The 141,987-nt window shown below is 36.3% G+C and overlaps 14 protein-coding genes, 2 long non-coding RNA genes and 2 other non-coding genes across 28 annotated transcripts; 9 read left to right on the forward strand and 9 right to left on the reverse strand.

Moving 5' to 3' along the window:
* Positions 1-1,158: 1,158 nt before the first annotated feature.
* LOC111468892 (eukaryotic translation initiation factor 3 subunit I-like) lies at positions 1,159-6,658 on the forward strand. Its single transcript, XM_023114035.1, has 8 exons — positions 1,159-1,466; positions 1,573-1,788; positions 4,175-4,302; positions 5,487-5,606; positions 5,738-5,827; positions 5,971-6,057; positions 6,146-6,225; positions 6,321-6,658. Exons 1-8 carry the CDS (start codon positions 1,283-1,285, stop codon positions 6,394-6,396), a joined length of 981 nt encoding a protein of 326 aa, XP_022969803.1. The 5' UTR covers positions 1,159-1,282; the 3' UTR covers positions 6,397-6,658.
* Positions 6,659-19,858: 13,200 nt separating this feature from the next.
* On the forward strand, positions 19,859-35,275 carry LOC111469272. The gene is made up of 3 exons (XR_002714845.1): positions 19,859-20,071; positions 22,100-22,106; positions 35,265-35,275. It is a non-coding gene; the product is annotated as an uncharacterized LOC111469272 (long non-coding RNA).
* On the forward strand, positions 31,084-32,389 carry LOC111469078 (translationally-controlled tumor protein homolog). 2 transcript variants are annotated; one of them, XM_023114324.1, is made up of 5 exons: positions 31,084-31,228; positions 31,384-31,501; positions 31,665-31,793; positions 31,897-32,054; positions 32,135-32,389. In XM_023114324.1, exons 2-5 carry the CDS (start codon positions 31,418-31,420, stop codon positions 32,250-32,252), a joined length of 489 nt encoding a protein of 162 aa, XP_022970092.1. In that variant the 5' UTR covers positions 31,084-31,228; positions 31,384-31,417; the 3' UTR covers positions 32,253-32,389. The 2 variants fall into 2 exon arrangements, with proteins under 2 accessions (XP_022970092.1, XP_022970082.1); XM_023114314.1 differs by having other exon boundaries at positions 31,086-31,228; positions 31,428-31,501.
* LOC111469221 lies at positions 32,498-34,528 on the reverse strand. 5 transcript variants are annotated; one of them, XR_002714837.1, is made up of 4 exons: positions 34,358-34,528; positions 33,943-34,054; positions 33,272-33,378; positions 32,498-33,116 (listed from the first exon to the last, which is right to left on the reverse strand). It is a non-coding gene; the product is annotated as an uncharacterized LOC111469221 (long non-coding RNA). The 5 variants fall into 5 exon arrangements; XR_002714835.1 differs by having other exon boundaries at positions 32,559-32,815; positions 34,358-34,526; XR_002714834.1 differs by having other exon boundaries at positions 32,498-33,378; positions 34,358-34,527.
* Positions 35,276-41,552: 6,277 nt separating the features above from the next.
* LOC111496629 lies at positions 41,553-42,182 on the reverse strand. The gene has a single exon (XM_023147125.1). The coding sequence runs from the start codon at positions 42,180-42,182 to the stop codon at positions 41,553-41,555; it is 630 nt and encodes a 209-aa protein (XP_023002893.1).
* Positions 42,183-46,870: 4,688 nt separating this feature from the next.
* On the forward strand, positions 46,871-49,843 carry LOC111468430 (heat shock cognate protein 80). Its single transcript, XM_023113651.1, has 3 exons — positions 46,871-47,079; positions 47,511-47,652; positions 47,747-49,843. Exons 1-3 carry the CDS (start codon positions 46,957-46,959, stop codon positions 49,585-49,587), a joined length of 2,106 nt encoding a protein of 701 aa, XP_022969419.1. The 5' UTR covers positions 46,871-46,956; the 3' UTR covers positions 49,588-49,843.
* A 150-nt stretch (positions 49,844-49,993) lies between these two features.
* On the forward strand, positions 49,994-59,364 carry LOC111496653 (malignant T-cell-amplified sequence 1 homolog). Its single transcript, XM_023147136.1, has 5 exons — positions 49,994-50,081; positions 51,411-51,492; positions 51,583-51,650; positions 51,685-51,782; positions 59,315-59,364. The coding sequence occupies exons 1-5, from the start codon at positions 50,002-50,004 to the stop codon at positions 59,362-59,364; spliced, it is 378 nt and encodes a 125-aa protein (XP_023002904.1). The 5' UTR covers positions 49,994-50,001.
* Positions 59,365-62,453: 3,089 nt separating this feature from the next.
* LOC111469018 (60S ribosomal protein L18-2) lies at positions 62,454-79,937 on the forward strand. Of its 2 annotated transcripts, XR_002714813.1 has the most exons (6): positions 62,454-62,552; positions 62,659-62,748; positions 63,992-64,120; positions 64,224-64,406; positions 64,568-64,786; positions 79,919-79,937. XR_002714813.1 is itself a non-coding variant. In XM_023114227.1 (5 exons), exons 1-5 carry the CDS (start codon positions 62,469-62,471, stop codon positions 64,724-64,726), a joined length of 645 nt encoding a protein of 214 aa, XP_022969995.1. In that variant the 5' UTR covers positions 62,454-62,468; the 3' UTR covers positions 64,727-64,949. The 2 variants fall into 2 exon arrangements, 1 of the variants encoding a protein (XP_022969995.1); XM_023114227.1 differs by lacking the exon at positions 79,919-79,937 and having other exon boundaries at positions 64,568-64,949.
* On the forward strand, positions 63,107-63,202 carry LOC111473278. Its single transcript, XR_002715623.1, has one exon. It is a non-coding gene; the product is annotated as a small nucleolar RNA snoR69Y (small nucleolar RNA).
* On the forward strand, positions 63,458-63,538 carry LOC111473292. The gene has a single exon (XR_002715630.1). It is a non-coding gene; the product is annotated as a small nucleolar RNA snoR53Y (small nucleolar RNA).
* Positions 65,584-67,479, reverse strand: LOC111468917 (epoxide hydrolase A-like). Its single transcript, XM_023114068.1, has 3 exons — positions 66,847-67,479; positions 66,201-66,442; positions 65,584-66,065 (listed from the first exon to the last, which is right to left on the reverse strand). The coding sequence occupies exons 1-3, from the start codon at positions 67,309-67,311 to the stop codon at positions 65,819-65,821; spliced, it is 954 nt and encodes a 317-aa protein (XP_022969836.1). The 5' UTR covers positions 67,312-67,479; the 3' UTR covers positions 65,584-65,818.
* LOC111469035 (pectinesterase inhibitor 7-like) lies at positions 73,158-73,950 on the forward strand. Its single transcript, XM_023114255.1, has one exon. It carries the CDS (start codon positions 73,373-73,375, stop codon positions 73,919-73,921), a length of 549 nt encoding a protein of 182 aa, XP_022970023.1. The 5' UTR covers positions 73,158-73,372; the 3' UTR covers positions 73,922-73,950.
* LOC111469042 (NKAP family protein) lies at positions 76,819-79,787 on the reverse strand. 3 transcript variants are annotated; one of them, XM_023114276.1, is made up of 6 exons: positions 79,445-79,787; positions 78,397-78,475; positions 78,227-78,280; positions 77,328-77,372; positions 77,187-77,240; positions 76,819-76,986 (listed from the first exon to the last, which is right to left on the reverse strand). In XM_023114276.1, exons 1-6 carry the CDS (start codon positions 79,657-79,659, stop codon positions 76,894-76,896), a joined length of 540 nt encoding a protein of 179 aa, XP_022970044.1. In that variant the 5' UTR covers positions 79,660-79,787; the 3' UTR covers positions 76,819-76,893. The 3 variants fall into 3 exon arrangements, 2 of the variants coding, with proteins under 2 accessions (XP_022970044.1, XP_022970036.1); XM_023114268.1 differs by having other exon boundaries at positions 78,227-78,283; XR_002714815.1 differs by lacking the exon at positions 79,445-79,787 and having other exon boundaries at positions 77,328-77,464; positions 78,397-78,432.
* Positions 79,938-86,892: 6,955 nt separating the features above from the next.
* On the reverse strand, positions 86,893-87,501 carry LOC111496684. The gene has a single exon (XM_023147158.1). The coding sequence runs from the start codon at positions 87,499-87,501 to the stop codon at positions 86,893-86,895; it is 609 nt and encodes a 202-aa protein (XP_023002926.1).
* A 2,891-nt stretch (positions 87,502-90,392) lies between these two features.
* Positions 90,393-92,801, reverse strand: LOC111468460 (putative pectinesterase/pectinesterase inhibitor 28). Its single transcript, XM_023113704.1, has 3 exons — positions 91,953-92,801; positions 91,369-91,879; positions 90,393-91,279 (listed from the first exon to the last, which is right to left on the reverse strand). Exons 1-3 carry the CDS (start codon positions 92,463-92,465, stop codon positions 90,564-90,566), a joined length of 1,740 nt encoding a protein of 579 aa, XP_022969472.1. The 5' UTR covers positions 92,466-92,801; the 3' UTR covers positions 90,393-90,563.
* Positions 92,802-92,927: 126 nt separating this feature from the next.
* LOC111468439 (F-box/LRR-repeat protein 3) lies at positions 92,928-96,511 on the reverse strand. Of its 2 annotated transcripts, none has more exons than XM_023113673.1 (7): positions 95,373-96,511; positions 94,868-94,993; positions 94,617-94,721; positions 94,149-94,533; positions 93,924-94,053; positions 93,540-93,834; positions 92,928-93,444 (listed from the first exon to the last, which is right to left on the reverse strand). In XM_023113673.1, exons 1-7 carry the CDS (start codon positions 95,991-95,993, stop codon positions 93,199-93,201), a joined length of 1,908 nt encoding a protein of 635 aa, XP_022969441.1. In that variant the 5' UTR covers positions 95,994-96,511; the 3' UTR covers positions 92,928-93,198. The 2 variants fall into 2 exon arrangements, with proteins under 2 accessions (XP_022969441.1, XP_022969433.1); XM_023113665.1 differs by having other exon boundaries at positions 94,134-94,533; positions 95,373-96,509.
* Positions 96,512-100,426: 3,915 nt separating this feature from the next.
* On the reverse strand, positions 100,427-105,106 carry LOC111468391 (glycine-rich domain-containing protein 2-like). Of its 2 annotated transcripts, XM_023113596.1 has the most exons (8): positions 104,847-105,106; positions 104,606-104,723; positions 103,919-104,302; positions 102,893-103,165; positions 102,268-102,788; positions 102,020-102,144; positions 101,227-101,387; positions 100,427-101,149 (listed from the first exon to the last, which is right to left on the reverse strand). In XM_023113596.1, exons 1-8 carry the CDS (start codon positions 105,041-105,043, stop codon positions 100,634-100,636), a joined length of 2,295 nt encoding a protein of 764 aa, XP_022969364.1. In that variant the 5' UTR covers positions 105,044-105,106; the 3' UTR covers positions 100,427-100,633. The 2 variants fall into 2 exon arrangements, with proteins under 2 accessions (XP_022969364.1, XP_022969372.1); XM_023113604.1 differs by lacking the exons at positions 104,606-104,723; positions 104,847-105,106 and adding an exon at positions 104,379-104,545 and having other exon boundaries at positions 100,460-101,149.
* A 20,521-nt stretch (positions 105,107-125,627) lies between these two features.
* LOC111496692 (agamous-like MADS-box protein AGL80) lies at positions 125,628-126,527 on the reverse strand. The gene is made up of 2 exons (XM_023147171.1): positions 126,273-126,527; positions 125,628-126,011 (listed from the first exon to the last, which is right to left on the reverse strand). Exons 1-2 carry the CDS (start codon positions 126,519-126,521, stop codon positions 125,628-125,630), a joined length of 633 nt encoding a protein of 210 aa, XP_023002939.1. The 5' UTR covers positions 126,522-126,527.
* Positions 126,528-141,987: the final 15,460 nt, after the last annotated feature.

Here is a 141,987-nt window from a genome sequence, read left to right on the forward strand (position 1 = left end):
TTTATCTTATTTTGAGAGAGATGTCTATTGTAGTGGAGAAAATTGGAAATCTACTACTTCAGAGAGTTGTGGTGTGTTGTGTGTTTCTATAAAGTTTCAGACAATTTTACCGATTTGATACTGAGCTTTTGAACTCGTAAAAAGAGTGCTGTACCGGTTTGATCCTGAGTCGTGGGAAGGATTGAGTTTACTCTTGCACTCGTAAAAGGAGTGGTGTAGTAGTTGAGCTCTGATCTGAGAAATGAGTCAGAAAGTTTTATTCAAATTCACAAGAGACTTTTGATGAGTGGAGCAGGTCGAGTTTGACCTAACCACTATAAAACTATGAGTGTTATATTTTCTAACCATTTTCCTATTTAAATTCTAAATTTTAAGTTTGATTGCAGGGTATACGTTTTATTGTTATTAAAAAAAATTAATAATTATATTGTTGAAACCCTATTCAACCCTCTAGGGTTTCATATCGATTTATGTCCATTGATATAACCATTACAAACAAGTCGATCTTTCACGAGTTGTTCATAATTATAGCTAGGTCGAAAGTCTATTTTACCCTTGTAATTACATCTTTCACCTTAAGTACCATTCTCTAATGAACAATTTGTTTATGATTCAATCATAAGCTAAGTCCCTCTCGAACCAATGAGAGGATGGTGCCCCATTGTTCAAATCTCGAAATCAGTACTTAAGAGAGCAATTCATCCTTCGGTTGCAAAGACTTGATCCTTAGGCGCATGTCTCAGCAACACAAAACGAGGGTTTCGCTCGTTATAGGACTTGACCAAACATCTCACGACACGAGCTGACGACAACATCTCACGACACGAGCTGACTTGACCAAATTTGTGTCGCCCCTCGCTAGACCACATATTCCTAAACTAGCCCACTTTAAGAAGAAAATTTTAGAAAACTGAGGCACCAATATTTCGAGAGAGAGTTTGAAAGTGTGCGAGGGTTTTGTGTTTACATTAATTATAGTTTGAGCGTTTAATTTGTTGTACAACATTTTCGTCCATAAAAACTAATCCGCAAGAAATGAACCGAAAGGAAATTAAACCAGCAAGCCAACGAGATGCCCGGTTTGGATCGCCTCTGGACCGAACCGAACCGTTACCCCCTCACGTTAACCCCATTAAATGTCGGCCCAATTCCAAGTCCAATTTTAAAACCCTAACCCTAAAATCCTCATCACTTCCTCACAATCATCCGTCGGGACGAACAAACGTCGACCTCCGGCTCAATCCCTTCAACCATCTGCTTCTTTCTTTGAATATCAGCGAAAATGCGACCAATTTTGATGAAAGGCCATGAACGGCCATTGACTTTCCTTAAGTACAACCGGGATGGCGATCTCCTTTTCTCCTGCGCCAAGGATCTCAATCCCACCGTCTGGTTCGCCGACAACGGCGAGCGATTGGGGACTTATCGTGGTCACAATGGTGCCGTTTGGTGCTGCGATGTCTCTAGTATGCTTCACCTTCTTCTTCTTATTTTTTTTTACTTCATGTTCGTTCGGATTGGCTAATTGAGGAATCTGAGACAGCTTTTTATACGTTGCTGCTTAAATTTCAGGAGATTCAATGCGGCTCATCACCGGCAGTGCAGATCAGACGGCCAAACTGTGGAATGTGCAAACTGGACAACAACTGTTCTCTTTCAATTTTGACTCACCTGCTAGGGCGGTTGATTTCTCTGTCGGCGATAAGCTTGCTGTGATTACCACCGATCCTTTCATGGAATTTCCCTCTGCTATTCACGTTAAACGCATTGCCAGAAACCCCTCGGAACGTAAGATATGGTTCTCCTTTCATTTTTTTTTTTTAATTTCTATGATTTTTCTAAGCGTCTCAACGAGGTTCTTATGAACCATCATAGTTCTTTGTTCCATTCAATTCCAGGTGTCTTTTTCTTTCTATTTAGGGATTAATTATAATACTGGCATGTGATGCAGTTGTACTATTTTGAAATATCAATCATGTACTTGAGTTGTATGCATGCAATGAGGGATTTAGTGGCGTTCTTCATGATTATTCCTTATTTCAGTATCCTTCATTTTAGGAAGCTCGATGCAGCAAAATGCAAACTATTTTACTCCCAAGAACAGGACTTCCGTTTTAACCATTCTAAGTTTTCAACATGTGTATTTTACTCCCAATAAATTTAAAGAAGAAACTTATCAGTCAAACGATATTAAGAGTAGATGCTACAATCTATTTGACTGCACGATTTGTTTGTGCTTAGTTAGTGTTGATGCTTGTTTTCCCTTATGACAAGTAATTGGCCTAGGTGGTTAAATGCAAGCTTTGAAAGAAACGTTTCATTTATGCGGTTAAGAGTGAGACTGAGACTTATGTGTGCCTGATCCCAAAAAATAAATAGCTAACCAACTTAAAGACTTCAGCCCCATAAGTCTTGTTACTAGTTTATATAAAGATCGTTCATAACCTGCACTTGATACGCCTTCAGCTCACTGATGACACCCTCTTTATTTGTTCGGTGTATAATTCCTTTAGGAATCTAAATGGATTTTTTTGTCCTTTGAACCATCTGGACCTAAAATAAATCATTTGAAAAGTTCCATCTTTGATGTAAATTATGAGATATCTAAGTTGACATTTTAGGTGACTACGGTGAGGTATGAAGTGAGTCAACTTCCTTGTTCTTACCTTGGTTTTCTCTTGTGGCGTAACTTGAGATTGGTGCATTTTTGGTACTCAGTGGTGTAGAATGCATTTCTCCGTGGAAAAAAAGGCCTTTTATGTTATTTATTTTATTTTTCTCTCTAAAGGGGGGTTGATGTTGATTGAGTCTATGTTGAGTGGGATTCCAGTTACTCTCTTTTCATTATTAGTTTTCCTGCCTCAGTTATTAAGAACATCAAAAGATTATAGAGGAATTTCTTGTGGTATGGTGTGAAGGAGGGTAGTGGGGTTCACTTGATGAGCTTCATTTGACAAAATGGTTGTGGCATTTCTTTCCGGAGTCAAGTGCCCTATCTTATGGTAGAGGGTTATTGTGAGGAAGTATGGGCCTCTCTAAAGAGTGGATTTTTGGTAGTAGGTTGAAATGTTCTTGCAAAAACCTCTTGTATTCCGTTGCTTTGGGTTTCCCTCTATTCTCATAGTCTGTTAAATTTTCTATTCGGGAGGGATTGCATGGAGAGAGATCCTTGTGTGCCTTGTTTCCTCTTCTTTATCATTTATCTGATAAAAGGTTGCATTCAGTATCCTTGTTTTGCCTTCTTTTGATGGTGTCTCATTGTTGCATTCTTTGGGTTTTTGCCAACCCTTCACTGATTGAGAGGAAATTGAGGCTGTCAGTCTCCTCTATATTACCTTTGGTCAAGTGACTCATCATGGGAGAAGAGACTCTAGGGTGGGAGTTCTGAAGCCTTCTGAGGGTTTCTCTTGTTATCTTTCAATTTTTTTCTATATTCGTTGAGTCCCATCTCCCTCCCAAAGAGCCTCTGCCTCTCCTCTCTTCGGAAGGTCAAAATTTCTAAGTGAGAATTCTCGCCTGACAAGTTTTGCATGAGTGGAGGGTGACACTTATGACTACTTAGAAAAGCTTTCATTTTTTTGTGTTCCAGCCGCAATGGTCTGTTCTTTGCAAGAGGTAGGACGAGGACCTCAATCATGTTTTATGGGATTGCCCCTTTGCTTCTTTGGGGTCAGTTCTTTAGGACCTTTGAGGTGGTTCTATTCGTAACATGGGATCTTGTTCTATGTTTGAGGAGGTTCCTTGAGTTCTTTTCATCATAAAGGAAGAGTTTTGTGGCAGACTTGTGTTTTTTAATTATTTTGTGGAGAATCTGGCTTGAGAGGAACAATAGAATCTTTGGATGGGTTGTGAGGTTTGTTGGGGAGCTTTGGGAGGAGATTTAACTTGTCTTTGTGGGTAGCCGTTGATTGGACTTATTTTTTTTGCTTGACATTGTTCTTTTGGATTGGAATCATTTAGTTTTGGGTGAGTTTTGGTAGTGGGCTTGTTTTTTTGTATAGCTTTGTATTTTCTTTCAATTTTCTCAAAGAAAGTTCGGTTTCTTATGTACAAAAAAAGGGAAATCTTTCCAGTGGACAATGTTCTATTTATCAAGTTTGATTAAAATGGATATTTTATTTTTGGCTCTAGAAGAATAATATATGCCTATTAAAGTGTTTCTGATATTCTGCAGAGACTGGTGAATCTGTGCTTCTTCTGACGGGTCCTCAGGGAAGAATCAACAGAGCTGTTTGGGGGCCTCTAAATAAAACAATTATAAGTGCAGGAGAAGATGCTGTTGTTCGCATTTGGGATTCTGAGGTAATGATTGTGATACAATTTAGAGTGTCTTGTGTCAAGACAATGTTACATACGTCATCATTTTTCAGTCTCACATGAATAAAACAGACATTGCATTTTATAAGCAACTTATATTGAGATAACTATAGTTGATGCATGAGTTGATAAAATGAGGGCTAAAAAGTTGGGCATGAAAAAAACAGACATTGGATTTTGTAAGCAACTTATATTTAGATGACTATAGTTGATGCATGAAGTTGATAAAATGAGGGCTAAAAAGTCGGGCTCTTTGATCTAAAGGGTGGAGTACATCCTTACTAGGCATGAAAGGGTTGATATTTAGACGGTCTCTTTGGGAAGTTTTTTAAAGACCATTTTCTTAATATTCATAATAGTATTGAAGAAATCCTTATAAAAAAAAAAAATAATAGTATTGAAGAAATCAAACACTCTGCTAAAAATACTGAACCAGGAAGAATTTGACTTTCCTAAAAAATGTCCCTATGGACCCTTTTTAGATGAAAACTGATATGCCATTAAAAAGGAAGGGAAAAAAAAAAAAAAAAAGACTCAATGAGGACTGATGTATGAAGACAATTTGATTCCTTTCCAACCAAATGTTCCATAACCACCTTCTCCCTAATGATCCACCATTCGACAAGGCATGTCGCCTTTAAATGCCTTCAAAAGAGGCTTTGGAGATGTCATTGAGTCCCACCTCCATTACCTAATTTTGAAGGATGTAATTTCACGTAAACAAAAATGTAAATGATTCTGGTTTGATGAAGATGAAAACACCACCTTCTTCTATAGTATGGTTGATAGACATGGAAGAAAACTCTTATATTAAGATCGTCAATTTAAATTTCATAGCCTTGCCAGCGGCTATTGAGTTAAATTGAAAAGAAATTGCTTCACTTCTCCAAAGATCCTTGTTATGAAAACGAAGGGTTAGATTCATTTCTTCTAACCCCGATCTTTACTGTTCTCAAATATTTACCCTAGAAGCTATTTTGATTGGGACATTACTTCTCACTCCTTTCTAATTAGCTTATAGTGATTCTCTTGGGAAGAAAGTTCTCTTTTGCATAAATCCATTGTTCTAATCCATGGTATTGCTCTTCCATGAGAAATGCATTATTTATTTTTTTATGTTTCTTGGTTAATCTGACTTGTTTCTCACTAAATGTTTAATTGAATTACAGACAGGTAAACTTTTAAAAGAATCAGACAAGGAGACGGGCCATAAGAAAACAATAACTTCCCTTACAAAATCCTCTGATGGTTCGCATTTTCTAACTGGTTCTTTGGACAAGTCTGCAAGGGTACCGTACAGCTCTCCAATTCTTCTTCCTCTCCTCTTATTTTTAATATCTGGCTGATAGACTAAAATGCATCATCACCTTTTATATTTTGGTGGTTAATATACATATTTTTCCTTTTAATTTCAATCCAGCTGTGGGATACTAGAACGTTAACACTTATCAAGACCTATGTGACAGAACGCCCAGTCAATGCTGTTACAATGTCTCCACTTCTTGATCATGTATGTATCTTGAATTGCCAAATGTAACACTGAGGCTGATAATCTGTTTTATGCTCGACTGTTTGGTTGAGGTGATGTTTTAAATGTCTGTCTTTCGGCTCAAATCGGATTTTTTTTTTTTTTTTTTTTTTGTTGGGTTTCAGGTGGTGCTTGGTGGTGGTCAGGATGCTTCAGCAGTGACAACAACCGATCATCGTGCAGGGAAGTTTGAAGCTAAATTCTATGATAAGGTGGGATCTTGTGTCTCACTTTCCTTTTGACCTTATAAAATTAGAGTTAGTTGGGTTGTAGTATTATATTTCTCTTTTTGTGTGATAGGTACTTCAAGAAGAGATCGGAGGTGTGAAAGGGCATTTTGGACCCATTAATGCTCTGGCTTTCAATCCTGATGGGAAGAGGTATGTATGCTGTGTTGCACTGTCATTGTAGTAGTAGTATTGGCTGGTATTTGAAATGCTTATCATGTTCATGGGCTTTGGTTTTTCCTTTGTAGTTTTTCAAGTGGAGGTGAAGATGGTTATGTAAGACTGCATCATTTTGACCCTGATTACTTCAACATCAAGATTTAATTGAAGTTGGTGGAGGAGAGGGCATGCGTTGGTTGTATTAATGGCTTTACTTATTGTATTTAACCTTGCCTCCTTGACTTTTGCTGTGGTCGTGATTATTTGATCAAATTTCAATTTTGTGACTTGATAAGAGAAGAGAGGCAGAGAGCCAAACAGTGATATGTAATTCATGATGGGACACAAATGTTGTCCCTGAACTAAATCTTAAAAGCCCCAAACGCTTCATCATTTCATCCTAATCCCAATGCCCAATTTCCATGTACATCTCATTTTCTCATTTCCATAATCAACCTCATGGATGTTACCTTTTTGTTTATCAAATTTAACTCCTAGATTTTAGTTTGTATCACAGTAGTTCTTAGTCATTAAAGGCGTATGAAAATTGATATTCTATTTTCTTAAATAATGGATGTCGTCTACGTTATTGATAATATTGATCATGAGTGACTTGAATGATAATACTTAAGTTGATCATCAATGTGAAGCAAGAACGATATCGATTGATATTTATCTAGTTCGAAACTTAAGGATAATTTTAGTGTTGGTGGAAAGTAAATGATTTTAAATACCAAGTTTTATAAAAAATTGTCTAAGATATTTTTGTCTTTTCAATATCTACTCTAGCTCCCTGAATCAATATTTAGTACATGTAGGAGAATTATTAATTTTAAGTTCTTTGACACTTTAGAAGTTTTGATATTTACATAAAATTGAATTTGTATAAAATTACGGTCGTTAGATTTTTCCTAAAAACTTCAAAATTTGGAAATTTGTTCTAAAATCGTAACATATTTCTTATTCATTTATTACATTGTTATATCAATATTTATATATTTTTTTTCATATAATTTAAAGCCCTCCAAATTCATCTATATCATACTTGTAGTTTTTATTTTTGTTACGCATGATTGGTTTAAACTTACTATTTATTGTTGTATGGTATTTTCTTTAATTTTAAAGTAAGCAAATTCGAACTACGTTAGTATGACAATTCTTACTTCTTGTTGTGATTTTATTGATGAAGCTTTTAATATAATTATATAAAATTATATGGAAGGGTGGATAAATAAGAGTTCTTTGAAAAATTAAAAAAATATTGAACAACTCAATAACTCAACCTAATTCTCGAAAATAGAGGATTGAGTTGAATTGGGTTGGGAAACAATTTCAAGGTTACCAATCAAACCAACTCAGACTTTTAGATAGGTTAAGAAAAATTTCCTAACCCAGTGACCCATGTACATGTCTAATCTAACATGTCGAACTTGGAGATATTTACGAGTTATCATATTATCTATGATTCATCAATCATATATATATATATATATATATATATTTATCAATTTGATTATTATTAACAATAGACCTTGAGAACATTTTTCAATAACGATAAATCCAAAATTTTACATTATCATTAAATTATGTATTTTTCTCAATTTGACAAATCAATAATGAAAATAGAAAAAGATTGACCTAATATTGAAGTATATACAAAAGAGTTATTTAACAACGTACTATCATTATCATTCAATATCAAAATGGAAAACAAACCATTGATAAATACACTATTATTTTAGTGACTTTAGATTTATTTTTTTTAAATCTTATTCAAATGTAATATTATTATCATTTAGGGTTAATATGAAATTTTTATTTTATTAAAATCTCAAATTAAAATATGTTCTACTAAGAAATAGATATTCATTGGTATGAGGCCTTTCGGATAAGTCCAAAGCAAAGCCATGAGAGCTTATGATCAAAGTGGATAACATCATACATGGTAGAGGGTCGTGATTCCTAACACTACTCGTTTATTCTAGAAAAAAATCTCAAATTATAAGAATTAAATTCATTTTTCTAAAATTCAATTAATAAAAAAAAAACCTTTTGTTTTATAGTCCCTGGATGTCAATGTCACTAAGCTTTTGTATAGTGTGAGAGTCACCATTGGTGGCCACCAACAAGTCAATGAAATTCTGTTCTTTGATTTATGCCAATATTCATTGCACATTCAACGAATTAATTTTATAAACACAATTATTATTATTATTATTATTATTATTATTATTTTATAACTAATATTTGGTTGAAATGTCAATTTAGTCCAAAAGTTATAACAGGTTACGGTCGATATCATCACTATCATCAATATTGCCACTATCATCAATAGTTCAGTAATGACTCTATTTTTTTCTAATAAAATATGCATGATATGCCTAATATGTGCAGAAATTAATTTAGAATATTCACATGTAAAGATTGTCATGGATTTTAAACGTTCACAAAATTAATTTACAATAAAAGTAACATTGGTGCTAACCGAGAGTGGAATTGAAATAGTAAGTTCTCTGGGATTGGCTTTGGGCCTTTCCTGCGCAGCTTAGGTGGAGGGCGAAGAAAGCCCCCTTCCAGGGGGCCCAAGCCATCAGTGAGATACCACTCTACAAGGGCTAGAATTCTAACATTGTGTTAGAACCTACGGGCCAAGGGACAGTCTCAGGTAGACAGTTTCTATGTGGCGTAGGCCACCCAAAAGGTAACGGAGGCGTGCAAAAGTTTCCTCGGGCTAGACGGAGATTGACCCTCGAGTGCAAAGGCAGAAGGGAGCTTGATTGCAAGACCCACACTACTCGAATTTAAAATAAAGCAACTCCTTGATCAATCTAATCTAAGGGCTACTACACCAAATACAAATGCGACTACCTTAGTTCCACTTACATTGCCTTTACAGTGATATTGTCATCCATACATGGGTGTCTTACCTTTACCTAAAAAAGATGTAGCACGCGGCTTGACTATATAAAAATACTTATAAGTATCCTCGTTGTTTGTGTCAGGAAATGAAATCACATGTAATCTTGGAGAGACTTTCTTTCCATAAAATATCATGGTTTTTGTCTCTACTTTCTAGTATAGGCATGGTTGGACGTGTAATACTTCTCTACACACAGCACACACACACATGCATGGACCAAGTCATCTCGTATATATACCCCCTGAGCCTGTCTACAGGCTAACGTACAATCATGCTACTAGAAGCCATAGAGAGAAAGGAGCGCACATAATATCATGATTTATATAGTATCGTAGTGTATATATCCGTACTAATCATAACGGGGAAGTACTCCGATACACGTGATGTATAAAATGAATTAGATCCATAATTTCAAATCATGGTACATATTTATGATGCAAATCATACCTCAATTTCTTTTCATGACATAATGCTCCTATGAGATAAGTATATGCATATTGGACATATCTTTCATGGTTAACATGCATGGTTTATCAATATCTCGTAGACATAGTGTGAACATGCTAATATAATATATGTGGTGTGATATATGGAGGTTTCATGCGTCATATAATATTAATATCATAACATAGTTGATTTCACAGCATAACCATATCATACCATAAATTGTCACATAATACAACATACATCAAACACTATAACTTCATAAAATATGACACGTACGGGGGAATAGGGTAAACCAAGCTTGTGGGTGTCCAACCATAGAACCACTTACTTGGTTGGCCTAAGCCAAATTCATTACACTTTTAATGCTAGATCGAATTTTCTCCTTGATGTTCTATTCCACCTAAGGAGTCCCACAACATCGTGTTATAACATGTTAACTAATTTAATTCACCTAAGGACATCAATTGTCCCAAACTTTTGACTCGAAGTACTTTAAATTGGCTAAAACATAGCCTTAGTGACTTAAAATACCTCCAAAAGTGTCAAAGGTGGTTCCATAAGGGCTTCTTGCATTATAACTTCGATAGAGGGTCACTTACTAAGTATTCTTAAATACTCAAGCCTCGTACTACTATATTTTCAGATAAAGACAAGGCGCCCCTGTAAGGCTGACGGATGCATCGCAATCCGAGACTGTAGCTCATGCATAGGATAGATTCGTATTTCGTTTAGTAGTATAAGTTAGTATAGGTTGAATTGTATTTTCATTTAATTGTTTAGTACGTGATGTTTCCTTATGTATTGTTTTCCTTTGTTTTTCTTTGTATTAATTTTATTCCAAGGTGACAGATGAGACATGCAAATTAATGTTGAAGTTATAATAAGGGTTCAATGAAGTTATTCCACATTAAATGTTCAGGTTATATGTATGGTAACGACCTTAGGTTATGTAAGGAAATTTAGGGTCATTACATAACATCATCTCATTAGAAATTATCTTCGTAAACTTAGCCAGATACCCTTGACACAAAACCATAAATTCATATTAAATCTGAATGAGCAACCCCGTGGGTCGGTTACTACTAAGTTTGGTGGTGTGGTTTCTCCCCTATCTTAGACAGATTTACGGTGGCACGAGCATGTTCAGGAAGCATGGGGTCGTTTCCACACATACTGGGGGCACTAATCTTGAGTTATCTACCCATGCAAACCCTTGACACATAACCATAAAGTCATACTAAATCTGAATGAGCAACCTCGTGGGTCGGTTACTACTAAGTTTGGTGGTGTGGTTTCTCCCCTATCTTAGACAGATTTACGGTGGCACGAGCATGTTCAGGAAGCATGGGGTCGTTTCCACACATACTGGGGGCACTAATCTTGAGTTATCTACCCATGCAAACCCTTGACACATAACCATAAAGTCATACTAAATCTGAATGAGCAACCCCGTGGGTCGGTTACTACTAAGTTTGGTGGTGTGGTTTCTCCCCTATCTTAGACAGATTTACGGTGGCACGAGCATGTTCAGGAAGCATGGGGTCGTTTCCACACATACTGGGGGCACTAATCTTGAGTTATCTACCCATGCAAACCCTTGACACATTACCATAAAGTCATACTAAATCTGAATGAGCAACCCCGTGGGTCGGTTACTACTAAGTTTGGTGGTGTGGTTTCTCCCCTATCTTAGACAGATTTACGGTGGCACGAGCATGTTCAGGAAGCATGGGGTCGTTTCCACACATACTGGGGGCACTAATCTTGAGTTATCTACCCATGCAAACCCTTGACACATAACCATAAAGTCATACTAAATCTGAATGAGCAACCCCGTGGGTCGGTTACTACTAAGTTTGGTGGTGTGGTTTCTCCCCTATCTTAGACAGATTTACGGTGGCACGAGCATGTTCAGGAAGCATGGGGTCGTTTCCACCCACATTGGGGGCACAAATCTTGAGTTAACTACCCATGGAGTCCCTCGTCCCATTTTAACATCATGAGCTAAGTTACTTATGCAGTCCCTCGTCCCCTTTCAAGACGAGTTTACGAAATTGCAACGTAGGCTCACGACCCCTTTCTACACACAATAGTAACTCCCCAAATAGCCACGACGAGTCATCCAATTTGACCTTGGCCAAGCTTGATGGTAAGGTTCCTCGATTCCTACTACTTGGCAAGTAGGGGTGTACATTCAACCCGACAATTCGGACCAACCCAACCCGAACTATAAGGGTTGGGTTGGGTTGGATTAGCATTTCGGGTAGAGTTGTGTTTATTTTTCTGAACCCGAATTGAATCATTTCTGTTTCGGGTTCATGGGACAAAACCCTCGAGTTGACCAAAGCGACCCAATGCAAATAAAAATATATTAACTATATTAAGAATTATTCATTATTTATAGGTTTGTCAAAGTGGCATTTCGGCCTAGATCCACGCCCTATTAAACCAAAATTGGGATTATCCGCAAATCCCGTTAAACCATTTCATTGAAGTATCATATTCTAAATGTAAATGTATTTATTATCTATTTGTTTCAACATTATTATATCTCATTTATATATATTTTTAATTTTGTTGCAACATTATTATATCTCACTAATATGTTAGAATTTTCGCTTCTTGTTTTTTATTAAATTTGTCTTTTTTTTTTTGTGAATAAATATACATCGGTGTTTGTTTGTGAACTTTTAATATATTTTATCTAAGATTGTGTCCGAATAATTATAAATAGTAGATTAATAAAAATTTAAAAGAAAATTGACAACCCAACCCGAGCCCAACCCTAAAATAGAGGGTTGGGTTGGGTTGTGAAAAGTTTTGGGTTGGGTTGGGTTACCAATCCAACAAACCCGAACTTTTGGGTTGGATAAAAAAAAATCCCTCAACCCAACCCAACCCGGACAATGTACACCCCTATTGGCAAGGGAACTACTAATAAGGATCCACGTTGTTCCAATTGTTCCAACTAGACCTATTACACGATCTAAGGCCAAGAAGATTCAACAAGCATTCATTCTTCACCTACAAAATTGGATATGATCATTTCAAATGTTACAAGTTGATTTGATGGAGGAAAACCCATTTGGAGCTTCAGGAGTGAATATTTGCACGGTTGAACTAGCAGATGAAGTTGCAAACATTATATCATGAGTTGTTAGAAAATTTCATTTATTTTTAATTTCATAAAGTTTGTAAGGGTCAAATGGTCAAATTGACTTCGTCTTTTTGTGGAGATTTAAGGGGATCGGGATTAAATCCCGGCCACTAACTTCTTTGTTGGAGATTGTTGGAGAGACTATAAATATCCACAAATTATCATGTAAAAATCAGATTTGTGATGAATGAAATTGATCTCTCAAACTGAGACATTCCCTCTTTAGAAATTCGAGTATCATCTTTGTCATTTCTAAGTTTCAAGTCATTCTTGTTGTAGATTACATCCAAGTCATTTAATCAAGTCTTGATCAAGTTCGATTGTGGAATGACTCAATATAGAACAAGGTTCTAAATCTTGCTCGTATATCCATGATAGTAAGAGGTAATTCAAGTTCGATTGTGGAGTGACTCAATTTAGAACAAGGTTCCAAATCTTGCTCATACATCCATGATAGTAAGAGGTAATCTAATTCTAGCCTTATCTCTTAGTTGATTCGAATTTTGTATAAGGAGACGTTAATTTCTTTGATTCAAGGGTTCTTGCTTCAAATCTTGTTCGTACATCCATGATAGTAAGAGGTAATCTAATTCTAGCCTTATCACTTAGTTGATTCGAATTTTGTATAAGGAAACGTTAATTTCTTTGATTCAAGGGTTCTTGCTTCAACAAAAGCTTGTATCGTTGAGCTGAGGATTATGGTTGTCTTATCCATTGCTCTAATAAATTGCTCTATTGCTATAGAGCCATTGATAAGCCAATTTGGAATCAAAGCAATTGATAAGGCAACCCTGAATCTAGGCAATTTTGTATCAATTGCTCTAATATGAATTGGATTAGGATACCAAATTGGCTTCTTATCAATTGCTCTTATGCCAAATTGGCTGAGGATTAGGATTGTCTTGCTCTATACCAAATTGGCTTATCAATTGCTCTAAGCCATCAATAAGAGAAATTGATAAGGCAACCCTAATCCTCAGCCCAATGATCCAAGCTTTAGTTGAATCAATAACCTTTGAATCAAAGAAATTAGCACTCCCTTCTACAAAATTAGAATCAACTAAGAGATAGACTAAAATTAGAAAACCTTTGTAATAGCACAAAAATAAATAAACAAATAAACAAATAAAAAAACTTTATAAAAAAATTAAAATAATAATAATAATAATTAATTAATTAATTAATTAAAATTAAAATTAAAAAAAAAAATCTTTCCCCACCTCTCCCATTAACGTCTCATCCATTCCCACAATTATCTCTCATCGACCCATCCTTAAGCTAATAAAAAAAAGAAACAGAAAAACAACAATGGGAGAAGTAAAATGGCTTTCATATAAACATATGGCATATTTAGAGATTTCCTTTTCCTTTATAGTTATGGTTATAAGAAATAAATTAATTTAGGATCAAATCTTCTTTCATATGTTAAGTCTGTAATAATCTGATCCCATATACAATTGATTAGATTTTTGTTAGCATTTTAAGTTATACGAAATGAGGTTATAAGGTTAGATTCAATAAAATTTTAGTTGGCAGATCTATAAACTAAAAGATCGTAGCCTAACAATGGACTTAAATTTGGTCAATAATATCTATTTACACAATTGAAAAACCAATGAAAATAATTAGAGGGAGATGAAGGGAGATTGAGGAAAGATTTGTTGAACATAATTTAACAATAAAACAAAAAATATTAGGGTGCATGAGCTCCTTCCAATTTTGTCTAACAGAAAATATGAGAATTTTAAGATGACCAATGTAAATTAGGGAAATAATTGTATAGAGTTCAAACTTGAAACCGATGTCATGAGCTCATATAGGTTGACTCGGATTTCAAAGGACCGAATCAAACTTTCATTAAAAATATATTTGTGACAACGACTTAAGCGAACCAGGTTAGTGACTTTACTATCGACATGGTTATATTTGATGTTGACACGTGCCATGTGGTTCTGCACGTGTCATATTTATTGATATGTGTGAATTATCTGTGGATCGATATGCTTCATATATGTTATGTTATGTTATAACATGTGGATTGTATGATAATAATTATGGTACGATGTCCTCAAGGATATGTTTGAAATAGGATACGAGAAGGATGCACAAAACGAAATGTAACAATAGGAGTAAGATAAGTTCATGAAACGTTATTAGGTTACATACCGGAGTGCTATGGATAGGAGTGATTGATGAATGAATACGGTTAGGCTATGGGTAGAAAGGGATAGGTTTGTGATAGATTGATAGAACGATAGCGTTAAGATACGTTCTTGTGATGATATGACTAAGGTACATTACATAAAGATATGTTTGTGATAGGTATATGAACGTTAAGGTTATGGTAAGTTAGAGAACAATATGACTATGAAGTGTTTACGTTATGACTTGTTTATGATATAATAAATTGTATGCTAGATTATTGTGCTTAAGTACGTAGTCATGTGAACGTGAATGTATGCTATGTATGCTGTTTAGTCTGATGTGATGTGTAATGCATGTAACGATATGTTCTTGAATGGTTATGGCATGATTGTATGGAATGTTTGAATGTAAACAGCATGAATTGTATGACATGAAATACGGTAAACTGTCTGGAATCATAACCCCGATAGGAATATGTATGAAATGTAAATTGAAAATGAGAAGGACATGAAGCATGACAGGGGGGTTATGTTCATTAATGATAAATGTAGAAGTAGTGGGGACCTCATCCATTATGTGTGTTCATGCATCTGGGGGAACAATTGTTATGCTTTAACAGGACAACGATCGTTACATCACGAGGGTACGGACGTGTACATCCATGGCAGGACAACGATCGTTATGCTTTGCATAGCGCTACCGTGACCGTTACTAATTTTAACGGGTCCCTGCATAAGGGACTCCCAGAGTATGTCCACCAGATAAGAAAAGTGGCCCAACGATGTGCGAACTAGCTTGTGAGCCCATACTCGCACGTATGGGCTGTGAATAGAGTATATGGTACACGTCCACAATTACCCGTTAGGACAGCACCGTAGGAAAAACGAAACAAAACGAAACAAAACGAAAGATAGGTCCCATCATTTTATTGCATGTGATTGTTGCATTTAACCCTAATAGTGGGGTCACTTACTGAGTATTTCTTTAAATACTCAAGCCACGTGTTACTACATTTTTCAGGTTAAGACAAAGCATTCATGTACGGCTCACGACGACATCGCAACTCGAGACCATGACACATGCATAGGGTAGTGGTATTTATTTTCTTAGTCTTAGGCTAGAGTATGATGTTTTTTTAACTTAACTCTTATTCATTTTTATTTAGTCTTTTGTTGTGTCGTTTTAAAGATGTTTTCGAAACACGTAAGTCAATGGTTGTGTTTTAAGATAAAGGTTATGTTTTATGGAATTTAAATGAAGTCTTCCGCATTCAATGTTTATGGTATGTTTACAGAAACAACCTTAAATTAAGTATAAAATTTTGGGTCGTTACATTTACGATCAAAGATCTAGAAGCAATATTTGGAACTTTGTTCTAAATTGAGTCACTCCACCATCGAACTTGATCAAGACTTGATTGAATGACTCAGATACAATCTACAACAAGAATTGTTTGAAACTTGAAACGACAAAGATGATGTTCTAAATTGAGTCACTCCACAATCGAACTTGATCAAGACTTTGATTGAATGACTCAGATGCAATCTACAACAAGAATTGTTTGAAACTTAGAAACGACAAAGATGATGCTCGAATTTATAGGGGGAACATCAATTTGAGAGATCAATTTCATTCATCAAATCTGATTTTTACATAATAATTTGGGGTATTTATAGTCTCCACACAAAAGAAGTTAGTGGCCGAGATTTAATCCCGACCCCTTAAATCTCCACAAAAAGACAGAGTCAATTTGACCAGGACCATTACAACTTTATGAAATTAAAAATAAATAAAGTTTTCTATCTCATGAAATGATGCTTGCAACTTCATCGGCTATTTCAACCGTGTAAATATTCACTTCGAAGCTCCAAATAGTCCTTTCTCAATCGAATCAACTTGTAACACATGAATGATGGTTGAACCAAGCCTATCCAATTTTGTATATGAAGAATGAATGCTTGTTGAATCTTCTTGGTTTTGGACCGTGTAATAGGTCTAGTTGGAACATTTGGAACACCGTGATCCATATCAACAGTAAGATCTAAAGTACTGATGTACCAAAAGGGAATAGAAGGTAGTTGGGCTTTGGTGATACCATTACGCTATTAGTGGCCTGGTAAGTTTTCTTAAATTTCATTAGGTGTCGTGGAGCTTTAGTAAGTTCTTAGGGCGTCTACATTTTAACTTCAAACTCACATTTCTAGGACACTCGAGACTAGCTTCCTGAGCTAATCTAATTTCTAAAAGCATTGTTGCTTTAACGACTGATCACTGCTCACGATATTAGAAATTAGCAAATTACCAAAATATCTCTAAACTTTAAAAGAATTACAAAAATTTTGCTGCTAACAAAATCAGATCCTCTGCCGTGGAAAAATAGCTTTGGTGATAAAGAGCTTAACACCTCATTCTTATTATTTTTCAATATTCAATATGAAAAAAAAAAAAAAAATTGTCTAATTCAAAACCACTTCTCTCCCACTTTTCTCCCACTTCACACCTTGGAACACACAATTCTTAGAGAGAGAACCACACAATTCTTAGAGAGAGAACCTTTCGCATCTTATAAACCTGAGACGACAAATGGCTAGAGAGAGGAAATGTTCTTTTTTTAGGGTACCCCTGGCAACAGATTCCGTGGAGACAGGGTGGGGCCTATAACACAAAAGATTAGAGCACGTAGCTACGAACCACGGGGTCGGGTGTTCAAATACTTCCTTGCCCACAACCGACCAAAAAAGGAAGGACTTTTCCCTCTAAGGGTAGGAAAATCATGATCGGGATACTTTTGGTACATAATCTACTGTATCTTGAAATCTAGCCGTTGGATCTCCCTCAAAATTGGATATGATCTAGAATGTTCACAACTCATCACAACCAACTGTGAAAATTCAAAACTAAACGAAAAAATCCAAAATGATCAACTGTGGAATCATGACGATTGTGGATGTTTCAAAGGAAGTGGATCCTTCCCCTATAATTTATGAGCCATGTGCGTTCATTTGGAATGAGAAGCAAGCAACACCGATCCTTCAATCTTGAGTTATAAGCTTTTCATTTTTGGGTTTCGAGTTCTTGAGTTCCTTCAAAATTCGAGAGTTATGGTCCACAATTTACCTTCAAACCTTTTTCTATACCTTATAAATATGATTATCCATAGGTCTGATGAAGGAAGCAAGTGCTGAAAACGCCACAAACTATTTTCCCAATTCGGTCAACCATTGAAGGGGTCTAAATGAGCTTTGAAAATTCAAGGATACACATGAATTCGTCGTGTGAGACCTAGCCCAATTTCTACACCTCCAAGGGACATTTCTATAGAAGATCTCAAAGGACAATAACTATAGGAGCATGTCCCATTATTGAAATTTAATATCAGGTAAGTGTTTTGGGAGTAAAACTCAAACTCTTGTTTCCAACTCATTTTATTCAAATTTGAGGCTTTCACTAGCCTTAGGAAACTAAATAGAGCATATTTGATGAAGTATTTAAGGGTTAATTCGTTCGAGAACAAGCTACCCAGAAGGATCAAACTTTACACTCTAAGTTGAGTTATTGACCGAGGTTGGAATTAAAAATTGGCCACACTAATACAAAGTTGTCCTTCCAATTTAAGTCATTTATCTTGAGAGGAGTACAAGGAGGAATTATTGTGAGAAATTGCAGCTGGAAAGTGTCCCAATAGTCGTATCCAATAACAAGTTCCTGTCAATCGTCTTCCACAAATAATCGAGACTTTGACAAACTTTGAGAACAGATAACTTAGGCTATTGTCCACACAAAGGTGAGATATCATACACTAACTCTTCTATGAAACCCTATCTTAAAGTTTCATAAAATAATTGAGGGGAAAATATCCTAAAATGGGCCAGAAAGAGGACGTTGACTATCCTAAAATGGGCCAAAAAGAGGACGATGACTAGGCTAGTCAGCCTAGAAACCAACCCCTTCTAGGTTTTTCATCAAATTAAACCACTTTAGATTGATTCTAAATAATTCTCCATGGTTCTAGAAACTAAACTCCATAAGGAACCTCACAAAGAAAATATTTTAGGAAATCAAGTACCGGCAAGTTTTTGAGAAATGAGACTCTGAACACAGGTTAGTAGCCATCAGGGACTTTTCTTGATGTGAGCCTTGAGTTAAGTATGAATGAAGAGAATATAGAAAAACACTAAGAACTATGAGCTAAGGGCCCAAACAAAGCATTTCGCTCGAACCATGAGCTAAGGGCCCAAACAAAGCATTTTGCTCGAGAATCAAGTAAAGTTAAAATAACCCACTAAATAAACTTTGTTGCCCATGTAATTTTAAATTTGAGGAGAATCCAGTAAAGCTAAAATAACCCACTAAATATATTTGGTTTCAATTTGAGCATAACGTGAAAAGTTATATATGAATTTTTGTGGTCATCGGATAAGGTTAAGTAGCTAAAACAAGTGATAGCATAAAATGACCATAATACTCCTATACTATAACACTTACGGTTCACAACCTTAGTGACTTCCGAACAATTTGAAACTTTATACATGATCTTAAATCATGACTATTAAGGTACTAGTAAATGTCCATGTTTATTGAATCATAGTTGGATTCAACTCGACTCTAATACTAACTGTCACAATTGCACTTTTCTTGGCAGCGGATTTGATGATTATGTGGCACTCACTCTCACTGGATCGTGTCGCCTACAGTCGGGCAATGTATGTTCAAGCCTCTAGCCCACTTTTGAAAAGAAGATTTTGAAAGAGAGTTTGAAAGCAGGATTGAGAGTTATAATGGAAAACAATGTTACATAACTCAAAAAAAACAAAAAAAAAAAAAAAAAAAAAAAAAAAAAAAAAAAAAAAAAAAAAAAAAAAAAGCAACACAACGACTTAAATAGCATATACTTTCTGGGTAAGGAGAATTTGAAAACTAATCGCATTCCCCTATAGTACATTTTGAGGCAACTAAGTTATAACAGGCCTAGACATGATTTCATCGAACGATCATACATAATCTAGGTGGGAGGAGTTAACGACTAGTCGCATCCCTCTATATTACATTATAGGGCATTTCATGCCTACTAGGTGTAGACATGATTCTATCAAAACATCATGCACTTAGAAAAGACAAGAAGGAATTTATACATCATGAAAGGAGTAAAGGAAAGCAATAAAGTGACATAAGTCAAGGATTTTAGCGTGTAACTGGCATGCGGCCATAGGAACACGTCTTGAACAAGCATGATCGTGACACTGAGCACAAGAACGGAAAAATAATGAATATGGTTAGAAATATATTATCAGACAAGCAAGTTCCAATGAATTTCTGAGCAGAAGCAGTAAACTAGACAGTGCATATGCTCAATAGAAGTCCTACAATGGTAGTGAAAGATATGACTCCTAAGGAGGCTTGGAGCGGTGTAAAACCTAATGTTGATTATTTTCAAGTTTTTGGATGCATTGGTCATGTTCATGTGTCAGACGATAAGAAAAAGAAATTAGATGACAAAAATTTTCAGTGCGTGCTATTAGGGATGAGTGAAGAGTCAAAAGCATCTAAACTCTATGATCCAATGCCCAAGAAGATAATCGAAGTAGAGATATGATTTTTCAAGAAAATAAGTGTTAGGATTGGAAAAAAATAATGAATAAGCTAACGAAGGCATCACAATCCAAGACTGTGGCACATGCATAGGATATATTCGTATTTTGTTTAGTAGTATAGGTTAGTATAAGTTGAATTGTATTTTCATTTAATAGTATAGGTTAGTTTAAATTGAATTTACAATTTCATTAGTAGCGTAGATTAATATAGGTTGAATTGTATTTCTATTTAATTGTTTAATACCGAATGTATTGTTTTCCTTTGTTTATTTCTTTGTATTAGTTTTATTCCATGGTCATAAATGAGACATGCAAATTATGAAGTTATAATAAGGGTTCAATGAAGTTAATTTTGCATTAATGTTCAGGTTATATGTATGGTAACGACCTTAGGTTATGTAAGAAAATTTAGGTCATTACATAACATCATCTCATTAGAACATTATCTTCGTAAAGTTAGACAGCAACCCTTGACACATAACCATAAAGTCATACTAAATCTGAATAAGCAACCCCGTGGGTCGGCGACTACTAAGTTTAGTGGTGCGGTTTCTCCCCTATCTTAGACAGATTTACGGTGGCACGACCATGTTCAGGAAGCATGGGGTCGTTTCCACACACACTGGGGGCACTAATCTTGAGTTAACTACCCATGTAGTCCCTTGTCCCCTCCCGGGACCAATTTATGGAATCACGATCTCGACCTTTGTCCCGTTTTAACATCATGAGCTAAGTTACTTATGTAGTCCCTCGTCCCTTTTCAAGATTAGTTTACGAAATTGTGGCGTAGGCTCACGACCCCTTTCTACACACAATAGTAACTCCCCAAATAGCCACGACGAGTTATCCAATTTGACCTTGGCCAAGCTTGATGCTAAGGTTCCTCGATTCCTACTACTTGGAAAGGGCACTACTTATCCACGTTGTTCCAAGTGTTCCAACTAGACGTATTACACGATCCAAGGCCAAGAAAATTCAACAAGCATTCATTCTTCATCTACAAAATTGCATAAGATCCGTTCAACCATCATTTCAGGTGTTACAAGCTGATTTGATTAAGGAAAGACTATTTGAAGCTTCATAAGTGAATATTTGCATGGTTAAACTAACGAAGTTGTCAGCATCATTTCATGAGTTGTTAGAAAATTTTATTTATTTTTAATTTCATAAAGTTTGTAAGGGTCAAATGGTCAAATTGACTTCGTCTTTTGGGGAGATTTAAGGGGATCGAGATTAAATCCCGGCCACTAACTTCTTTTTTGGAGAGACTATAAATACCCATAAATTATCAGGTAAAATTTAGATTTGTGATGAATGAAATTGATCTCTCAAACTGAGACGTTCCCCCCTTAAAAATCTGAGTATCATCTTTGTTATTTATAAATTTCAAGCAATTTTTGTTGTAGATTGCATCTGAGTCATTCAAGTTCGATTGTGGAGTGACTCAATTTAAAACAAGGTTCCAAATCTTGCTTCTATATCTTTGATATAATAGTAATCTAATTCAGCCTAATCTCTCGGTTGATTCGAATTTTGTATAAGGAGGTGTTAATTTCTTTTTTATTCAAGGGTTCTTGCTTCAACAAAAGCTTAGATCGTTGAGCTAAGAATTAGGGTTGTCTTATCCATTGCTCTTATCAATTGTTCTATTGTTATAGAGCAATTGATAAGCCAATTTGGTATCAAAGTAATGGATAAGGGAACCCTAAATCTCAGTCAATTTGGTATCAATTGCTCTAATACCAATTGGCTGAGGATTAGGGTTGTCTTATCCATTGCTCAATTGTTACCGAGCAATTCAATAGAGCAATTGATAAGCCAATTTGGTATCAAAGCAATTGATAAGGGAACCCTAAATCTCAGTCAATTTGGTATCAATGGCTCTAATACCAATTGGCGGAGGATTAGGGTTGCCTTATGAATTGCTCTGATAGCAATTGATAAAGAGATATTGATAAACTCTAATCCTCAGCTCAATGATCCAAGCTTTTGTTGAATCAAGAATCCTAGAAACAAAGAAATTAACAACTCCTTATACAAAATTCGGATCAACCCTAGAATTAGATTACCTTGTACGATCAAAGATCTAGAGCAAGATTTAGAACCTTGTTTTAAATTAAGTCACTCCACCATCGAACTTGATCAAAGCTTGATTAAATGGCTCAAATGCAATCTACAATCAGAAACGACAAAGATGATGCTCAAATTTCTAAGGGGAATGTCAATTTGAGAGATCAATTCCATTCATCACAAATCTGATTTTTACATAATAAATTGCGGGTATTTAATCCCAATCCCCTTAAATCTCCACAAAAGACGAAGTCAATTTGACCACTTGACCATTACAAACTTTATAACGGTATGAAATAAAAAATAAATAAAGTTTTCTAACCACTCATGATATGATGTTGGCAACTTCAAATTTGACCATTTGACCATTACAAACTTTATAACTTTATGAAATTAAAAATAAATAAAGTTTTCTAACAACTCATGATATGATGCTGGCAACTTCATCTGCTATTTCAACCGTATAAATATTCACTTCTGAAGTTTCAAATGGTCCATCCTCAATCGAATCAACTTGTAACATATGAAATGATGGTTGAACCGAGCTTATCCAATTTTGTAAGTGAAGAATGAATGCTTGTTGAATCTTCTTGGCTTTGGACCATGTAATAGGTCTAGTTGGAACATTTGGAACACCGTGATCCTTATCGACAGTAAGATCTAAAGTACTGATGTACCAAAAGGGAATAGAAGGTAGTTGGGCTTTGGTGATACCATTACGCTATTAGCAACCTTGTAAGTTTTTTAAATTTCTTTAGGTGTCGTGGAGCTTTAGCAAGTTCTTAGGGCGTCTACATTTTAACCTCAAACTCACAAGACACTCAAGACTAGCTTCTTGAGTTAATCTAATTTCTAAAAGCATTGTTGCCTTAACCACTGATCACTGCTCACGATATTATGGTGCTCAGTTTACTGGAAAGTTCTGCTCAAGTCAATATGAAAACGGCCTAACTCTATCACACTATTCTTAATTTAGTACTGTAATACCCGAAGAAAATAAGGCATCCAATAAGGACAAGGTATAGTTTAAATGGGTTGTATAAGGTCTAGAAAGGAAAGTTAATTTCTTGGGGGAGAAAGGAACCTCCCTCAAGGTGCTCAACAAAGAAAAAAGGACCAACAAAAGGTAAGGAATATTTTTATAAAAAAAAAATTTAATTTTTTAAGAAAATAATATTAAAATATTTAAAAATTAGCAAATTACCAAAATATCTCTAAAATTTAAAAGAATTAAAAATGGTCACGGCTAACAAAATCTGATCCTCTGTAGTGGAAATATAACTCGAGGAAGCTTAACCCCTCTTATTCTTATTACTTTTCAATATTCAATATGAATAAAAAAAAAAAGGTTGTCTTATTCAAAACCATTTCTCTCCCACTTTTCTCTCATTTCACACTTTGGAACACACAATTCTTATAGAGAGACCTTTCACATCTTCTAAACCCGAAATGACAAATGGCTGGAGAGAGGAAATGTTCCTTTTTTTAGGGTACCCCGGCAACACATCCCGTGGAGACAGGGTGGGGCTTATAGGTCAAAGGATTAGAGCACGTAGCTTTGAACCACGGGTTCGGGGGTTCAAATCCCTCATCGCCCACAACCGACCAAAAAGGGAAGGACTTTTCCCTCTAAGGGTAGGAAAATCATGATCAAGATACCCTTTTGTACATAATCTACTATATCTTGAAATCTAGCCGTTGGATTTCCCTCAAAATTGGATATGATCTAGAATGTTCACAACTCATCATAACCATCTGTGAAAATTCAAAACTAAACGAAAAAAATCCAAAATGATCAACTGCGAAATCATGGCGATTGTGGATATTTCAAAGGAACTGGATCCTTCCCCTATAATTTATAAGCCATGTGCAATCATTTGGAATGAGAAACAAGCAACACCGATCCTTCAATCTCGAGTTATAAGCTTTTCATTTTTTGGTTTCGAGTTTTTGAGTTCCTTCCAAATTCGAGAGTAATGGTCCACAATTAACCTTCAAACTTATTTCTAAACCTTCTAAATTTGATTATCCATAGGTCTGATGAAGGAAGCAAGCGCCGAAAACGCCCCAAACCTATTTTCCCAATTAGGTCAACCATTGAAGGGGTCTAAATGAGCTTTGAAAATTCAAGGCTACACATGAATTCGTCGTGTGAGACCTAGCCCAATCAATTTCTACACCTCCAAGGGACATTTCCATAAAAGACCCCGAAGGACATATCAAGTAAGTGTTTTGGGAGTAAAACTCAAACTCTTGTTTCCAACCCATTTTAGGAAACTAAATAGAGTGAGCATATTTGATAAAGGATTTAAGGGCTAATTCATTCGAGATCAAGCTACCGAGGAGGATCAAACTTTGCATTTTGAGTTGAGTTGTAGACCAAGGTTGGAATTCAAAATTGGCCACATCAATACAAAGTTGTCCTTCCAATTTAATTCTTTTATCTTGAGAGAAGTATAAGGAGGAATTCTCGTGAGAAATTGCGGCCTAAAAGTGTCCCAATAGTCTTATCCAATAACAAGTTCCTCTCGGTCGTCTCCCGCGAATAATCGAGACTTCGACAAACTTTGGTGTGCACGTTTTCTTCCCCTACAAGAGGAAGAAGACGAAGACGTGGCTAGTTAGCCTAAAAACCAACCCCTTCTAGGTTTTTCATCAAATTAAACCTCTTGAGATTGATTATAAATAATTCTTAAAGAAAATATTTTAGGAAATCAAGTACCCGACATTTGAGAAATGAGACTATGAACACCAGATAAGAGGTAAGTAGCCATCTTGAACTTTTCTTAAGAAATACTTGTAGGAATCGCTTGAATTTTAATGTGAGAATAACCCACTAAATAAACTTTGTTGCCCATGTAATTTTAAATTTGAGCATAATGTATATATGAATTTATGCGGTCATTGGATAAGATTAAGTAGCTAAAACAAGTGTCAGTGTAAAATGACCATAATACCCCTATACTATAAACCTACGATTCATGATCTTAGTGACCTCTGAACGATTTGAAACTTTATACATGATCTTAAATCATGACTATCAAGGTACTAGTAAATGTCCATTTCTATTGAATCATAGTTGGAGTCAACTCGACTCTGATACCAACCATCACAATTGCACTTTTTGACAACGAATTTGATGATTATGCGACACTCACTCTTAACACTGAGTGAGTCAAGCCAACTTAGGATTGTGTCGCCTACGGCCAGACAACATATGTTCAAGCCTCTAGCCCTCTTTTGAAAAGAAGGTTTTAGAAAATAGGGGCAAAGAGATTTTGAAAGCAAGATTGAGAGTAATATTTGAAAACAATGTTACATGACTACAAGCCAAAAGCAACACGACGAAATAGCATATAACTTTCCGGGTAGGGAGAATTTGAAAACTAGTCACATCTCCTTATAGTACATTTTGAGGCAACTCATATCTGACAAGCCTAGACATTATTTCACCGAATGATCATACAAAATCTAGGTGGGAGGAGTTGACGACTGGTCGCATCCCCCTATAGTACATTCTGGGGCATTTCATGTTTACCAGGCGTAGACATGATTCTACTGAAACATCATGCACTTAGAAAAGACAAGAAAGAAATTACACATCATGAAAACAATAACGGAAAGCAATAAAGTGATACAAGGCAATGGTTTTGACATGTAACGGGCATGCGGCCATGGGAACACGCTTTGAACAAGCATGACCGTGACACTGAACACAAGAATAGAACAATCATGAATATGGTTAGAAGTATATTATCAGAGAAGTCCTACAGACAGTGCGTGTTCTCAACAAAAGTCTTACAATGATAGTGAAATATATGACTCCTAAGGAAGCTTGGAGTGGTGTAAAACCTAATGTTGATTATTTTCGAGTTTTTGGATGCATTAGTCATGTTCATGTATCGGACGGGAAGAGAAAGAAGTTGGATGGCAAAATATTGGTAGTAGAAGAAGGAAGGGAAGTTAATATATCTTCTACTGAGTCATCTGAAGCAAATTCTTCAACATTGGAAGAAAGCATACCAAAAGGGAGGAACAAACGAGCACCATTATGGATGGAAGATTATGTGAGCAGGGGAAAATTTTCTGAAGAAGCCGAACACATCAATTTAGTTCTATTAACCTCAATTATAGATCCGACTACTTTTGAAGTTGTTCAAAGCTCAAAATGGAGAGTTGCAATGAACTTGAAGATAAAAGCCATTGAAAGAAATAAAACTTGTGAATTTACAGATTTGCTTAAAGGAATGAAGAAGTGTAAGAGCCGTACAGCTGGCAATAAGTGAGGAGAGAAAAGCTAGTTGTACTACTTTTTAGGGTTAATAAAATAAAATAAAATAAAATAAAATAATAAAAATAATAAAAATAATAAAATAAAATAAAATAAAAATCGCGAAGTGGTAAAGAGAAAAGAAGAAAGAAAACAAAGAAAGAAGAAGAAGACAGAGGAAAGGGTGGAGCGGAGGAGACGAACGAGGGAGCTTGAAGCGCTTGTCAGCATCGATGGGACCAAACGGTTGAGGAAGGTAGAACGCCGACAATAAGTCCTAGTGGTGTGATTTTCATTGTTCCTTATCAAAACCCTAATATATTTCACTGAATCGGTGTATCTAGGTTATTGTCGAGGGAAGTTGGTTAGTCCTTAGGAAGAAGAAGACATGGGGTGCTAAGAGGAAAGAAAGATCAAGAAGAAGGTGGGAAGAAGAGGCCAAAAATTGAGGGGGCACGGCCTGACCTGACCCGACCCGACGCACCTGTACAGAACCAAAACCCAATTTTTTTCCCATTTCACACCATTTGATTCGTCTTTATTCAGATTTCGGTACTTGACTCACACATTCCATAATGCCTTATTATAGGAAAATTCCAAACATTCCATAATGCCTTATTATAGAAAAATTCCAATTAGCTTAGTCAAGGAGACACTTGAAGACTCGATAAAATTTTGGGAAGTCTACGATCAGGTAAGTAACCATCTAGAGCAAACTTTTAAGTAATTGCTTGTAGGAGTCAGTTTGGCTTTGTGGCCAAATAATTTAGTAACGTATTTAGGAATGGATAAAGTTAGTTCATGGAGGTGGTACTTCGATAATGTGTGTGGTTGTACTTTGATTGTCGTTAAGGTTATATAGTTTCATTGGCATGAATGTAAAATTTCTTATAGGCGTTTGGGATGGTATGTTTTTATGTTGAGCTAGATGGTTATTACGTGATTTAACATGGTGACATGTTGTTGTCGTGGTTCTTTGTTAGGCATTGGGTGTGGGGTTTGAGTAGCCCATTGTTACCCTTTGAGTTGGATCATTTATTAGGTGCTAGTAACCATAAGTTATGAAGCACATAGATGATAGTGTAACGTTTTCGTAGACACCCACAAGGGGTTGAGGGTAATTATAGTATATTACTGTCGTAACACTTCAGTCCACGTGGCGACCCGTGATTCGGTATTTCGAAGATCGATCATTACAAGAAGATTGGAGTGAATGGGTTTTTAAAACTAAACTCAACTAAAATGGCAAAGCTGACAAGTATAAGGCTAGGTTGGTGGAAAAAGGGTACGCACAACAACATGGTATAAACTATACCGAGGGGTTTGCACTAGTTAAATGAAGTAGTGTTTGTTGAGCAACCACAAGATTATGAGAAAAAAAAAGGTGAATTGTACAAGGTGTATAGATTGAAGAAGGCGTTATATAGCCTTAAACAAGCCCCACGTGCATGGTACAGTTGAATTGAAGCACATTTCATTAAAGAAGGATTCAAGAGTAACAATAAATGTAAAGATAACTATGGTAAGAAGGAAAATATCGAGATATTTGCCTTATAATAAAATATCAAATATGATATATATGATAAACTATAATTTATTACTAAATATCCTTAACATCCCACTATAAGTTAAGCGTCGGATTTAAACGAACGTGAAGCTTGAATCTAAAAAACTCAAAGAGGTTGAGAAACACTTTTCATGAAGATGTTAACAACTTGTTTCAGAGGAGGCGTAGAGAAACACTTTCTTGGCCATAAAAAATTGCAGAGGAATCGCTGCTCAGCGGCGATGCTACCTTGGCTTCGGCGAGAATATATCTAACCCATGAAGAGGGATTGTCGCTTAGCGACGATGCTGCCTTGGCTCTGGTGAGAATATGTTTAACCCCAAGAAGTAGAAGGGGAAACCTAGAGCAAGGGACGAAGACAATGTTGAAGCCGGAAGAGTCGCCACATTGGGCAAAGCAGCCAATTTTGGCGAGAAGAGCGGCGGCAACTTGGTTGGCGAAGAGGCCAGTGCAGCACCCAGATTCTAAAGATAAATCTCTGCATAAGGTCGATTGGCTTATCGAGATTCTGTATATTTCCGAAGAGAACAAGATCCTAAAATTAGGGTTTCTGTGAAGGATGAATGGGAAAATTGGGAAGCAAATGAAAGAGGCTATGTTTGGAAAAGATGAGGTTGTATGTACACTGTATGGCGAAGGATGATTTGGAGGTCAAAAGGGTGAAGCCAAATAGTACGGCGAAGGAAGATTTGGAGGTCAAAAGGGTGGAGCCAAAGAGTAATCAATCGGCTCTGCATGTGGCAGCCATGACGACTGCCCCTGCGGCGTCAAAGCCAATAGTGGTGGTGGAGAAGAACAATAAGATTTCAAAAGCCATTGAAAAGAAAGAATATGTACATAGTATGTCGAATGATGATTTGGAGGTCAAAAGGGTGGAGCCAAAGAGTAGTCAATCGGCTCTGCATGTGGCAGCCATGACGACTGCCCCTGTGGCGTCAAAGCTAGCAGTGGTGGTGGAGAAGAACAGTAGAAGATTTCAAAAGCCATTGAAAAGAAAGAATCCGAGTTGCTAAACCAAAATGGCTCTGATATCATGTGAATGTTTGCATAATCCACTCTTGAAAGTTATCTTATTTATAATCAAATAAATTACAAGGATATAGAAATAGTAATAAATGGAAATAACAATAAATGTAAAATAGCTATGGTAAGAAGGAAAATATCGAGATATTTGCCTTATAATAAAATATCAAATATGATATATATGGTAAACTATAATTTATTACTAAATATCCTTAACAATCTATATGTTGATGATCTAATTTTTACTGGTAATGACGAGAACAATAATTTATTACTAAATATCCTTAACAATCTATATGTTGACGATCTAATTTTTACTCGCAATGACGAGAACATGTTTGTTAAGTTCAAGAATTCTATGAAACTTGAATTTGAAATGATTGATTTGGAGAAAAATGAAATATTTTCTCGGTGTAGAGGTTTTTCAAAATCATAAAGGCATTTATATCAGAGAAAGTACGAAAAAGAAGTTTCGGAAAAGTTTAGGATGAAGAAGAGTAATGGTGTGAAGAATCATACTATTTCTGGGGTTAGACACAAACAAAGGATGAAGAAGGAGCCAAGGTCAATGTACAAACAACTGATTGAAAGTCTTATGATCTAATTGCAACAAGGCTGAATTTAATGTATGTAGTGTTGTCTTATGATCTAATTGCAACAAGGCCGAATTTAATGTATGTAGTGTCTCTCGTGTGCAGATTTATGCCAAGTCCAACTGAGTTGCATTTGCAAGCGACAAAAAAGGTATTGAGATACTCAAAAGGTACTATAAACTTGGAAGTCCTTTATCAAAGAATGGGTAATAGAGCGTTGATAGCATATACTGACGGTGATTATGGAGGAGATATAGATAATATGAAAAACACTTTTGGTTATGTGTTTTTACTCATTGATAGAGTTGTGTGTTGGTCCTCTAAAAAACAACATTAGTTGCTTTGTCAACTACTAAAGTAAAGTTCGTGGTCGCAGCCTCTTGTGCTTATCAAGGGGTGAGGATGAGGAGAGTTTGGAAAAAACTATCATTTTCAAGACAAGTGTATCAATATGTTATATGATAATAATTCTACCATTAAGCTATCCAAGAATCCAATCATGAACACATTGATATGAGGTTTCATTTCAGATTAAACACATTGATATGTAATCAGTTTAGGGAAATGTAATCAGTTTAGGGAAAATTGTTTAGACGGTTAGATTAAACCATTTTTTTTGGGTGTTAGGACCTCTAAATGTTAGTGAGTTGTTAAGTTTATTATTTGTAAAGTTTGCTAATTTTATCGTTTATTAATTTCATCAGTTCTATAAATGTTAGAGGGATATATACGCACCAATCGTATGTTTAGTAAATATACCATCTTATCCTTTTTTTCAAAATGAATCTTATCTTGGTTACAATATTTTTTTTAATTTCATTATCGCTTCCATAAAATTAACTTTTTTTATTATTATTAATATTAGTTTTTTAAAAAATATTATATTAGATGTGTCACATATTCTTATATTGACTAAATCCTAACAAATCTTTTAAAAGAATAATTATAATATACCATTTGAAATGGCAAATCTTAAGAGATTACTAGTTTTTGTTAGTGTTTTGGATATGAATTTTGGATATTAAGGACCAAATTCAGAATCCCACTTCGATTCGTTTTCTTCCTTCTCCGTGGCTATAAACATTCACCGCCCCTAGCGTTCTCCTTACGCTCTCTTTCTTTCTTCACCTTTTCCCCTCTACGTTTATTCTTCCATTCTCTCCCTCCTCCGATTTTGTTTGCAGCCATGATCGTCTACCAGGACCAACTTACAGGTATTTCCCCCTCTCCTTCAATTCCCCCTTGCATCCTTGTTTGTTTCTGTTTCGCTCTTACTGTTGCTCCCAATCTTGCTTCCCCAATAAATTTTATCCTTCTTTATGTATTGGATCATTCAATGCTGAAGTTTGGATTGGTTTGGAGCTTTTAGGTGTTCTGTTTTTGTGCTTGACTAGACTCCATTGATGAACTCAGGTGATGAACTTCTGTCAGACTCCTTCCCATACAAGGAGATTGAGAATGAGATGTTGTGGGAAGTGGAAGGAAAGGTAAGGAAACTGACATATTCTTCTAGTAATCTGCAAGTCTATTGATTCAACTAATAACGAATCATAGATGAAGATTTTTCGAGACTGACACGAGTTTAATCCCTGTGTTTTGTTTATTTGTCTGGAGTTTCTTATTCTGGGTAATTTGGGATTTGGATAACAGTGGATTGTACAAGGAGCAGTGGACGTAGACATCGGGGCGAACCCGTCTGCAGAAGGAGGTGAAGAAGATGAATGCGTGGAGGAAGAAGCTGTGAAGGTTGTGGATATTGTTGACACCTTCAGACTTCAGGTAAGAAAGAGTTGTGTTTTTCAATTCATTGGTATATATATAGTTTGGTTTTGGATGAATGGGTAAGAGAAAGTGTTGTGTGTGTGGGCATATATATTGGCAGGAACAACCTCCATTTGACAAGAAGCAGTTTATCACATACATGAAAAGATACATAAAGCTACTAACTCCCAAACTGGATGAAGAGAAACAAGAGGTGTTTAAGAAGCACATCCCAGAGGCAACCAAGTTCCTGCTGAGCAAGATCAATGACCTCCAATTGTAAGTTCAAGCTTTGTTTATTGTTAGGACACATCAAGAAGGTTGGTTATTAAGCTCAAATGGGTTTGAATTGAATGCAGCTTTGTGGGGGAAGGCATGCATGATGATGCCGCTCTGGTATTTGCATACTACAAAGAAGGGGCGACTGATCCTACATTTATCTATATTGCCTATGGGTTGAAGGAAGTCAAGTGCTGAAGGAATCCCATATTTTTCTGCTCGCAATACTTCTCTTTTTCTTTTTGATATTCTAAGCTAATTTACATCAACTTTATGCCCCCAATCCCAAAATACAATATACTATAATATAATATATGGCATGCATTATTTTATCATCTTTGTTTCGCTTTTGGGTGTATATTATTCGAATGACGAAGAATAGGCAAGTAAAATAACACGAAGAATAAGAAGATAACACGATTCAAATTATACATTCAACTTCAAATCACTGAAATTGAATTTTATGGTCTAAAATTAAAGTTATGCATAAAAAGATGTGTGGAATTGTATGATAAATGGGTAGATCAATGCTCAATTATGTGACCAAAACAAATGCATGTTCATTGTTCATATAAGGCATGCCTAGAGAAAGCTAGAGACTTGCCTGCTTCTCCAACCCTCTAATGTTTTTCATCAACGTCCATTGCCTGTCTAGAATCGTACCCAGATGGTAGAGTGTCCAAGATCAGGTAACTGTCAACTAAATCACCAGGTTTTAATTTGTTGGAATCAACAATCCCAACAACAGGTAAAAAGATTGTCTGCAGTCAAAACAAAACATGCTGGGATTTCACATGGTCCAGAGCTTAAATGAATAGAACGAATCAGAACTCTTATCTAGTTAAAAAAAGCATGAGCCATAAATTGAATCAAGTATGACATTTTCACAATAAAGAAGTTAGATTTTAAACTGTAACCAACTAATCTTAGTCTAATACTGAGTGATAGTGCTATACCATAACAACATTATGCAAATCATAAAAACCAGGTAACCAGACCATCACATGTTTAAATAGAAAAAAGTTGGATCTCTGAAGAAAGGAACCCGCAAAATATCCATACCTGTTTGAATATGTACAAAATGGCATACATAACCTGATCCCTAAAGAAGTAAAGCACCACTACATTGGGAAATAGAGCAATAGAATTCACTAGAGTTTCATTGCTATTTCTCTGATAGCTATAAGGTTATCTATAAAAGCAGAATAATAACTCACCTGGCGAGTAGGTGCGCTTAACGCAACACATTTTCAATTGCTTTGCGAGTCAAGATCAATATTTGCACCATCTCTTCAGCTTCATCTTCTGGGTTCATTTCCAGAATCTGGTAGCATCAAAATCATATGTAGAGTTAAATTTCAGGCACATAAAAACTTGAAATAAAAAAACAACTCAAATCGAGTAAAACCCAGAGTGGTAGAAGTTATACCCCAAATTTTTTTTATAGATACTTACTAGCAATTAGAAATCATAAAATAAAATCCGTGATCTACTCACTTAAATAATGAACTTTATCTCGTCATAACAAAAACACGACGTATTAAAAATTGGGGGTGTTTGGCTGAAATTTGGTATTAAGAACAGCAATATGTTCTCATTAAGAACAGCAATATGTTCTCTATAACTAGTACAAATAAAAACATGTGTTTGTTCACTGTTTTTGAAAGTTATTTTCTCTTATTGATTCATTGTTCTTAGTAACTCTCACGTTTGCTTCTTTCTGAAAATAGCTACTTCTTTTACATCGGTATGTAAATGGTTGCAAAATTCCCTAAATATTACAACTCACTCAATCACAGCTTTCAAAACTACTAATACAATTTCTAACTATATTGACCGAATGAATGAACAGATGTAATCTACATGTGAAGAGAGAAATTAACTCAACTATATTCCCGACCAAATAAGGTAGCTGTTTATTAAGTTTAATCTTCTCCTGGTCCTCGTTTACTTTTTTCCTTGAAAAAATCCCACTCCAAATTCGTCCTTTGCATCTCTTCCTTCAAACCCCAAAATTCGAACAAAATCAGATACCATCACCATTCATCAACAGAAAACGGCAATATCCATCAAACATTTTATATATCACAAGATGCATACAAAACTAGGAAGTCGAAATTCATCACATTATTTAGCTCATTACAACAAATATTCTGTCAATCCAACTTCTCGCCCACAAAAATCAAGGGCACCAAACACATACTCGCACACTATTTATACAACATCATCAGAGGAACTTCGACCTAATTAAGATGTATAGTGGCGCAGAATATGAACAAAAAAAAAAGTAGAAATTCTGAGACCTTGAAGATCCGAATCTCGTTTTCTAGAAGACGAGAAGCTGGAATGATGCGATCTGTGGTCAATGAAGCCAACTGGTCTTCTTCGAGGATCGCCATTTCGAGTGGAATCGCCTGAGCTCACAAAAACTGAAGGAGAAAATTTCATCAACCGATCTTCAGAAAGGGATAAATGAGTTTAGAAATGGGAGAACAGCTTCAGGTGAAATTATTGCATGAGAAACAAACTATTTCATTCCCCCTGTTCGTGGGCTTGGGCCTTATTGGGCTTTGTTGTTTCTCAGTTTCATTTTTTTTAACAAAATATTGTAGCCAAAATTCATATATTAAAATTAAATTTATGAAAAATATTTTTTTTTATACATTGATAAAAAGAAAATAAATAAAAAAATTCATAGGTAAGATGTACAATTTATATTTAAAAAAAATAAATAAATAAATAATTATGACTTTTAAAATTGAAATACTAAGCTCAATTGTAAATAAAATTTATATTTTTAACATCATCGGTGGAAGGTTAATCGACAAACACATCATATAGTCACTCTAGATTTAGGGGGAGAGACTTCATGTGTCAGCCAATTACTACGTTCAATTGTGTGGTCCCTCACCCCTCTCTGAATGAGTTTATCGCACAAAGACCTTGTTTAGGAGACCTCTACTCATTCCCACAAGGTGATACCACCTAGTCGTCTCAATGCGCTACCCTTAACGGCCTAGGCCTAGCTCGATAGTACCTTCCTGTGGACCTGTCGCTTGGCACGAGCAAGGAATGGGGAGAGAGTTTTAAAAAGCAATGTTTTTGTCTAAAAGCAAATAAGTAACAACCACAACTTTAATAATGTAGAATGTGGGTATGAAAATTGACAACTAATCACATTCTCCTATACTATATTTTGATGTATTTTAGCTTTGGCATGTGATATCTTACTTTTTACGCTTTTTTTTTGTTTTTTACTTTAACTTTTCACTATTTTTTATAGTTCTTGTAGTGCTACCTCAATCGTTTCTTAGGCGTCAATACCTTAAGATATTGTATGTTATAAAATGTTATTGATACTCGCATGATTTCCTTTAAGTTAGTAAAATGCTAACTAAAATCTAAATAATAGCAAATATTAGGATGAAAGAAAAAGAAAAGGAAGATCACGAAATATAACTTACCTTCATAGTGAAATCTCTGTTCATGTGAATTTGCAACATCTCTCAGTAAACATCATTAGAGGCAATTTCTTTTTTTTTTTTTTTTTTTTTTTTTTTTTTTTTTTTTTTTTTTGTTGCAGTAACTATGGATAGTCTCGTTTGAGAAGGTTGGTTGAGATATCATAGAGATATTATCTGATTCATAAGGATACGAAAAAAGTAGTCTTGGAACAAAAATGGAGAACACTCACAAAAGGACGCATCATTTTTGTTATATTACTATCCATTTCATATGTTCATATGTTTTTTTTTTTCCAAAAAAGAAACCTTTGATTATTATTCCTTGTTAACGCCGATAAGAAATGAAAGTGATTATTTTTTTTTTTTTTTTAATGGTTGTTATACATATCGTACATAAAATACATATACATTGCATAAACAATATGGTGCATGTACAGGCATGGACATGCACCACCATACATCATTCAATTATCTAACTCCAATACTTATTGGATTGATTTAAGCGGATGTCACCAATTTATTGACAATGAAAGTTGGATTTTGTTAGGATTTATGTTCTCAGCCTCATAATTAATTATTTAATTTTTAATAATAATTTTTATTATTTTATATATAATTTAATAATATTCATGGTATGAAAATCTAAGGTTGAGCAGTATGTGGTTGACATACAAAATGATCGTGTTTAAGTAATAAGCTAAAAGATCTATAGTATATGGATAAGGTAATACCTAATTTTGGTAACACTATTGATACAGTCTACTTTGTAATCATTACAAATGATTTGATCTAAATCGTTCATGTGAAGATATGTGAGTGGGGCTATCATATACAATGAGTTTGTATAAGATTAGACCAAGAAATATTTAATCTCTATTTATAAATTCGTTAAAGATTAATATTTAACATAATGATCATATGCCGCTTGACCTAATCCTGAGTCAGTTATGAACTCTTATGAGGGCTTGTTCTTTAATTTGCTTGGGTGAGAATGATTCTTGTAGCCGATTTAATGTCTACCATTTTGGAGGCTTGACTAAATGAGGAGTTTGGGAATATAATATCATCTCATGGAATTAACCTATTGTCAAGGAAAGTAGATTGGTTGTTCTTTGAAGTAGTGATTTTGTACTTGAATAATGTGGTCCCACCTTCACATCGAGTCTGGAAGAACTTGATTACAGGAGTAAAACAAATTTTTGACTCATCTATAATTATGAACAACTAGTGAAGGATTATGATATGGAATCAGCCCAATGGAAAGCTATGATGTCAAATGATAAGGAATCACTACAAGGAAAGTAAGATTCAGATTACCTTGTTGAGTGAATATCTCAAGGTAAGAACACTTGTTTGAGATTCGAATCACTCCAAAAGCAAGATTGATCATGCCGAGCTTAAATGATTTTACATGCAACCTAAACCATATAGAATTGCAAAAAAACTTACTATATTTTCCAAGTCTTCCTTACAAATTTAATATACATGGCTTTATATAGCCTAAAAATGAAACCCAGGACCTTCCATGCATTTCAAGAGTTTATAACATTTATACTTTATGACCATAATTAACTATTATGTATATTTTATGACTATAGTTAGCCACTATATAAATGTAACTTTAAAAAAAAGTCTTAAAATATATTAATAAAATACAATAACTCTAAATTAATCAACTTAAAATTTATAACAATGAAGTTTCATTCTTCTTAAATGGACATAATTTATCTTACAGTGAGTGTAACTATAAGTCTACAGTAGAGTTAATGAATGAAAATTAATTAATTAGAGGGTTTACAATTTATAATGGGTAGGTCACAAGGTCCCTCACAAACCCTAGAAACTAAAAGATTCAATTTAATGGAAGGAAAATTTAGAGTGTTTAAATTAATATTTAATATATTAAATACGAAGAGAAAATAAATTTAATTTAAAATATTTAAATTAATATTTAATATTTTAGATATATTAAAATAAAAAATATATACATATATATATTTAATATATTAAATATTAAAATACATTTTATTAAAAATATATTTTAAAAAATCTATTTGAAATTTGAATGAGATTCAAATTAGTTAAATTAAAATATTTTATAATATTTAAATGTAATTGATACACGATATTATATTTTAATATATTATTTAACCAGATTATAAACACAAATCTCTTATAATTTATTAGAAGAAACTCTCCTTCTCCAATATCTTTGGGATTAACTTTAAGATGTTGGTGGCCGAAGGGAATTTTGGTTGAATTTTTTGGAATGCTTAATTGGTTTTCTACCTCTCCAACCAATGTCAACATATATATAGGGTAATTTGGGGCATTCCCAGGACTATTTATTATCCAAAAGACATGCACCTAATTAATTATGAACTAAAACATCTACATGTATCTATTCAAACATGTCCTTATACATATATCTACATGTGACCCTTCAACACATATATCTACAAGTTACCCTTCAACACCCTCCCTGAGATCAGTTTAGAACTTCACTTCATCTTCTTCAACTACATCTTGGATTCTGCACATCCCCATCTTTCTTCTTAGCTTCTCGAATAGTTTCAAGGGTTTTGTGAATAGGTTTGCGATTTGTTCATCATTTGGGCAAAAATTGAGTTCAATAGTGCATTTTTTACACAAATCACGCAAGAAATGAAATCGAATATCGATGTGCTTACTTCTTCTGTGCCACATAGGATTCTTAGACAACTTAATAGTTGACATATTATCACAATATATAATAGTCATATCTGGTTGTTTCTGATTAAGAATTTCAAGCATCTTTCTTAACCAAATTGCTTGGCACGAGCATGCTGCTGCTACAAACTCTGCTTCTGTAGCTGACAGTGTTACAATAGGTTGCTTCTTTGAAGACTAGTAAATAGCTCCCGAACTCATTATGAAAATACTTCCTGAAGTACTTTTACGATCATCTATATCACCCGCATAGTCGCTATCTGTATAGACAACCATCTTCAATTTTTTTTTTTTTTTTTTTTTTTTTTTTTTTTTTTTTTTTTTTTTTTTTTTTTTTTTTTTTAAGAATACCCCCAAATCAAAAGTTCCTCTCACATAACAAAGTATTCTTCTTGCTGCATCGAGATGTTTTTCCGTGGGATGCTCCATGTAGCGGCTTATCATACTAACCGCATACATGATGTCTAGTCTTGTTGAAGTTGAGTACATCAAACTTCCCACAATTTGCTTGGAGTACCTATTATCAACCTCTCGCCTTTCAATATTCTTGTCTAGCTTCAAACCCAATTCTAATGGAGTTCCAAATGTACGCTCATCCATTTTAAATTTTTCAAGCAACTCTTAAACTTTTTTCTTCTAACAGATAAAGTTACTAGCGGCATTTTAAATAACTTCTACTCCAAGAAAATATCGCATCAAACTAAGATTCGTCATTTCAAATATATTCATCATGCTCTTCTTAAAAAGTTCAAACATTTTTTCATTTTTGCCAGTAAATATTAAATCATCAACATATAAGCAAATAATGAGAATCTTACCTCCCTTTTCAATTTTCACATACAACCTATGTTCATATGGACATTTCCTGAATCCCATCTTTTCAAAATGAGAATCAATGTGACTGTACCATGTAAGGAGGCCGATTTTACATCCAGTTGATAAATAGACCATGATTTTTTTGCCCCAATTGAAATTATAAGCCTTATAGTATCTTGACGTGCTACTTGTGCAAATACCTCTTTATAATCAACTCCATACTTCTGCTTGTACCCTTTTGCAACTAAACGTGTCTTGTACTTATCCAGCTCACCATTTTCATTTAACTTTGTTTTGAAAACTCATTTTACTCCAATTGTTTTATGCACTTTAGGTTGTTTTATGCCCTTTCATCAATGATATCCCAAGTCTTATTCTTTTTATGAATTTGATTTCACTCTCCATGACTTCTCTCCATTTCTTTTCCAACTTCTTCATAGAAGATTAGTGATAAGATAATATTAATCCCCAGCCCAACGATCCAAGCTTTTGTTGAAGCAAGAGCCCTTGAATTAAAGTAATTAACACCTCCTTATATGAAATTTGGATCAACAAATAAGGCTAGAATTAGATTATACGATAGAAGATCTAGAAGCAAGATTTGGAAACTTCGTTCTAAATTGAGTCACTCCACAATCGAACTTGATCAAGGCTAGATTGAATGACTCGGGAGCAATTCTACCACAAGAATTGCTTGAAACTTAGAAATGGCAAATATGATGCTCAGATTTCTAAGGGAAACGTCTCAATTTGAGATCTTAATTACATTCATCCACAAATCTGATTTTTATATAACATATTGTGGGTATTTATAGTCTCCCGACAAAAGACGTTTGTGGTCGGGATTCAATCCCGATCCCCTTTAATCTCTAAAAAAGACGAAATCAATTTTGACTATTTGACCATTGCAAAATGAAAATGAAAAAAACAATAAAATCCTCTAACAAATGTTCATATGTTTGAGTGGCTAAAGAAACAAACTTGAAATCTTTAAAGTTTTCCAACTTTAACCGTGCAAATATTCAATTGTTCTTTTTCAATCGTATCAACTTCTAATTCTAGAAATGATGGTTGAACCGATCCGATTCAATTTTGTAGATGAAGAATGAATGTTTGTTGAATCTTCTTCGCCTTGGATCGTGTAATAGGTCCAGTTGGAACATTTGGAATACCGTGATTCTTATTAATTGGATTACTATCCATAAAGAAGGCAAAATGTTGAGCTTGAGATGAACTCTCTCCATGCTCATAGTGAGGCTGGATAGGGGCTTCAACTTGTTCTTCTTTAAGATCTACTAAAATCTGCTGATTCACAGTGATCTTTTCTTCCCATATTCAAGTCTTCCTTTCATCAAAGATTACATCGCGACTTACCACCACCTTCTTTGTCAAAGGATCATAGAGCTTGTACGCCTTAGAACCTTGCTTACTCCAAGGAACACACACTTCAAACTCTTGTCCTCAAGTTTCTTCTTTTTCTTGTCAGGAACGTGTGCATATGCTATGCACCTAAAGATTCTAAAGTGGTCTAACGCAGACTTTCTTCCGCTCCATGCTTCTTGTGGAGTCATCTCTAACAGAAAAAATAGGGCTCCAGTTGAGAATGTGAATGGACCACTTGCCAGAATCCCTTCGGAACTTTTCCTGCCTTCTTATGCCCTTCTTCTCACAAAATTTTGTAAACTTGTTAGAGAAAAACTCTCTACTTCTGTCAGTTCTTAAAGCCTTCACTCTTCTTCCAATTTCAGTGTTCATAGTAGCACAAAATTTCTTGAAGCAATCAAAGGCTTCTGATTTGGCGTGCAAGAAATAAGTCCATGTTTTTCTACTTAAATCATCAGTGAGGGTCATGAAATATTTCTTATTATCATTTGATACTAGAGAGATCTAACCACATATGTCTGAATGCACCAATTCCAAAATTGCTTGTGCTCTTCTCGATTTTCCGAAAGGAAATGAATCTCTTCATGCTTTGCTACCACATAGCTCTCACAAATTTCTGTTCAAGGAGTGATGTCTGGCATCCCAGTCACCATCTTCTTTGAAGACAACGTCTTTAACCCTTTAAAATGCAGATGACCATACCTAAAATGTCAATGTCAGTTGATATCTTCTTTCTTCACCATCAAACTTCTGACAATGATATGTAACGTCAATGAATACAAGCAATTGGTGGTCATCTGCATCTTAGCAATCAATCCTTTTCTGGAGTCATAAATTTCACATTCATTATTTTGTAATGTGATCACATACCCCTTTTCTTGCAATTGACAGATATTAAGCAAGTTGGTCTTCAAATTATGAATGAAAACACAGAAATCGACTCTATGAAACTATTTCTAGTCTTGATATCTACAGTTCCTTTCCCCCATCACTTGGACGGTTGCATTGTTGTCAAGACAAACAGTAGTACGAAAATTTTCATCCATAATTGAAAAGAATTCCTTACAACCTGTCATATGGTTATTGCATCCAGAGTCTTCGACCCACGCACCTTGATCTGCAACCTTCATAGCATGGAATAACTTAACAATGTTTCTTCTTCTCTTTTCTCCACAAAGTTAGATTGATCTTTTTTCTCCTTTTGGAGCTTGGTATAACATTCATTCTTGTAATGTCCAATACGTCCACATATGTAACATTCCACCTTAGACTTGTCAAAATGTCTCTTGCATTTGTTGTCATAATCGTCTTTGACTAAATCTGCTGACCTGCCAACATCTCCACTTTTTTCTCGACCGCCTCTTCCATGACCTCTGCCTCTTCTTTGCCCTCTACCTCTGGAGCTTGAAGTTTCACCTGGTGTGGACATCTTTAAGGTTGTCATCTCCTCTATTGCATTCATGCGATTAAGCTTCTGCTCATGCACGAGCAAGGAGCTTTGAAGTCCATCTATTTGCATCTCTTCGACATTGTTTGCTTCTTCAATAGAACATACAATGTAATTGAACTTAGAAGTTAGAGATCGCAAAATCTTTTCTACAACCGCAACATCCGTAATTGAATTACCATGCATCCTCATTTTATTTGCAAGACTCATAACCTTGCCAATATAATCATTCACCGTTTCTCCCTTTTGCATTTGGAGAATTTCAAAGTCTCTTCTAACTGCTTGAAGTTGAAAACGCTTTACTCTCATTGAGCCTCGATAATGTTAGGTTATGGAGCCTGTTGTTTATTTATAGCTTAGTTAACGATTATACACAATAAAACTGTATTTGGTAAATGACATATAAAGTAAATTGTCATAAATAGTAAATAGCTATGTATAGTAAAAAACTACATTTGGTAAAGCTATATAAGGTAAATAGTTATATATAGTAGATGGTTATATGTGGTAAAACTATAAACTAAATCATATATATATATATATATCTAGAAGTTTGAAAATGTATTTTCTATATTATCTGTATTCTCTCTCACTGTATATACTTGTAGTCATCAATACAATTTTTTTAGCCAATATTCTCCTTCCATTTTCTCTATCTCGTTCTTCGTGTTCATCTAGATCGAGTGTGTGCGTTGTTGTGCGATCTTAACAGATACTTCCTCCTCATTGAATCCCAAATTTCCTTGGATGTCTTCTTCTGAAGCATCGTTTCCAAGATAGTTCGATCAATGGGCTGGAGTAAATTATTCTTGACTTTCAAGTCCTTCAACTTCAATGTTGCCAACCGTTGTTGTTGAACAGCTGAGAGTACCTCGCCTTCATTTGGCTCTATATAACCCATCTCCACCATATCAAAAAACTCCTTTGATCTGAGAACATTTTCCATCAATATCGCCCAATGATCATTGTGACCATCGAATTTCAGGATGGCGGGCTGAACGTAGTTATCAACTTGTCTTTCTGTTGTCATTCTTGCTACAAGATCGCTCTGATACCAGTTGTTGGTAACAATAGAGAAATTGGGTAGAATTCTTTGGAAGAAGAAAACTTTGTATAACCATGAAGGAATGCTTAATTGATTTTCTACATCTTCCACCCATGTCAACATAGATATGGATTGCCCATTTTAATTCCAGGGTTTTTCTGAATTTGAAAGTTATCACTTAGTAGGTTTCCATACCAAGGCTCAATCTAATTAAGTCTGTAGCGTCTACCGATTTCGTCATATCCCCCTCTTTTAAGATTAGTATCTCATTATGTTATGATGTCCTTGAAGGTGTTAATATAATACATGCGGAAGAAATTTGGATCTTAGGCACTTTTAGAACATCAATTATAGTAAATAACTAGCATGTTCATAAGTATTAAAACTTAATGAGTTTGAATACTAACCTTTTGTAGTTCAAATTCCTTTTTCCTCACGAACCGGTTTCGAACCACCACTAGTGTCTTCTCCACTATCCTCCAGCCTTAGAACGGGATTGTGGAATCCGGTGAGTGACTAAACTTGGGAGAGATTTTGTATATATGAAGAGAGTGTTTGTGAGAGAGGTTTTTCTCAATGTTTTTCACCAACAAGAAGCCCTTTCATGTATTATGATCACTCTATTTATAGAGTCATGTTTGCATGTTCATGCAAATTTGAGATCACCAAATTTTGACACTCAAAATTCCACTCAAATGTTTGGGATTATGTGGCAAGCATGCATGCTTGTGTTAACCAAATTTTGACACTCAAATTTGTTGGGTTTATTTGGCAAGCATGCAAGTTTGGTTAAACCAAATTTTGACACCTCAAAATTCCACTAACATGAATTTTTCCATTAAATGAAGTCAACATTTTGACTTTCTGATTTTGACCATCAATTTGAATTATTAATTTCAAATTAAAGTAATATTAAATGATTAATTAAACTATTTAATTAATATTTAATATTAATTCAAATGCCAATCCCAATCAATTCCGACACATATTTGATTAAGATATTTAAATATCTCATATTCTCTCTTTTTGTTTAATTCGTAAATAAAACAAAAATGCGGTTAAATATATCGTATATATGTAGTGCATTCTCCCTAATTTGAATTCGAACACTTCGAACTCACTCGTCACACCGTTCTATGGTTTAGTCTGATATGAGCTAGCAGAGGGACCTAATGGACCTATAGATCATGGGCTCCAACGATTCAAGATTAACCGGTTAAACTCATTAACCTTCTTAACCAACATTCGTTAACTACTAGGACATTCCACTATAGCCTAGTAGTTGCACTCCCCTCACTATAGATATATTTCTGTTCATTTGATATAACCATGATTAGTAAGTCGATCCTTCACAGGTTGTTTGTAACTAGAGCTGGGTCAATTTACCGTTTTATCCTTGAAGTTACTTCTTGTTTCTTATGTCTCACTGATCCTCTAATGAACAATTGGTTTGTGGTCCAACCAGTAAATCGGATCTCTCTCAGGCCAATGAGAGGGTGGGGTCCCTTGTTCAAGACCTGGAGTCAGTACTTAAGGGAACTACCTTTCTTCTATCCCTAAAAGTGGGTAGGAGTGAATCCATCTTGCACCCCACATCTCCAGTCATTTACCCAGTCTTACCCTTGATATGGGATGCCTATTGAGTCGGCGAACTTGAGTCACTCTCACCCATGCAAATCTAAAGATAATTTCGAATAAACAGGAGTTCATGGTTAGCTCAGGATTAAGATCGAGTTACTTAGGTCATCGAATGAAAAGAAAATCAGTCTCAACAGTAAACAACATTATAAAGTGAGAGTGATTTTCTTCATGGTCCGATCTTATGCAATACTCATTGCATAGGACGCCCCCACTCACATGTCTCCTCATGTACAATTTTAGTGATCACATTGTTTATATCATATACAAAAGTGGGCCGCATCCATAGTGTCCCGAGAATAAGGTACTCAGCCTTATCCTTATACTATAGATCATTTTTACTATATACTTGAACTTGATCAACTCTTATGTCTCTACAAATAGTTCAAGAATCGTACTATAGCTAGAGTGTTCTTAATTTATTGGATTTAGATTAATGATCGTAAAGTTCACTTTATTCAATAACAATCTTTACTGAATAAACAACAATAATAACTTTATTGAAACTGCTAAAGTCATTAGAATACCGATTCCTCTATTGAAAAGTGTTTCCTCTTATTTTCTTTCTTGTCTATCTTCTTTCACTCTATTGGAGACCCGTATTTGGTCCGATCCAAAATGATTTTATCATTTCTGTATCTGCAATTCAATATAGATAGATATATAGACATATCTATTTGCCCCTCTTTCTATTATTTTTATAGTGCAATTTAGAATACTTAAACGATCAATTCTTTTTTTCGACCATTCATTATCCAAAAGACATGCACCTAATTAATTATGAACTAAAGAACCTACATCTATCTATTTAAACATGTCTTTATACACGTATCTATTCATACATGTATCTACAAGTGACCAGAAGAATGAAACTACCTTTACAGATGATTCTCTCGAAACTCTCCTTCTCCAATACCATTGGGATTTTCTTTCAAGAGGTTACCAAAGTCTTAACTTTCTCCAATACCTTTGGATTTTATTTTAAGAGACTCGTACAAGCCCTAGCCCTAGCGTCTTTTTCTCCAATACTTTAGGGATTTCAAGAGTCTATCACAAGCCTTAACTTTCTCCCATCCTTTGGATTTTATTTATTTGAAGAGACTCCCACAACCCTAGCCTCTCCTTCTTACCTTTGTGATTTTCTTTCGAGAGCTACCACAAGCCTTAACTTTCTCCAATCCTTTTGAATTTTATTGTAAGAGACTCGCACAAGCCCTAGCTTTGTTGGAGTCATAGCAAGGAATACTTTGTAGATATAAAGAATGTTGAATACTTCAAAAAGTCTTGCCTGAGGTTTCTACAAAGGTAGAGTTCTTACCTTTCGGTTTATTGTTTTGTTTTAATTCTTAATAAAATAAAAACGATTCACAATTCTTTCGCTATGGATGAAGAGTTAATTCCCTTCCCATCATACATCATTCAATTATCTAACTCCAACCGTAAAAGTCATATTAACTCAACTCAATCTATGTGAGCTCATCATGACATCAATTTACTTCAAACTTGCAAAACTATTTAAACGTTAGGTTACTCAATTTTATCAAGCATTTAATAAATTTTTAAACTTTTAGATTTAATATTTCTGGAGATATAAATGTGTTTACTACTAATGTATCATTCATTAGATATTGTGATTTTATAACATATTTGAGAATTATTTATTCAAATAAAATGCAACAAAATTATGATAAAAAGGAAGATCTATTTATCTATTTATTTATTTATTTATTATTATTATTATTATTTTGTTTTTGCGAGAATTGCTTAGAGTTTGAGAATGGTTGGGTGAACTTATTTATTTATTTATTTTTAACGGTTGTTACACATCAGAATTTATTAACAGGATGACACGATCACAATAACACTATTCATGTGTTCACGAGAGAGAACTAAAGGTTACTTTACGAAAAGGTTTTCAGGACCAGTGAGTAACATGTAACAAGATAACTCTATGTGCCAAGTCCAAATTTAAATTTAAATTAGTCTACTAATTTAGTTTATTATGAGTGGTTTTTTTTAATCTATTTTTTATTAATTCACAATTTGCTGAACTTCAAGAATAATAATAATAATAATAATAAAAGAATCCTCACAGCCTTGTTTGGCTGCGGGTTTTCAATGCCTGGGCTTCGGATTGTCTTGTCCCTGTCCTGAAATAGGCTTTCCCAAACCCCATTTTCTCGAATTTTTCCTTAAAGCCACGCAAGGAATAATCCTACTAATAATAATACTTTAAATTTTTTTTTAAAAAAGATCATACTCGTAGAAGGTTCCAGAAACCCTAGTAAACCCTTTATAAACTTGCGGTTCCTCCAAAGATCTTGACTTCTTCTTGCAAGCCTCCATTTCCATTTTCCTACATTGCTGTTCTTCGATCGGTTCAGTTAATCGTCTCTAACAATGGCAGATACTGAAACGTTTGCATTCCAGGCCGAGATTAATCAGCTCCTCAGTCTGATTATCAACACCTTTTACAGCAACAAGGAGATCTTTCTTCGTGAACTTATCAGCAATTCCTCCGACGTATATCTCATTATCTTTTCTTTTCTTTCGTTTTAATTTTCATCTTCGTTCTTTTTACTGTTCTTAAGGGGATTTTGCGTGTATAGTATGAAATTTGATTCGTATTCTGAATTTCCTTGGTTTCATTTCGATTATAGACACGCTCGTCGGATTTTTAGTGATGTGCTTTTCAATTGAACGATTGTTTCTTCCGATGTTTCCTGCATCATTGACATCTTACTATTTCTAATTTTCCTGGCTACATAACGAATTATATTTGAAGCCTTGTTGGGTAGTTGAATGATTTCTTTCATTTTTCCGTAACTAAAGCACGTTTTCTTGTGTTAAGGGTGCTGAATGATTTTACAGATTCATGTATTATCTAGGATAATGAAGACAGAAATTTCCCCAATTATTATTGTTGTAATTTACGATTTGGAATTTTATTTCAGGCTCTTGATAAGATCCGATTTGAGAGCTTGACTGACAAGAGTAAGCTAGATGCCCAGCCTGAGCTCTTTATCCACATCATTCCTGATAAGGCAAACAATACATTGACGATTATTGACAGCGGCATTGGGATGACCAAGGCTGGTGAGTGATTGCATTCTACAGCTTGTATTTAGAGTTGTCATTTTAATTTTCCATATGATATAAGCTCATTTCTGGAGCATGTCTATGTTATTAGATTTGGTGAACAATCTTGGTACCATTGCAAGATCTGGGACCAAGGAATTCATGGAAGCCATTGCAGCTGGTGCTGATGTGAGCATGATTGGACAGTTTGGAGTTGGTTTCTACTCTGCCTACCTTGTGGCTGAAAAGGTCATTGTTACCACTAAACACAATGATGATGAGCAGTATGTATGGGAGTCCCAAGCTGGGGGTTCGTTCACAGTCACCAGGGACACATCTGGTGAGAATCTTGGCCGAGGTACTAAGATTACCCTGCACCTCAAGGAAGACCAGCTTGAATATCTTGAGGAGCGTCGTCTCAAGGACTTGATCAAGAAGCATTCTGAGTTTATTAGCTACCCAATTTCTCTCTGGGTTGAGAAGACCACTGAGAAGGAAATCTCTGATGATGAGGATGAGGATGAGAAGAAGGACGAGGAAGGCAAGGTTGAGGAAGTTGATGAGGAGAAGGAGAAGGAAGAAAAGAAGAAGAAGAAGATCAAGGAAGTTTCTCACGAGTGGTCCTTGGTGAACAAACAGAAGCCAATCTGGATGAGGAAGCCAGAAGAGATTACGAAGGAAGAGTATGCTGCTTTCTACAAGAGCCTTACCAATGACTGGGAGGAGCACCTTGCTGTTAAGCACTTCTCTGTCGAAGGTCAATTGGAATTCAAGGCCATCCTCTTTGTTCCCAAGAGGGCTCCTTTTGATCTATTTGACACAAAGAAGAAGCCGAATAACATTAAGTTGTATGTTCGCCGTGTCTTCATCATGGACAACTGCGAGGAGTTGATTCCTGAATACCTTGGCTTCGTTAAGGGAATTGTTGATTCTGAGGATCTTCCTCTTAACATTTCTAGAGAAATGTTGCAACAGAACAAGATCTTGAAGGTCATCCGCAAGAACTTGGTGAAGAAGTGCCTTGAGCTCTTCTTTGAGATTGCTGAGAACAAAGAAGACTACAACAAGTTCTACGAGGCCTTCTCCAAGAACTTGAAGCTGGGTATCCATGAAGATTCCCAGAACAGGCCTAAGATTGCTGAACTTCTCCGTTTCCACTCGACCAAGAGTGGTGATGAGTTGACCAGCCTGAAGGATTATGTGACCAGAATGAAGGAGGGCCAGGAGGACATCTTCTACATCACTGGTGAAAGCAAGAAGGCTGTGGAGAACTCTCCTTTCCTCGAAAAGCTCAAGAAGAAGGGTTACGAAGTTCTGTTCATGGTTGATGCTATTGACGAGTATGCATTTGGTCAGCTGAAGGAATTTGAAGGCAAAAAGCTCGTATCAGCAACCAAGGAAGGTCTGAAACTGGATGAGAGCGAAGATGAAAAGAAGAAGAAGGAAGCTTTGAAGGAGAAGTTTGAGGGGCTTTGCAAGGTGATAAAGGATGTTTTGGGCGACAGAGTTGAGAAGGTGGTTGTCTCTGACCGTGTCGTGGATTCTCCCTGCTGTTTGGTAACTGGTGAATATGGATGGACAGCCAACATGGAAAGAATCATGAAGGCTCAAGCACTGAAGGACAACAGCATGGCTGGTTACATGTCTAGCAAGAAGACAATGGAAATCAACCCTGAGAACCCCATCATGGAAGAACTGAGGAAGAGGGCGGATGTTGACAAGAACGACAAATCCATCAAGGACCTCGTGCTCCTCCTCTTCGAGACTTCCCTCCTCACTTCCGGCTTCAGCCTGGACGACCCAAACACCTTCGGAAACAGAATCCACAGGATGTTGAAGCTTGGATTGAGCATCGATGAGGAAGCTGGAGAAGCCGATGCTGACATGCCTCCTCTTGAGGATGCCGATGCCGATGCCGATGCAGAGGGCAGCAAGATGGAGGAAGTGGATTAATTTTGATGTCTCTAGTAGTGAAGCCGGTAACATCTTTTCAAGGTTTTTTATTTTTTTTCCTTCGCGTATGTTATGTTTTCAGTTAGTAGTTTATTACAATATATATATTTTGGCTGCCGTCTAGGTTGGTTTATGCGCTGCGCTATCTCATGCCTTTTGGTTGTACTGATTTAGGTTGAGGACTCTCTTGTCTCTCATTTTGTCATGATTTGATTTTTGACGCAACTCCTCAAGTAATACCATATTTCACCCAAAATGTCTTCAATCTTTCATTTCATATCTTCCTTGGCTTGCTCAACTTTGTGCCTGTGAATTTTAGAATGTATATTTGAGCACAACTAAATTCATCCTAAGTTGAAGTGAAACACTGTCCCTCATAGATCCCAAGTCATGTAAGCATTGGATTGTGCAGTAATGGTTTATTCTCTAATATTATTAAACAATAATATAGGTTTGGAAACGCAAACTTCAGTGCCTGAAGGGATGTCGAATGGGTATGTGTGTATCTCTAGAATCCTCCTCCTCACTATTAAATATCTTCATAAAGAAGTCTCAACTCATTGAGATACTTTTAGATATTAGTACTGTATTGAGTTGGAACCTGATCTGATGAATATATAGAAATGAATCCTTTAGATGGGCTTCTTAACTTTCTTCTCAGTGGTTGAAAGCCACGTGTATGAGTTGGTTCTTGGAGAATGATTTATCATCATGTGACATGCAATCCTACATTAGAATTAGTCATATGATTTAATAATATTATAATTCATGATGATGTGACATGCAATCCTAATATGATTTAATACTACGTATTTACATATTCAAAGTATTGGTATACTAATATGGTACTATTGATCTAATAATTATTATTAAACATAAATAATAATTTTTAAAATAGGGTCACAATATATTTGTTAATTCATAATACAAGGCATTAAACCTAAAATGTTGGCTTTTATTTACGAAGTTTATGCATATAGAGGAATTAAGTTGACGATATTGATTTTAATTATGTTAACAAGGGTTTTGATTTTAATTGTGTAGAAGACATGTATCACATGATAACTTGGTTTAAAATGAAAGAGTTTGGGTAATCAAATTCAGTGTAAGCCCCATATTTTGAGCACATACAGTTTAGTGTAGGTGTTGGTAGATACTACCGCACCGCCCCCCTCCCGAAGGCTATCATTGCAGGGCTCATAAAGCCAACAATAACCCAACCACTCCCAAATTTCAGGCCCAAGTGCATAATACTCACGCACCCGCTGCCCGCCTGTCGGTTTAACTCTTCTCTCTTCTCACCTTCCGCTCCCTCTTTCTTCCGATTTCCCCCACCTATTTACAACCATTCTCTTCAATTACCCTTGCGGCATCATGTTCAAAAAGTGAGCTCTCTCCCATTTCTAATATTCCTCCTTATTCGCCTATGATTTCATGTTTTCGTTCAATGATCCTGGGACAATACTTCTGGGTTTTGTTTATTGGGGTTTAAAATTACGAGGAAATGGTTGGATTTCTTCATTTCTTATCTTCTTTTCTTGTTACTGCTCTCTCGATTCTGCTTCAATGCTTTCTTCTTTCTCGTTTCAATTCTGAGTTCGTTTGTTTGATTCTCCTCTTCTTTTTTTACTTCTGTTTCCTATTTTATTGTGTTTTTCGGCAGCCGTGGATGAACTGTTGTGTCTGAATTTGAACGTTTTGGAAATATTGACACATGCGATTTATGACTTTAAACTCTCTTAGTTCAATTTTTGGAGTGGTGTTGTTTGTATAATAATCCTTCAAATTTGTGCTTTGTTTTTTGTGTTTCTGTTTCATTTTAGGTTTTCTACGGAAGAAGTGTCTGCTCAGAATCAAGGCAAGGCATCGCTACACCGGAGAATTCGACAAAGTATAGCAGAAGAAGTGAGTATTAGCTTAGGTATTTGAATCTCATAATCATATTAACGAGATTGAAATTGGTGCCATTATCTATTTTATGTCTTCTTATTGCAGTATCCAGGACTAGAACCCGTTTTGGATGATTTGCTTCCTAAGAAAGCTCCTCTGATTGTAACTATGAGGCTCATATTGGACGTTTTTGAACTCCTCTCATAGTCAGAACCATCTCAATCTGGTTGTTGTGAACAATGTGCCACTCTTTTTTAATATCCGTGATGGCCCCTACATGCCTACCCTAAGGTTGCTTCACCAATGTAATGTTTTCTTTCTCTCATGGCTACATTTTATCTTTTTAGTAACATCTATTTAATATTCTCTTCTCAATCCTTTGAACTCTCCTGTCATTTGAGTGGTATTCCTTTAATGGCCCATTGGCATAATTTGTGATAAGGTAATCTTAATCCTCGGCCCAATAATCCAAGCTTTTGTTGAAGCAAAAACCCTTAATCAAAGAAATTAACACCTTCTTATACAAAATTTGGATCAACCAAGAGATCAAGCTAGAATTAGATTACCTCTTAAGATCAAAGATCTAGAAGCAATATTTGGAGTCTTGTTCTAAATTGAGTCACTCCACAATCGAACTTGATCAAGACTTAAATAATTTAGATGCAATTTATCACAAGAATTGCTTGAAGTTTAGAAATGACATCAATGACCCTCAAATTCTAAGGGTAGAAGTCTCAATTTGAGATCTTGATTTCATTTCTCACCAATCAAATTTTTACATAATTTTTTTTTTTTTTTTTTTTTGGTATTTATAGCCTATCCACAAAATATATATTCAACTCTTCCAATGCTCACTAAGGAAGTTGATGGCCATGATTGGTGAGTTAGTCCCATTACCCTTTAAAATCTCCACAAAAACAGATGTTATGACCCACTTTCACAAGTAAATTTCCACTATTTTTCCCACTACAAGAAATTATGGAATTAAAATAATAAATAAGGTTCTCTAACAAATTATCCATCAAATGCTAGTTACAGCAACATCATCCGCTACTTCAAGTGTGCACATATTCACTTCTGAAGCTCCAAACGGTCCTATCTCAATCGAATCAACTTGTAATGCATGAAATAACGATTGAATCGAGTCTATCCAATTTTGTAGATAAAGAATGAATGCTTGTTGAATCTTATTGGCCTTAGATCATGTAATAGGTGCATGGGAGATGGGGCGGTGAAGCCACAATATGTTTGTAGAATGCAAGTAAAGCCTTTGTGGTGTATTTGGATTGAAAGCCAAGTCACTATTTCCCATAGTTCATTTTTTATAAAAAGTTTATTTTTATTTCCTGAATGGAAGATTGAAGTGTGGTTTATGCCACTTTGAGGCATAGATCCCTGTAAATCGCTTCTATGGGATAAGTTCATCCAAGCCAAGACACCTTCCATTTCTTAATGCTGGCGGTTTGAAGGATGTTTACCAAAATTTTTATCGTTTTTTTTGTTTTCATTTTGCAATGGTCAATTGGTCAAAATTGACTTCGTCATTTGTGGAGATTAAAGGGGATCGGAATTGAATCCTGACCACAAACGTCATTTGTCGGGAGACTATAAATACCCACAATATAAAAATCAGATTCGTTGATGAATGTAATTCAGATCTCAAATTGAGACGTTTCCCTTAGAAATCCGAGCATCATATTTGTCATTTCTAAGTTTCAAGCAATTCTTGTGGTAGAATTGCACCCGAGCCATTCAATCAAGCCTTGATCAAGTTAGATTGTGAAGTGACTCAATTTAGAACAAGGTTCCAAATCTTGCTTTTAGATCTTCGATCGTAAGAGGTAATCTAATTCTAGTCTTATCTCTTGGTTGATCCAAATTTCGCATAAGGAGGTGTTAATTATTTTGATTCAAGGGTTCTTGCTAAAATAAAAGCTTGGATCGTCGGGCTGAGGATTAGGGTTGCCTTATTAGCTTGGTATCAGAGCCTAGGCTTACATCTTTGTGGCCGACTCTAGAATTGATTTTATCTTTCATTTCTGCTCTTGTTTGTCTTTTCTTTAAATTTGTCCATGAACACAATTGAAATAGCCTTAGGTAATCTTCAAGGGAGGGAAGTACTCTTGAATGAAGGAGTTGAAAATGAAGAAGATGACAATGTCACCCTTTTAGCGGGACATAGTCCTAGGGAAGGGAGAGATGTCGGTCGAGGGAGAGGAAGAGTCAGAAGAAGGGGTAGAGAAATTTTAGCACCAAAAAGAATTGAGAGGGAGTACCAGTATGAGAGAGAAAAAGAAAAAGGAGTCGGGGAGTAAAGCTAAAAATTACAACTTTCTATGGAAAATCTGATCAAGAGGAGTATTTGCAATATGAGAGCAAAATTGAGCATGTCTTCGATTGCAACAATTTCAGTGAAAAAAGAAAGTTGAAGCTTGCTGTAGCTGAATTTTGTGATTACGCCATTATATGGTAGACATCTTTGAAATAAGAGTGGAGGAGAAATTATGAAGAACCAATTAAAACGTGGGAGGAATTGAAGACATTAATGAGAAAAAGGTACATTCTAAGCATTATTCTCGAGTACTCGAGCAAAAACTCTATACTTTACAACAGGGATCCAAAAGTGTTAGAAGAATATTATAAAGAAATGGAGACTCTTATGAATAAAGCATGTATTAATGAAGATGAGGAAGATACAATGGCTAGATTTCTTGGTGGGTTAAACCGACAACTTGCTCATCAAGTGGATAGGCAAGCGTACTTTGATATGCAAGAATTGTTACACCTTGCCTTCAAAATCGAAGGGCAACTAGCTTGGGAGAAGGAGAACTCCAAGAGGTATGGTATTTCAAAGTCTAGTACTTTCAGGATAAGGAGATTCGAGAAAGAAATAGAGACATCAAATGTTGGAAATGTTAAGGAATTGGTCATCTTAATCGTGATTGTCCTAACAAGAGAGTCATGATCATCAAGAATGGACAAGTTGTCACAGATTGTGAGGAAAGTGACCATGATGAGCTAGTTGAAGAGGAAATCCAGGAGCATGAGGAGGAACTAGAAGATGGGAGTCGTTTGGTACTTGTAACCTGAAGACTTCTTAAAATTCAAGTTACAAAGAATGATGTTGATGATCAAAGAGACAACCTATTTCACACAAGGTGTTTAGTTAAGGGAACTCCTTGTAGTCTTGTAATTGATAGTGGAAGCTGCAACAATGTCGTAAGTACAATGCTGATCAAAAGGTTGCTAATTCCAACCCAACACCATCCAAAACCTTACAAGCTTCAATGGCTCAATGACAATGGAAAAATGAAGGTAACTTCTCAAGCTTTAATATCTTTTACTTTAGGAAAATATAAAGATGAAGTTCTTTGTGACGTTTTACCAATGCATGCTGGAGACATATTGCTTGGCCGACCATGACAATTTGACAGGAGGGTTATGTATGATGGTTATTTGAATCGGTATTCTTTTGTAAAAGATGGTAGAAAAACCACTCTTGTTCCTTTGAGTTCTGCAAATGTATTTGCTGATCAATTAAAGTTGGAAGAAAAAAAGAAAGAGTGAGAGGAAAAAGAGTTGAGTGAAAAAATAGATAAAAGTCAACGAGAAAACCATAGTGAAAAAAAGAATGAAATTGGAGAAAAAGGAAAGAATGTGAGTTGTTGTTGGAGAGGTTAGAAGGGCAAAGTTCTCACAAAAAACCATCTTTGTACTTGTGTACAATGAAGGATGTTTGGTCTCTAACGATAATAATTTGTCTTTGCTTAGTATGTTTCAATCTCTTTTACAGGAATTTGATGACATATTCCAAGATGAAGTCCCTAAAGGACTACCTTCAATTAGAGGTATTGAACATAAAATAGACTTCATTCCATGGGCGATAATTTTTAATAAGCCATCTTATAGAGCCAACCCAACTGAGACTAAAGAAATTCGAAGGTAAGTAGAGGAGCTTATGGAGAAGGGCTATATACGAGAGAGTCTGAGTCCATGTTCTGTACCAATCTTATTGGTGTCGAAGAAAGATGGAATGTGACGCATGTGCGTGGATTGTAGAGCCATCAACAAAATCAAGATAAAGTATCAACATCTTATTCCTAGGCTAGACGATATGCTTGATGAATTGCATGGTTCATGTTTATTTACAAAGATTGACTTGAAATCTGGATATCATCAAATTAGAATGCATGTAGGAGACGAATGGAAAAATGCGTTCAAAACTAAGTTTGGATTGTATGAATGGCTTGTTATGCCTTTTGGGTTAACTAATGCTCCTAGTACATTTATGCGCTTAATGAATCATGTTTTGAGAGAATATTTAGGAAAGCATGTTATTGTGTATTTTGATGATATTTTAATTTATTCAAAGACCTTGCATGAGCATGTGGAGCATGTTAAGTTAGTTTTGATTATACCTAGAAAAGAGAAACTTTATGCTAATTTTAATAAGTGTAGTTTTTGCATGGAAAATGTTAACTTTCTTGGCTTCATAATTGGTAAAAATGGAGTAGAAGTAGATGAAGAGAAAGTTAAAGCAATCAGGGATTGACCAACACCACAAAATGCAAGTGACATTCGTAGTTTTCATGGGTTAGCTAGCTTCTATAGGAGATTTATAAAAGATTTTAGCACCATATCTACACCATTGAATGACTTGGTGAAAAAGAATGTTGTTTTTAAATGGGGAAATATGCAAGAGAATGCATTTAATGAGCTTAAGAATAAATTAACCAATGCATCATTACTTGTCTTGCCTAACTTGATAAAACTTTTGAAATTGAGTGTGATGCAAGTGGTTTGGGTGGGCATAGGTGTTGTTTTGATGCAAGATGACAAACCTATAATGTATTTTAGTGAAAAACTAAATGGGGCAGCATTGAACTATCCTACCTATGATAAAAAATTGTTTGCTTTAGTTTGCACATTGTAGGTGTGGCAACACTACTTATGGCCTAGAGAATTTGTGATCCACTCTGATCATGAAAGCTTGAAGGATCTTAAGGGTCAAAGCAAACTGAACCGTAGGCATGCAAAGTGGGTAGAGTTATTGAAACATTTCTGTATGTCATCAAATATAAGCAAGGTAAGGATAATGTGGTAGCTGATGCACTATCTAGAAGGTACAATATTTTTACTTCTCTCAGTGCAAAAATTCTTGGATTTTAGCATATTAAAGAATTATATCGAGATGACCACGACTTTGGAATTATTTATGCATCTTGTCTTACAAAAATAGCTGTAGATGATTATTATGTGTTTCATGAATTCTTATTTAAGAAAAGTAAGCTTTGTATTCCTAGATGCTCTATCCGAGATTTGCTTGTTAAAGAAGCACATGGTGGTGGCTTAATGGGACATTTTGGGATTAATAAAACTTATAATATGTTGCATAAACACTTCTTTTGACCGAAAATGAAGCATGATGTTCATAAATTTTGTAGTCAATGCGTTAAATGCAAAGAAACTAAATCTAGGTCATAACCAAATGGATTGTACACTCCTTTGAATGTACCTAATGAACCTTGGACTAATATATCTATGGATTTTGTTCTTGGTTTACCGCACACTAAAAAGGGTAAAGATAGTATTTTTGTTGTGGTAGACAGATTTAGTAAGATGGCTCATTTTATTGCATGTAACAAGACAGACCATGCAAAACATATTGCTGACTCATTTTTTAGGGAAGTAGTAAGATTACATGGAATCCCTAGAATAATTGTTAGTGATAGGGATGCTAAATTTCTAAGTTACTTTTGGAAAGTATTGTGGGGTAAATTGGGTACCAAATTGTTGTTTTCAACTACATGTAATCCTCAGATGGATGGATAAACTGAGGTGGTTAATAGAACATTAGGAGCATTACTTAGGGCTATTATTTCTAAGAATATTAAGTCTTGGGATGAATGTTTGTCATTTGTAGAGTTTGCATATAATAGAGCCATTCATAGTACAACTCATTGTTCTCCTTTTGAAGTTGTTTATGGATTTAATCCACTTACGCCTCTGAATTTGCTTCTTATTCCTTCTAATATGTTTGTGAGTAACGCAGCCACAAGTAAGGCAGACTTGATCAAAACATTGCACAAGGAGGTGAAGAGAGAATTGAGACCCAAAATTTCAAAGTTGCTTCAAGGATTAACAAAAGACGGAAGGAAATCATTTTTAAACATAGTGACTGGGTTTGGATACATTTTCGCAAGGAGCGATTCCCATCTCAACGGAAGACAAAGTTACATCCAAGAGGGGATGACCCTTATAGATTTCAAGTTTATTTCTTTAGCCACTCAAACATACTAACATTTGTTCAAAGATTTTATTGTTTTTTTGTTTTCATTTTGCAATGGTCAATTGGTCAAAATTGACTTCGTCATTTGTGGAGATTAAAGGGGATCAGGATTGAATCCCAACCACAAACGTCTTTTCTTGGGAGACTATAAATACCCACAATATGTTATGTAAAAATCAGATTCGTTGATGAATGTAATTCAGATATCAAATTGAGACGTTTCCCTTAGAAATTCGAGCATCATATTTGTCATTTCTAAGTTTCAAGCAATTCTTGTGGAGAATTGCACCCGAGCCATTCAATCAAGCATTGATCAAGTTAGATTGTGGAGTGACTCAATTTAAAACAAGGTTCCAAATCTTGCTTCTAGATCTTCGATCGTAAGAGGTAATCTAATTCTAGTATTATCTCTTGGTTGATCCAAATTTCGCATAAGGAGGTGTTAATTATTTTGATTCAAGGGTTTTTGCTAAAATAAAAGCTTCGATCGTCGGGCTGAGGATTAGGGTTGCCTTATTAGCTCATTTCGCTTTTTACATCTAAGGTTTATAGAGAATTTTGTTGCATTGAACTCCTAAAGGGAGTGAGAAGGAAACAAAACACCAAAGTAAAGAACAGAAGTCCAAATATTACAAGAGAATAAAATAAAACATCGAAGAACAAACGACACAGATCTCAACACAACAACAGGCCGAAGCAACCTAAAATCGGCCTTTTGAACTGCAAAAGCTGCACCTCACAGTGAAAGCTGAAAATTCGAGGTCTCAACACGACTCCAACCCCTAAGCCCCAAACTCCAATAAAAAAGTTTTAGGCATTTTTTATAGGTTGCTATTATCGTTCTTGAGCCACAATGTTGCTGATTAGTTGGCTTCTCACCTCTGTTTCCTATGTGTATTGGCCTTACAAATACCTTGATCTGCCCCTTGGAGGTAATCAAAATTGTATTTGTTGTATCCCATTTTTTGAAAGTCCTCTACCAACACTTTAAGGGTTACAATATGCCAAAGTGTATTCATTTTACTGGGGAATCTCCATATCCACTTACAGCCTCATTCCCTTCTTTGTATTACCAAATGTATGTTTATACTTCATCCACTAATCACACCGTGCTCCATTTAACAAGGTGATAACCGCTTCCTATATTGTCTGCTCGAAACAAGTTCCTCGAAAATTCGATTGAGCTGTGTGAACTGTCAAGTCAACATTCAAAGACTGAAAGATAGCTTGTTGCCAAGTTTTCATCATAGTATAGTCAATTTTTTTTGTTTTTGTACGACAACAAAAACCAAAGCCAAGAGCCAACCTCAGACTGCAACAAAAAGATAGCCACTTGGTATTACTCTTTTGTGGTATAATAGGTCTTTATGGTCGTGTTTTGAGGTGTGGGAGGTTGTGTGGTCCAATGTGTTTTTTATGGCCGTCTGTCAAATGATCGTTTTGTAATTATCAACTCGGTGTTATTCTTTTGGATTGAGGTTTAATTTCGTAGCTTAAGTGGTTGAGGACTCCTATTGTGAGCTTGTTTTTTGTATGCCCTTGTATTAGACTCTTTCAAAGAATATTTTAGCAACAAACTTGGAAAGTCTCATGGTTAAATAATGTCATTTTGAAGGGTGTGGATAACCTTCTCATGGTTAAATAATGTCATTTTGAAGGGTGTGGATAACCTCTTTCGGGTCTCCAGTCCTTGGTGGTTTCATTACCCACCGTGATACGAACCACGACCCAGAAATTTACATATCTCAAGGTCCAGTTACAAGGACGAGAGCTAAGAGGCTACAACAAATTTTGTACACTTATATTCGGGTATGAGCAAAGATTTGGTATTTAAACAATTTCTCTGGAGAGCAACCTCCTCGAAGGGGTGTCCAGCCTCGGAAAGTAATTTTATGTATCTAACATTTTAATTACAGAGCTCTTGACAGCTATTGCTTTGGGTTTCCCTTTATTCTCTCAAATTGTTAAATGTTTAGTTAGGGACGGGTTCTGTACTTTTGAGAGGATTGATAGGATGGATGGGTGAGATGCTTTATCATTTATCTGATAAGAGGCTACATTCACCAACCTCTACTTTTCCTTCCTCTTATGTGTCCTCACTTCCCTTAGGGTTTTTATCAACCCTTGTTGAATGCAAGTCTTTAGAGTTGCAATAGTCTGATAAGGCAATCTTAATCCTCAGGTCAACAAGCCAAGCTTTTGTTGAAGTAAAAACCCTTGAATCAAAGAAATTATCACCTCCTTATACAAAATTCGCATCAATTAAAAGATAAGACTAGAATTAGATTACCTCTTGCGATCAAAGATCTAGTAGTAAGATTTGGAACCTGGTTCTAAATTGAGTCACTCCATAATCGAGCTTGATCAAGACTTGATTGATTGGCTCGGATGCAATCTATTACAACAATTGCTTGAAACTTAAAAATGACAAAGATGATGCTCAAATTTCTAAGGGTGAAAGTCACAACTTGAGCTCAATTTCATTCATTAAAAATTTGCGTTTTACCTACTAATTTGTGGGTATTTATAGTCTCTCCACAAAAGAAACTTCTAACTCTTCAAATGCCCACTAACGAAAGTTGGTGGTGGTCATGATTGGTAAGTTACTCCTCACTACCCTTAAAATGTTCATTAAAAAAGGAGTTATCGTTCCACCATTTTACCCATTACAAGAAGTTATGGAATTAAAATAATAAATAAAGTTTGCAAATAAATTGTCAATCAAGTGGCAATCTCAACCTCCACTCCAACCATGCAAATATTCACTTTTGAAGTTTCAAAGGGTCATTCCTCAATCAAATCAACTTGTAACACATGAAATGGAGGTTGAACCGAGCTTATCCAATTTTGTAGATGAAGAATGAATGTTGGTTGAATCTTCTTGACCTTGAATTGTGTAATAGGTCCGGTTGGAACATTTGGAACACCATGATCCTTATACGAGGAGAAGGGATATTTGGATTTGGAATCCTAATTCATTGGAGGGCTTCTCTTGTTGATCTCTCTTCCACACCCTCTGCTCTCCTTCTCCTTGTCAGTGGCTTCAGCTTTAAAATCCTTAAGTGAAGTTCTTTGCTCGGCAAGTTTTGCATGGGAGAGCGAATACCAGGATCGTTTACAGCAACATTCTCCTTTTGTCTTGTGCTCGCAATAGTATGTTCCTCTCCGGTGGTAAGCGAAGGATCTATAACATTTGTTGTGGACTGTTTGCTCACTTATTCTCTTTGAAGTCAGTGCTTTAGCATGTTTGGGGTTGTTGTGGTGCGTAACAAGGGCTTTCACTCTATGAATTAGGAGATCCTCATGAACTTTTCCTTTCAGGATAAGGGTAGAGCGATGTAGCAGAATTGTTCTTTATAATGTGTCCTGGTCTTACATCCCTTGGGGGTGCGTTGGATGATGCAGTGGTAAACTTTTTTTGCACTCTTATCCACCGACTCGAATTCTTCATTGGTGATACAGTTGGTGTCTGTTGGGTTTAGTAGATTTTAAGGTTGTTGTTTGATGAATGCATTCTGATACAGAATCAAACATTCTCAGGCAATAATGGCAGAAGGTAAGGAACATGCTCTTGCCATTGGCTTCACCAAGAAAATCACTAGTGTGTAATTTACAGAAAGGCGATAAACAAAGGGATCGGTGTGGACAATATGCAGTACCTTAACGACGGTCTATGGAAGGTATGTCATAGTTCTGATTCTACACCATCCTAGAACGTCTTAGAAGTAGAATTGTTTTAATCGTTGAGTTAGTTCAAGTTGTTTGCTTTTTCAAATTCATCAATTTTGTGTTTAATACATATAAATATTGCTTTTAACGAAAAATTGAAAAGAAAAGTTCTCATAAAAATATTTCTAGAACAAAAGCTTTAGAATTTTTAAATTTTCAATAATACCACAAGGTAGGGGTTGGAAGAGAACACGTTGGAAATGTCAACCCGTATGCCTACAGGAACCAACATTGTTGGTTGCAATTAGAAAAGAGGAAAAGAACCATGACTAAAATTATATGATCACAAGGGATATGCAAACAACTCAATTGCAAAGTCGGGTTGGACAGAAATTTAACGGTGACAAGAGGAAAGGAGGGAGTGGACCAACTTGAGCAAATTGTGGACTTAAATAAGAGCTACATATTTTGTTCGACTTTAGAACTTTAGGCAATTCAGTGTTAAAGCTAAACTCAAACTTCAAAATTCAGCGCAACCCACCATCCTAAATACAAACTTCGACACATCAAAACTCAACCTCCCAAAACACTAAATTATTAACTTGAAAAGCTTATGAATCCCCCGCTTCATAACTCAACTCAACACCTCAAACGACCCCTTACAGATAATTGTATTGGAGGGTTTGGTTAAAAATTGGGATTAAAATCCATAAAATTCGAAGATAGTTATGCTTGATATTGCACGACAAAGTTCACATAAATCAATAATATCCGTGATTAATTCTTGTAATTATTTCGAATAATTTTATTATATAATTAATTGTTTTTTAATGTTTTGTTTATTTAACTATCAATATTAATAATTACCTTCCATTATATTAGTTGCTATTAAATTAATATAAATTTGTTAATTATGCAACAAATATGATTATTCTCGTCCAAAAAAAGCTCCAAGATTGTGGACCATGGGCTTAATCATTTTGGGCCTGGATCCAGCCCATTCTAATGACACAGGGCGATCCAGCACTATAAAATGGGTTTAAAAACCCTGATTACCACCTTCGTCATCCTTCGAGCAGCTGCACCACGCGTCTCGCAAACTCGGCTAGCTGCAATGGTACCTTCAAAATTTCTACTCATTCACTGCCTCCTTTGTTTAAGTTTCTTCCTTCTAGGGCTGATTTTTGTGTTTCTCTTTCTGTTGAACTCCTTGCGGTGGTTAGGGTATTGATCTCGTAGCGGGAGGTAAGAGCAAGAAGACCAAGAGGACTGCGCCCAAATCTGATGATATCTACCTTAAGTTACTCGTCAAGGTACTTCCTAAGCGCGATTTCCCATTCATAGCCACTTTCGTTTCATCTACCGGTGCTTAAAAATATCATATGCTTGATTGTTTAAGGGTTTGGTTTATTTTGGTTCTTGATTGCGGAGCTTGTGTAAATATAGTATTGTGTTGAAATGTCTCTGAAGGTGGTCTAATGCCGCTCCCATTGAAAGTCAATTGAAATGTCACTCGGTTGGTTTTTTTCGGTTCCTTACAGAAGACTCATTTGTTTCCCCTTATTTGATTTCCTTCCACGTTTTATTATTTTGCTCTATATCTCTTGTGCTTGTCTAATCTGTTTGTGGATGCCTAATTTTGTTTTTCGAATGAATTGGTTCGATGACTGGTCTTACTGCTTTGATGATATCTGTGAATCCCAGCTCATGATGAGACCTTTTGTAGGTCGGGGAATAGTCTTTACCCACAATATCTAAGCCTTAAGTCCAGTTACATTATCTTTTTTTTTTTTTTTTTCTTTTTAACTATTATCGGTAACATGTTTTCACTGTTGAAGTTAGTATGTACTCAAATGTTAACGCCTTCTGTAACTGCGTTTGCTTAGCTGTTCTTATATTGAATGCATAGAATGCCATGCTACCTATATTATTTCCCTTCGTAGGCACTAAATGTAATCATATATTGATAACAATTTGCCGTACTTTTCATCTTTTGTTTTGTTTCCTTCGGAAAATTAAAAGGTTCCCAGTGATGATTAACTTGACCATGCTAATACTGATCACTTTGTGATTGATCTTTTCTTTAGTAGTTCTGAGGGAACTGACTCCAAGGTTTAAGTTTTTGTGCTCATTTGCATTTGTTTCACTTGAGTGGGATGGGTGTACATTATATCTTTGGTTTATGCTTTTGTTATTTTTTCCATACAAATAGAAATATTTCTATGAAGTTAGATCATTTTCTCCCTTCTGCAATTAAGCCCTTTTAAACTGTTCAATTTGTTGTTTTTTTTCCAGATCATAAGGACTCTGAACATATGCCTTTAGAATGTAAAGAAGTTTTGTACATTTTGGTTTGACTTTTTCTAGGAGTCTTCTAATCATGTCTGTTTGTGTGCACTTTTGTAATATCCTAATGTTAGTTCTCTATGTAATCTGGAAAGAGAAGCTTATTGTGTGGGCATTTTCTTGAATAGAGTCGTTCTTTTTGCCTTCAAAAACACATGTTTCACCTAACTTGTATTGACTAATGAAGTGATTTCTCGCTTTCCTTTTCAGCTTTACCGCTTCCTTGTTCGTCGTACTGGAAGCAAGTTCAATGCTGTGATTCTCAAGCGCTTGTTCATGAGCAGGGTCAACAAGCCTCCACTTTCTCTCTCTAGGCTTATCCAGTTCATGAAAGGAAAGGTTAGTTTCATCATGTAATATTGTAAGTTCATTTTGGTTGTTTGTAACTGATTGTGCATGCTGGGAGGTCTAAAACCTCTTATATTTGTTGGTAATGTAATAGGAAAGCAAAATTGCCGTTGTTGTTGGGACTATTACTGATGATATTCGCGTCTATGAAGTTCCAGCATTGAAAGTTGCTGCTCTGAGATTTACAGAGACAGCAAGGGCAAGGATTGAGAAGGCTGGTGGTGAGTGTTTGACATTTGATCAGCTTGCTTTGAGGGCTCCTCTGGGTCAGAACACGGTATGAATATTTTCATGTTCCAAGTTATTTTTAGGCCACAACTTTCACGTTCTTGATGAATGTGTGGAAAAATTAGAGAGTTTCAGGCTATGCTTTAGATGTATATAGGGATTTGAATAATCTGTTGGCTCCATTTTTATTATTTTTGGGTTCATTTGCAGGTTCTCCTTAGAGGTTCCAAGAACTCCAGAGAGGCCGTGAAGCATTTTGGTCCAGCACCAGGTGTGCCCCACAGCCACTCCAAGCCTTATGTGAGGTCCAAGGGAAGGAAGTTTGAGAGGGCAAGAGGAAAGAGAAACAGCAGGGGATACAGGGTTTGATTCCATCATATTTTCCAAGCTAATTCAATCGTTGTGTGTTTTTCTGAACTCGATATCGCAAAATTAGTTACTTCAGTTGACTGTTTTGTCAAAATATTGTTGATTAGGACTTGATTCAATGGCATTCAGGCAGACTTTATTGAGTTCCTTTGGCTAGACATTGTGTGATGTCCATTTGATTTGAATTTCATTGAAATATGAGCATGTTACCTTGATTTTGATTTTTTTTTCTAAAAAAGATCATATTAACATCTCTAATAAATAGAGTACACCATTCTTCTTCTTGAATCTATTTCATCTAACCGAATACTATTGGTTGGATTATATTTCTAATATCTATAACTTCATTTTTATTTAGGTAATTTCTATGCTCTAAAACATTTAAGACTTTTAAGTCCATATTTTGTCCTCCCCTTTTATATTTGTTGCATTCGCAATGCATATCCATCATTGTCCAGTCATGAAGATCTTTTCCTCTTGCCTAGTCGTGACAACGTTCCAGTTTCAGTATGCCTATTGGTTGGCGTTTTTTGCATATCCTCTTCCAACGTTTGCCTAGTTCCAGTTTCAGTATGCCTATTGGTTAGCGTTTTTGGCATATCCTCTTCCAACGTTTCCCTTGTGACATTGAATCGTGGTTGTTTTGGGATGTAGTACTCCCCAGTTTCAGTATGCCTACTGGTTGGCGTTTTTGGCACATCCTCATCCAACGTTTGTGGCAGAATCGTGGTTGTGTCTAAATACAAATTAAACCAATAATCCAAGAGAATGATAATGGCAAGGAAAAAAGGGAGAATATGTTGGTATAATGACTTTTCTCCGAGGAAGAACTCCTAATCTAAAAAACATACCATCCATGAAAAACAACAAACACCCAACATATTTTTGTTCGACTTTTTATTCCATTCAACACGATAAGGTTTCGTACAGTCTACATATTTTAAACGACCACCTACCAAAGATCAGACGAATCAGAGTGGAACTTAACTGGTCTAAAACATGTATTTTCGATCCACATGTCGTTCAAAAAGCAAACAAGCACCCTAATTAACTGAAAAACACACTCTGTTCTGTTCTGGTTTGTAGAAGCGACTAGAACTTTTTGATGAAGTCAAGGATGTGAGAGCTAACCTCTTCAGGCTTCTCCTGGGTCAGGAAATGCCCAACTCCTTCCATTACCACAACCTCTTGCAAATATGGCACATCTTTTTTGAAACCTCCTCCATTCACATACTCCTTAACCCCTGGTGTCGTATACACCATATCGACATCCCCAACTACGAACTTCACTGGCACTTTCACTTGAACCCCTGTCCATGGGGCTGTCAGCTCCCAGTTTCTACACAAAATTCCATATACAAATCAAACACCTAAGCTCCTAATCTAACTTTTACTGTAATGCACGAGATCTTGTAGCATTTACGACATAAGATTGAAACCAAAAACTCAGCAGTTTGTGTAATTGGTGACTTACAAGTCCATTGATCTGTAATAGTTGAGTGGTCCAGTGAAGCCCTTGGACTCAAACTTGGAGGCAAAGTAAGAAAGATCTTCTTCTGAAAGCCAAGAGGGCAAGGGAGTTGAGGATTCAGGCCTGCTTTTAAAGGCTTGTCCTTTAGGAAAAATGGGAGGGCCTGTTCTTCTTGTTGTCAAAATGCCTCTTACCACTTCTTTGGCACCCACCATCGCCATCTCCTCTTCAATCTCTCCTGGATTCTGAAACAAATACAAATTTCTTATGCATATCCCTTCCCAAACAGAAAGCAAAAAAAAGGGACATGATCTAAAGAAAACTAGAGCGATCATGAGTTTATAAACAAGGATACGAGGCCTTCGGGAAAGCCCAAAACAAAGCCATGGTAGCTAATGCTCAAAGTGGACAATATCATACTATTGTGAAGAGTCGTGATTCCGATTCCTAACTTCAGTACCATAATCATGAGTACCTAGTACAATATCTTGTAGCACTCACTCATTATCAATTCTATCGAAAGAACTTACTTACGAGTGTGTGAAGTGTTTTTGGTGCATTATAATCACCATGGCAAAAACACAGACAAATCTCAATCGTTATGAACAAACAGCAAGCAAGAATTTTACATATATAAAAAGAAATCAACCTGGAATCTGCAAATGTAATAATCATCTCCAAAAAACTTCCTCATGCTCTCAACAGGCTTCACCTTGGGATGCCTAGGCCTAAACGGCACACTCAGACACACAAAAGCCTTAACAATGTCAGCTCGGAATAAACACAAACACCATGCGATCATTGCGCCCCAGTCATGCGCCACAACAAAAACCTCCTTAACTCCAAGAATCTCAACAAGAGCAACAAGATCCCCAACAATATGCATAATAGAGTAGCTAGAAAGTGAATCAGGAGCATCAGAATCGCCATACCCACGAAGGTCCGGCGCCACAGCGCGATACCCATGTGAGCTCAACGCCAAAATCTGATGGCGCCATGAATACCAAAGCTCTGGGAAGCCATGGATGAGAAGCACAATTGGGCCTTCGCCCTTCTCGGCTATGTGCATGTTTATACCATTGACGCTCACGGTTCTGTGCTGGATCGAATCCATGGCGATGGGTTGAAATTGTTCTTGATTTTTTCACTCTCTGCTTTGGATTCTTCGTCTTTGATAGAGCGGAAGGTGAATTGAATGAAGACGCAGAGATCGAACGTAGAAAACAGTGCGAATTTAGGTGAGGAGATGAAGGCCAATAAATGGGGTTCTCAAGACCGGAGTTTTCTCGGTTCATCTTTAAAAGCGGACCAAGCTTTTTTATTTTAAATAAAAGGCTAAATTAATAAAAAAAGATACTTTTTAAAATTTACTTTTCTCTTAAATTTATTTAAATTTTAATAATATTTTTAAGTTTAACTATTTTATAGTTAAGTTAGTTGGAGAATCACTATTTGGGTCAAATCATGAGCAATTATAAAATAGATAGTATCACTAGTGTTTCTAAGACAAGACACCCAATCTAATCAATAGGTTATTACTTGAACATGATCCTCTCATATGTGAGTCATGCACTATCGTATCAATAGTGTTTCTAAGACAAGACACCCAATCTAATCAATAGGTTATTACTTGAACATGATCCTCCCATATGTGAGCCATGTATTATACTAATAATGCATGACGTTAGATTATTAAAAAAATCAAAATTATTAAAAATAAATTTTTAATTACCAAACTTTTGAGGTAAAATTTAGTATTCATCAATTTTTCTAAAAATGACTATAAACTCCCTAGTAACTTTTGAAAATAGATTTCTAAATTATTTTTATATGGAGAATGACTATATTTATAGCTAGTACAATGTTTTCTGATGGTTCTTGATTTACCATGTTGAATTTGAACCCGACGCCGAGTTCTTTCGCCATTTGACTTAGTGACTTGCCAACCTGTTTCAACCTCTCTTCTTTCGCCATTCGCCTTGACTTGAGATTTGGAAATGCAAATGAAAGAGGAAATAGAAAAAGAATCAGTCAATTCCTTTCGAGTTTCGCCTTCACCCTTCCGTGCACCCACCTTAGGCGAGAGGCCGATCCCACGACTAAGATAGTCGCTCCAGAGGTCGCGCAGTTCCGACTTCGCCCGTGACAAGACTACAGAGAAAGCGGCGCTTTCGTGTAACATGCTATGGTCTCAACGCCCTTACGAGGTAGTTATGAGTTTCACGCGCTCTAAGCCCGGCCCGCACGCGGTTAGGAAGATTGGCCACAATCTGAGCGGTACCATCCACCCTACCCTACCACCTATAGGCGGTCGTCCGTCCTACGACGTACCATGATACTTTCCGTTTTGTCGAGCCCAGCTTTGGTCTCTAGTAGGACGACGTACCATGATACTTTCCGTTTTGTCGAGCCCAGCTTTGGTCTCTGGTTTGATGGTTGCCCATTCATTCCCAGTGGATCCTTCTTCTCCCTAAGAATTGAACGAACCCAGTTTTTCTATACGAGAGTGAGGAATCAAAACCAACAACTTCCCACTTTTGATGTCCCACGATTCTTCCCGTTTAGAAACTCAGGAGAAGGACAGGGGTCGCTAGGTCAGAAAAGCGAGAACTCAAAATTCTCCCCAAGTAGGATTTGAACCCACGACCAGAGGAAGGCTAACTGCTTACTAGTTGGGAGCTGTATGAGCTGTATGGACAGGTGTCGCTGTTCTCCTCCACAACCGCCGTCGATTTCATGACGACCTGAGAGAAGGTGGATTAGATTCATATACTGACCTCCCTTCCTGATATCGAAATCCACAATGTGGATCCTCTTCCTTTAATGCCTCAAGAATCGCGAGATTCGCCGCCATGAAGGCAAGCTTAAAGCAAAGAGAAACATCGTAAAGTGATTGAGTCGCTGCTGAGTGCTCGTCGTTGAAAATCTCCGCCACAAGAGGCGAAAATTTCGCTGGATTTACCCATGATTTCAAAACGAAAACCATATCCATATACTCTGCCAATCTCTGCACAGAACTAACTCTCGCATTCGAAATCTTAACCACCAGTGCAAGAATCTCATCCACAACCTCCAATTTTCCCTAAAAAATTGCCACCGCAGCCTCGATTACAAACTGTTTCCAAGAAATTGAAGACGGAGAAGCCATAGAGAACGACGTAGACGAAGAGCAAGAAGACAAAGCAGAGGTAGTTAGCAACGTTGAATCCGACTTCTGATTCCGTGGCGCCGTCGGACTAATTAGATTATGCATCGTCTCACACGAAACGCTAGTCGAACTCGTAATCATAGACGCAGCATCACTTCCATCATAGTCGTCGTTATCTTCAAGAAGTTGTTTCTCCAACTCCTGAAGGCGATGATTCATCATCATCTTCTTCTCCGAGTCTAGATTCTGCAAATTTGGAGGACCACCTCCGGTGAAAACTGACTGCATCTATGTTAATCCTCTGTCTGATGTACTTTTTCTATCCTCCAAATCTCCCTTGATCACATAAGCTGCCACATGAACCTCCTCATCCAAGCGATTTTTTCTTTCTGCCACTCGGTTTTGCTGTGGTGCCACATAAGCAGGAGGTTGTGCCACATAATCTATTGAGTCCTCCTTTTATTCTACCATTTCTTCAACATACGCCAACGGAAGCAGCGATTCAGATGTTTCAGCAAAATGAGTTTGTGATTCTTTTCCCTTACTCTTCTTGAGACATTTATACTGAAAATGACTAACGTCATGACAATAAAAACACTCAACAAGAATTTTGTTAAAACCTGATCTCCCATATCCTCGTCCTCTACCTCGAATTGTGTCACCTCCACGATTTGTTCTCTTTGTACTGCTGTCAAGAGTTATCTTCAATGCCTGCTCTTCCACAATATGTCTTTGCATACGTTGTTCATGAACCAGTAGACTACTATGCAATTCATCAATAGCCATGATGTCCAAATCGTTGGATTCTTAAATAGAGCAAGCCACGTAATCAAACTTTGAAGTCATGGAGCGCACAATTTTCTCAATAATGCTAACATCACTCATCTTTTCACCATGGAAACGCATTTTATTAGCAATTGTGAGAGTACAAGAAAAGATATCAGAAATCGTCTCGCCTTCCTTCATATGAAAGGTCTCAAAGTCCTTGTGCAGAGCCTATAGTTGTGCTCGTTTCATCTTTGTATTTCCTCGAATTTTTTTTCTTCATTGAATCCCAAATTCCTTTCGAAGATTCTTTATCCAAAATAGTCTCTAGAATGGAGTGATCGATGGTCTGGAAAAGGTAGTTCTTAGCTTTAACTCTTTTAATTTATGATCTGCTACCTCCTTCTTTGGTTCATCTAAGTAATCAGAATCATCCAATATTCTATGGAGTGAAGAAAGTTCTCCATTAACATGCTCCAATGATCATAGTGACAAATAAAATTTGGTATTGCTGGTTGAACAAAGTTGTCTTCAATGATCATAGTGACCAACAAATTTTGGTATTCCTACTTGAACAAAGTTGCCTTCAGTAGTCATCTTTAGTTGCAGCTGAGAGACAAGACTGTGATACCAAATGTTAAATTGGAATGAAGATAAGTTTGCAGAAGAATGAGGAAATTTAGTACGTGTAAAGAATGACTATATTTACAGGCAGTACAATAAACGGAAGATAAAAATAAAATCCTAATGGAAAGCAGAATATCATGCCAAAACAAAGAATCTGTCTTAAGATATGGGCATAAGATCATATAAGTGATATATATTCAGAAATTAGAACATAAAAAATAGCAACTAAATCTTTTTCAACATTCTCTTTGTCTCGAATCGAGATTATTTTTAGGTCAACAAAATTCCGTCCTCTTTATCCTTCTCTAGCCTAGCAACCCGAACTACATCCTCTTCTCCAATATATTCGTTCATGTTCTCTTTGATATCAATGGCTGCTCCTCGTGTGTCCTCTGATAGTTGCATGATTTTTGGATGAGAATAATAGTTTTTTTATTTTTGGATTGTTGTTTAGTTTGATTGAAATATTTTGAAAGTGTATATTTGATTTTTGAGATTTTTAGATTTTTAGATTTATTACATGATACTATACTTAAAAACGGGGCGGTTTGTTGTTGCCCTTAATTTGCTCCAAAATGTACTATAGGGTATATGACTAGTTGTCAACTTCTCCCTGCCCGAAGGGTTATATACTGCTAAGTCGTTGTTGTTGCCTTTGCCTACATGCTATATAACACCGTTTTCAATCTCTTACTAAATCTTGCTTTTGAACTCTCTTTCGAAAATCTCTCTGCCCTTGATTTCTAAAACCTTGTTCTTAAATCGGGGCTAGAGGCTCGAACATACGTTGTCCGTTCGTAGGCAATGCGCAAACGAATTGACACAACTCACTTGTTGCTGAGAAGTGAGTGCCGCACAATTGCAAGTCCGCTGACATGAAAAGAGTAATTGTGATAAGTGGTATCAGAGCAGGTTCGGCTCCTTAGAAAGTATTATGCAAACATGCCCGCTGCAAAAGAACCGGGCAAGTCCCAGGCTGACCGACTAGCTAAAATCGAAGAACAGATAATTTGCATGAGTGAATAACAATTAATTTGCATGAGTGAATAACAGTTGGGTGTCTTATCCCGGTAACACTATTGATACGACCCACTTTGTAATTGTTATAAATAATTATATCCAATTGTTTAACCCACTTTGTAATGGTTATAAATAATTGAGTCCATTCATGTAGATACATATGAGTGAGAGTATCATATAAGTTTGTATAAGACAGTCCCATGAAATATTTAATCTTTCTTTATAATCATGACCCAAATTTTGAGGCTTCAAAACCCTAACGGTGACTAAAAAGACGAAGACAAAGGCAAATAAGAGAAAAGGTAAAATAAAATAAAATAAAGGATAAAAATCCGATAAAATTTAAATCAAAATAAATCCAACATCAAAATTAAATACAAAATAAAAATTAAAATAAGAAGGTATTGTTCAAAATTTATTACAAAGGGAAAAATAGTTTGGGATACAATGATAAAACAAAATACAAAAGATTCAAACATGAAAATACAAGGTACAGACTCCGAAACAACCTCCTCTGTGACTGTACAGCTCTCGAACACTCTTCCACCTCGATTAGCAGCCTACGAACACTAGAAAAAGAAAGAGGAAAGGGGTGAGTATATCAATATACTCGGTAAGCAATCTACCTTTCATAACATCTTTAACCTAGCAAATATCCATGAGCTTTATTACTATGGGCTCTAGGAAATTCAGGCCTAGTCTCTACTACTATCTTAGTATCTGGGGTGCCTCGAAGTTTCAAGCGATACTTTAGCTACTCACGGACACACTCTGGGTATGGGGTGGGGTTGGGAGGGAGTAGTTCACCCATTTGTTATGTCGGGAGAGGGGGGAGTAGTTTACCCATTTTTGACGTTGCAAGTCTTCAAGAGTGACAAATCAGTGACAAATCTCATCTATGAGGTAAACGACCTTTCTGTTCTTAAACTTAGGTAGCTTGCTCTGCTCTCATCATTCATGGGAGATTAGCTTGCTCTGTAATTACATTCAACGAAAGACTATTTTCTTGAATTATTCAAATAACTTTTTTGTACATAAAATCTAAATTACTTTTTAGAGTATCTAATAGGTTAAGAAATATCATTCGGAAAATGTGAAAATTTAGTCGGGAGTAAATTACATTAAAAAAAATAGTAGGAAAAAAAAAATTGCACCTTAGGGCATTTATTTTTATTAGAACTTTACAACAAAATTTATATATCAGGATTAAAGCAGCTATACATATAATAGTTTTAATATTAAAAAAAATGCTAATAAGTTTTCTTAAATGAAACTCAATAAATAAATAAAAAAAGAAAAGAAAAAAACTGTAAAAACAAATTAATTAAAACAATTAAGAGAAATTTGTTTTAAGAATTAAAAAAGAAAAAAAGAAAAAAAGAAAAATCTAAAAACCCGGCAAACAAACAATAGGCTAGCAGAAATGGAACAAAAAAACACCCCAAAAACAGCGGTTAACCACAGCAAGTCCAAAGGCCATCCGCCCCTCTCTGAGGACCAAACAAATCCACCATTATAAACACAACCCCCCCATCAAGAAACTCAATTCATCTCTCCATCTACAAAAATTTCAGGCTTTCATCCCAATTCAGTCGTCAAAGAACAGACAAAAGATATGAAGCCCATTTCAGTCGCTGTGGCTGTTTTGGTGGTGGTTTCCCTCTGTTCCTTCCAAGCACAGGGAGACAATGAACTGATCACCAAAGCCTGCAGCAGAACCGCTTACAACGACCTGTGCAAAGCAATCTTACAAGCAGCACCAAATAGCAATGACGCAGATCTCTATGGATTAACACAATTCGCATTGAGCATTGCAGCACAGAATGTTAGCAACATATATCAAACCATAGACAAACTTCAAAACGACTCATCCGTAGACAGTTTCATGGATGAATGCTTGACGGACTGCTTGGAGAATTATCAAGATGCTACTGACCAAATCGAAGATTCTGTCACTGCTTTGGAATTCAAAGCCTTTAACGATGTCAGGACATGGGTTGCTGCTGCCATGAGCGATGTAGCTACCTGCGACCTGGGCTTCAAAGACAAGCCTGGCTATCAATCTCCTGTTCACCAAATGAGTGCCGTTTTTGATCAGATATGCAGCATTGTCTTGACCTTTAATCACTGTTTAATTGAAGGGAATGTTCACCTCACCAGCTAAACATGGTTTGGTTGTAGTTTGTTTCTTTCTTTCTGGCTCTTCAAACCTCAAAAACATAATAAATGTTTTAACGTAAATTATCATATCAATATCATCCTCCAAACAGAAAGAGAGGGTGAACGAACACATTCAATTGAGTAAATACCAATTCTTATGTTCAGATCTCTTCAGTTTTTATTTCGTTTTCTTCTTTCTCACAAAGTAATTCACAAGAAAACTTGGAAATCATCAGGGATTAACAATCTACACAAACAATCGAATCGAAATCCTACAGATCGGAAGATTTCTTTGAACTCTCAGTTATTCATCCACGAAACGAACTAACAAATTGATATCAGCCAAGGAATTTCAGATCCCTTGAAACCTTCATCTCCTCATGTATAAATCATCGATTTCCATTTGTTTTCCCTCTGAAAACCTTATTCATGAGAAAACTCATGTGAAATGCGTCGATACTGATAGAAGCAAAGAAATCACCAGGGATTTAACCATTTGAAAAATGATGGATTCGAAATCTCATGCAAGACAATCAAACACAGAATTCAAAACAGAAAAATATAATAGGGGATGGAAGAAAATTAATGTAATCCAGTTACATTGGAGCGCATCTCCATTGAAAATAGGAAGAGAAGACTCAAGCAGAAAGGATGATTTCGCTGTCCGCGCAGATACAATCCTGGAAACGATTTTAATGAGAAACAAATTTCCAAGAAGATCTCTGCGCGGAATATGAACAAGTAAACCCCAACTTAGAAGAAAACACGCTAATTTCTAAAATATTGAAATGAAACGGCGCAAAACTTGAATTTGCAACGAATTTCTGAAGAACTCACTGTAATTCTCAAGTCCGCAAAAACCCTTTTTATATAGAAGGGGCGGGGGTATATGTTGCGAAATGACGATAATACCCATTAAATCTCAACAAATAAAAAATAATAATAATAACTACATACATAAAGCTTTGCCCAAACGGTTGATTTTACATATTTTTCCATTAAATTATTTTCTAATTATTGTCAATTGTAATTAAAAGAGTTCTCCCCCAAATCATTATTGCTTGGTCCCTCCACTTTTTCTACCCCTGTTAACCAAACTACTATTAGGAGTGTATATCTAATCCGACAACCCAAACCAACCCGAGTTATTTTTTCTGGATCCGAAGTGACTCGGTTCAGTTTCCGGTTCATAGGATAAAATACTCGGGTTAGACCCGAAACTGAATAAAACTCAATGTTTTATGATATTGTATGATGACGATGATGCATGACAACATGACGATGTAAGATGTAAGATTATGAAGTTTCTTAATAGGATGTTATTCCACATTAAGATGAAATGCATATTTTAAATGTCATGCTACATTATGAAGATGATTTTTCCCAAGACACACTATGATGATGATCATGTCTTACATGACACTTAAAAACGTCGTTACGGACAACTAGCTCGACTATGATTGGTCCAGGGGGTGCAAACCATCTGGGGATCCACGCTTGCACGTGTGGGTCATGTGTAAAGAAGTACTACACGTCTAGTTTTGTCTAAACTGGAGGGCACCCATACGATGGTTTTTAACATAAGCCCGTAGATCATGAGTTGCATGCATTTAAATTCTCTAAATCTAATAGTGGGGTCACTTACTAATTATTTCATAAAATAATCAAGTATGTGCTACTTCTATTTCAGGTAAAGGCAAGACACCCTATATGACTGACGACCACATCACAACCAAAGACCGTGCATAAAATATTAATATTATTTTATTTTCTTAGACTTAGGTTGATGTTTTTCATTAAATGTTTTACTTGCTTTATTTATTATTAGTCCTTATCTCGTTGAAGTTATGCTTTAAGATGAAAATTATGTTTCACGACGTTTTAAATGTTTAATTCCGCATAAAAGCATAAGTAATGATGATAGTAGCAACTTTAAGTTAGTAAAAATTTAAGGTCGTTACATAGTTTCTATTGTGCCTAGTGGGATAGCTCGGTTAGTTACTATCTCCACTCAAAAGAGCGACGCGACAATTAGTTATTGTCCTAGCCCAAGAGGGGGCATGAACAAGCAAGTTACTGTCTTTCCTCGAAAGTAATTACTCTTTATGTGTGAAAAAACGACAACCCCACTAGAGAAAATCCTCCCTTTGGAACCCTAAATAGCTAGGTGTGGAATATGTATATTAGGTTAGGGCAAAAAAGAGAGTCCTCCATACTTAATAGACTTATCTTAGGCTCAACTTGTGAGCATGTAGATTGAGGTGCAATTCGAACAGATATTACGAGGGACCTAGGCTTACGTTAAACATAGAGTATTGAATATCCTAAACCCTTCCGTTATGAACCTCAAGAGTATTGAATATCCTAGGCTTACATAAAACATAGAGTATTGAATATCATAGGCTTACGTAAAACATAGAGTATTGAATATCCTAAACCCTTCCGTTGGTCTAATACGTGAACCATCAATATCTCTTGTTTCGGGAAGGAAAAGTTGGTTGCAAAGATCTAATGTCTCTAAGACAAGATACCGTGGCTGCAAAGATCAGAGAATAACTACATTATTATGTCTCACAACAAAGGTGGCGTTGGAAACTAGAGAGGAGACACTCCCATCCAATGCTCTTCCCATACACACAATTACACTTTTATCTTTCAATACCTTGTCCTTGCACACTTAGCCGCGTTACCCACTCCCAACAGAATAATAACCAATAAATCAATCATTCATTCCATCCCAACCAATCAAATAAAATCAAATTCCTTTTCATAATTAAAATAGATCTCAATCCATATGCGTCAAAACATCAATCAAGGGAAGAAGAAAGCTCACAAGCTTGAATGTCTCTACAACTTATTCAACACAGCTATTGGTTGTACTGATTTTTTCATGCAGCAGCAGCAGCAGCAGCAGCAGCTAATATTCCATTCTTCTATCATTTGCCTCTTTCCTTCATTTCAAGGATACCCAACCCATTAGTCAAAGCTAGAGTTCAAGAACTTCAGCAATTCATTTCTTTTGTTTTCCTCAGCTTTGTCCTCCTTTGATTTATCAAGTTTCAACAATATCTGCAAAAATAATAATAATAGTGAAAAACTAAATTATCAATGGCAGCAACATTCCATGTACTTGTGACACTTCGCATTTGACCTTTTTCAAAATCATTTTTAAATTCCCAAATTTGATGAGTGAGAAGTATTTTTGGACAAGGCAAAGATGTTTTAACAATAACATGTCGAAACATAGAAAGAAGAGGCGGATCTTTCACCTTTTTGCCAGAGACAGCACTCCGTCGTGTACCATCATCCTCCCGCGCTAAAAACTGCAAATACATGAAGTAACTGTAAATTTGACATTTGAGATGCCAAAACAGAAGAGAACTGAAAATAAACAATGGTGTTAAGGTAACCTTAGACAGCTGCACAGGGCTGCTACTTCTCTCTTCTGGCTGTTTCTATAAATCGACTCCGATTGCCAGGACAAATCCGCACAACAAACCAGCAGGCAAATCAATCAACAGCCCGATCATCATTCCACAGACCCCAACTCCAAGTTCAAAGAATCAATCAGTAAATAGTCATACAAACATCTAACACTATATCCAATTCAGAAACAAATCATAGATGTAGTCTAAAGATTGCATGACTAAAAAAATAATGATAATTTGGCAAATAGATCAGTACTTTCATCTTTTGTCTAAAGATTGCGTGCTTGTCTTTCTTAGAGGCTCAACATTTTAGCCCCAATGCTTATGCTTTCTTTAGATTGCACGTGGTTAGGCCTAGCATACATGAGACTTTCTCCTCTACTTATTTTTATAATTTATTTTTCTGAATGAGGGCTTGCACTCTATTTGAACACACTGATGCTTGGAGCCTTAACACCTCATGAAATGATTAGAAGAATAATATTCATTTGATGCTTATTCTTTACACAGTCGGGTTATCGTAATTCAGGTTGTTAATACTTTTACTACCCAGGACAAAAAAACATTTTAGATTGAAACTTAAATATCTTCTTAAAATCTTTATCACAATATGTTCATTTATATTTTAATTTAAACTGAGGCTTATCATACTACCTCGAAGCTTACATCTCACCTCTTCTGAATTAAATCTAAAACATTGAATACATGTGTTAAAAGTTACATCTACTTTATCACTATATGTTCTAAAGTGCCTAGAGGTAGATACAGGTAAAAGACATGATGCCAGCAAGGCAATTTCCATAACATTTCTCAGTTCATTGAAAGCACAACATTAACAACAACAAAGGGAAAAATAGTACACAAACAGGCAAGTGGTCTACCTCTTTAGCTTTATGCTTACGCCTTTTATGGTGTTGACTCTTACTTCGCTCCCTCTCCTTATACAAAGATGCACAAAAAAGAGTGAAAATAACAAGGTGAAAATCCACAAGTGGAACTACAAAGCCAACACATAAATCCAAAGATAAAAATGACTATTTAAAGCATCTACCTTTTTCGTTCCATCATTCTTCTTATGCCGCTTTGAACGGCCTGACATTTCAGGCTCGCTTTGAGAAGAGCTATGGCTTCTACATGTATATACAAGGATAAGTAAAAACTATCTTAGGTTCATGAGATGTGCTAAGAAAAAATAGTTGTCAAGGAAACCAGAATACCACTCACTGAAAAACAAGATCTTCGAAAGTATAAATTAGGAAACCAGCCAAAATATTTAGTACATCTAGCATAATTAAGCCATTACATAAAATACATTCCAATGAAGAAACAGAAAGCAATTACATCACTTGGTAATGTTTTCATTTTTACTTGTTTTTTAACATTGAAAAATAAAACGGTTCAGTAACTATTCTATATTTCTCAGTCCCCATTTTTAACAAATGCACCCAACACAGTGTGCAAATTTTGGGGGAAAAAAAACAAAATTTAAATTCTTGTTTCTTTGTTTCTCGTTTATTACAGATATTACTAACATTGTATTTGTTACGAATTTAAGAACAAAGAAAATCTCATTTCTTGTTTCGGTTATTATTTCGGTTATTATTTTAAAGAAAATATATAAATATTGAAAATTTTAAATGTAACATAAAAACATGACGCGATCACATTTTTGTTCATATTTTTAAAAGAGTAGGAAATACACAAGATGAGTCCTAAATTCTTAGCTTTCTAAACAGAAAAAGGCATACGTTTCAATTCTGAACCAAGAGCTAAGGTTCTCTTTCCGATCAATAATCACTAACAACCTATCATAACTAAGATTACATAAATCGTATGACTTCCTGTAAGAGATCGGGAAAACCAAAATAGAACAAATCAGAAAGGGCTATAAATCGCATGACTTCCAGTAGAAAATCGGGAAACCAAAAAAAACAAAAAAACAAAAATCAGAAAAGGCACAACAGATTCCTCAAAAAACCTAAATCTCCCAATCCAAACTCTAATCAACAGCAATCAAACAACGAGCAAGGAAACAAAAGATCAGAAACAACAAAGGAAAAACATAATAGGAGAAAAACTATTGAATTTGCTGAGGTTACCGGGAGTAATCGGATTCGGAGTCGGAGGAAGATAAAGAATTGGAGGAGGAGCGGCGGTGCCTGCGACGACGCTTAGAATGAGAGCGAGACTTCTTGCGAATCCTAAGAGCGTCCCGATCTTTTTCACGGCGAGTTCTACGGCGACGGCGACGACGAGAAGAGGAAGACGATGAATCGGAAGTGTAGGGTGATGCCGACGAAGACGAAGCCGCCATCGATCAGAGCGAGAGAGAGAGAGAGAGAGAGAGAGGGTAATGTTTTGGCAAAGAACCGAAGGGTAAGCCGCTGAAGAAAAAGAAAGGGTTATTTCATAACATTTTGGGTCCTTTGTGAAAAATATTTACGTTTCTTTTTTTAATGATTTTGTAAAATATCATTGTGACATCTTCTATATATATATATATATATATAAAATAAAAATAAAATAAAAAAAATTGATTTTCATGATTGAAACTTGTAATAACAACGTTCTTTATTTTGCTAATTTTATTTTAACGCTATAATAAGAGAAAAATAGTAATAATTATGTCACAATCGCACTTTTGATGGCAGCGCACTTGTGATTGTGCCACACTCACTTCCTAGCAACAAGTGAGTTAAGCCAATTAATTCTTACGTCGCTTACGACCAAGCGATGTATGCTCGACCCTCTAGCCCCTGATTCAAGAAGAAAGTTTTAGAAAACGAAAACGGGGGAAGAGAGATTTTGAAGGAGAGCTTTTGAAAGCAAGATTTGAGAAATTGAAATTGAAATTGGTATTATATATACGAGCAAAAAGGCAACAACAACGACTCAGAGTATATAATTATTGGTAGGGAGATCATTTATCACGCTAAAAGTACTTGCAACCTTTTAAAAGTCTTAGTCATTATGCCAGTCCTAACAAATTTCTTGTCATGACCTAGTATTTCGATCTTGTCCGAAGTACATATTACAACTGGGGTTGATTCAATAGTGTAAAAAGACGGATGTATTTTTTACATTATATAGAAATAGAGTTTATACATAAGCGGTTTTAAACACAAAATAAGGAACAAACACAAAAATATTAAAACAAAAAGGAGGTTGGACTTGACTATGGCATCTACTTCAAGGTCTGATCCCGTCTTCGACCAGCTCTTTGTACCTGAAAAACAAGGAATGAATACAAAAGAGTTTGTAAGTCATCGATATGCTAGAGTACTACGCTCTTTATTGACTTGTTCTTATTCTTGTCTGAGAACTTAGGTCTTAGGTTTTGTTCTTAAGTTCTAAGTTCTTTTCATGATCTAGCCCATGGATCTTGGTTCTAGGTTTTGAGGTCTTAACCTTAGTTCTTCTCTAAGAACTTTAATTATGAGGTTCTGGGTCTTGAGAACTTAGATATGAATCCATGTTCTAGTTCAATTATGGATCTTGACTTAAGCCACATAGTTTTAACCTTTGTCCAAGATTTCATGTGTTCCAAGCATGTAGTCTGAACGTGCATTCAAAGCTTCATGGGTTCCTTATGATACTGTCTGAAACCTACATCCAAGGCTTAGTACGTTTCAAGTGGTGTAGTCTTAAACCTACATCTGGGGCTTCTTACGTTCAAAACAACACAGTCTGAAAACCTATGCCCAAAGACTTCATACATTCCAAGCGGCATAATCTGAATACATACGCGCAAGGTTTCATACGTTCTAAGTGACGTAGTCTGAACTTGCATCCAAGGCTTCTTATGTTCCAAGTGATTCAATCTGAAAATCTACGTACAATGTTTCTTACGTTCTAAGCAAAATAGTCTGAGTCATGAATATATTGTATCGTGGGAGGTCTAGGAGTTTCTTAGGTTTCTAAGTCAGAGGACATTGGTCCTTTATTCTTGAGTGATATGTAGCATTTTTATTATCTTGGGTTCTTAATTCCTGAGACATAAGTCATAACATACTTTTTTAAGCCTTACTTAAATCTCATAAGTCATAATAGACTTCCCTTGATTCTTGTCCTTAGAACATCCTTTATTCTTGAGTTCTTAATAACGTGCATGAGTTATTCAAAGTATCATAAATTCATAATGTGTTTCTTAGAAAATTCTAGAAGAGTCTTGGATCTTAGATAGGGGTCGTTAAAGATATTTATTTTTAGCATTAACTTATGCCCCTAGACTAGAAACCTGAGTTTGAAATATTTTAAAGAAATATAGGGGCATTTTGGTCATTTTATCCATAACTCTTAGTTTAGCCTCCAAATGTGTTCCAATTATCTTGAAACTTTACAAAATCCTTGATCATCATGAAATGAGACCTATTATAAAATTTCATGATATTTGAAGGTCATTTGAGACTTGAACCAAGGTAAATCGTTATAGGGGTATTTTAGTAGTTTTGCATCATTTCTTGGTTTAGGCACTTCTCCTCATCGAATGACCACAAAATTTCATATAATACCCTTAAAATATCATATTATACTCGATTTTAAAAGTTTATGAGTAGTGAAGTTAGTTTAATAGGTTATTTTAACAAGTAATAGAATCTTCAAATCGCTCGGTTATGAGCCTTAACTCACGATTCTTAGTGTTTTTCTTTCCTTTTCCCTTAATTCACACTCAAACTAAGGTTCATATGGAAATTCAAACTATTCCTACAAGTATCTAGATAGACTACTTACCTCGTCATTGATGTTCAATAACTTTGTTCTCGAGCATTTGATACTCGAATCACACCAAGTTTTCTTTGACAGACTCCCTTAGAACATCTAGTTTCTGGAACCATAAAGCTTTTCACTATAATTCTCCCAAAAGGGGAAGGTCACGTCTTGGGTTGGCGTGGGCAGTTCACTTGAACTGGCTATGTCATCATCTTCTTCCACTGAAAGGAAGAAGATGCGTGTGAACTGTTGCATTGTCGTCTGAAAATCTATCTCTTCAACTCGCTTTGAGCGTTTCTCCCCTTGATTTGTAATCATATGTCTATATTCCTAACCGACTCATACAAGTGTTGAATTTTATGTCATAAAACTCATAGCTTGTAAACAAAAACATATTTTATTTTCAATAAAGTTATTATTGATGTTTATTCAGTAGCAAGAGAGTCGATAGCCAAGTGCTAGCAGGACTTAGTGACCTTTGCAAATAAAATATGTTTTTCTTTCCCACATTCGGCCGTCGATTCTCTTGCTGCTCGCCTATTTCACCGATTTCAAGTCCATCTAGAGCTCTTCCTCTAGATCTATCGACCCCTCACCGAGGATGCTCATCAGAGCAGTTACGTTGTCGGCAGAGGAGTAAGTGAGCCTACCCGAAATCGACGTTCTAACCAATTGAACTATTCAACTTGGATTTTGATAAAGTTGGCTCCTCCGCAATGATATACTACCAGTGGATTAAACCAGGCTTTGATACTACTTGTTAATTTGACGAGGAAATTGTGGGAGAAAAAAGTTGGGAGAAGAAAAAATAGGAAAAACACAAGAGAGGGACAAATGTATTGTTGACGGGAGGATATGTTTCTCATTCAACTAAAAATGGAAATGAGTGGAACTGGATTAAAGCCCTTCCACCTCTTCTACTCGAATTAATTGTGTGGCTTAACAAAGAATAGGAATCACTCTAACTAAAATAGGATTTATCTAACAAACTAATCCTAATCAAGCTTAAAAAAGCTCTTGATGGACTAAAGCAACCAACCACGAAGAGCGTGGTATAATAAGATTGCTGAATTTCTTACCCAAAGTGGTTATTTAGTTGCGCATGCAGACTCAAGCATGTTCATCAAAGAAAAGAAAGAAAAGGAAATTTGGCAATTGTGTTGGTCTATGTGGACGATTTGTTGGTGTCAACAGAAAACTTAAGTGAGATTGAGAGGAGTGATTTGAATGATGGGGAGGGAGGTCCTTTTATAGGGGGGATTCCCGGAGTTGGTTGAGATTTTTGTGGATGAAATTGAATTCACCTCCTCCTTCTCTTCCGTAGTAACTAATTCAAACTTCTATTATTAGTTTCAACACCCTCCCTTAAACTGAATTCTGCGGAAATCAGTTTAGGACTTCACTTCATCTTCTTGATATACATCTTGGATTATGCATATCCCCATCTTTTTTCTGAGCTTCTCGAACAATGGTTGTTTCAAGGGCTTTGTGAATAGGTCTGCGATTTGTTCATCACTTCGACAAAAGTTGAGTTCAATAATGCCTTCTTTACACAGATCACGCAAGAAATGAAATCGAACATCGATGTGCTTGCTCCTTCCATGCAACACAGGATTTTTAGACAACTTAATAGTTGACATATTATCACAATATATAACCGTCGTACTTGGTTGCTTCTGATTAAGAATTTCAAGCATTTTTCTTAACCAAATTGCTTGGCACGAGCATGCTGATGTTGCCACAAATTCTGCTTCTGTCGTTGAGAGTTTTGCAATTGGTTGCTTCTTTGAAGACCAACAAATAGCTCCGGAACTCATCATGAAAATACTTCCTGAAGTACTTTTACGATCGTCTATATCACCTGCATAGTCGCTATCTGTATAGCCAACCATCTTCGGATCATCTCCTTTCTTGTAGAATATCCCCAAATCAGAGGTTCCTTTCACATAACGAAGTATCCTTCTTGCTGCATTGAGATGTTTTTCCATTGGATGCTCCATGTAACGACTTATCATACTAACCGCATACATGATGTCTGGTCTTGTTGAAGTTAGGTACATCAAACTTCCCACAATTTGTTTGAAGTACCTATTATCAACCTCTCGCCCGTCAATGTCATTGTGCAACTTTAAACCCAATTCTGATGGAGTTCCAAATGTGCGCTCATCCAATTTAAATCTTTTAAGTAATTCTTGAGCATACTTCTTCTGACAGATAAAGTTACCTGCGGGAGTTTGAGTAACTTCTACTCCAAGAAAATATCTCATCAAGCCAAGATCTGTCATTTCAAATTCCTTCATCATGCTCTTCTTAAAAAATTCAACATTTCTTCATTATTGCCAGTAAATATTAAATCATCAACGTATAAGCAAATAATGATAATGTTACCTTCCTTTTCAGTTTTCACATACAATGTATGTTCATACGGGCATTTCGTGAATCCCATCTTTTCAAAATGAGAATCAATGCGACTGTACCATGCCCTCGGAGCTTGCTTCAAACCGTACAAAGCTTTCTTCAACTTGTATACTTGTTCCTCTTTGCCTTTTTGAACAAAACCTTCTGGTTGCTCCACATATACTTCCTCTTGAAGCTCTCCATGTAAAAAGGCTGATTTCACATCAAGTTGATAAATAGGCCAAGATTTCTTTGCTGCAATAGAAATTATGAGCCTGATAGTGTCTTGACATGCCACTGATGCAAATACCTCCTTATAATCAATTCCATACTTTTGCTTGTATCCTTTTGCAACAAGTCGCGCCTTGTACTTATCCACCTCACCGTTTTCATTCAACTTGGTTTTGAAAACCCATTTTACTCCGATTGTTTTCTGCCCTCTAGAAAGATCAGTGAGCTCCCAAGTCTTGTTCTTCTCTATGGATTTGATTTCACTGTCCATAGCTTCCTTCCATTTCTTCTCTTTTACTGCTTCTTCATAGACAATTGGATCACTATCCATAAAGAATGCAAAATAACCACTATCACTTGATTCATAATCCATCTCATAATCAATCATCCAGTTTGGTCTTTTTCTTGTTCTTGGATGTCTTTGATTTTGATCATGATCTTCTTCTACTGGTTCTTCTTGTTGAGCTTGTGATGAGCTCTCTCCATGCTCATAGTGAGGCTGAATAGGGGCTTCAGTTTGTTCTTCTTCAAGATTTACAGGAATCTGCTGATTCACAGTGATCTTTTCTTTCCATGTCCAAGTCTTCTTTTCGTCAAAGACTACATCACGACTTACCACCATCTTCTTTGACAAAGGATCGTAGAGCTTGTATGCCTTAGAGGTCTAGCTTACTCCAATGAACACACACTTCGAACTCTTGTCCTCAAGTTTCTTCCTTTTCTCATCAGGAACATGTGCATATGCTATGCACCCAAAGATTCTAAAGTGGTCTACTGCAGGTTTTCTTCCGCTCCATGCTTCTTGTGGAGTCATATCTCTAACAGAAAAGGTAGGGCTGCGATTGAGAATGTGAACGGACCACACAACAGTTTCTGGCCAGAATTCCTTCGGGACTTCTCCTTTATTTAGTAAACTTCGAACCATGTTCAGAATGATCCTGTTTTTTCTTTCGGCCACACCATTTTGTTGTGGTATATATGCTGTTGTTAATTGCCTCCGTATGCCATTCTCTTCACAAAATTGAATAAACTCTTTCGAGCACAATTCTCCACCTCTGTCAGTTCTTAAAACCTTGACTCTTCTTCCAGTTTTCGTTTTCATAGTAGCACAAAATTTTTTGAAGCAATCAAAGACTTCTGATTTGGCGTGCAAGAAATAAGTCCATGTTTTTCGACTAAAATCATCGATGAGGGTCATGAAATATTTCTTGTTACCATTTGATGTAGGAGAGATGGGACCACATATGTCTGAATGAATCAACTCCAAAATTGCTTGAGCTCTTCTTGATTTTCCGAATGGAAAAGAGTTTCTTTCATGTTTTGCTACTACACAGCTCTCGCAAATTTCCGTTGGTGGAGTAATATCTGGCAACCCAGTTACCATCTTCTTTGAGAACAACGTCTTTAATCCTTTGAAGTGTAGATGACCATACCTAAAATGCCAAAGCCAAGTGGTATCTTCTTTCTTCAACATCAAACTTTTGGCAACGATATTTAACGTCAACGGATATAGACGGTTGGTGGTCATCTTCATCTTAGCAATCGATCCTCTTTTGGAGTCATAAATTTCACATTCATCATTTTGGAATGTGATCACATACCCCTTTTCTTGTAACTGACCGATACTAAGTAAGTTGGCCTTCAGATCAGGAATGTAGAATACATTAGAAATAGACTCTACAAAGCCATTTCTAGTCTTGATATCTACGGTTCCTTTCCCCATCACTTGGAGAGTTGAATTGTTGCCAAGAGAGACCGTAGTATGAAAATTTTCATCTAAAGTTGAGAAGAATTCCTTACAACCTGTCATATGATTGCTGCATCTAGAGTCTACGACCCATACACCTTGATCTGCCACCTTCATAGCATGGAATGACATTAATAATGTTTCTTCTTCTCTTCTCTCCACAAAATTGGATTGATTTCTTTTTTTCTTTTGGAACCTGGTATAGCATTCATTTTTGTAATGTCCAAGGCGTCCACATCTGTAACATTCCACCTTAGACTTGTCAAAGTGCCTCTTGCCTTTGTTGTCATAATCGTTTCTGACTAGGTCTGCTGACCTGCCAACATCTCCACTTCTTTCTCGACTGCCTCTCTCACGACCTCTGCCTCTTCTTTGCTCTCTACCTCTAGAGCTTGAAATTTCACTTGGTGTGAATATTTTTAAGGCTGTCATCTCCTCTATTGCACTTGTACGATTGAGCCTCTACTCATGTACTAATAGGGAGCTTTGGAGTTCATCTATTTGCATTTCCTCGACATTGTTTGCTTCTTCGATAGAACATACAATGTAATCGAACTTTGATGTTAGTGATCGCAAAATCTTTTCTACGACCGCAACATCTGTGATTGAACCACCATGCATCCTCATTTTACTTGCAAGACTTATAACCTTGTCAATATAATCATTCACCGTTTCTCCCTGTTGCATTTGGAGAATTTCAAAGTCTCTCCTAACTGCCTGTAGTTGAGCACGTTTTACTCTCGTTGAGCCTTGATACTTCCTCCTCATAGAGTCCCAAATTTCCTTGGATGTCTTCTTCTGAAGCATTGTTTCCAAGATAGTCCTATCAATGGACTGAAATAAATAGTTCTTGACCTTCAGGTCCTTCAACTTCGATGCTGCCAACAGTTGCTGTCGACCATCAGAGAGTACCTCGCCTTCATTTGGCTCTTCATAACTCGTTTCCACCATATCAAAGAACTCCTTTGATCTGAGAAAATTTTCCATCAACATCGCCCAATGATCATAGTGACCATCGAACCTCGGGATGGCGGATTGAACGTAGTTCTCAACTTGTTTTTCTGCTGCCATTTTTTGCTGTTGCAAGATTCCTCTGATACCAGTTGTTGGTGACAACAGAAAACTGAAGTGAGATTGAGAGGAGGAGTGATTTGAATGATGGGGAGGGAGGTCCTTTTATAGGGGGGATTCCCGGAGTTGGTTGAGATTTTTGTGGATGAAATTGAATTCACCTCCTCCTTCTCTTCCGTAGTAACTAATTCAAACTTCTATTATTAGTTTCAACACGATTTGATTATCACCGGGGACGACAAAAGAGAAATTTATCAAACAAGAGAATTTATCGGTATGCTTTTAGATGAAAGAGCTAGGAGAGCTAAACACTTCTTAGGCCTTGTATTTGATCGCACATATGAAGGATTGTTTCTCTGCCAACAAAAGTATACAAGAGAGATGCTTCAGAAGTTTAGCATGTTAGGGTGCAAACAAATTTCAACACCGATGGAGACAAATGCCAAGATTTGTGCACATGAAGGCAAAGAGTTGATCGATGAAACGACATACCGACAACTAGTAGGTAGTCTTATCTACCTAACTTTAATTCGGCCTAATATTTCTTATGCAGTTGGGGTTATGAGTCAGTACATGCAAAGTTCAAAATCTCATTTGGATGCAGCTCGACGAATCTTGAGATATGTCAAAGGTACAATCGACTATGATCTTTTGTAAAAAAGAAGCAAAGACTGCAAGCTAGATGGATACTATGATGCTGATTATGCAGGAGACCACGATTCTCGGAGGTCAACCATTGGGTATGTGTTCAGGTTTGATTCGGGAACAATTTCTTGGTGTAGCAAGAGACAACCAACAATATCATTATCAACTACAAAAGTAGAGTATAGAGCAGTGGCTGGAGCAACTCAGAAAAGTACATGGTTGAAACTCTTGATGGAAGATTTGCACCATAAAATTGACTATCCAATATATTACTTCATTCGACAACCAGTATGCGATTCGCCTAGCAAAAAATCCAAGTGTTTCTTGCTAGAACAAAGCATGTGGAGGTGCACTACCATTTCATTAGAGAGAATGTCCTAAAGGAAGAAATTGAGATGCAGCAGATTAAGACAGATGACCAAGTGACAGACTAATTTACAAAAGGGTTGAATACTAGCAAATATGAGAGTTTTCGCTGTTAGTTCAACATGGTGCGGCGATTAAGGTCTAGTGCAGATGGGAGTGTTAAAATATCATCACTAGCCAATAAAGTCAAGCTCAATAATTATACGAGCCCATTGTATATTTATTTTAGTAGAAATTTTAGAAAAGATACTAGATATTTTAGAAAAGAGATCCCGATATTTTTATGAAAAAGATTTAGATTTGTTAATTCTAGATTGCTTCTGTACCATATAAATACTTCTCCACCCTACCTAGTTTTTATCCCAAGAAATACAAACTAGAAGTATTCTACAAAATAAATGTACAAGTGTTTTAAGTGTTTTACACAGAGAGTTGTGTTCAATACAAACTTGATCAAGACTTACTTGAATGACCTAGATGCAATCTACCACAAGAAGTGCATGAAACTTAGAAATGACAAAGATGATGCTCGAATTTCTAAGGATGAAAGTCTCGATTTGAGAACTCAATTTTTCTAACAAAAGATGAAGTCAATTTGACCATTACGAACTTTATGAAATTAAAAATAATAAATAAAGTTTTCTAACAAGTCACAAAATGATGCTTGCAACTTCATTCACTACTTCATAAATATTCACTTCTGAAGCTTCAAATGGTCCTTCCTCAATCGAATCGGCTTGTAACACATGAAATGATGGTTGAACTGAGCCTATCCAATTTTGTAGATGAAGAATGAATTGGTTTGTAACACATGAAATGATGGTTGAACCGAGTCTATCCAATTTTGTAGATGAAGAATGAATGCTTGTAAACTCTTTTTGGCTTGGAATCGTGTAATAAGTCTAGTTGGAACACCGTGATTCTTGTAAAAAAAGGTTACATGATTGGTGCAAAACGTAAACATGGCATCCTACAAATCGTGAATAGGGTACCCTGCAGAACATCTCATCTAGGTGAGGGAAATATGATAATATGGTGCAGAACATCTCATCTAGGTGAGGGAAATATGAGGTAAGAAAAACATGGTGCTGGACATCCAATCTAGAAGAAGAAAACATGGGCCTCAAAATCCACCGTGTGGTGAGAGGTCTGGGTCTGGACATGTTTTCATATCATGATAACATTAAACATAAATTGTAATATCTTATCTTCGTAGTTGTAGAGCTTGTGTGGTACCTTCCTTGAGCTTTCAATCATAAACAATAATTAGGGGTAAAATGACCAAAATGCCCCGATAACTCTATATGATATTTCAAAGTTTAGACATACTCCAAATGACTTGCTATTCTTTATAAGACATGACATGAAGGTATTTCAAGATTTCAAGTTGATTAGACGATGTTTGGAACCTAAATAAAGTTAATACTCAAGAAACACAAAGAAAACACCTCAAGACTCAAAACTCTTCTAAAACCCTCTAAAGAACCCTAAAAAAGAACAGAGGGGCATTACGGTCATTTTACACTATTACTTAGCTACTCATTTGGGACCTCCGTTCTTGAGCTCTATTTGAATGACTTCAAATTTTCTTTCACAAATTTCTAATTGTGTCATGTTTCTAGAACAAACCAAATTGGCCACATCAGCATGCAACTGTGGTCACCGGTGCTTGAAAATGCTCCTCCATAGCTGAATAAAAATCGAACTATAATTGGGCACATTTTGAGTCATTTCTCTGGTTATGTTCAAGCTTTCCTTGCTTTAATGGTAGCCTCATTCCGAAAATAAGTTATTCAATTAATGATTTATTAATCAAGAAAATAAAATAAATAAACAATTAGGGATCCAAATCCCAACTCCAAAATAAATAAATAAATAAATAAATAAAATATTTAAATTTTAAAAGAAAGAAAATATATAAAATTAGGCCCACACACAACTCAAACCACGTTGGAGAGAGAAAAAGAAAAAGAAGAAGAAAAGGGCAGCCCGCCGCCAATAGAATTACATGAACAATACAATTACATTAACAAATCAAACTAATAATATAATCAATTAGCAACTCCGGCGTTGGGTTTGGTCATGCCTGAAACGTACGGAATTCCGGTGGCTTTAATCCATCTATCCCCCAATATGAACCTCCCCGGAGTAAAGTCCACCGCGTGCTGCGCCGTAATGCTCTTGATTCCCCTCCACTTCACCCTCTTCGACTTCCCCGATCCCGGCCCGTAGTTGTTGAACTCCGTGTAAAAGCATGTCCTCAGCCCCCAGTCCCCCTCCCACGGCAGCCACCCTTCCGGCTCTATTATGTCATCGATGTATGATTCCATTATGATCGTTCTAGAATATTCCTTCCACGGCCGCCCTAGGTACGACCGGAACTGCTTCTTCACTGGCACCAGATCCGCATCTGGCTTGAACTTTGAATTTTGGATGATCAGGGCCGAGGGCTGCCGCCGCTCCTTCCGCCCGTGTGCCGTCACGATGTTTTGTTGGTTCGGGAGCGGCTTGCGCACCAAGAAGCTGCAGTTTTGGAACACGGCCGCTGCGTCCCCAAACACGAAGTCGATCGTGCCGGAGATGGTGCAATCACGGTAGAATTGACGCATGGTGTGTACGTAGAGGGTGTCTTGGTAGCCATGCATCTCGCAGTTGAAGAATACTACTTTGTCTGCTTGGACTCGTAATGCTACGGCTTGGTGCTTATGTGGTCCTGCCGTGTTCTCGAATCCGATGTCTCTAGCCATGAAGTGCTCTGCGGAAACAGCTGCAAACAACAAACGACGACGACAACAACAAATCATTGATCCACATCGTTCAAACCCTATCTTCTAAAAAAATGCATTATTAACCCACCAACGGTAGCGGTCTTGAACGTGGTCGTGCCATCGACGAAGTTCTTATTTCCCGAGATTATGGTCTTTTTAGGGCCATCACCAATGAGCATCAAATGGGTTAGCTTTTTTCCAATCACAACGTATTCTTTGTACACTCCTTGCTTGATATGGATTACAAAAGTTGCGTTGTTCTTCCTCTTGGGAACTTTGTTTATAGCCTCTTGAATGGTTTTGTACTGCCCACTTCCATCCTTAGCCACCACAATGTTTGGCTTCCTCTTCGCTGGAGAACCGGCGAGGAGACGCTGCATACCGGGGCCGGCCCACTCGGGGTAATCCTCGTGTCCGAGAACTGGAATGCTGAGAAGTCGTCGGTTGATCCCTGGAATTTGCAACTCCGTCAACATGGAGGACAACTCCGTCACCATCGCCAACCCATTGCTGCTCAATCGCATTGATATCTTCAATGCCTTCTTCATCTTCTCTGATGCGTCCCCTGTCGAGTTCGCAAACCCATCCAAGCAAGTTTCCTAATAAAAACAATAACCCATCAACTTCTTAATCAACTGAGAGCTTATGCTGAAAGCGGACAATATGAATTACCTGATAAGTAATAACGGCACTAAGCCAGATCTTAATATCGATCAACATCTCATCGAGTTTACTAATGTCAAAGGCGCCAAGCTTTTGTATGGAGAATTTAAGTTCGTCAACAGAAAAATCCATGAGCTCCTTACACCCAGCAAGGGCTTGGGAAGCTCTAGGGTCTTTCTCAATCTGTCTTAAGGTGAGAGATTTCTTAGCAGCGGCTTGGATGAGTTTCATGGCAGCCTTGAACCCAACCTGAACCAATTCCTTGGGGTCCGATTTTCCGGACCCCTTAAGGCTATCAACACATTCCCGCTTGTAATCAGTAGGCCGGCAAATGGCTTTGATGGCTTTCATAGAAGAAGATATTTCATGAGCCTTCTTTCCGGTGGCCGGATCGCTGGTTCCATCTTGGTTTAGGTTAACTCCGACGGTCACCGCCACCACCATCGCAACCAGTAGCATCGACGAGACGCCGATGATGGCATAGCGTTTCCTGTTCTCAGCAGCAGCATCATCATAAGCCATCAAGTTTATTCTCTCTTTTACTTGTGTATTTTGATACTCCTTTTCCTTCTCTTTTCCTTTCCTGTTTTTTTTGGCTTTTTTTTTTTTTTGGGAGGTAGTTGGGGACCTTCCTCTTAGAAGCCCCCTTTTAGAGTGTGGGTTTGAAGAGGTTGGGAGAGTAGGAAGGTTTATAAAGGATCAAAAGGGTTTGGTTTTTAAAAGTCTGTTCAAACTGTTCCTCTAAACTTGGGGTTTCTTTTTGTTTACTAAAATTTGTGAAGTCTGCCCTTTTCTTTAGCTAATAATATCTCAATTTCTAAATAAAGTGTATCCTTTTATAACTTAAAGTTGCACTTATTAATAGAAACACATCCATCCATTTTACTCATCCGGACCCTCTCCAAAATTGTTATACCACTCGACCCACCCTCTTTAACTTGTACCAAACCACTCATGTAAGCGTTCAAGAAGACAGTCTTAGAATCAAGTAATGGATTTATTCATAAATGCTTCCAAGAAGTCGTCTAATACAGCTAAAGAGTTAACATAAAAGGCTTTCAGACTCACCATTATTTCAATCCCACAGCATTGATGGGAACAAATAGTTCAATACAAAGCACTATAAAGCAAGCAATGCTATTAAGAAGCTACCCAGTAACCCAATTCTGCCATTGAATTTGATATGCACACATTGACATTGACATTGAACATGACAAACAAACATGCATGAAACTGCTTCCCTTCTCAAATCGCTTTAATCCCATCTAATCTTGCAACCCCAAGCATTTAAAATTTCAAGTATCTCTGAGGAGAGCATAAACCTGAGAGATGCGTGCAGCTTGACTTTCTTGACCCGGAGGCAGCAGGCCCTGAGTGCTAGCTCGAAGCCTCGCACTGAAACTTTATTAAGGGTCACGAGCTTGGCATCCTGAAGGCATGAAAGGTTCCCCATCATCATGCATAATCCCACGTCTGATACACCACAACACCCCACATTTAACTGCCACAATCCAAACAACAATCAGCTGTTTGATCTCATTCCAAGAACCAAATACAAATGACATAACAACACATGTAATGACTCTATCCATATACCTGACGCAAATTCCGAGCATAGGAGCCAAGTGCCCAAAAGCCTGAGTCATCCACATTCTGGCATTGTTTCATATCCAAATCTACTAATCTTTTACAACCAAATGCCACTGCTGTCAAACCTACGCTTGTGACATTCTGAAGCCCACGTATTTCTAAGCTGCAGAGTTCTTCGAGCTGGCCGACGCACTCGATTCCTCTATCCGTAACCTTATTACAGTATGACAAGTTTAGTTTCGTTAATCTCTTGCACCCAGTTGATAGAGCTTCTAATCCGGCATCCCCAATTCCCAGACAACTGCAATTCAAGAGTTAAATAGAATGACATTCTCCTCTTTTGAGTAGTTACTCAAAAAGATCTAATAAATTTCTGAACTCTCACATTACCGGTACAAATCGAGTTCATAAATCCTTTTGCAGTTGCGAGCAATCTTGATCAACCCTGTGTCTGTTATGTTTGTGCACAATCCTAGTTTCAAGCTTAGCAATTGTGAACATTTTGATAAGCATTCAAGTCCTGCAAGAGAGGACACAATCAAGTTAGCTTAATGATTCACTCAAGTGGTTGTATGTTATTACTTGTTATAATGAAAGTACCCTTGTCATTCACACCACAACAATCAGTAAGATCAAGCTCCTCTAGTAATGAGCAATATAACCCAAGCCGATCAAGACTTCTTTCAGTGATCATGTTGCACGATTCTAACTTCAGCGACATGAGTTTCTGGCACGAGCTAGCCATTGAAGATATCGCCACATCGGTGATGGAGTGGCAACATGTTAAATTAAGAACTTTCAAGCCAATACAGCGAGTGATCAGCTGAATTATGTTTGCATCAGTTACCCCGTTGCATTTGCTCAACCCAAGTTCCACCAAATACTTGCTGTGGACGCTGATCACGTTGAAAAACGCACTCGAGAGTTGAGTACCATCAAGCCTAATTGCTTTTAGACACTTCAGGTTCTTCAGCCAGAAAAGAGAATCTGCGCAGAGCTCCTAGAAGCAAAAGCCAAAGATGGAAGCTTCATAACAGAAAAAGAAGGCAAACTCAAAATCGAAAAAATGCAGCATCATCTTACAGAGAAGCAGTAGCTTGCATCAAGTTGTTCAAGACCATCATGACCTCTTATAACAGATGTTAAGCCATATGGTGTAATGCCATCACATCTTGAAATATCAAGTTCCTACAATCCATTTGAAAACATGCAAGCTTGTACAATTAGATCATGATACTAACATATAACTAACCAAGCTGACCGACTTGACAGTTTGCTCGAATTTAGGTAATGTATTAAGCAAAAAGAATCATACTGCACTTGATCATAAGAACCTTTAGAGATGGGCACCCGTGTTCAAGATACTGCAAACCAACATCGTCAACTGAAAGACAGCCCACCATAATTAAGACCTCAAGCTTTGGCAAAGAAGCTACTGCACGTAGTGATTCATTTGTCACCTGTTATTAACCCAACATGAAGTTCAGTTCACACATTTTAACCAGAATTGCCAAAAGAATATGTTTGGAATTGTTTGGGAGCTGTTCTTAAAAACGTTTGAAAACAAAAAATTCAAAGAGAATATCAAAATTTGTCAAATAAAATATCAAAATTTTCAAATTTTACTCTGATTGCTTAGTTAAGAGTTGCCATTTTTAGCATGTGTTCAAATTCTGTAACATTCATTTGCTAATTTTAACAAAAATAACCAAAAAAACACTCAGAATTGTCTAATTTCTGTAGAAGTCAAACCTTATGCACAATAAAACTACATTGAATTGATGTTCTCAAAATTTGTAAATGTCAACAAACGTAAGAACAGAGACGAGGGGAGCAAACCTTGAGATAAGACAAATCAAGAACCCGCAAATCGAAGCTCTTCTTACACAAAAGTTCAACACCAAGATCAGAAACCTGCAAGCACCACTTCAAACTAAGCCTCTCTAACCTCCCACAGCCAACAACAATCCTCGCCAAACCCACATCCGTAACCCCCAAACACTTATCCAACCTCACCTCCTTCAACTCCGCACAATTCGACACTGCCGCCGCTTCCCTATCCCCAAACCCCCAACTGTACGACATGTCGACCATTTCCAGCCCCGTGCAGGCCCGCATCACCCTCTCCAACCCCATGTAGCTCAACCCCGACGATCGGCTTAGAATCAAACTTCTCAGCCTTGAAAACCCAATACCCAGAAAGATCGAGACCGTCCCATCGTTAATCCGAGGGCAAATCGACAGATCCAACTCATCGATAGCTTCAAACTTGGCGATTGAACTGGAGAGAAACTCAATTCGACGGACTCGCAGAGTTGTGCGGGAGATTAGATCGACGCGGTAGAAGTCCTTGCAGACGAGCCGCCAGGATCTGGAATCGGAGTCGTCGGTGAGATATTGGCGGAGACGGATGAGGATTTCATGGGGGAAGTTGAGGAGAAGTGGAAATGGTGTAGGCATTAGCGGATTTTGAAGAAACAAAGTGAAAACAACAGAGATTTGAAGAATTGAGAAAGGGGAGTCTAAGTTGGGACGAAGAGGAAGAGGAGGCGGAGGCGGAGGAGAGGGTGGTGGGCGGATTTGGAGAGCGTTTGGATCTGACCCGAACCGGAATTGCCGACCCAATCCATCATGGTGTTCTACTGTTGTTCTTCCTCCTCTCTCTCTCGTGTTCTGATTTCTCGGGTTTTGTGGGATTATGGAGTTGTTTTTTGCAGAGAGGAGAGAATTGGGGAAGAGGAAGGAGGGCGGGATCAAGTACAAGCAAGACTACGGGAAGTTTCTAATTTATGACGTGGCGGAATTCTATTCGCTATATTTTTGGACCGTGGTACGGTAATCTGGTCGTGGGTTATTTTAATTTATTAATTTTACGGAAGTTGGAAATTTGTGTACGTTAGGTGGGACCCAGAAGCGTGTAACGACCGTACGGTAATATAAAGGAGAGAGAAAGGGGCTGCTGAGAGGTCATTGGTGGGCCCCACAGCCGACCAATTTTTTTTTTTTTTAATAAATAATTTAATTTGACTATTTTTTCCATAAATGAAAATAATGTCATTATTATTTTTAGTGTTGGAGAAATGTAAAACACCTTGGGGTTGGGCATGGGCCCTCTGACTTTCAGTTATGTGCGGTGCAGCTATCGCTTTGGCTCAGGGAGTTCTTTTCCCGAGATTTAGTGAACGATCTTAGAATATCGAAAGATTTCAAATTGAAACTCTCAACACGAAAGAGAACAACCCATCGGAAGGGCATACCTCGGGAGAAAGGTTAGTTCTTTAATGTGATATATAAGTTATTACAGCTTGCCTCAAGGGCTCAGGCCCTAGTAGGGGTGGAGTCGAGCTAGCCCAAATATAGTCTTTTAGCAAGAAAAAGAAAAAGTAGTTGTAAGAGATAGGAATCAACTTTTTTAGGTCTAGCTTCAAATCGGTCTCTCGTTAGATACAAATTGTCGAGCCCAACCAAATGAGAAAGCCTCTCTCTTATGGCTCGCCTTGGATTACATATTTTTTAACCTTATAAACACTATGGAATTAGAATCGTTATTATATAAAAATATATATATATATATATATATATATATATATATATATATATATATATAAGGTTCAGACTCTTGAATTATGTGAAACCATCCAGAAACGAGGAAGATCAGTAGGTAAGAGTTTCGAGTTTTTTGTTTCAATTTTTCTCCAAATCGAATAGATTTTTATGAGACTCGGTTTTAAATTTTTCATACATTGTTCTTGGAAGAATTTCACACAAGTTTTATAAAGGAAGCTAGAGTTGAATCAGATTAGAAGTCGAAGTTCGGATTTATGTCAAGAACGGTGAATTTTTAGTTTTAGACCTACGTCGAACATCTCTTCAAAATTAACAAAATTGGATGAAAATAGTTTTGGTGGGAAGTAGGATTAAAACGTTATCATTTTCATCGAGAATCATATTGATTTGAATTAAGTAGAAAAAGAAACAAAAATTCAAAAAAAAAAAAAAAAAGGGAAACAAATCAAAAACGGATAAACAACCGACACAGGTCGTGCTACCATAGACGAACATGTTAGGTAGGCACATGGACAAATGATTCTCATAGTTGACTTAAAATTGATTAATTAAAGAATTTGATTAATTATTTTTGTATCATTAGAGCTTATAATTTGCTCTTTTTTTTTATATGAACCCCTCTGCCCGAAGATTAGTGGTAGGTGGTCCCGCAGAGCTTTTGGAGAAGGGTAGCCTAGTGTGTAAGCACAGCAATGAACCGCGACGAACCCTCAAACGACCTATCTATACGTCCATACAGTCTCTTGCTAGTTCATAACAACTCTAAAAGAAAATTTGAAATTAATATTTAATATATTAAATATAAAGAAAAAATATATTTAATTTTAAATTTTTAAATAATATTTAATATATTAAATCTTAAATAGGAGTAAATATATAGCTACTTATTAAATAAAAATATATTTGAAATTTGAATGAAATTCAAATCAGTTAAATATACATTTAAGATATCTTATAATATTTAAATATAATTTGTATAAGATATTATATACTAATATATTAGATATTCAAATATATTATTTTACAAACATTCTACAGACCCTGGGTTGAGTAAGAATCTCTCAGGGATCGAGCCAAGGATACACACGAATCTCTTCCACTTTATCTGGAGAATGAAATTACATCTCTTGAGAATTCTTGAAACTCTCCTTCTCCAATTTCTTCGAGGGTTTTGTTTCGAGAGACTCCCACAACTCTTGGTCTTGTGTTCGAATCATAGCAAGGAAGAACTTCTGTAATGCGAACAACTTTTGCATGCATGGAATACTTCAAAAAGTCTTGTAAGCTATGGTTTCTACAAACGTAGAGTTCTTGCTCTCCTATCTATTGTTTTGTTTTAAATCTTAGTAAAAATAAAAATGGGAACGTTCCCAATGTTGCCGCAATATGGATGAAAAGTTTATTATCTTTTAGAGGTTTTCACACCCTTATAAAGAATGCTTCGATCTAATTCCCAACCGACGTGGGATCTCAAGATTCACCCCTGTTCAGGGCCCAGCATCCTCGCTGGCACTTGTTTCCTTCTCCCATCGATGTGGGATCTCACACTATGATTTTGTAAACTAGCTTTGGAAAGAGACTTGGGATTACGCAAGTAGATGTTAAAGTGAGTACTTCTATTACGTGTAGAAACTACAAAGGTTGAGGTCGTGATTTTACAAATCGGTTTTGAAGATGGACTTGGGACTACACAGATAGTTGACTCAAATAGGTGTAGAATCAGGCTCGAACTTCTTTGAACCTAGAGAAAAACTCATGGAAACCTACTAGAAATTGGCTGCGATGAGAGCTACAAGTACGTTGCATATTGAGTATTTTTATACTCACCATTTCCCCCCTTTTTAGGTGTTTATAGGCTACCGGTTGAGGAGGGAAGCGTTCAAGAGCTGTACAATCACAAAGAGGTGTTTTCGAGCGTCATTCTATTTTTATATTTTGAATATTTTATATTTTATTTTGTAAATGTATTCATAACCCATTTTTTGGTTTGTAATAAATTTGAATAACATGATCTTATAATTAGATTTCGATCTCTAAAATTAAATACAATTTAATTTAAAAATTTACCGCATTTTCACATTTTAATTTCTTTTATCTTTGTCTTTTTGGTCGCTGTCCTAATTTTAAAACTTAAAAAATTAGGCCATGACATAATCAAATGAGTACGATATAAAATTATGAGATTTACGTCATCCTGTAATTAATATTATTATATTTCAATTGGTATGATAGAATAATATGAGGTTGATATTATAAATATATAGGTATATATGCTAAAATACATGCTCAATACTTATTAAATAATGATCATCTCGTTTTCGGGTGAAGGAGACGGATCCAAGAAGCAATCAGGTTGGACGGACCTAAAAACCATGAAATCGTGAATCGATTTCTAAGTGGTTCAAATCATAGATCACGGCGTGGATTGACGTGAAGTTGTTATAAAAATATAGTAATAATTTTCACTTTATTTAAAAAATATGAAGAAGGTTTAACCGACAATACGATTGTGCTCTCAAAGCCATCGAAGATAATGACTAGATTAAGTGGGTGAGAGTGTCACAACCTTGCTGAGAGAAAAGTAGGTTGGGACCCCACACGCAAGACTAAGATTGAGAAATGGCATGATGCGATCGTGGAGGATGGTGCATCATCCAATACATCGAGAATGTACATTCAAGCCAAGCTGAGGCATATGCAAGGTTCAAGAGAACGCAACGATATGATTGTCGAAGATAAACTCGAAGAGAGTCGGATAGGACCCCGACCATAACCTTCGAAGTCGGGTCAATATGAGTTTCAGCATGCGGCTCTAGAGCTAAGTTATATAAAAAATGAAAGCTCGCCAAATTTGATGTCAATTGGATACTCGCCAAATTTGATGTCAATTGGATACTCGCCAAATTTGATGTCAATTGGATACTCAACATATGCTACAAAGGGGCATATGACCATGCACCAAAATGACATCTACTCAAGAAATATTAAAAATGTCTCAAAATATAATATATGGGGAGACATGCTGTTAGCTCTCTACCGTCCTTGGGCCCTGTGCCCTAAGCGAACTACTATATGGCAAATGCGTGTATCATAATGAGGGCGAGCATTGTGAGACAAGTGTCTCAAGTAACTTACTTTGAAATGAGTCTTTCAAAAACACTATCTAATGGCACGGGTGTGCCGCCATTGTGCTACCCATGTGTCAGAGGTAGGATTTTGCACCCGCTATCCAGAATGAATTTCATAAATGATGTAAGCATAAACATAAGAGGGTCCAATGCCTCAATAGAACTCGGATGGATGAATGTTTGGATGTCCCGATAAGATGAATGAAACGTGTGTCAGTTTCGATTGATATATTCGAGCAAGCTGTGATGGCAGAGCTATTTGAATGATTATTCATTTTTTCAGACAATAAAATTGAAACTAAAAAAATAGCTATACAAACACACCTTGATGTACTTAATTTATAGAGCAAAGAAAGGAAAAATGAGTGAGAAACAAAACATGTTGTTTCCTCAGTTTTTATCATTCTATGATATTATTCCTTGCTTGTACAGCTTATCTCCACCCTCAACGGGCAAGTAGCTTGATGCACGCTGTCTCGTGAGGTGGTCGATGCTGTTCGATGCCATCACGGTCTCGGCATTCCAATACCACGGTTGAAGATAAGGCGACGAAGTAGTTGAAGTAGTTGAAGATGGGTGAAGCATTATGGAGCCCCAATCTCTAAGGCCAATTGTTGTCTCCCTCAACCTCCTTCGGATCAACAACTTCCCAACATCTTCTTTCTTCATTTCCGACACGCTTTTGAGGATCGAGACACACAGAAGGAGAGCCAACACAGCGTCCTCCTCAGGCAACAACTCGATCACCAGCAACTTCCAGTTTAGAAGAGCTGTTGCTCTTCCAGTTGGGTCCTCATTGGTATATCGAATCACCGTTACAAACCCATCTCCATCTCCATCTCCGCCTTCCTCTTCTTCCTCCTCTCTGCCATCGTTTCTCCGTACTCGATATACCATTTGGCGACCTTTTAGAAGCCTTACCTACAGCATAAAAACATATTGAAACCTGAAATCGAAAAGACTGTTTGAACAAGATACGATATGAAATGACGACCTACAGATGATTCTGAAGAAGTTGGATTTGTTAAGGAGAAGGTAAGGGCTGGTTTTGGCGTCGAAGTATCCCATTGGATTATGAGTTCATCTCCAGTTGAAAAATTCCAAGCAGCTTTCCATTCCTCTAGTGGCTGTTTTGGTGTTGCAGTTCCCACCACTTTCTCTGCTCTAGATGCCAATATATGAGTCAATTATCAGAATTTAACCAAGAATCCATCTGTTTGCTCCATATCAATCAATCACTTACTTAATAGTAGGGAGGCCATAGTCTCTGAGGTTTCGAAAGTAACATGTAGTTCTCGAAGTTTGAATTTGATTGCTAATTGGTCCCTAAAGTTCGAAACTAATTTCTAATCGGTCCTTAATTCTAAAAAAACACGTCTGCAAAGTCTAACAGAAGTATATATTAAGTTCAAATTTCAAGAACCAAAAATGAATTTTATGATAGGCTTTAACAGATACATCCCCGAATATATTTGTAACAACCCAAGCCTACCCCTAACAAATATTGTCCGCTTTGGCCTATTACGTATCATCATTAGCCTCCAAGCCTACCCCTAACAAATATTGTTCGCTTTGGCCTGTTACGTATCGTCATTAGCCTCACGGTTTTTAAACGCGTCTGTTAGGGAGAAGTTTCCACACCCTTATAAAGAATGTTTCGTTCCCCTCTCCAATTGTTGTTGGATCTCACAAATACTTTCTTAGAAATAAATGAAAAGGAAAAAAAAAAATTAAAATTTGAAATAACCTTGAATCTTAGAGAGATGAGATTCAAGTACAGACACGCCATACCCGGGCATCTGCCGATGGAGCCAGCAATATAGGACCAACAACCTTCCCGAATCTCGATAATTCGGTCCTCCCATTTCACAGGCAAAGGAGTTTCACCTCCTCTCCTCCAAAATCCCGCTCCAACTCTGCATTTTACATTCACATTTGTTATGTTGCATCTCTATTTAACGAACATTAGTAAGCCTTCAGAACTCAACAAATAGTAAACGGAATGACAAATGACAATGAACTATTGATTGAAATATTACCTTAAACGAATGACAAAACACTCTCTCCCTCCATGGTCGAGTACAGTTCGAGATAGCCACCGACCTTCTTGAGGCCGGTATTGGTTCATTCTAAGAACAACATCTGAAACCATTACCCCCGAATCATCTGTCACTTTGTCTGGCACACATTTTAACAAGTACGGTGCTTGAACGGGTGGAGTTATTGAGGCAACTATCTTGAGATTCTGATCGAGTTGTCTTTCTAAAGTAAGAGACGGTGCTCTTATCAAGTCATTCCACTTGAATGTGGTGGTGTCCTTAGTGCTACTTCCTTTGAAACAATGGCTACCAGGATGCCGAAGCTCGATAACAACTCCCTTGGTTCCAAATTCACAATAGAGATGCCAAGCTTTGATCCAAACATCATTGTCGAGGCTCGAGATTGGTTGTTTGAGCTTAAATTCCTTATGGCATCTTAAAGTGCGTAGACGAAGAAATTCTCGAGAAGCAACTTGTTGCAATGGCTGTTTTTGATCTTTGAGCCGCATAAACACAGAAACCTGAATTTGAAGCAAGGATAAAGTTGCTACAGAATTCAGCCTCCTTTGCAAAATGTACTTATTTCCAACATGAAAAGTACAGAGAATCAAGCGAGTTAACCAACCTCGAGGATGAACCGAGATGTCATGGACTTGTACTTGGAGTTGACATCCGAGAAGGACACTTCCCAGTAAACTAAAGGCTTAGAAGTTACAACTCTGCCTAATTCCATGATTACCTCTCCTCCAGCTTTCTCGTAAGATTGCCCAAAAGTTCTGTGCCATAGTTTCTTGGTTTCTTCCAGTTCCTTCGGCTTCACAGTTTCCCCAAATCTCACCACTTTTGCCAACTCCCCCTGCATCTCCTTTACATCTTCTGCATAAACTGTTGGATAACTCTGGTTTACATATAACAAACAAACAAAAACATAAAAAAGTTTTAAACGTAAGACATCTGAAGTAAAGGCGGACAACACAGAATGATAACAACACTTCCACCTGCCATTTGCATCTTCAATCATGAATACAGAACTTCGTGTTCATTCGCAATTAAATTTCTTATTCCAACTTTATCGTAAAAGTGAGATGAAGAACAACAGCTCTAGATACATTAGTAAGCGAACTCATTGAATGAACAAGAACATGACTGGAGCTGAGGAAATATATATACATGGCAATACGTTGTACAGACATAGCTAAGCTCGACTAATGTAATCGAATTTCAAAGTAAGGCTCTTGTGCTAAGAGACACTGCGAGCATCATTCTAAGTAAAGAGTAGTAGCATGCTCGGAGGAAATTTTCAACCTCTAATCGATCATCGGTTGAGGATTGTTTGGAGGGAGTCCTACATTGGCTAATTTAGGAAATGATCATGGGTTGCAAGGAATACATCTCCATTGGGACGAGACCTTTTGAAGAAGCCCAAAGCAAAGCTACGAAAGCTTATGCTTAAAGTGGAAAATATCGTATCATTATGGAAATTCGTGATTACTAAGATTCACAACCATAACCTAAATATTCATTCATTAACACACCCATTTCTTGTTTTTTTTCTTTTTCCTTTTGGTGTTTTGTTTCATTATCAAACAACCCCTAAGAGATTAAAGAAAATCCCATCAACTATGAGATGGAAAATTGAGAGAGCATCAACCTGATGGGTAAGCCACATGAGGAGAATATCAGAGGAAGGCACAAACGAAGAACATTCATCAGAAAACCTTTGCAACATATACAGAAACCCCATGTATCTTTGTCTAGCTGCAATAAGGTAAACGATCTCGGACTGATATGGCTCCAAAAAGTTTGAATATAAGTGCCTTTGCCTCTTCACTTCCTCCAAAAGCTCCTGGTTTTCAACAGTAATATCATCTCTGAAACTTGATTCTTCCTCATTTTCAAAAGACTGGGTTGGATACCTCTTGACCCATATCTCTTGGCACCTCATATATGCATATTCTTCATTTTCTTCATCAAAAATCGATGGTTTCCCAATAAGCTTAGAGAATCTGGACTCACAGTAATGTTTGTAACGAACCTGAAAGAAACAAATCATTACCTTTGATACTTGTTTGGCTGCAGAGGAAGTACAAAAAGAGAGAAAAAAAATATACCAATCAAATTTCTCAATAGAGAGCACTTAAAAAGCCCCCATAAGAAATCACTTCTGTAAGTACTTTTGACCCAAGTGATTGATTATAAAAGCACTTTTGAAACTCTAAAACCAAACATAAATCAATTTATAGCAAAGTGCATACAGATTATACCCATCAGAAGAAATCTAAAGGACATGTGATTCATTAGGCATTTTCTGGGGAAACAAACAGAAATTAAAACTAACCGGATTCAACGTGTGACAGAACCAAACCCATTCAACATCCAAAGGAGGAAGAATCATCGGAGGAGAAGCCCCAGCAACCGTTAGATCAGAAATCAACGGCATCCAAAGCTCCTCATACCTATAAATAAAATAAAATAAAATAAAACCCCAACAAAATCTCTCTTAGCATTAAATGCAAAACTTGAATAGACAGCAGCGCATTAAGAAGTTGAAAAAACGGTGGCTCCAGTTGAGATTTGACCTTCTGAAGGCTTGAGTGAGAGTGGGCTCAGAGTGGAGCCAGTGGGAATGGAGGACGGTTCTGAGAAAGGCGAGATTCCGCCGGACGGCCGAAATAATGTCGACGCCGATTCGGATGGTAGTGAGTTCGGAGATGTCGCCGAGGCTTCTCACCGACACGGAGGCAGAAAGATCGGAACCGGGACGGTGCGAGGACATGGGTAGTGAAAAAGGAGAAGGAAAATGGTGGTCTGGTCTGGTTTGGTTTGGTTTGAGAGAGAATGAAAAGAAGCGGTTTCTTTTGTTTCCAAGTGGTGGGCCTAACCGAACGTGACTTCATAGTTCGTGCGTTGGACATCATGAAATTTGGTCACAAACCTTTTTTTTTTTTAATTATAAATTTATTTGGATGATTTTGTTTTGCAGAGGATGGCGTGCAAGGGAGAGAAATGATATTGAATACTGCCCCACACGATCTAAATATGTCGAAATAAATAAGAAAGTAAAAAAAAGACACCACTCTCGGTACGTTTGATTTTGCTTGAGATTCTTCACTTCGATCAACTCATGCATGTTTGCAATGCTTGACTCTTGCTAGGGCCTTGGTGAGAATTTTTACATGTTGGTGCGAACATGGCTTGCTCCCTTATCAACTCCGTATTCTTTGTAAGAAAAGTTAATTCCACAACGTGCAGTTTCTTTCGCTTCTCTCTTCTGTGTAGGGACTTGTTCGTCTTGTAGGGTACTTAACAATGAATAATAACCAAAGGTCTTCTTTTTTGGGGAAAAAAATAACATATCAAATGGATGGTAATGTAACAAAAATGATGCGTCCTTTTGTGAGTATTCCCCATTTTTGTACTAAGACTACTTTTTCGTATCCTTATGAATCAAATAATACTATGCTATTTCCGATATTTGTGTTATCCCTATTTACTTTGTTTGTTGGAGTCATAGGAATTCCGTTCACTCAATTCAATCAAGAGAGGACAAGTTTGATGTCTCATTTTTCTTATGTCTGGTGGCCTTCCTCTAAGCCTACGTGGTTGAGATGACAAGTCTATGAAACACATCATATTGTAGGTTACTTTTCGCTGATTGTAGTAGCCTCTGGTTTCTTCTTGACTATGTTCTTTGGTTCATTTCTTCTTGACTATGTTCTTTGGTTCATTTTTCTCCTTACCCATTGGTTTCTCCTCAACTTTCTTGCTGTCAACATCAATGGATACTTTTAGAAGATGTTGATGGTCTTTCAATAGTATCTTATACAAGCAGTTTCGTGACCGTTTTTCCTTCATCACCAGAGCTTCGTTTCTGTCATATATCTTGAGGAACGAGCCAACTCTCTCCACTTTGCTACCTTCTTCTGTTATTTGACCAAGGCTAATAATATTGCTCTTTAAACACGGGATGAATACACCTTGGTCAATAGACGTTGGTCGTCGTTCTTACACTGGAATAAGATAGATCATTTTCCTTGGATTGGTACAATTGATCCGTCGCAGAGCTTCACGTTTCCAGTGAACTTCTCATCAAGCTCCTTGAATTTTGTTCGATCTCTGGTCATGTAGTTGCTTACTCCGTTGTCTAGGTACCACATGTTGTTGACGTTCTCCATCTATGAAGGGGTTCGACATAACCTTCTCTTCATTGAGCGTTAACAACATGTTGGGCATTTTATCAACAACATCAATGTGGGCTCTTCATCATTTGTGAACATGAGGTTTGCCTCCTCATCGCGCTCCTTATTGTGGCACTTTGTCACATAATGCCTATATTTTCCACAATAATAACACTTGATCATACTCTTGTCCTTCCAACGGTTAGTATTTAAATGGGTTTGTGAGGTATTATCACGATCTCCTCTACCACCACGTTCATCGCCACATTTACGACCTCTTTTTTCTTTGTTATGGCTGCCACGTCCACTCATACTCGAAGAAAAGAGTCATCTGCATCTTTCTTTTTCGTCCGTGCGAGCCACTCCCCATTTGTGAGTAAGAGGTATTTCTCCTTCTCATTGTCTTCATAACCAAGAAGTCTCTCCTCATGGACTTTAAGATGACCAACGACCTCTTCAACCAACATGTTCTTGAGGTCACCGAACTACTCAATGGAGGTAACAATTTGTATGAATCTTGAGGGAACAACTCGAAGGAACTTCTTAACTACGGAGATCTCCTCCATCACATCGTCTAATGAATGGATGCCGCTGACGATCATCGTCAACTTCATGGCAAAGTCTATTGACTCACCGTCCTTCATGCGGATAGCCTTAAACTCACTCTTCAAGATTTGCACATTTGCTTCCTTGACACGTTTCACACCTACATGCATTGTTTGCAGTGACGGCGTCCCACATGCCTTGTGCCTTTACGTTAACATGCATCTTTATCGACCATGTTGTGTAGTTACTCTTCATAAGTAACGGGTACTGGAGCGTTACACGCTCCTCCCTTCCACTCCTTATTGTTGTCACATCTCCTCCACAACTTTGTATAGTGACAACATTTATTTCGACATCCTAACTCTAATACTAAATGTTGGATATGACCCACGATCTAAATATATCGAAACAAATAAAAAGAAAGAAAAAAGACAACTTCAGAAGTGAGAAGAGAGAGATTTTGGAACAAAGAAACCTTACAGGTGAGAAAGCATATGTACAACTAAAGCCAATGAGGATGAGGCTGCCGACTGCGATTCATGAGAGTGACAGCGAGGATGGTATGATGCTTATAGCTACATGCCTAATCTAAGTTAATATGTACTGACTTGATTTTAACTTGGAATTTGTGCATTCCTACTATTATGAGTACACAAAGAAGATAAGTATGACCACTCTTAGATTTTTAGCTAGTCAAATACCCGCTTCGATCGAGATAAAGATATAGGCCAAAATTGAACGCTAAAATTATAAAGTAATAGCGGCCGACAATCGCCTAAGATAAGTAAGACGAGTGTAGGCAGAATAGATTTAATGTTTCGATGTTGTACCCAAGATTGAGATAAACCCTACTCGTGAACTCAACATCAAAGGACCTAAACTCGTAATAGAACGAAGAAGCTTAATGTGGCTAATTGAGAGCAATAACAAGTACAAGTAATGGGGCACAAGTTAATAGTAAACAAATTAGAAGATCGTTAAGGATTATCAAGTAAATTACTCACCGTGCATTAAGAGCATGTCATTAAATGATTACAAAATAAATGATTGCTACATCGCATTTATAATTACAAAATTAGAAAATTACTATTAATGACCTGAGCACGTCATTAATATATTTTTGTTCCTTCTCTACATCTAATTTATAATTATATTATTTCTAATTTTTTCAATTTAAAGATAGACAATATACTATAATTAAGTTCGATTTATTATAATAAAAAGAATAAAAAGTCGAAAAATACTACTTATAATATATTTATCATTCTGTAAATAAAAAAAAGTTGTCACTACGCGTAATTTACATAAAATGTACATAAAGCTAGAAAATAATTTACATTTCAAAACATCCTTTACAAATACACAAACAAACAAGAGTGAAAAATACTCTATCCCACGTGCTAGAGGTTTCGGCCACTCTCAGTTTCACATGCAGCTATGCGTACATGCGTGCCACCTGTCACAATCGCACTTTGAGGGTAGCGGACTTGCAATTGTGTGACACTCACTTCTCAGCAACAAGTGAGTTAAGTCTATTCGTTCTCGCGTCGCTTACGGACAAGCGAAGTATGCTCGAGCCTCTAGCCCCAGTTCAAGAAGAAGGTTTTGGAAAACAGGGGCAGAGAGATTTTGAAAGAGAGTTTTGTAAGCAAGATTTGAGAAATTGAAATTTGTGTTATATGGGAATGTAAGCAAAAGGCAACAACAACGGTTTACTACAAATAACTATCGGGTAGGGAGAAGTTGACAACTTGTCATATCCCCTATAGTACATTTTGAGGTATTTCATGTTTGGCAGGCCTAGACATGATTTTTTTCGAAACGTCATACTTTCTAGAAATACAAAAGTACATAAAGGGTTTGGCTTGTTATGGGCATGCAGCCATAGGCAACATGCCTTGAATGAGCATGACCATGACATCCTCCCCCACCTAGTTGGTTGATGTCTTTGTCAACTGACAATTTTCAAACTTGGCAATGTGGGTGGCGATGGAGTCCAAATCTTTGGTGCGTTGCCAACTAGTTTCTTCCATAGGGAGATTCTTCCATTTGACAAGGAATTCGCGAATCCTCCGTACAGGTCTTCCTATCTTCCTGACCCAGTTGGCTTAGATCTCTTCTATTTCTTTGGTGTCTCTTTGTTTCAGATCGATGCTCGGTCTTGTGATTACATTTCGCTGATCTTTGTTTCAGATCGATGCTCGGTCTTGTAATTACATTTCGCTCATTGTCGTCTGGATAGAGGTGATAGGGCTTCAAGTTGCTCATATCAATTACTAGTATATTCAGATTTGTTTGACAGGCTAATTTTAGAATAGGATGGTTGGTTATTTAAATATGTCTGACAGAATGAAAATAAAATCATGAAGTCTTCAGCCCATACTGTCTCTCTCTTTTATTTTTATGTTATTTTCTTCTTCCAAGAGTTTTCCTTCGACTTTTTCCTACGGCTTTTCCCTCGTCAACGATTTCCTCCTTAGTCAAAACAAGTGGTATCAGAGCAAGGTTCATGACATATCATTGTGGAGAAGCCAAGACAATCAAAAGTCAAGTTAAATAGCTCAATTGGTTAGAACGTTGACCTAACAAAGCCAAGTTAAACAGCTCAAGTCATGGAAATCTTGTGTGCACACGCGCGGGAAAGAAGAGGATCAAAAGAAGGAGTCCACTGATGGTAGGCCGATTTAGTGCTCGAACTGCGGGAAGAAAGGCCACCTGAGCAAGAATTGCTGGAGCAAGCTCAGAAGCAAGGAGAAGGTCGAGAAGGCCCATGTGCCTCGATCCGAGGAGGAAGAGCCGACTCTTTTCATAGTAAGCGCATCGGTCTTATCCGATGTCCCCAATTCTGATACCAAATCTACGGAGGTAATCGACGACGACATAACTGCTCCTCTGGTGAGCGTCGAACCCGAGGAAGAGCTCTAGGTGGGAGTAACAAAGGCATCGGTTGGGGAGGCAATTCAACTAAAGAAGGAGCGAGTGTTCGCTCAGATCGGCAAGAGGGCCGAGCAGCATAAGCATCGACGTTCTCTGAGCTCGACTAGGAGATTCACGGGACAGAGAAATTTGGCGATGGCTCCGTCCTCGAGATCGAAGGGCGCGGCACCATTCTACTGTTCATCGACAAGGGAGGCGAGCACTGCAAGCTGACCGACTTCTACTTCATCCCGAGGCTCAAGGCTAACCTTGTGAGCCTGGGTCAACCCGATGAGGCCAGCTGCTTCATTTCCATCGAGCGCGGGCTACTCAAAATCTGCGGTGATCGACGATGGCTGCTCACGCAAGTTAGGCGCACAACAAACCATCTTTACATCCTGAAGTTGGAGATAGAGCAATCGGTCAGTCTCTCGACCAGGACAGAAGAAGTATCTTGGAGGTGGCACACAAGGTACGGGCACCTGAACTTTCCTTCTCTACAAAAATTACACAAGGAGAAGATGGTGCACGGTTTGCCAGCAATCGAAGGCGTGAACAAGTTGTGCAATGGGTGTCTCATCAACAAGCAAAGGCACACCCCCTTTTCGTCTCAGGCATCCTACCACGCCGTGAGCCATTATATAACACCCCAAAAATGAAGGAAAGCCACCTATGCAAGACCCAAAGGATCCAAGGAAGGAAATTATGAGGATTAAGCAAGGAAAGAGGTCTTATTAAGTCATTTCTATACCCTAAGAAGTAATCTTAAGAACTTAAGACCTTTGGAGAAGGATTGGGAATGAAAGCGTAAGCAAAAAGGACGAAAATGTTATTTTTCCAATTATCAAGGATCTTTGTATATTTTTAATTACTTATCTAAAAGGAATTTCAAGATACTCAAGAAGGGAAAAATGACCAACAAGAGATGAAATTTTTTTAGGAAAATTATAGATGTTTTGAGAAAATAATAATAAAATATTCAAAAAGTGGCAAATTACCAAAATACCCTTGAAGTTAAGGATAATTACGGATTTGTCATTATGCTAAAAAATCAGAACCTTCACAGTGCCTTCTGCACAAAATCATTCGAATCTCGACTCTCAGCCGTTGGATCTCCTCCAAACTTGTATATATTCTAGAACACTCACAAATTGTCACATCCAACGGTTAGGATTGAAAACCAAAGTCGGTGAGGCTCTCATCGGAGAAAATATTTTCAACGAATTTTCTAGATAATCCAACCGACAATTCACAACGATTCTGGAGCTCTCAATGTCGGTTTAAGTTTCTCCTATTAATTCTAAAGTTGGGGCAATAGTTTGGATCAATAATCGAGCAAGGTCAAGCTCCCAGTCGTTTGCAATAAGCGTTTAGATTTTGGGTCTTCTACTCTCGGGTTTCTTCCAAATTCGAGAGCAATTCTCCACCCTTTCCTTTTAAACTTGTTTCATAGCTTCTAAACAAGATTACCCACAAGTTCTATGAAGAAATAGAGTCTTGAGAGTGCCTAGAAACCATTCCCCCAATCCAATCCGCCATTAAAGAGCTTCAAGGAAAACTCAAAATTTCAATTCGCAGGATACACAAGAACTCGCCGATCAAGGACATCCCAATAAGTTTCTGCACCTCCAACGAATGTTTCCATAGAAGACCACGAAGAGAAATAACCTCAGGAACGCCTAATTAAAGAAAATTCGTTTCGGGTTCAAATTGGGGGTAAGTATCGAATTCCTATCTATGGCTTCTTTTCCTTCAAATTAAGGATTTCTTTAGCTTAATAGGAAGAAGTCAAGTAAATTTGCTGAAGGAATCGAGAGCTGAAACGTCGTAGAACAAGATACCCAAGAGATTGAAAATCGGAGGTGTCGGGTTACTTGCAGACCGAGAGTGGTTTCTCAAAATTAAGATCCCACACTAAAAGTCGTTCCTCCAAATCAATTCCTTTATCTTAAGGGAATAATAAGGAAGAGGATTCGTGAAGAAATCGAGCCTAAAAAACTCCTAGAATTGGTTACCCAATAAGAAATCCTTTGTTTTTACTCCAGCCACCCACATTCTCTTTTCCCTTCCAAGAAAGGCTCCTTGCATCATGATCTTGACCGGAATAGACTCCGACGGTAGTTTTCGGTGAGTCTTCCGACGGTTCATTCTTCCTCCTCTTTCTAGGTTCTCTCCAACCCCTTTCTCTCATTATTTCTCTTTGCAGGACCCTTGATAGGGTTTCATTTGGCCCCTTTAGTGGTTGGAGGGGCAAACTTACCTATTTGCCCCTCTCTTGACTTTTCCTATTTTTTTTCTTTTCTTTTTCTATTTCTATTTCTCTTTCTTAGTGTTTTACAGAGTGTGAATCTCCAAGGCACTCACACACCCTTGGACCCTTTAGTCAAGCTGATCTGTAGCGACGTCTGGAGGTCAGCGGAACCCCATAGTGTCATGCGCCTCATGAACACCCTCATTTGTGTGCATTTGCACCTGTGCGCATTCACTCTCATCATACGGTGCGCGTCCACACTCATCATCTCTAGGGGAAGTAGCATGAGGTCCCTCTAATTCCAAATATACATCTCTTCTAACACAACCCTCTAGCCTCATCTCTTGGTTACACTATGTAACACGTGCTCGTGGATATTTACATTAATATTATTTTCATACTCTTAGGGTTGTGTCCTATGTCGATCTAACGACATGATGTAATATGACAAACAACATCATACGACATATTCAACATGGAAAACATCATCATGTTAATAACATCGTCATGCATACATCATACTCATAGAAGTCATTAAGTGCATCAAATATAACATATACGTCATGCATCAAAACATAAATAATGTACATTTAACATATATCACAACACAACGTCATACTCATACATCATCATAATTCAAACCATCTTTAGCTTATCCTATAGTAAGGCCACTTACCTGATTAGCTTAGGTTGGTATCACCAATTTTTCAAGTTCGGTTTTGTTCTTTGTATGCAAGCCAACCTATATGAACTATGACATCAATTTCAATTTCAATTCTCTAAATTTTAGAATTATCCACGTGTTAAACTTCGTGAGAGCCTTAAAGACTTTATGATATGAACTATGACATCAATTTCAATTTCAATTCTCTAAATTTTAGAATTATCCACGTGTTAAACTTCGTGAGAGCCTTAATTCTGTCCCCCAAATCTTCCCTTTTCCTCCTCTTTAATTCTTTACCTATCTCTTCTTCTGTTTAATTCTTTTCGAACCTCTTTGTTTATTACTGTTTCTTTCCCTTTTCCTCTCTCTTTTAATTCTTTTCAAACCTCTGTTGAATTCTTTTCTTCTCGGGAGGAGATCTGATTCTAAATAATTGTATAAAGGAAAAGATCTATAATTTCATTTAAATGATTTCTAAGGGCTAACTAAAATGTAAATAATGGGAACCGAAGAGAAAATATGATTCTAATTAATTTGATAAAAAATTTTGATTTTCTTTTTCTTTCCAAAAAAGTATCAGGAAGGATTTTCGTTTTTAATTATGTACTTTTGGAAATTTCCAACCAAGTTTGATTTTCGATAAGATATCTAAAATCTAAATAATTGAAGAAGAGATCACTAATAACTTTTCTATCTCTTTCCCTTCTTGTTAAATCTGCCATTTTTTCTTTATGTTTTGTTTCTTTTTTTTTTAGATCATTCTACACGGGAGATGTTGTGTTGTGGAGAGAAATTTGGGAGTGGTGGAGAGAGCGATCATTTACTATTTTTTCTAAATTATTATTTACTTATTATTATTATTACTAACAACGTGACCGTGGCAGACCGAAATCTAAATTAATTCACGATGAAGTATGATTAGATAAGGAATCACTACAAGGGGAGTAAGATTCAGATTACCTTGTTGATCGAATATCTCAAGACAAAAACATTGTTTGAGATTCGAATTACTCCACAAGCAAGATCGATCATGTCTAGCTTGAATGATTCTTGTTGATTAAATATCTCAAGACAAGAACACTGGATTGAGATTCGAATCACTCCACAAGCAAAATTGATCATGTCGAGCTTGAATGATTCTACATGCAACCTAAACTACAGATAATTGCAAATAAACTTAGCCTTGGGCTAAAGAAGAGCACAAATGCTTCTTTTTACTATATTTTTAAGTCTGCTTACAAATAAACATACATTGATTTATATACCTCAAAATGAAACTATTAAAGACATTCCAAGAGTTGTAACATTCATACTTAATGGTCATAATTAACAATTATGTAATTGTAACCTAAAGTAAATAAAAAGTCTTAAAATACATGAGTGAAATACAATAACTCTAAATTGTAATCCGCCCAAAATTTATAATATGAAATTTCATTCTTCTTCAATGTGGCATGAATTGAAATATTTTTGGATAATTACAACAATATTTTTTTCACATCTTCATTGAAATATATTGTATGATTGATGTCTCTTGGTTCATATCAGGTTTTTTCCTACATAAGATGATCAATAATATGGGGTAAGGCCGGTTGTCTTCTAGTTAGAATTTCGAACAGGCTCTTTCTGGTAGACGAACTCATTTGACAATTGAAACAGAATTGAGCGACATCTAGCAGTTGTATCTAGTTCTTCTAACGAATGTCGACGAAGTGACGTAAGTATTCTTCGAGCAAGCAGTTGAATCGTTTTGTCTGTCCATTGGTTTGGGGATGGTAGCTCAAGGAAATGTTTAAAGTCGTTCCCAAGAAGGTGAATAACTCAGTTCAGAAGGTGCCAATGAATCTACCATCCCTATCGTTGATGATGCTCGACGGAATGCCCCATAACTTCACATTGTGTTTGAAAAATATTTGGGATGTTAGTTCGGCCAAGCATAATTTGGGGGTGGGAACGAACGTCACGTACTTTGAGAATCAGTCTATGATAACCAAGATGGTGTCATACTCCATGACTTTTGGGAGGTGTGTCATGAAGTCCAAAGACACACTTCCACCCCAAGGCCTTGTTGGCACAGGTAGAGGTTCCAAGAGTCTCGAGACTTTGACTTTCTCGATTTTGTTCTGTTGGTAGATGAGGCACGTCTTGGTGTACTGCATTATGCCGTCTCGCATATTTGGCTAGAAATACCCCTTTTTGATTAAGGCATAAGTTCGTTGCCACCTAGGGTGTCCGACCTATAAAGTATCATTACATTCTTGAATGAGTTTCTTCCTTAGTTCTCCTTGGGAAGTATAATCTGTTTCCCTTTTTCCTTAGAAGGTCTCCCTCGACCCAAAACTGTCGTGTCTTCCTAGCTTTGGCTGACGGGTCTCTATGTAAATGTTCTTTGATGATGTCGCGCATCGATCCATCGATCTTACTTGAGTGAATATGGGCTAACATGCACAGGGCCGCATGTTTGCCCTTCAGACTCAGCGCGTCGGTTACTTGGTTACTCCTCCCTGTCTTGTGTTCAAATTTGATGTCGAATTCAGCCAACGACTCTTGCCACCGAGCTTGTTTTGCCGTCAACTTCGGTTGATCGAAGAAGTGGCAAATGGCGTTGTTATTCGTTTTCACCATGAATTGTGATCTCAAGAGGTACTGTCTCCACTGCTAGCATTTCTTTTTCAGAGACAATGTACCTTATTTCTACATTATTGAGCTTCCAACTTTCATAAGCGATGGGGTGACCTTCTTGGATAAGGACACCGCCTAGGGCAAAGTCGGAAGCATCTGTCTCTATTTCAAATGGTTTAGAAACATCCATCAATCCGAGGACAGGTCCCCTCGTCATGGTTGCCTTCAGATCTTCGAAGGTCATTCGACATTCATTTGACCACGACTAAGGGTGGTCTTTCGTCAAAAGTTTTGTTAATGGGGCGGCTCATCGTGAAAATCCTTCAACGAACCGCCTATAATAGTTTGTCAATCCTAGGAAGGATGGTACATCGGATACGAAAGTAGAAATTTTTCATTCATGGATAGCTTTTATCTTGTCACTATCCATACCGATCTGTCCACAACTGATGACATGTCCAAGGAAGTTGATGCATGTTTGTGCGAAGGCACATTTTTTTTTCTTGACATACAACTAATTCTACCGCAGCTTGTCGAACACTATCTTCAGGTGCATCTTGTATTCCTCTAGGGTTGCATTGTATACAACTATGTCGTCGAGGTATACCACAATGATCTGATCCAGGTATTCGTGAAAAACCTAGTTTATGAACGTGCAAAACGTAGCTGGGGCGTTTGTCAGGCCAAAGAGCATTACCAGGAACTCAAAAGCCCCATATCTTGTTACGCATGTTGTCTTGGGCTCGTCCCCTTCGACGATACGTACTTGGTAGTACCCTGATCGTAAGTCCAGCTTCATAAAGTATTTGGCTCCGTGAAGCTGGTCAAGCAAGTCAGATATTATCAGCAGCAGGTATTTGTTGCATACGATCACCTTGTTTAAGACTCTATAATCTATACACAAACGCAACGTCTCATCCTTCTTTTTCTGAAACAGTACGGGGGCTCTGTAAGGTGCCTTTGCAAGGCGAATGAATCCTGCCGCCAACAACTCGTCTAGTTGTTTCCTCAATTCGGCTAGCTTAGAGGGAGCCATCCGATATGCGTTCTTCGCTAGGGGTTTAACCCTGGGGAGGAGTTCAATTTCATGATCGATGCCTCGACGAGGGTAATGGTTTTGGTAAGCTCTCTGGCATTATGTCGGCATAACTATCTAGTACATCCTTGTTTTCGCTCGGAATAGTTTCCTTAGTGGTCACTTCTTTCATCAAGAGTATAGCCATAAATGTTTGTTCTTCTCGTGTGAGTTCTCTTTTCAATTGTATGAAAGAGATCGTTCTAAGATTACCTAATTGTTTGATACTTGCAAGTATTACTGTGGGGTTGTGGTCGGTAATCACCAAGCATTTTGCTAATGGCATTGGGATAACTTTGTATTCTAGGAGGAAGTCCATCCTAAGTACCACGTCAAAGTCGTCCATACAAACCACGACAAGGTCTATTTCTCTTCACCAGACCCCTAATTTCAAGGGGACTCTTTTTTAGACTCCCATGATAGGCAAAGCCTCGGAGTTGACAACTTCCATTTTTCCGGGGTCATTTTCTACGGTGAGTCCCAATCTTTGGGCTTCTTGGTCGGCGATGAAGTTGTGGGTCGCACCTAAGTCTGTCAAAGTGCTCTTGCTCAGTCCTGAGTTTATTGTTGCGTCTATGAACATAAGCCCTTTCTCTATTATCTCCTTTGGTTTGTTCTTCTGTCGGAGAGCTGACAAGAATTTAAGCGCACCCATTCGGGGGTTGTCTTGATCTTCCCACTTGTCTTGCGTAGTCTCGTCTCTTGTGTCATTGCTCTCTTTAATGGACACTTTGAGTGCACTGAAAGAGGCCCGATGAGGACAGTAGGATAGTTTGTGGGGGTCTTTGCACTACAGGCATTATAAAGGTGCCGTCAGGTAGTTCTTTTGTGGGTAAGGTCCTTGAGATGTCCCTACTTGGTTATTCTGAGGAGGTCTATCTGCCCATCCATTTGGTTTTTCGTTACTTCCATTTGGCCTATTGGGGTCTTCGTTTCGATGACCCGATGGCTTATATGTTTTGCCCCTAGTGTTTGGGGTTGGAGTTGTTTTTCTTTGGAAACTCATTTCGCTTCCAAAGTCTAGGAGTCTTTTGACGCTGGCGATTGCGGTGGCCAGGTCTTGAACCTTTCTCTCGTATATTTTTGTTTTGGCCTGCGATTGCAACCCATTTATGAAGAGGAATACCTTGTTTTTCTCTGACGTGCCCCTGATATCCAGCATCAGGGTCGAGAACTATCTGACATATTCCCTTATGCTTTCCGTTTGTTTTAGTGCTATTAATTTTTCTCCACCTATGTATTCTACATTTTTGGGGAAGAAGTGGTCCCTCAACTCTCTCTTGAGATCTTCCCATGAGTCGATGGTGCATAATCCATTTTCAATGTCTTGCACCTTCGAACGCCACTAAAGCTTTGCATCGTCTATGAGATGCATCGTGGCTACTGTAACTTTTATGTTGTCGATACAAGCTGGTGTGGATTTGAAGTACTTTTTAACATCAAAGATAAAGTTCTCCAACTCTTTGGCGTCCCGGTTCCCTTTGAAGGCTCTAGGGTCTGGGAACTTCAACTTGTTGGATCCTGTATGAGTTTGTCCTACCGTGACGTTATCCACGGCTTTCATGGTCACCCCAATTCGAGTGTTCATCTCGGCCATCTTTTCTTGGATGGCATCGATCGTTGTTCTAAATTCGTCACCTAATCTATTAAACAACTTCATCATGGCATTTTGTCGCTCGTCAAATTTTTCGCTACGTCCGTCCTTGTGCGCGACAGAGCTATCAGGGCTACCAGCAGGTCTTGAGCTGCTTGTAGGAGGAACTCTTTCTTTGAGCGAATCCAGTCGAAACATTAGTTCTTTGATTGGCAACCCATCCAGGTGGTTGCCCATTGTGTCGATTTCTCTGACTTTTCCATTCAATTCCGTCACTTGTGCTTCCAAGAAGCGAATGGTGTAGGGACTTCTTTGAGAAACAACATTTCCTCCTCTATTAGAGTAAGTCGGCCGGCTTGTGATTTGGGTGTTGACTATGTCGTCGACATGGTTTTGGTCTTTACTATGTCACGGAGCTAACAAAACTCTGATACCACTTGTCACAATCGAACTTCGATGACAGCGGACTTGCGATTATGCGACACTCATTTCTCAGCAACAAGTGAGTTAAGCCTATTTGTTCTCGCGTCGCCTACAGCCAAGCAACATAAGCTCGAGCCTCTGGCCCCGGTTGAAGAAGAAAGTTTTAGAAAATGGGGCAGAGAGATTTTGAAAGAGAGTTTTGAAAGCAAGATTTGAGAAATTGAAATTGGTGTTATAGGAGAATGTAAGCAAAAGGCAACAACAACGGCTTACTGCATGTAACTTTCGTGTAGGGAGAAGTTGACAACTAGTCATATCCCCCTATAGTACATTTTGAGGCATTTCATGTCTGACGGGCCTAGACATGATTTTTCTGAAACGTCATTTTTCCTAGAAATACAAAAGTAAAACACTACAACATGAAAAGACAAAGGGTTTGGATTGTGATGGGCATGCAGCCATGGGCAACATGCCTTGGATGAGCATGACCGTGACACCATGCGTCAATCATCTTCTTCCTTCGATTCAGTCTAAAATTTCAAGATCTTTTATTAAAATACTTTTTATGTCCTTTGCATGATAATTCTTGTTACCGTCCATACTGATACCTTCTACAACATTATAGATCTAGTTTCTTATAAACGTAACAACCTTAATCCTCATAAGGCATGTTGGGTAATCGGCTTTCCCACTCAAGGAGTTAATCCTGAGAAGTTATGTGGGTAATTTTCACTGCAGTATTATACAGAAAATATGAAAATTCGGTCAGACACAAAACTTTGGCTAAATGTACTCCTAAGAAAAAAGTACTCCACACAAATGCATAGAGCACTTCTTAAACTTCCCTAATTAGTATATTCACAAATCCCTCAAAATCTTTGGCTAAATCATAAGGTTTGAGTTCTTCTTTCCGTGTTATTACAATAATAGTGTTGAGGATTGTTAGGAATGAGTAAGACGTTTGCTAATTTAAGGAATGTTCATTGGTTTATAAAGTAAAAGAATACATCTCTATTGGTGTGAGATGTTTTGGGAATCCCAAAGCTAAGACACAATCAACTCCTACAAATTAGCTATTTGAAAACAAATAGAAAACTACTGCCTATTAATTAGCTATAACGTTGTAGCCTAAATCACAAACTCCAACACCAATACCCAAAAGTAGTTTAGCTCCTGACTAGTCTTTGTTTGACCGATGATTGGTACTGTTTGCGACTTTTCACTCGTGTTCTAGGGCAATTGCGAAAAGCTGATTTATCTTTCTAATATCTTAATATTCCCTTAAGAATAGTTACAACACCGTACGTACGAGCTTAAAACAGAAACCCAAATCTGGAAGCACTAATAGGGTCGTTTGAAGCACGTGCATAAAGAAATGAGTCACAGACGATATTTTTTCGTTGTTATTGTGAGTTATGTTTAAATTTCGACACGTATAATCAACATCCAACACCCAAAACTGGTTTCGCTCTCGACTAGTTTTGGTTCGACCAACGTGGGGTATCATTGGTGGCTTTTTGCTCACGTTCTAGGACAGTTCTGAAAAACTATTCTCTTTCCAATATCTTAATATTCTCTTAGGAAATAATAGACTTGAATTTTGGAGAAACATATCAGCATTGTACGTACGGGGTTAATTCTAAAACCTTAATTGGGCAGTTTGAAGCACATGTGTGAAAAAACTAAGGTCGATATTTCTACGACGTTGTTTTGAGGAATGTTCAAATTCGATGATTTTGACATGTATGATTAGTACAACCAAAAGTAGTTTCACTCCCGACCAGTTTTTTGTCGACCGACATTTGAGTTCCATCGGTGGCTTTTCACTCGCGCTATAGGTAGTTTCAAAAAGCTTTTTTCTCTTTCCAATATCTTAATATTTCTTTAGGAATAATGCTTTGACTTGATTTTTGAAAAAAAGAGCCTATAACACTTTAGTACGGGCTAAAGATCGAAACTCTAATTGAGCTGTTTGAAGCACACCTGCGAAAGAACTGAGTAACGATCGATATTTTTTTCGATGTTGCTGTGAGAAAGTTTCTAATTTGAAGATTTTGACACATATGATCCGCAAGTTTTTGTTCGACAGGCATGAGAGTACCATTGACGGAATTTTGCTCATGTTCTAGGACAATTCTGAAAAGTTGTTTCCTCTTTCCAAAATATTCCCTTCAGAAAGAATATTAGGAATTGATTTTCAGAGACAAAAGGCGTACAACACTGTACGTATGGGCTTAAAACTGAAACCCTAATTTGATCGTTTAAAGGAGGCACGCGAAAAAAGTGAGTCAAGTTCGATATTTTTTTGACGTTATGAAGAATGTTCAAATTCAATGATTTCGACACGTATGATTAGTGGCTTGTCCAAAAGTGGTTTCTCTCTCAACCAATTTTTTCGATCGACGTTGGGGTACAATCAACGGCTTTTCGCTCGCATTCTATGACAGTTCAAAAACCTACTTTTTCTTTCCAGTATCAAAATATTCCCTTCAGAAATAGTACTGCGCTTGAATTTCAGAGATAAAAGAGCCTACAACACTATATATATTGGCTTAAAATCCTAACCTTAATTTGAACATCCTAATTAATTTGTTTGAATCATGAGTGCGAAAAATCTTAGTCACGGTCAATATTTTTCGACATTGTTGTGAGGAATTTTCATATTTGATGATTTTGACATGCATGATCAGCAACCAACACCCAAAAGCAGTTCGCTCTTGGCATCGGGTACAATTGGCAGCTTTTCGAACGACATCGGGTACCATTGGCAACTTTTCGTTAGTGTTCTAGGGCACTTCCAAAAAACTGTTTTTTCTTTCCAAAATATTCTCTTAGGAAATAGTACTAGGAGAAAAAGAGCCTACAACACATACATACCGACTTAAAATTGAAACACTAATTTTGAAACCCTAGTTGGGTCATTTGAAGCACGCGAGGGGAAAAACTAAGTTACGGTCGATATTTTTTCGATTTTTTTTGTCAAGAATTTTCAAACTCGATGATTTTTACACATATGATTGGTAACTAATGCATAAGAGTGGTTTCACTCACGACTAGTTTTCGTTCGACAAACGTCGAGGTACAATCGGTGTTTTTGTTCACGTTCTAAGGCAGTTCTATCAAGCTACTTTCTGTTTCCAAAATATTCTCTTAGGAAATATTATTGGGACTTGAATTTTAGAGAAAAAGAGCCTACAACACTGGCTCAAAACTGAAACCTTAATTTGGAAACCCTAGCTAAGTCGTTTGAAGCACGCGCACAAAAAAATGAGTCATTGTTGATATTTTTTCGACGTTGTGGAGAAGAATGTTCAAATTTGATAATTTTGACCCAAATAATTGGTAATCAACTTTCAAAATCGGTTTCAGTCTCGACCATTTTTGTTAGATCGATGTTAGGGTACCATCGGCAGATTTTCGTCGGTATTCTAGGGCAATTCTGAAAAGCTATTTTCTCTTTCCAATATCATATTATTCCCTCGTAGGACTTGAAATTTGGAGAAAAAGAGCCTATAACACTCTAAGTAGGGCTTAAAACGAAAACCCTAATTGAGATGTTTGAAGCACAATTGAGTCATGGTCGATATTTTGTAATGACCCGAGAAAACGAAAACGAAAAAAAAAAAAAGAAAAAGAATAAGAAAAAAGAACTGTCGCCGAGTTTTACGGACCCCACGCGAAACGACGGTCACACCTTGCTCAGCCTTCAACCCACGACTCCCAGAACCCATCGGAGTACCTGCAAACAGAGAAAGAGAAACAAAATATGAGAGAGAGAGATTTCGGATTAACATCGGCGAGTTTCCAATTTCTCCGACGAGCCTCAAACCGCCCAAAAACCGACACCAAATGATCAGTTACCACCACGAGAAGGATCCCTAACGAAAACACAATAACTCAAGGTACGTTTTGTGCCTTTTCGTAAGCGCCATCGTCGGTAACCGAGGTCAAAAATTGGGTTTTCCTAAACGTTCTTAGATCTGTGATTTTAGGAACTTTTAGGCCGCAAAACTTCCAGAAAAGAAAAAAGGACGACAAATAAAGAGAAAAAAAGAAGAAATAGGACCGAAATCGGCAATGGAGACGCCGCGGGAAGGAGAGAGAAAACTCGCCAGAAAATCTGCCGAAGTCGGGTAAGGAAGATGAGATCCACAGATCCGGGTCAACCCGAACCCAAAACCAGAAGAGCCAGCCCGATTCTTTCCTTCAACCTCTGCCTTCGGACAAGCCCAACTACAACGGCCCAAACCTCAATCCAGCTCAGAAGCTATGGTTCAGTTGAACCAACCCGAGACCAGACCCACAGTCCAATCGAACGGGCCTGCAACCCAAACACTTGTGGCCCAACCCAGTAAGTCGAGGCCCAACTATTAGTATTGGCCCAGTAGCCTTCTACAACCCGCAACCCGAACCGGACTGCGACCCGACGCTACCGTGCGACGCGGCTCGCCCTGCTTCTGCCACGTGTCACACAGTGGCGCAGGCGGTCCCTCGGCTCGAGCTCCCTCTGGTAACACTCCGACGGCTCCTTCGGCGGCTCCCAGTGGCTGTTCAGCTCGGCTCACCTGTTTTCAGCCCGGTTTCCACTGTTTTGATCCTCCCGAACCTATTTTCGGCCCCGATTAAGGTATCCGAGGCCATTTTAGAGTCATATTTCACATTTCTTGAATTATTGGTAAATTAATTGTGAAATACTAACGGAAAGTAGTAAACGGTGTGATAGGAAACGAACCACGGCAACGTAGGAAGCAGGTCTCACGGAATGGGAGCTTACGTTTAGCTAATTAGGGAGTACTTCGGCCAAGGCCAACTAAGTAAGTGGCCTTACTATAGGATAGGCTAAAGATTGTTTGAATGATGATGATGTGTGAGTATGACGTTGTGTTGTGATGTCTGTTGAGTGTACGCTATTTATGTTTCAATGTATGACGTACATATTATATTTGATGCACTTAATGGCTTCTATGATGAGTATGATGTATGCATGACGATGTTATTAACATGATGATGCTTTCCATGTTGAACATGCCTTATGATGTTGTTTGTCATATTGCATCATGTCGTTAGATTGACATAAGACACAACCCTAAGAATATGAAAAGGATATTAATGTAAATATCCACAAGCAAAGGTTACATAGTGTAACCAAGAGATGAGACTAGAGGGTTGTGTCAAAAGAGATGTATAATTGAACTTAGAGGGACCTCATGCATATTGTATGTTCATAAGCATAGGGCTACTTCCCCTAGAGATGATGAGCGAGTATGCGCACAGGTGCATGCACACAGATGAGGGTGTTCATGAGGTGCATGACACTATGGGGTTCTGCTGACCTCTGGACGTCGCTACAAATTAGCTTGACTAGAGGGTCCAAGGGGTGTGCGAGCGCCCTGGGGATTCACACTCGCACGTGTGAGTCGTGTGTAGGGAAGTACTACACATCCAATTTGTCCGAGACTGGAGACCACCCTTAAGATGATTAGAGATAGGTCTCTAATTCATGATTGCATGTGTTTGCATTAGCATGGCCCTCATAGTGGGGTCACTTACTGAGTATTTTGAAGAAATACAAAATACTCAAGTTGTGTGCCATATTGTTTTTCAGGTAAAGGCAAGGCTCCCATGTACGGTTGATGGTGGCAACGTGATTAGAGACTGTGGCACGTGTAGGATAGTTGCATATTTAAAATTACTAGACTTTGTCACGATAGGGTGCTTGCATTTCATTTATTTAAATTATTTAAATTGTAATTGTTTTTTATCTTATTTTAAACTCCAGTATGATGTTTGAAACACGAAAGTTTGACAGTGTTTTCTAATGTTTTAACGTATTTTGAAGTTTTAAAAATTTTCAGCTAATAAAGATGAGCATTCTTAGAGTTATATTCTGCATTATAGATGAGCATGAGACGTTAGTGGCGACTCTAGATATGTGAAAATTTAGGGTCGTTACATATTTATTCGATGTTGTTGTGAGAAATTTCAAATTTGATGATTTCAACACATATGGTCGACAACCAACACCCTAGAGTAGTTTTTCTCCTAGCCAGTTTTTGTTCGACCAACGTTGAGGTACCATCCGCGTCTTTTCGCTAGGTTCTTCTAAGGTAGTTCCAAAAAGTTGCTTTCTCTTTCCAATAACTTAATTTTCCCTTAGGAAATAATACTGAGACTTAAATTTTACAAGAAAAAAACTGATTTACGGTTGATATTTTTGTCATTATTGTGAGAAATATGCGTATTCAATGATTTCGAAACAGGGTATCATCGGCTGCTTTTCGTTCACATTCTAGGGCAATTTCGAAAAGCTACTCTCTCTTTTCAATACCTTAATGTTCTTTTAAGTAGTACTATTTTAAAGAAAAATAGCTGATAACGTGCAGTACGTACGGGTTTAAAATCGAAAACCCTAATTTAAAAACCCTTATTAAGTTGTTTGAAACACGCAAAAAAAAAAAAAAAAAAAAAAAAAAAATCTGAATCATAGTTGTAATTTTTGTCATTGTTGCAAGAATGTTCAACTTTTACATGTATGAAATTCAAAATTTATAATTAATATGTATGATGGTTGAAGAACACAAAACAAACACATTAAATGAAAGTTTAGCATAAGAGGCAATGTTTTTGGATTTTGTTTGTATAAGAAGAAATGAAGATACATAAATGTGTTGGATGCATAAGATGGAAAGAATTATTAGTATCTCAAAATATAAACACTTTAAATGTAAAAATTAAATTTAAAAATGGTAATAAATTAGTAATGGTTGAAGACAGATAAGCAGGACAATTAAATGATTATATTTATTTGGATTTACTCCATTTGTATCCCAAAATTGGCCTCATTTATGACATTTGACCTTCTTTGTTGCCATTGCTGTCCAATTACTCTTTTGCCACCCCCTTATCTGGCAATATATATGTTATATATTAATTTCTTTATTCAATTTTATTATTTTTTTTTTAATGAGATTTGTTTCATATTTTCTAATATTATAAAAACACATTATTACTATTATTATTATTATACATCAAATGAAAATGTGAGAATCTAAAAACTATATTCATGATGAGAAAAAGAGACATGAAATTATCTAAGAGAAGAAGGCATTGGACCATATGACATTCTCAGTATTATAACTATGATCTTCAAAACTCAAACCCATATCATCCCCTACAAACGCCATCCCATCCTGAGGGCTCGCCACTTCCATCACCCACGACGCCGTCTGCGGCGGCGGCGGCGGCAGCAGCCTTTTGAAACAGTCGATGCGTTTGCTGATGCCCTTCAGCGTCTCGTCAATGACCCAACTAAGGTCGTTCAAGTCCACCACGGATAGACCTTGCAACCATTCTGGTCCAGTCAGGATCTGGAACATCAACCGTGTCACCTCCTTCTCGCGATTTTCTTTCCTAATCTTCTTCAGCTGCTCCTCCGCTTTTGCGATCCGTTGGCGCAGAAATGTATCCTGGTTCACCTGCGATCCAAATAGACAATAATTGTGTTGAGAATGAGAACGCTTCGATAACATCTAAAAAATAATACTCCCATGCCATGTAAGAATGAAAAACAGAAGTGGGTTTTCGATTCCACTTCTGAATCTCATTCTTGTTCTGATACCATGTTAAGAATGAGAAACCGATGTAGACTTTCGATCCCACTTATATTTTAAGGATTTTCAATCTCACTACTAATAATTAACAAATAGATAGTCGGGCAACGAACCAAGGAATTTTACCATCTTCTTGCTTTGCTCCATTTCGGGCATGTTCTTGAACTGAGAGAGAACGCGTTGGACGCCGAGAGCGGAGGGCCAAAGCTCGGGCGGAGAATCATACGGGCTGAACACGATTGCGCAAGCTTGGATCCCACAAAGAGTGGTTAATTCACTCAACTTCTTCAAAAGACCTTTCTTCCTCTTCTTGTAGGTGGCCTTTCTTGCAGAGTCGTTCACAATGTAAGCCAACTTCACCTTCTTCCTTGCCATCTTCTTCTTCCTTCTTGTCCTTTCAATAATAATCTTAATTAATGCACACTCGGCCATCATGTTGTTGCTTTATATATGCATCACTTTTTCAACAAATTTATTGCATTTTCTGTAATCACACCCATTGCTCGTTACCAAATCATCTCAATTAATTGGTGTCAAATATTTATATCAACAAATCATTTAAGCTTTTATTTAAATAAATAATTGTGTTGCTATTAAAATTTAATACAAATAAATAAGTTTTTTTTTATTTAAAATATATTATGTATACATATATTTTAAATTTTAGGTTTTTAGTTTAATAATTATTTTCATTTTATTAACTTAAATTATTAAAATAATTTCCAATAATTAAACTTTTATTCATGAGTAAATATATTATGTATAATATATTTTAAAATTTAGGTTTTTTTGTTTAATAATTATTATTAACTTAAATTATTAAAATAATTTCAAATAATTAAACTTTTATTCATGAGTAAATATATTTTAAATTTTAGGTTTTTAGGTTTTTAGTTTAATAATTATTTTCATTTTATTAGGTCAAATTATTAAAATAATTTCAAATAATTATATATTTTAAATTTTAGTTTTTTTTTATTTTAATAATTATTTTTAAATAAATAAATTTAATAAAATTATAAAAACTTTTAATAGTAAATAATTAGTAATAAATTATACTTCTTATATTTTAAAAACCAAATATTATCATAGTTTCATTATGTCAATATTTTTCTAATGGTTTCAACTTTGTAATAGACCATATTATATCCTTAAATTGTATAATTATGATAAAGTATTAATAAAACAATAATAATAATTTAGAAATAACGTGTATTTTTTAAAATAATAATAATAATAATAAAGTGTTAATTTATCACACATATTTCATGAAATTCATTAATTATAATGATTATCCTTACCATAAATTAATAATAATGGTAGTTAATTGATTAAATATATATTAATTAATGAATTAATATTTTCGTAATTGATTTGATAATATATGTTTACGCTTGTTTTATGAAATTAATCCTAAAATATATTATTTAAGTACATTAATTAGATTAAATTAAATTAAATTCATCAAATAGAAACAAAAGAATTTTAAATAAACATTTAATTATAATTATTAAAAACAAATATATGTACTAAATAATCATAAAGAGAGAAGAGGAGAGAGAAAGTGAGGGTGGACATAAAATGTAACTGACTTTTTTTATTATTATAATAAAGTCGTAAATGAATTAATTAAGAAAGATAAAGTCTTCTTCTAAAATATTTCAAAAATACTTATATGTTCATATAACTAAAACAATTACAATAGAAAACAAATGACAGTGAATTTTTTATAAAATAAAGAAAATTAAAATAATGTACTCAACTACCGTAAGGAATACAAAATAACATGAATGCTACTGTCATAGCTTCAGTCCTATGGCCATCATGGCCATATCTGTTAAAATATTATCTCTACCCTAATAGAGAGTAAGTCTAATAATGGTATGAGCGTATTTATATTTATGATTTAAGTATCTTAGAATAAAGATAACTATATATTTTAAGAAAGAGATCTATGTATTTTAGTAAAAAAAATTAGATTTGTTAGGAGTAAATAGGGTAGGCTCTAGTATATCCCTCCACCCCACCTAGGTTTTCATCCCAAGAAATACGTAGTAGTATTCTACAAAGTGTCTTGTATTATATTTTCGATTGGTCTTAATAAAGAGTGCGAGTGTTTCCCACAGAGAGTTGTGCTCAACAATCTGGTATTAGAGTGAGGTTAGTATAAGTTGTCTAATCTCTTGAAATTCTTAGTATGCTCTGTGATTGTAGCTCTGACTAATCTTCCACATCAAAAACGAATTCTTGAGATTATTAGTGAGTGAATTTCTTTGTGTCATGAGCTGTCTGTGACTCTGCAAGTCTTTTGTCGAAAAAGCTTGTTTGGTATTACTGAGGTATTGTCAACACGATGGGTCATTTCCAAATCGTTGGAGAAATAAAGAAACTCAACAACAACTACTACAACACATGGGCAACATGCATGATGTCCTATTTACAAAGACAGGACCTTTGGGAGGTCGTTGACGGGAGTGAAACTATGCCACCAGAGGAGAATTCTAACAGCACCTTGCGCAAAAGAAGAATCAAAGCAGGCAAAGCAATGTTTGCCTTGAAAACCACAATCGAAAAAGAGATGCTATAGCATATTTGGGATGACAAGACACCAAAAGAAGCATGGGACACGTTCGTGCTGCTGTTCTCAATGAAGAACGATACAAGGCTATAACTTCTCAATGACATGACGATTGCTCAGTACTTCCCAAGGTCAAGTCAGACTGCTGGAAGATTACTGAACTAGACCCAAAGTCCGCCATTGGAGAATCTCGAATGAAGAGAATCATTATCCACGGATTGCGACTAGAATATAGAAGCTTTGTTATTGTTGTACAAGGATGACCTGCTCAACCATCACTTGTAGAGTTCAAACATTTGTCAACCAACCAAGAAGTCATGGCTAAACAAATAGGAGGCATCACATTTAAGGAAGAAGAAACACTATACACAAGTAAAAGTTGGAGCAACAAGAAGTCGTTACCAAACGTGATACAAAAATAGTGACAAAAGAAGAAGCCATCAAGGAACTGTACAACCTGAGAGAGCTCAAAAGAATGATAACAAGAGTTCTCAAGGAAAGAGATTTGAAGGTAAGTGCTACAGCTGCATGAAGAAGGGTCACACGTCCAGCGATTGTTGGTCCAAGAAAAAATTTGTCGAAAGCAATGTGGCAACCAACAATATAGAGATTGAGAAGGAATGGGATGCAGAGGCAATATATGTCATAGAAGAAAACGAGCTAGCGTTCATGGCAATTATGAGAGAACATATTGATTATGAGGACGACTGGAACATTGATTCAGGATACTTAAACCACATGATTGACGATCAGAGTGGTGCAATGGAAGAGGGGTGACCCTCAAAGAATGAAGTATTACAAGACTTAGACAACATTGAAGAAATTTTTCCATACAAGATGGGGGGAACTGATGGTGTTGTTATAACACATGCGGAAGCAATTTGGATCTTAGGCACTCTAATTACATCAATTATAGTAAATTAACTAGCATGTTCTTAAGCATTAAAACTCAAGGAATTTGAGTACTAACCTTTTGTAGTTCAAATTCCTTTTTCATCACGAACCGGTTTCGAACTACCACTAGTGTCTTCCCTACTATTCTTCGATTTTAGAATAGGATTGTGGAATCTGGTGAGTGACTAAACTTGGAAGGAATTTAGTATATGTGAAGAGAGTTTGTGAGGGTTTTTCTCAAGGTTTTTCCAAGAAGGTTTTTCTAAGAAGACATTACATGTACTCTATTTAAATATCTCTAATTCTCTCTTTTTGTTTAATTCGTAAATAAAACAAAAATGCGGTTAAATATATTATATATATTTAGTGCATATTCCCTCATTTGAATTCGAACACTTCGAACTCACTCGTCACACTGTTCTATGGTTTAGTTCGATATGAGCTAGCATTAAAACCTAATGGACCTACAGATCATGGGCTCCAACGATGCGAGATTAACCGACTAAATTCATTAACCTTGTTAACCAACATTCGTTAACTACTAGAACACTCCACTATAGCCTAGCAGTTGCACTCCCCTCACTATAGATATATTTTTGTCCATTTGATATAACCATGATTAGTAAGTCGATCCTTCACGGGTTGTTCGTAACTAAGTTGGGTCAATTTACTATTTTACCCCTAAAGTTACTTCTTGTTCCTTAAATTCCACTAATTCTCTAATGAACAATTGGTTCGTGGTCCAACCACCAAACTGAATCCCTCTCGAGCCAATGAGAGGGTGGGGCCCTTTGTTCAAGACCTAAAGTTAGTACTTAAGGGAACAACCTCTCTACTATCCCTAAAAGCGGGCAGGAGTGGATTCCATCTTACACCCTATGTCCCCAACTATTCAACCAGTTTTACCCCTGCAATGGGAGGCTTATTGAGTCGGCGAACTCGAGCCACTCTCACCCATGAAAATCTAAGGTTAATTTCGAATCTATCGCATTAACCACTCAAACACATCAACATTTGTTAGAAACAACTATGTTTAATTTCATAAATTATGTAAAAGTCAAATGGTCAATTTGACTTATTCTTTGTGGAGATTAAAGGGGATCGGGAATAAATCCCGTCCACAAACATCTCGAATAAATCTCGTCCACAAACATCTTTTGTCGGGAGACTATAAATACCCACAATATGTTATGTAAAATTCAGATTCGTGGATGAATGTAATTCAGATCTCAAATTGAGACGTTTCCCTTAGAAATCCGAGCATCATATTTTCCATTTCTAAGTTTCAAGCAATTCTTGTGGTAGAATTGCATCCGAGCCATTCAATCAAGCCTTGATCAAGTTAGATTGTGGAGTGACTCAATTTAGAACAAGGCTTCCAAATCTTGCTTCTAGATCTTCGATCGCAAGAGGTAATCTAATTCTAGCCTTATCTCTTGGTTGATCCAAATTTCATATAAGGAGGTGTTAATTATTTTTGATTCAAGGGTTCTTGCTTCAACAAAAGTTTGGATCGTTGGGCTGAGGATTAGGGTTGCCTTATCAGTTTGGTATCAGAGCGTAGGTTGCATCTTTGTGGCCGACTCTAGAATTGATTTTATCTTTAATTTTCGCTATTGTTTATCGTCTCTTTAAATCTGTCATTTATTTTCTTACTGTCATTTTCAACGTTCTTCATTATCTTTCTACTTTGTTTTTTGTGTCCTGTTAAAGATCATATTTAGATCTTGAAAGAAAAAAGAAAAAAAAAATCTTTATCATATTGTTCTTAATATATTATTATCATTAGACCATTTGCGCGTTTATTTGAAGATCAAATAAATTTCTATTCTCATTTTTTCCTAAAGCATATAAATCTGGAATTGTTGTGTCCGATCTTCACGATCATTCTCTTTGGAATTCATTTTTTTTTCAGTGTGCAATTATATCCAAAAATATCTTTGTCCCTTATTTATTTGTTCATTTCTTGTTTTATTTTGTTGTTACTACATAATTACCTTGTCTTGATTGTCTTGAATAGCTCGCTACTATCATAATTGTTTCATCCATATTATCTACCTTGATAAGAAATTAGCCACTTTCCCAAATAGCCTACCTCTGTGTGTTAAACACGAGTGTTCCTGAGTGTAAAATCAGTGAGTTGAGTGTGTGAGGTCCTAAGCATATAAAACTATTGTTTGTACAATCATGAACCAAGACAAGAAAAATGGAGGGGAGATCAATGATCTAGTTGAAGAAGTCCAGAAGAATGAGAAGAAACTAGAAGATGGTATTCATTTGGCACTTATTACAAGAAGACTTCTTAAAACTCAAGTTATGGAAAATGATGTTGATGATCAAAGAGACAGCCTATTTCACACACAGTGTTTAGTCAAGGGGATTGCTTGTAGTCTTATCATTGATAATGGAAGTTGCACCAATGCAGTAAGTACTATGTTGATCAAAAGGTTGCAAATTTCAACTCAAGATCATCCTAAACCTTACAAGCTCCAATGGCTCAATAATAGTGGAACAAGTGTTGTCAATGCATGCTGGAGACATATTGCTTGGCCGACCATGGCAATTTGACAGGAGGGTTATGTATGATGGCTATTTGAATACGTATTCTTTTGTAAAAGATGGTAGAAAAACCATTCTTGTACCTTTGAGTTCTGCAAATGTATTTGCTGATCAATTAAAGTTGGAGGAAAGAAATAAAAAGTTTGAGAAAAAGAGTTAAAAGAAAAACAAGAGTTGAGTGAAAAAATAGAGAAAAATCAAAGAGAAAAAAAAGAAGAATGAAAAAGAGATGAAATTGAAGAAAAAAAGGAAGAGAGAGAGTTATTTGGCTACAGTTGTAGAGGTGAGAAGGCTTTCACAAAAATTGATCTTTGTACTGATGTACAATGGAGGATATTTGGTCTCTAACTATAACAACTTGACTTTGCCAGTGTTTTACAATCTCTTTTACATGAATTTAAAGACATGTTTCAAGATAAAGAAATATCTCCCATTAGAGGTACTGAACATAAAATAGACTTCATTCTAAGGACTGTCATTCCTTATAAGCCAGCTTATAGAGTCAATCCAATCGAGACAAAAGAAATTCAAAAGCAAGTGGAGGAGCTCATGGAGAAAGACTATGTACGAGAAAGTTTGAGTCCATGTTCTATACGAGACTTATTGGTGCCAAAGAAAGATGAAACTTGACGCATATGCATAGATAATAGAGTCATCAACAAAATCACGGTAAAGTATCGACATCCTATTCCTAGGCTAGAAGATATGCTTGATTTATTGCATGATTCGTGTCTAATTATAAAGATTATTTTGAAATCTGGATATCATCAAATTAGAATGCATGTAGAAGATGAATGGAAAACAACTTTCAATATTAAGTTTGGATTGTATGAATGGCTTGTTATGTCTTTTAGGTTAACTAATGCTCCTACTACACCTATGCGCTTAATATATAATATTTTGAGAAAATATATGAGAAAACATGTTGTTGTTTATATTGATGATATTATAATTTATTTGAAGATTTTGTTTAAGCATGTAGAGCATGTTAAATTAGTTTTGATTACAGATAGAAAAGAGAAATGTAATTTTAGTAATGGTAGTTTTTGCATGGAAAAAGTTCACTCTATTGGCTTCATAGTTGGTAAAAGTAGAGTAGCTTTGGATAAAGACAAAGTTAAATTAATTATGGATTTGCCAACACCAAAAAATGCACGTAAATTTCGGAGTTCTCATGAGTTAGCTAATGTCTAGAAGAGATTTATAAATGATTTTAGAACCATAAATTAACTATTGAATGACTTAGTGAAAAAGAATGTTGTTTTTAAATGGGGAGGAATGCAAGAGAATGCATTCAATTTGCTTAGGAACAAATTAAGCAATGCATCATTATTTGTTTTGCCTGACTTTTATAAAACTTTTGAAATTGGATGTGATGCATGTGGTTTGGTCATAATAAGTGTTGTTTTAATTCAAGATGAAAAGTCGTTAGTGTATTTTAGTGAAAAACTAAATGGGGCAACATTGAAATACCCTACCTATGATAAAGAATTGTTTGTAGTTCATATATTGCATGTGCTGCAACACTATTTATGGTCTAGAGAATTTGTGATCCACTTTGATCATGAAAACTTAAAGTATGTGAAGGGTCAAAGCAAACTGAATCGTAGACATGCAAAATGAGTGGAATTTATTGAAACATTTTCGTATGTCATCAAGTATAAGCAAGGTAAGGATAATATAGTAGCTCATGTGTTATCTAAAAAGTATGATCTCTTTAGTTCTCTTACTGCAAAAATTCTTGGAGTTAAGCATATTATTGAATTATATAGAGATGACCAAGACTTCAGAACTATTTATGCATCTTGTCTTGCAAAAAAAAGTGGTGGATGATTATTATGTGTTTCATAATTTTTTAATTACTAAGAGTATGCTTTGTATTCCTAAATGCTCTATAAAAGATTTGTTTTTGAGAGAAGCATATGGTGGTTCCTTAATGGGACTTCTTAGGATTAATAAAGTTTATAAGATGTTGCATAAACACTTTTGTTGACCGAAGATGAAACATGTGGCAGATAGATTTATGGATGATGCAAAACATGCTTCTGACTTATTCTTTAAGAAAATAGTTTATGGATTTAATACACTTCATTTACTTCCTATTCCTACTAATTTCATTCTAATATTTTTGTGAGTGAAGCATTTACATTTGATCAAAACATTTCAATTTCCTTCTAATATTTTTGTGAGTGAAGCATGAAGGAGGGAACAAAAAGAAGGTGAGTATGATAAGAATCACGGTGTTCCAAATGAACCTATTGCCAAGACGATTCAAAAAAATATGTGAATTCAAACCTATGCGCGGATAACTCAATTAATTTCAAGTCTATCGCATTAGCCACTCAAGCACATCAACATTTGTTTGAAAAAACTATGTATAATTTCATAAATTATGTAAAAGTCAAATGGTTAAATTGACTTATTTTTTGTGGAGATTAAAGGAGATGAGAATAAATCTCGTCCACAAACATCTTGAATAAATCCCGTTCACAAACATCTTTTGTCGGGAGACTATAAATACCCACAATATGTTATGTAAAATTCAGATTCGTGGATGGATGTAATTCAAATCTCAAATTGAGACGTTTCCCTTAGAAATTCGAGCATCATATTTGTCATTTCAAAGTTTCAAACAATTCTTATGGTAGAATTGCACACGAGAATCAAGCCTTGATCAAGTTAGATTGTGGAGTGACTCAATTTAGAACAAGGTTTCCAAATCTTACTTCTAGATCTTCAATCGTAAGAGATAATCTAATTCTAGCCTTATCTCTTGGTTGATCCAAATTTCGTATAAGAAGGTGTTAATTACTTTTGATTCAAGGGTTCTTGCTTCAACAAAAGTTTGGATCGTTGGGCTGAGGATTAGGGTTTCCTTATCACCATCTGGTTGATGTACAAGTACTCATACTGAATTAAAGTACATTGACTTCATTTCAAGATTCATGGTTTTGATCCACTAATCTCTATCTTCATCATTCATTGTCATCCTCAGGTATAATGACTTGTGTTTCTGCCAATCCCAAGTAACGATTGGGTTGAGTTATAACTCTCCCTCTACGTCGATACATTCTCAACTCTTGAGAAGGATGTGATTGACCAGAAGTGTCAACTCCATCAACAACTCTTATTGAAGGACTAGCCTGATCAACAACTCTTGTTGTTTTATCAGTAGCTTCTTTAGAAATCTCACTTAATACTAGTTTGCTTCGAGGTTGATGATTTCTTATGTGATCTTCCTCTAAGAATGTAACGGTTGTTGATACAATCATTTTGTTTGAGGGTCATAAAACAAACCACATTTCGTCTCTTTGGGGTATCTTACGAATATGCATAATTTTGAACGATGTTTTAATTTCTTAGGGGGTTTTGCAACAACACATGTGCTGGGCATCCCCAAATCTTGAAGTGACGTAAACTACCTTTACGCCCTCTTCATAACTCATAAGGTGTTTTTGAAACACTCTTAGAAGGAACCATGTTCAAAATGTATGCAACAGTCTCCACTGCATATCCGCAAAACGAATCAGGTAATTGAGTGAAACTCAACATAGACCGAACCATGTCTAACAGAGTTCTATTTCTCCTTTCTAACACATCATTCTGTTGAGGTATACCAGGGGTTGAGAGTTGAGACGTTATTTTATGTTCTATCATATAGTCTTGGAATCTTAAGTCCATATACTCTCCACCTCGATCTGATCGAAGTGTTTTAATAATTTTTCCTAATAGATTCTCAACCTCAGTCTTATACTCTCTGAACTTTTCAAGAGCTTCGGACTTATGATGCATTAGGTAAAGATAGTCATACCTTGAATAATCATCAATAAAACTGATGAAATATTCATACCCTCCTAGTGCTTTGACATTCATTAGACCATAGAGATCTGTATGCACGAGTTCTAAGGTTTCTTTGGCTCTATAACCTTTTTCGAAAAAAGGTCGTTTAGTCATTTTACCATCAAGCTAGGACTCACATAGAGGTAACGAGTTGTCTTCTAACTCATTTAGAAGTCCTCTTTTAATCAATCTCCCAATCCTATTGAGATTAATGTGGCCTAGTCTTAAGTGACAAAGATAGGTATTAGGAAAAATCTTTTGTCGTTTATTTTGAGTTTCAGCAATTTTAAACATCTTAGTATTTAAAATAGTTTTTGTTTCGCTCAGTTTTAACATATATAAGTTGTTTTCTAGTTTTGCCGAACAAATATGAATACCTCTTTTGAAAATGAACACTTCATTGATTTCAAAAGATACATTATACAATTGTTCTAATAAACAAGGGATAGATATTAGATTTCTTTTCATTTTAGGAACAAAAAATACATTATCTAATATAATGAATCTATCTCCGAAAAATTATTGGGAATTATGCCTTAAAACCTTATAATGAGTTATTTAGTTTTTATAACAATAGTTTATTTTATTTTATTTGTAATTTAATTGTTATGTATTATATGAAAATCCAAGGTTATTGATATAATCTTGAACAGTATGTGGTTGACATACAAGAAGATCTGTGTTTAAGTAATAACCTAAAGAGTCTATAGTATATGAATAAGGTTGGGTGCCTTATCGTAGTAATACTATTGATACGGCCCACTTTGTAATCGTTACAAATGATTTGATCCAAATCATTCATGTCGAGACATGTAAGTGGGGGTATCCTATACAATGAGTTTGTATGAGGCTGGACCAAGAAATATTTAATCTCTCTTTATAAATCCGTTAATTGAGAAGATTAATATTTCACATGACGATTATATGCGACTTGATCTTAATCTTGAGTGAGTTATGAACTTCTGCCTGTGAGGGCTTGTCCTTTAATTTAGGGTGAGAATGACTCTTTTAGCCGATTCAATATGCCTACTATTTTGGGGACTTGACCAAATAGGGAGTTGGGAACATAATACCATGAGATGGAATTCACTCATTTCCATATAAGGAAAGTAGATGAGTTGTTCTCTTAAGTATTGATTTCGGGACTTGAACAATGGGGCCCACCCTCTCATTGGCCCGAGAGGGACTTGGTTTATGATTGGATCATAGACAAATTGTTCATTAGAGAATCAGTGGTACTTAAGGTGAAAGATGTAATTACATGGATAAAACATACTTTTGACCCAGCTGTAATTATGAACAACTCGTGAAAGATCGACTTGCTTGTAATGATTATATCTATGGACATAACTTGTCTACGGTGCATAAGAATGCAACGCTAGGTCTATAGTGCAGTGACCTATAGTTAATGAATGAAAATTGATTAATTAAAGAGTTTAATTAATTAATTTTGTATCATTGGAGCTTATAATCTGTAGGTCCATAAAGTCCCCTTGCTAGCTCATAGTAAGCTAAAAATTTCAATTCATTTGAAAGAAAATTTGAAGGGTTCAAATCGATATTTAATATATTAGATATATTAAATATAAAGGAGAAAATAAATTTAATTTTAAATGTCAAATTAATATTTAATAAATAGAAAAAATATATTTAAATTGAAGTGTTTAAATTAATATTTAATATACTATATATGTTAAATAGAAATGGAGAAAAACATATTAATTTGAAGGGTTGAAATTAATATTTAATATATTAGATATATTAAAAAGGAAAAATATATTTATTGTATTTGATACCATTAAATATTAAACCAATTAATGTATCTTTGATACATTAAATAAAAATATATTTGAAATTTGAATGAGATTCAAATTAATTAAATATATATTAGGATATCTTATAACATCTAAATATAATTTATATAATGTATAATATCTTAATATATTACCTATACAAATATATTATTTGGCAAATATTCTCTGAGAGTCCTTATAAATAAGATCCTCGAATTGAGCCAAAGACACATTAATCTCTCCCACTCTCTTTGGAGAATGAAATTACATCTCAAGAGAATTCTCGAAACTCTTTCTCCAATCCCTTTGGGATTTTCTTTCAACAGGCTCCCACAAGCCTTGACTTTATGTTCGAGTCATAGTAAGGAAGATCTTGTGGAATGTTGAAGAACTTCTATATGGTTGGAATATTCCGAGGAGTCTTGCAAGCTAGGGTTTCGACAAAGGTAGAATTCTTACTCTTCTATTTATTGCTTTGTTTTAATTCTTAATAAAAATCAAAACGGTTCCCGATGCTTCCGCTACTTGGATGAAGAGTTCATTCCCTTCAATTGGTATCAGAGCCTATTGATTTTTATTTTGAATTAAAAGTAGTAGGGTGGGTATTTGATTTCAAAACATATGTGATATGTGTAATATTCTTTTGTAAAATTGATTGTTTTTGGCATATCGATGTGGTATTAGATTTACCGATTTGTTAGATAAATGTATACAGTTAAGTTTATTCTAAATTGAAAAGAGACGATGGCGACGATGACGACTTTTATCAATTCACTGTACAACCTTAATTTTATTACATTTGGAATTGTTCCTTAGTAAAAGATTTACGTTTAGAATTTTTTTAAAGGAAGATATATATTAAATTTGGAATGGTTTCAAGATCTCTAAGAGTAATTATTATTACATTTGTAATGGTTCCAAAAGGAAAAAGATTAAAGTTTAATTTTAATTTGGAATTGTTCCAAAAGAAAAGAATTTATTGCATGATATTAAATTAAAGACTGATGTATGAATTGGACTTAAATTATTGTAATTTAATCCAATTTTAATTTTTAGGATAGGCCAAATATGTCGGTCAATTTTGCTTTATTTTTTTTTAAATTTAATTATTCATATGATGCGATTTTAAATTAATTAATTGAATGTATAAAATATGTCATTTAAGTTAAAATCCCACCATAGGTTAAGCATAATCATGCATTTGATTTATTTTTTAATATAAATTTTATATTTAGAAAAATTTGATTAGGTTGCTTTCGAAAAGAATTAAGATGATTTCCTAATAAACACGTATTTTCCGTATAATTGTTATACTTGGAAATAAATTGGAAAATTAAATTAGGATATTTATTTCTTAAATTAAATGCAGGATATTTACCTAATAGGATGAGGCCATGTTCTAATATAATTAGAATTTTTTTAGTAACCTATTAAATTTGATTTTAAAGAGTTTAAAATGTTAGAATTTTAGGATTACTCCATAAGTGAATTAGTTTTTAATAGGATTAAAAACGGTTTAATTCACATATGTTCATTGATCTAGTAGTTAATAGTTAATTAAAGATTAATGAATTTTTAAGTAAAAATTGACTATAAGGGAACTCTGTCCAAGGAAGGTTTTGGCTAGGCTGAGGTATTTAAGCTGACAGAAATGAAACATGTGGGAACTGACGGGGAGTTGAATTAGTCAAATTTTATTTAATTTCACGTTAAAAACAATCCAACCAACATAAAGGTTATGAAAGGGTAGATTGGAAATTTACATAAATGAGATTAGCCTAATTTGTGAGTAATAGAAAACCTTATTTCAAAATACTTAGGGGGAGAAGGACGTTTGTCAAGATATCAAGATATTAAGGACACATGTCTGGATATCCTACATACTCTATTATTGATTCATACCATGAGATTCATGCGGTGCCTCGTGGCGGCTTTTGGACCGTCCCCCTACGGAAGGTGTTTGCATGAGTCAATATCTAGGTGAATCTTGAGAAAGTATTTATAGTAAATGGGAGAAGGAAATGTGTCAACATATCCTATGGTATCCATCATTGGTTCATAACGTGAGATCCATGCGGGGCCTCGTGACGGCTTTTGAACCTTCCCCCTACGGAAGGTGTTTGCATGGGTCAATATCAGGGTGAACTCTGGAAAAGGATAAGATAGTAATTTTATTTCCAATACTTGACCTACCCTACGTCGACACTTGTTGGGATATTACAAGATCTAAAATGATGGATAACATTTACGAAGAGATCATTAAGGTTGTTAATGATGTTCTTGAACGAACTAATGATAACTAAATATTATAAGAATAAGAGTTATTCTGGTATAATGTTTGGTTAAGATTGTCTTAGTTTAGTGAAGGAACACTTGACCTACCTACGACGACACTTGTTCTAAATCACTAAAGTACCATAGCATTAGAAATGGTTTATAGGGTTCACTGGCTGAAATTGAATGGATAGTTGATTGTTTGTAATTAAATAATATTTTATATATTTCAAATATTATGTTTAAATTCTCTAGATGATTTAATTTTGATTACTATAAGTCCGATTGAGAAAATTTTAATACTTGGAAAAATAATATTAGAACTATATGATGGTAATATATAATTTTTTTTTTTGTTGCCTTTATTGAGAAATGTTCTCGAGACCTATTGTCAATGTGAATCGAATTATTCGAAGAGCATACGATCGGTGAATCAAAGGTGATGAGAAAGCTTTGTTCATGTCTTCTAGTTGACTAGAGCTATAATAGGAAATAGTTTATAATTAGGGAGGACAGTCATAGTGAGAGAAATTTTTTAAATTACTCTAGGTAAAGAAAAAGAAAGTAAATTTGATTTATTAGATTTTTGGTGGAGACGGAGTGATACCTATATGGTTGATATAAGATCTACTATAAGATTGGTTCTTGAAAAATACTTGTTGAGGTAGAATAGATTCTATCGATTAACACAGGAAATCAATCTCAGTGGGTGTAGTGGGAGACATTAAGATGTTAACACTTACTATGCTACGAAACATTGAGATATTCATGATTAGAGAATCTAAAAAGATAAATTGTTTTCTGGATGATACTTGTCTTTGGTAGTTCATTTGATTAATGTCAAATTGAATACAATGAAAAGACTAGTAAAAGTTAATTCTAACGTTGGAATTAATTACTTTACATGTCTATAGATCTGGCTTTTCATGCAAGATAATCATTGGGCTTTTATTGAAAAAGGCAGAAGACTAAAGAGCGTTTTGGGCTTATGCTTTCTAACCCAAATGGTCCGATGAATGTAAAAGTCAAAGAATATTGTTAATATTTTATCAATCTGATTGATGATTATTCAATATATATTTTTTTTTTTTGAAAAGTTCAAGAAAAATGAGACTAAAGTTAAATCCATTTTGGTAAATCTATCAAGGCATTATGATCCGATCATAATGAATAATACGAGAACATTGTGTACTAAATTTAGTTGATAGAAAGTGGAATTGATTTCCAAGTTTAAGCATAATACAATTTTGTAAAATTGTGATGTAAGAGGATAAAACAAGACTATATTAGATACAGTCACGTATTAAAAAAAAAAAAAAAAAGGAATTATAAGTCATTACCAAACTCTGGTTAGGATATGCAATAGGGATTGCAGGGTGAACATGAGTTTACAACACCCAAAGAGAAACAAAATAGTCTTAGAGTCAAGTGGATCGTGGTCATTAATTGGATAAGCCTCATCATAGTGGGAGAATTATGAGATGATTCAATCCTGCTAAAATTCAAATTGTCATGTTAGATGACCAATTTGAAGGCTTATTACCCAATAGTTACGAGGGCCGATTAAGAAGGATAAATAAGTCATAAAATCCAGAGATTTGTAGATGTTCTTGATGAGGTTAAACTCATAGGATATGAATGGATCTACAAAAGGAAAATTATGTATAAATAAGAAGATACATATCTTCAAAACACGACTCATGACAAAAAGTTGAACTTAAGGAGAGAAGGTAACTAGAAGTAGACTTCTCTCAGGTTGTCCTTTAGAGTCTATTATTATTCTGTAATTGATCTTTACACGAGATATGTTAAATGAATATTTAGAATTCTTTTGTGAAAAAAACTAAGGGAATGCATCTATCCATGCTATTATATGAATTTATTATTAAAGATCAAAAGCAAA

The sequence above is a fragment of the Cucurbita maxima genome, unplaced genomic scaffold, assembly GCF_002738345.1.
Source record: "Cucurbita maxima cultivar Rimu unplaced genomic scaffold, Cmax_1.0 Cma_Scf00002, whole genome shotgun sequence".
In the NCBI taxonomy this organism is placed as follows: domain Eukaryota; kingdom Viridiplantae; phylum Streptophyta; class Magnoliopsida; order Cucurbitales; family Cucurbitaceae; genus Cucurbita; species Cucurbita maxima.

Coding starts and splice junctions, on each gene's coding strand:
- LOC111468892 (XM_023114035.1), top strand. CDS start 1,283: ATGCGACCAATTTTGATGAAAGGCCATGAACGGCCATTGACTTTCCTT. Junction 5,607..5,737: donor CTTTGGACAAGTCTGCAAGG/GTACCGTACAGC, acceptor ATTTCAATCCAG/CTGTGGGATACTAGAACGTT. Junction 5,828..5,970: donor TGTCTCCACTTCTTGATCAT/GTATGTATCTTG, acceptor GTTGGGTTTCAG/GTGGTGCTTGGTGGTGGTCA.
- LOC111469078 (XM_023114314.1), top strand. CDS start 31,201: ATGATCGTCTACCAGGACCAACTTACAG. Junction 31,229..31,427: donor CTACCAGGACCAACTTACAG/GTATTTCCCCCT, acceptor TGATGAACTCAG/GTGATGAACTTCTGTCAGAC. Junction 32,055..32,134: donor AAGATCAATGACCTCCAATT/GTAAGTTCAAGC, acceptor AATTGAATGCAG/CTTTGTGGGGGAAGGCATGC.
- LOC111496629 (XM_023147125.1), bottom strand. CDS start 42,182: ATGAGAGTAAAGCGTTTTCAACTTCAAGCAGTTAGAAGAGACTTTGAA.
- LOC111468430 (XM_023113651.1), top strand. CDS start 46,957: ATGGCAGATACTGAAACGTTTGCATTCCAGGCCGAGATTAATCAGCTC. Junction 47,080..47,510: donor TTATCAGCAATTCCTCCGAC/GTATATCTCATT, acceptor ATTTTATTTCAG/GCTCTTGATAAGATCCGATT. Junction 47,653..47,746: donor CATTGGGATGACCAAGGCTG/GTGAGTGATTGC, acceptor CTATGTTATTAG/ATTTGGTGAACAATCTTGGT.
- LOC111496653 (XM_023147136.1), top strand. CDS start 50,002: ATGGTTTATTCTCTAATATTATTAAACAATAATATAGGTTTGGAAACG. Junction 50,082..51,410: donor CCTGAAGGGATGTCGAATGG/GTATGTGTGTAT, acceptor GTTTCATTTTAG/GTTTTCTACGGAAGAAGTGT. Junction 51,493..51,582: donor GACAAAGTATAGCAGAAGAA/GTGAGTATTAGC, acceptor TTCTTATTGCAG/TATCCAGGACTAGAACCCGT.
- LOC111469018 (XM_023114227.1), top strand. CDS start 62,469: ATGGGTTTAAAAACCCTGATTACCACCTTCGTCATCCTTCGAGCAGCT. Junction 62,749..63,991: donor ACCTTAAGTTACTCGTCAAG/GTACTTCCTAAG, acceptor TTTCCTTTTCAG/CTTTACCGCTTCCTTGTTCG. Junction 64,121..64,223: donor TCCAGTTCATGAAAGGAAAG/GTTAGTTTCATC, acceptor GTAATGTAATAG/GAAAGCAAAATTGCCGTTGT.
- LOC111468917 (XM_023114068.1), bottom strand. CDS start 67,311: ATGGATTCGATCCAGCACAGAACCGTGAGCGTCAATGGTATAAACATG. Junction 66,443..66,846: donor ATTACATTTGCAGATTCCAG/GTTGATTTCTTT, acceptor TATTTGTTTCAG/AATCCAGGAGAGATTGAAGA. Junction 66,066..66,200: donor TATTACAGATCAATGGACTT/GTAAGTCACCAA, acceptor AATTTTGTGTAG/AAACTGGGAGCTGACAGCCC.
- LOC111469035 (XM_023114255.1), top strand. CDS start 73,373: ATGAAGCCCATTTCAGTCGCTGTGGCTGTTTTGGTGGTGGTTTCCCTC.
- LOC111469042 (XM_023114268.1), bottom strand. CDS start 79,659: ATGGCGGCTTCGTCTTCGTCGGCATCACCCTACACTTCCGATTCATCG. Junction 78,476..79,444: donor TCCGAATCCGATTACTCCCG/GTAACCTCAGCA, acceptor ATATACATGTAG/AAGCCATAGCTCTTCTCAAA. Junction 77,241..77,327: donor GCCCTGTGCAGCTGTCTAAG/GTTACCTTAACA, acceptor ATGTATTTGCAG/TTTTTAGCGCGGGAGGATGA.
- LOC111496684 (XM_023147158.1), bottom strand. CDS start 87,501: ATGGCAGCAGAAAAACAAGTTGAGAACTACGTTCAATCCGCCATCCCG.
- LOC111468460 (XM_023113704.1), bottom strand. CDS start 92,465: ATGGCTTATGATGATGCTGCTGCTGAGAACAGGAAACGCTATGCCATC. Junction 91,880..91,952: donor GTGCCGTTATTACTTATCAG/GTAATTCATATT, acceptor TGTTTTTATTAG/GAAACTTGCTTGGATGGGTT. Junction 91,280..91,368: donor GTTCAAGACCGCTACCGTTG/GTGGGTTAATAA, acceptor TGTTGTTTGCAG/CTGTTTCCGCAGAGCACTTC.
- LOC111468439 (XM_023113665.1), bottom strand. CDS start 95,993: ATGCCTACACCATTTCCACTTCTCCTCAACTTCCCCCATGAAATCCTC. Junction 94,994..95,372: donor TTGATTTGTCTTATCTCAAG/GTTTGCTCCCCT, acceptor GGTTAATAACAG/GTGACAAATGAATCACTACG. Junction 93,835..93,923: donor TATGAACTCGATTTGTACCG/GTAATGTGAGAG, acceptor CTTGAATTGCAG/TTGTCTGGGAATTGGGGATG.
- LOC111468391 (XM_023113596.1), bottom strand. CDS start 105,043: ATGTCCTCGCACCGTCCCGGTTCCGATCTTTCTGCCTCCGTGTCGGTG. Junction 103,166..103,918: donor TCATGTGGCTTACCCATCAG/GTTGATGCTCTC, acceptor TATGTAAACCAG/AGTTATCCAACAGTTTATGC. Junction 102,145..102,267: donor TGTTTTGTCATTCGTTTAAG/GTAATATTTCAA, acceptor TGTAAAATGCAG/AGTTGGAGCGGGATTTTGGA.
- LOC111496692 (XM_023147171.1), bottom strand. CDS start 126,521: ATGGCAAGGAAGAAGGTGAAGTTGGCTTACATTGTGAACGACTCTGCA. Junction 126,012..126,272: donor TGGAGCAAAGCAAGAAGATG/GTAAAATTCCTT, acceptor TTTGGATCGCAG/GTGAACCAGGATACATTTCT.